Raw genomic sequence first — 115,672 nt, forward strand, 5'->3', positions numbered from 1 at the left:
GGTAATGTTGAACTTACCCGACTCCTTATGCCGGATGGTTGCAATACTGTTTTTCTGTCATCTGACTTCAAAATATGCCAACTAGACAACTTCATTACCGTGGAATCACTCATCCACTTCCAGTTTACAGCAAGTATGTTGAGTATTATTATTTGTTCCAAGTTATGATTAGATATGCTTTCTACAAAACTGGATATTTGCAAACAGAACCAGACGCAATTATGACACCTGTCGACTACTTCTTCAATTTCAATACTGGAGACAGCTGTCTCGAGCCCGATTATCCATCTTTATCGTTTTTAAAATGTGCCCACTGTTGTCTCCAATGTTTTTATATCATTCATAAGGTCCATAACAGTTGCAATTAAACAGGTCTCAAATCGTATTGGCCACCATTGATTTCAATAGACGTTGTGCGTCAAGAGCCATATGTCACATGTCCCCTTTACCGTATATTCTTCTTGCAGTAGTTCCAACATGGAGGATTTTCAGATGTCTCCTATGATTCACATTACGAGTATTCAGTGGAGTTCTACATGCATTCATCATATCTAACATTTGACCTCAATCCCTCTACTCGTTTCAAAATTAACTTGGCAATTCTAAACTTTTTTTATGTTCTATCTTCGCACTTTGCTCTCACTTATCTTCCGCCCTGTATACGGTCTGCCACTAAACACGTTCTTTTTCTCTGTTTCTTTTAGTGCTGAATCCAGTGCTAACAATCATTTTCAGCAATTGAATTCATCAAATAGGAATGTTCCCTTATCAGTCTCGAAGAACTAAGATAATGTTTTATGCATCTTTCTGTGCAGTTTTTGCAAGAACTCCCGATACTACGTTGCTGTGACACTTCTTTCACGAGGAAACTTTGTCTTCTGTGGTGATTCTTTGGTGATCGTAAGCAAAGATCATTGTCTGTTTGACATTCGACAGAGCTTAACGAAATTTTCTTGACATGGGGAACAATCTTGGACAATCCCGGACAATCTTGGCCTCATCTTAATGCATGTAGCAAGTTCATGAGAGGGTTTCTCAAGGAAAAAAGAATTCGAATCTTTAGCTCAGAAGAATTATTGTTCAGACCTGCAGTGAACTTACGGAAAGTATGACCACCGGGTAACCAATAACATTGATGTTTGCTTAAATAAAGTTCAAAATCAAAATGGACACTATAACTAAGTGTCAACCTTTATTTGCGTTATCGCGAATCAAATGAACTCATAATCTTGCATACATATTTATCTGCAATGTTTGTTGTGAGTACCTCACTAACAGCTTTCATTTGCAATGCAATGTACACTTATAATTTACTGTTACCCAACTATTGGTTCTCAAAGATATTAATGCATAACTCTATACTAAGATGTATTGATATATTCCATCGACGAGTCCAATAAAATATTGGGATCATCACTGGAACAAATCCTGTAACAATCGATATTATTTACATTGAATTTAATATCACTTCTCATACCGAGACCATATGAGACGTGAATGCGATCTCATATGGAGATAATATTCAATATGCCCTTCACTCTGGTCTGGGGGCTAGCTCGAATACCTTTGGTGCGCAGGATTCCTGACTCGATTCCCGGTGGAACCTTCTTAAAATTTGAACGCATTATAGTAGTTCTGATATTATCTGAAATTGTAAGTTCATGTCTCATACAGCCTTGGTGATGAAAGGGACGTTCAATTCAACTTCAATTTTCTGAATCAATTTTCAATTTCCTTCAACTTCAATTTTCAATTTCCTTCAACTGAAAGGAAAACTTCAATTCAACCACTCATTAATATGTAATCAAACTATATGTTATCCAGAGGAATTGATCCCAGACCTTCCACATCAAAGACACTTAGCAACGAATATGCTATCTTATCAAAAAACTAAGTAACTTGATACACTCGCTCGTTTTTGTTTCTTTTTTTTAACTTCCACAGTGCAGTAGATAACACGTACTTCAATAAGTTTATTCAACGATTATCACTTTTTTTCTCATAAAGGCAGAAATCTTTATCTGATATCGATCTTTTTGTTAAGCTGGCACATTAACCGTCTACATGATTACTAACCTACTATTCATACACGACAATCAAAGCCAATGTGATAGGATGCTTGAGATAACAACATGGTTTCTTGGCAATTGAAAATGTTTCAATAGTGAAAACGTGACGTTTTGATACATCAATTCCACATCTTTACATTTAGTGCCGCTTAAACTATGATTCACACGGCAGTAATTGCGGTAATTCTGTTAGCTTTTGGTTGTGACACCACTTTTGCCGTTTGCGGATATGAGGTAAGATTTTGAAATCTGTACTAATGTGTTTTCATCAGCCTATTCGGCGTGTTCTCAACTTCTCGTAATAACTATCATTATCAGTAGTAAATTTAGAAGTAAAAAATCTTCAGTTAAATTTTAAGTAAAACTAAATTGAAACATTCAGTTTGTTTCATGATTACAACTATAGCTAGCTCTACTAGAGAGATTTTATCAATGTACAAAATAGAATATGAGCTCTAGATTAAATAGTAATGAAATGTTGATTTTCATTCACTTGGAATAGTACTTTTATTTTATTTATTTTGTGGAATACTTGATAAAACATACATTTAAAAAAAGTTATGAAAAAGTATATTTATAGGAAAACTGTGTTTTGGTAAAATATATAAGTACATTATATTCGCTTTGCAGATGGCTTAACTCTTATTGAAGAAGGAAACCTCTAACGCAGCGTTTCCCAACCGGTGTGCCGCGGCACACTGGTGTGCCGCGAATAGGCCGCTGGTGTGCCGCGACGAAATGAAAACAAAATTATTAATTATATAGGAACCTAATTGCAAGACAGGAAATATGTGTATTTAAATTTCACATTACTATGAACCTTTACAATGAAAAAATACTGTAATTGTAATATATTATTTTACATACATTATTACTACATAGATTGTATTTCGAAAACAGAATTTTATTAATATTTAAAATTGTGACGAATATTAACCATGTTAATAAATTATAAGTTTCACACTGTGTTACTTATCTGTTCATTTTTAATGCTGAAAAAGTATTAATTATAACTGTCATGACCATTATTGTTTCTTTATTGTTACAGATTATTTCGTAACTTGAAATTTTAAAATCTCATTATATCCTTTCGACAAAGCAAACACTCATACAAATTCCCGCAATTCTGTTTTAAAAGTACAAGAGATTTGTTTGTTCGCTCGTAATTTAGTGATCTTCCTTGTGATAGGTTGGATACATTCTTCGAAAAAGAAAGTGTATGTTTTAAAAGACTGAGTTCCGAATTGTTTTCTATTTTTTAATTTGAATGAAAAGTAAGTATAATGATTTACGATGGAGGAAAACCAGTGATCGAGCTTTATTCTTTGTGAGAAGGAAGTCAGTAATCAAAGAAAACAAATACGACGGTATTTTCTATTTACAAATAATAATAATAATAATAATAATAATAATAATAATAATAATAATAATAATAATAATAATAATAATAATAATAATAATAATACCTATGAGTGTGCCGTGAGAATTCAAGTTAGACCCGTAGTGTGCCGCAAGTTGAAAAAGGTTGGGAAACGCTGCTCTAACGTACAAAATCTGTGGAGAAAGAGAGTTTAAACTGAATGTTAGATTTGCGGAAGTATTCACAAATAGGATAAAGGGAACTTTGTACAACAATATCTAGGAGAGACAACAATATCTAGGGAAGGGATAAGGTTGTGAAAGGATGCTATGAATGCCCCTTTCCACTAGGGGCGGCTTTAGGATTTTAATTTTGGGTAGGTTCGCTCCCTCGCTTATGGCTACATAGGTTATACACATTTGATTGATTAATGACACAGTAGGAAATTACTTGTAGGCTACAGTAGTGGTTGGTGCTATTTGTTAAATAATTATCTACCATTGATATAAATAATAACAAATATATATTTGGTCTAGGAATTAATTCGTGCGGGTGGACAAGAGATGGCGCAACGAACGGAGCGTCCCACAGTTCCGTGTATCCACACATGTGTTGCAAACCCCTGTCATCGCGTATCGTTCGTAGTATAGGGCAGTGGATTAAAGCGTCAACAACACCAGTTTGTAGTTAAGTGAACATGGCGCAATTTGTGCCTGATAGAGTGTTTTTGCGGGGTGTCCTGCTGCATTACTTTAACATGCAGAAAAGTGCGACTGAAAGTCATCGTATTTTGGTGGAAGTGTATGGTGACCACGCTCTAGCTGAGCGAACGTGTCAGAAGTGGTTTGCACGGTTTAGAAGTGGTGATTTCGGCTTGGCAGACCAAGAGCGAGCTGGACAGCCAAAAAAATTTCAAGACGAAGAATTGACAGCATTGCTCGAGCAGGATTCGTGTCAAACGCAGGAACAACTTGCAGCAGCATTAGGCGTTGATCAAACAACATTCTCCAAACGCTTGAAAGCCATGGGAATGATTCAAAAGATGTCACATTGGGTTCCACATGAATTGAAAGACAGAGACGTTGAAAGACGAAAAACCATTTGCGAATTGCTGCTTCAACGACAGAGCAGAAAGGGGTTTCTGCATCGAATTATTACGGGTGATGAGAAGTGGATCCATTACGAGAACCCTAAACGAAAAAAGGCCTGGGTGAAACCAGGTGAACCAGGTCCATCACAACCAAAACGAGATATTCACTGTGCAAAGGTTATGCTGTGCATATAATGGGATATGAAAGGTGTGGTGTACTATGAGCTGCTGCAACCGGGTGAAACTATGAATGGAGAACGTTATCGACGACAATTAATGCGTTTGAAGCAAGCTCTGGCCAGAACACGACCAGAATGGGAGAACAGACATGATAAACTTATTGTTCAACATGATAACGCTCGCCCACATGTCGCAAAACCGGTCAAAACCTATTTAGAAAATGTCGGATGGGAAGTTTTACCCCACCCGCCGTATTCACCAGACGTTGCTCCTTCGGACTACTACTTGTTCGATTGCATGAACAACGATTTGATTGGACAGCGGTTTACTTCTTCAGAAGATATCGAAACATGGGTCTCTGACTGGATCGCTTCCAAGGATGAGGACTTCTTTCGCCACGGAATCCGTACATTGCCTGACAGATGGGCGAAAGTGGTGGCTAGCGATGAACAATATTTTTCTTAAGGTATTTATGTATTTTGTGTTTGTACTACAGCTTCAATGTGTGCGTACCAACCGCACGAATTAATTCCTAGACCAAATATTTTTATTGTATCTTTTAGCGTTTATATATTTTTCAAAATTTTCGGGTGGACTCGTGCCTACCAGGCCTACCAGCTAAAGCCGCCACTACTTTCCACTTTCAAAATTAACGTTTAATATAAATGTTAATAATTGTTACATCTTTATAATCAATTGTAACTCGTTAAACGTATGTCATACTGAAATTCAAGCACGCAATCGGAACATGATCAAGAGCTCTCCTCTCAAGTAAGCAGTCAGGCTAAGTGAGCTTGACAGCTTTTCTTGGAGTTTTCTCGTTTCTTTCCAGTTTCTTTCGTCATCTATATTCAGTCAATTACATTTATTGTTTACCTTCTTTAGCGTACGAAATCCAACGATGTGATTTAAAACTAAATACGACGATGTGTGTGTGTTTTTTAATTGCACTTCAATCGCGCAAGTTGTTATGTAATCATCTTAATAATCCTTTGTAAAAACCAAATATTTTGTGATATGTTGTTTTCAGTCGACTACCAGCAGCCATTGTGAATACGTGCGATATCCTGCGGACAAGGAAGCAAATTACCCCTGAAAAATTTACCGACTACTGGGGTACTGGGAGGGAGTAGAGTAACACTATTGACAGAAATTTACAAATTAATTAAAGTAAATCCCACATATTAATCCCACATAATTAAAGTAAATATACACATATCTAATTAACAGTCACTTCATCTCCTCACAATTTCTGTAGTATGCACCATCCTCTACGGTATAATATATATAAGTGGGAAGGGGCACTGTGGCTCAGTGGTAGAGCTTTCACCTCTGGTGCGTGAGGTTATTGGTTGGGTCCCAGCTCGGGTGAAGTGGGCCTTGTGGTAGAGAAACACTGTGTTCGTGTTTTTTTTCGGGGTTCTTCCTTTCCTATAAACTTCATTTATTCCACCATTATATTCATTTCTAATGATGTCTGTTTCCTTTAGCCTATCCGACATAACTGTAGAACTTAAAACTGAAATATTCCATGTTCATTTTCAATATATGTAAGCGGTATATCTAATTCCATACAGTTTAATAATTACAGATGCTCAAATATATGAACTCTTTATGTCAAAGGATTTCAGTGCGAAAAATATTTTTTTTTTTCACACATGTATTTTCCTCTATTTCGACTTCGATGATTTCGTACCCTGCTATTTGTAAGTTTTGTAAATACATGGTTTATACGACAGAAGTTGTTACACTTTATAACATATTCTACCTTTCTAACCTAATTCAATCCAAAGTTGCATTTGAGTTTTAACCGTTCTTTATATTATCTGAATTAAGAACATCATATTGTTATCCTGCCAGAATCTTTTTAAAATTTTAAAATACACCCGTATTTCCTTATTTCAACTTTACAATTGACGATACAACTACAAAGTAGGGTCGCGATGGCTCAGTGGCAGAGCGTTCACCTCTGGTGCATGGGGTCCTTGGTTCGATTCGAGCTCGCTCCAAGTGAACTTTGAGGTGGACAAACACTGAGCGTGGGTTTTTCTCGGTGTTCTCGTGTTTCCTCCCGCTTCTTCATTCTACCATTTCATTCATTTCTCATCATCACTATCTCCTTTAGCATAACAATGGGACGTGAAACTTAAAGATTTCATTTCATTTGTTTCAAAAGTGCAAAGTAGAGAAGGTTTTAGATTGAACCCTTGAAATCTTACGTACAATATTATTTTAGGCTGAACACTTTTCAAATTTTATAATGTTTTCAGTACTTGACTATAAAAAATCCAAAGATGACCAATCGATAGAGTTCGTTCTGCTGAACAAAATGATATGAGTGAGTGTAAATCCTCATGCGTAGTTTCCGAGAAAAATGAGAAAACGAATATTTTTATTTACCTAAACATTGGTGTTCAGATGGAACTGATACTGAAGTACAATAACCAAGCTTTTCATTAGAATACCAACAAGATAACAGCACGGTATATGATTAATGACATATAGCTAAAACTCTTCAACCTTAATTTTTGTTGTTTACAGTGAGAAAAATCCGTTCTCCTGACAACAGTATATTGTACAAATATACTGTATCCTTATGTTTACTACAGAAATCAATACGGAGCATACGTTATCCATATCCTACATTCGCACTGCCCTTAGAAGTCACATCATGCCGTTGCAGGATGTCTGACATCTAACAGTCTTTCTTATATTACATACAGATATGCATGGTACCTTCGTCAGCTATATGCTATACATACGTCCGTTTGTATGTGAAATCCTGACCGCCTATATTGCTTCATACGGAAAGTATATACAGATGGAACACTTATTATATTATAGTGTTATAAGTGTTCAGCACAAAACATGCGTTTTCAGTCATACGCTTGCAGTACTTTAAGTCCAAAAACTACAGGAATTACGCATGAACCTACGTTTTTACGTACTCCACATACGAATTTTTGCTCAGTGTAACTATGATATTACTCAGTTTGTGATCTATCTATCTATCTATCTATCTATCTATCTATCTATCTATCTATCTATCTATCTATCTATCTATCTATCTATCTATCTATCTATCTATCTATCTAGCAATCGATCACATTAAGCGGGACAAAATGACATATTTGAGGATAAATTCGGATGCGTGGTTTTCGAGAAAATGTATTCTTAAGGCGTTAGGAGGTATGTCTTCGATTCCAATCTGTCGCAGTTGGTAGTTTACATTCTGCTGGAATAAATTTATTTATTTATTTATGAATTGAAGAAGCACAGCGTAGCGTAGTCACTAGCGCTCTCGCCTTTGGTGCGAGCAGTGCCGTGCTCACTTTTCACTTGGGACACTAGATCGAAAAGTTCCAACACCTTTTTTCAAGGCAGTCATTTTAAATAAAGTTTTTCCTGGATTTTTCTTATTCACATCAGGGAAATACCAATAGTATTACCTAACATACAGTCCCAGGCCATTTCCTTCCTCCCCCATTTCTTTGTTCCTTCCCCCTTCTCCGGATAGTGTCCTCCCTGAGGGATGTCATCCCTCATACGTGACGGGCTTAAAAACACAGATGCCGGTAATACCCAGAAATATATAAAAATAAAATAAATAGAAATACATGAATTATACAAGTGAATGAAAAATATACATGTTAAAAAGCAAAGTGTGTCTGTTGTTGATTTCTCGTAAAAATGAAACAAGTACGGCTTGTAATAAATTCATGAAGAGCCGAAATTCTTTGAAAATATCTGCTTACGATTGATTTAGTAGAAAATATAGAGAGTACAACTGTTTTGCCAGAGCAACTAATAACAGCATTGTTTTCTCATTACTCTCTGAATAGGAATTCCCTTCTTCAAAATTTGCGAAGAAGTTTTGGTAACGAACTATGAATATTTCTAACATTGCTTTACGTAGAACTATGCATTGTTTGGTAGAACTATGCCACATTCAGCGGTAGGTATAATTAATCAGTTTGTGGGGAATTGGGAAATGCATTTGGAAATCAATTATCCGTTTCTACTTCATACCACACAAAGATAAGCGCCAAGCACTCTGCAACACGTAAACCATAGTCAATTCGTGTTCAGGCTTAATTACCGGTTGACAAGAAAACACTGTATTGTGCACTTTCAGTCGAGTAAGAAAATGTATGCAGTATAGTTGCAGACAGCTAAAAAAAAAATGAAATATATCTCTCTTAAGCCTTATATTAGTAACGAGACTCATATTTCCGCACATGCCACAAAGGATCGGGAACAAGGGCAAATTTTCAGCGCTCCAATTAATAAATCGAGATTGAAGTATGGTTTAGGGAAAAAAAAAGACTGTCAACGAGAAAGAGATTTATGGGATGTCTATAGGGGTGTACCCAGGGAGGGGGATAAATGGGGGCCCGGCTCCCCAAATGAAGTTCGACTGATAGGTGTTTATTTAAACATGTTTACTAAAGTAAATGACAAATGTTTATGGTAGAATAAATATAAGTACCAATTCTTCACATGGGAAGAATACGGTGTAATGAATGTAAAACTGGAAATTTGATATTGTAAAGTGTTCCTGTTTCCCCTTTGAGAAGCAGAATTGTCGAAAATTTTGCAACACGTGTTTACTCATTTTTGATTATGAGCATTCCCCTGAATAGGTTAAATATTATTATTATTATTATTATTATTATTATTATTATTATTATTATTATTATTATTATTATTATTATTATTATTATTATTATTATTATTATTATTATTATTTTAAGTTGAGAATGCTCCAAGAGTGTTGCCAGGAGGAACTTAAAAAGAACTGTTTGTTGTCTAATGCAAATTACTTTTATAAGAAAGCAAACTAAAGATGGTAGGCTATTTGTCTCTTATAAGTTATAACTAGAGGAAGAATAATTGCATATGGGAAGCTGGAATGCCTAAAAAGCAAGTTTCTCTAGCCATGAGCCTGGATATTTAAAACCGTAAGATATTGAATTGAACTAGTCGAAGCAGAAGGGAAACAGGGATTATAAAGTAAAGCGAAACTGAGCAGACCGCAAGTGGCAGCGGAAGGCGGAAATTTTTGATTATTGAAACTAATTCAGGAAACCTGTTCACTGTTGCAACAAACCTGAAAACAATTTTAGGTCTGGAATGGAATGCAGAGACATGTAACTGGACTCATATTATTTGTTCTGCTGTGCAGGTCAAACTAACAGATACACATATACGAGGCATGTCTAAAAAGTATCCGACCTTATTTTTTTCCACGCAAAGTAGTGATTCTCAGGCGGCGCCACCGTGCACGGTGGAAGGAGCAACCTTAATGCGCATGCTTGAATTTTTTCACTGCGTTCGCGTGTGCCAGTCGTGAGCTGGTGGTCGCGAAGTGAGGTGCTGTTGGTAGTGTTCGTCGGATTTAGTGTTTCTCGCAAGATGACTGAACGAATTGAGCAAAGATACTGCATCAAATTCTGTCAAAGGCTGGGTGATTCTGAAAGCCAAACAATTCGTAAGATTCAGCAGGTGTTTGGAGAAGATGCGATGGGTGTAACACAAATTAAACAATGGTTCAACCGATTCAAAGATTGCCGCACATCAGTCGAGAGTGAGCAGCGTAGCGGCAGGCCCCAAACTGCTCGGAATGCAGCTGTTGTTGAGCGGGTGCGAAATTTGGTGATGACAGATCGCCGTTTGACAGTGCGGGAGATTGCAGAAGATGTTGGAGTGAGTAAAGATTTTGCACATGCAATTTTGCGTGACGATTTGAACATGAAACGAGTGGCTGCTAAATTTGTACCCAAGTTGTTGTCTCAGGAACAAAAAGATACCCGTTTTGAAGTTGCACAGGACCTTCTGGACACCACCAACACTGATCCTGGGTATCTGAATACCGTGATAACTGGAGATGAGTCATGGGTGTACGGGTACGACCCAGAAACAAAACAACAATCGTCTCAATGGAAGCATCCCGATTCTCCAAGGCCGAAGAAAGCGCGGCAGGTGCGAAGCAAAATCAAGGTGTTGCTGACTGTTTTCTTCGATGCCCGTGGAATTGTGCATCACGAGTACGCACCGGAAGGACAAACAGTGACAAAGGAGTACTATCAAGATGTTCTCAGACGACTCCGTGACGCAGTCCGGCGCAAAAGACCAGACATGTGGACAGCGAAGAACTGACACGTCCATCATGACAACGCCCCAGCACATTCATCCCAATTGATCCACACGTTCTTAGCCAAACATGGAATTACAACCGTTCGCCAACCTCCCTACTCTCCAGACCTGGCTCCTTGTGACTTCTGGTTGTTTCCAAAATTGAAGACGCCTCTGAAGGGATCCCGTTTTGAGAGTAGAGAAGACATAATGCGGAACACGACGACGGAGCTGAACAACATTCCAAAAGAAGACTTCCAGCGGTGTTTCCAGCAGTGGAAGGATCGGTGGGCTAAGTGTGTGGAAGCACAAGGGGCCTACTTTGAAGGGCATTAGGGTCCCAAATCTGTCAGGTATTCGCCACTATTTTTCTGCCAAAGGTCGGATACTTTTTAGACAGCCCTCGTACATGCTTGCTCAGAGTTCGCAAGGACTCACATCAACAAGCAACTAGACTTCTGGAACTCTGTAATCTGAAGTGATGAGAAAGTGTTATACGAAGGAGGAAACGTGTTAAAACGTTCTACGATATGTTGTTTTACGAAGCCACATGCTAAAAATGAAGGGCTCAAAATTGAAAAATTCGTAATATATCTCTCTATGACATACGGTTCCCAAGATATGGCTCCTTAAATCTCCCAAAATCCGAACTTTTTTGGCCAATATCTGGGGAACGGTCCCCAGTTGGTCAGTGGCCACTGGTTATGATTTGGTACCAAAATGTTCACCATGTTCTTAGGTATTAATCAACACCAACACCAAAACCATCTCTTTATGACTTACGGTTCCCGAGATAACTAACTAACTAACTCTATGGCCTATGGAACCCGGAGGTTCAGTGCCGCGTTCACAAAAGCTCTCCACTGACTTCTATCCTTAGCTAATTGGATCCAGTTTCTACTTTGTATTCCTATCTCTGCGAGATCCATCTTAATATTATTCTCCCATCTGCGCCTAGGTCTTCCTAATGGTCGTTTTCCTATGGGTCTACCAGTCAAGACTTTGACAGCGTTTCTACTTTCTTCCATTCTAGCTACATGTCCTGCCCACCTAAGCCTCCTAGACTTGACGACCCTAACAATGTTGGGTAAACCGTATAAACTATGTAGTTCCTCGTTATGAAGCTTCCGCCATTCCCCATTCTCGTTCCTCTTGGGTCCGAATATTCTTCTCAGGATCTTGTTCTCAAATACTTTCAGTCTATGTTCTTCCCTCAGAGTAAGCGACCATGTTTCGCAACCATACAGAACAACAGGCATGATTATCGTTTTATATATTTTAAGCTTCAAATTCCTCGACAGAATTCGCGACGACAAGAGATTTTGAACCGAATAGTAACACGAATTCCCTGCTTTTAGTCGACATTTAATTTCTTCGTGAATATAATTTTCGTCTGTTAATATTGAACCTAAATATTTGAAAGTATCCACTTTATCAAAAGTATTATTTAATATTTTAACGCCTCCACAATTTGCCAACTCGAGTTCCCGAGATATGGCTCCTTAAATCTCCCGAAATAGGAACATTTTTGGCCAATATCTCGGGAACGGTAACAGATGCGAAAAATTCCATCATTTTCTCATAGTTTTTGATGCTCAAAATTGAAAAATTCGTAAATAACAGATAGACTGACACACACACACACACACATAGAGAATTCAGTAAGGAACTTTTTAAATTCGTTGAAAACACTGCTTACCCCTGAACTTAATATATCAAACTAATGCTTTACGTACAACATATAAATATAAAAATTCACTTTGTCAGATCTCAATCTGATTAACTATTACTATACAGTTAATATCTTAATATAATATCATTTTTGAACATTATCAAAACCTACTGTTTATTATTCTTTTTCTTTTGTCTTTTTTCTTTCTTTTATTTCTCCATTTTACTTTCATATCCTCTTGTTTTCTTTATTTTCTTTTGTCCTTTTTCTAACGGAAGATATGGAGGTCTAACACATAATATAAGAATATTACTATACATATATTTAATAATTATAGTTTAAAAGAAATAGATTAATAATAATAACAATTAAGAAGAAACACAAAATAACGACAGCATAGCTACTGATATGAAGTACCCAACTAAGTACCCAACAATGTATCTAATCCCTTGCTGCTGATAAGAGACTCTAAACTGAATATATCTAATTAAAATAATTCAAATGGATAATCAGGATTTCAGAGGAAGATTTAATCACATAGTTATCTTTTGTATGAAAACTTGGAATATTAAACTTTCTACATATAGAAGTCAGGAATTTTGTGATTGACCCTCTTGGTCCTATAACAATAAGAAATACTTCTAATGCTTTTCCTATGTACAGTTGTTCCACTTGTCTAAAGGTCATATCGTTCAACGTATCAAAACCAAATTTAAAACGTAAAGTTTCTATAAGATTCCCTAATGGTATTTTTTGAATTTTCTTCCTAACTCTAAAAATAGAGTAAGTTTATTGAAGATCAAAATTACAATTTGCTATTTCATCAAAAATGGCTCTAACAAATTCGTTTATGTTTCCTAAAACAATATTCTACTGACAATCTATAATACTTCAAAAGTCAATTTTCTAGGAATAATATAGAAGGGGTAGTTTATTCTTGGTTGTGAGTTTTGCCTACTATTTTCTCAAAAACGACAGGCGAGCCTGTTCATATCTCGTAAATAAAATATTTCATTAATAACTTGACAGTAAGACGTAACTAGTTTATCTTTTTAAAACATCTACAAGCGGTAGTTTATTCTTGGGGTGAGTTATTTTCGAAAAAACGACTCAGCGATTTTGTTCATATTTCAGTAATACCTATAATGTTACGCAAATTATTTGTCACGAAAATATTTATAAGGGTAGTTTCCCTTTTATTTTTATTACTAGCTGAAATACCGATTGTTCGTATTGGGGGCTATATTTGGAAGTCAACGCCTGTGGAAATATCACCTTTCATCATAGCACCCGCGAAAACTATGGATCTGACACAAATATCGGTAATTCTTAAATGTCGCGGTAACCCTCCTCCCGCAGGTGAACCCCGGCCCGCATACAATGGTAGCTAAATTTGCAAGTCATCGTTAATGGAAGTGTCACCATTGATCTCAGCGACCGCGAAAACTATGGATTTAACACTAATATCTGTCATTTTCTACTACTTTTACATGTCTCGGTAAACGCTCGCTCCCCGAAACCCCCTGGTTCGAAAGTTGAAAAAAAAAAAAAAAAAACTGCTTCGTCTTGGTCTAGGGCCGGAACCATGGTAGGCCCTACCCGTGACCAAAATTTGATAACTCTCGGTCCATTCGTCTGGTCGCCAGACGAAACATAGACACACAAACAAACTCTTTATTTTATTTATATTAGATTATTAACTATTTCCTCAATTACGACTCATGCAATTTTATTGATCTCATAAACAAATGTTTCATAAATGACTCTAATACATGATAGTAATTTGTGATTAAAAGTCCACAAATGTTAGTCTACTTTTGACGCTGAGTTTTCTTCGAATGAAGCTTTCCGAAAATATAATTTTGCTCACAATTCATAAGTAAATGCTTCAGTAATAACTGAAGTATAACACGATTTAATTTAAGAAATTAGAGAGAAAGTTCAATGCGGTTGTCCGTATCTTTTATTTACACACAGAAATGCGGTTAAACAATGTACTTCCTAAAATATTTTTTTCTTTTACTATAAATTGTTTATAGGTATGAATTATGAAATTATTATTATTCATGTTTCAACTAATAATAATATATACTTGTAATTATATAGTCGATGCATGATAATTTAACGAGTATTAATGCTTCCACGTTCTCAAACAGAACTTTCGGTTCGCTTTTAGTGTAAAAAATCCGGCTCCTCTGAGAGTTTTGTAGTCCTCCCCCCCCCCCCCCAGAAAAACCTGCTTGGTACAACTCTGGATGTTTATACTGAAAACAATGTTCTTACTATAGCACGACTGCTCGCGCTAGAAAGACTATTGTTTATTGGTTGGCACGTGGCGTAAATTGTGTATTTGGTACTGTACTCCCCGACCGATGTTGGTGGCTTAATATAACCGGACACAGTTATATAATTATAGGCATATACAGTATTTCGCGTTATTGATTCGCTATTGATGTTCTGTAATATACAGAATGCTTCACTGACACATAACTGAATACGAACAAATAAAGATCGTGCAAAATTTTCTTGGACCAAGAGGCGTAAAATACCTAAATGCCTGCTAGTACACACGGAAAAGAAAGTATTTGACAGTTGACAAATTTTCTTTGCCAATAACTCGGGAACAAATGCATTAATTTGAAACTTTTTTCTTGTTATTCATAGGATACTTATATTTTATAACTTGCCAAAATCAGTTAATTTATTGTTGAGTTATTAAGAAAAGAATTTTGTCAACTGAAGAATACTTTCTTTCGTGACTGTACATGAAGAAAACAAGAAACATGAATTGTATCTCTGTACTTTAGTTAAATAGAAAATAACGTTTAACAGTTAATGGTAATTTTGGGCTATATCTCATTATGAACCCGGGGCCAATCATTGTAGAATTTTTATAATCATCACCTCTTAGGATATCGAGTAACCGAATGATCGCGGGGTCAGGATCATTGTGATTGTGGAATTTTTATAATCATCGCCTCTAAGGGTATCGAGTGCCGAATGATCCCGGGGTCAGAATCATTGTGATTGTGGCATTTTTATAATCATTATCTCTAGTGGTATTGAGTAGCCGAATGATCCCGAGGTCAATCATTGTAGAATTTTTATAATTATAATCTCTAAGGCTATCGAGTAGCCGAGTGATCCCAGGGTCAATCATTGTAGAATTTTTACTATCATCATACCTAAGGACATCGAGTAGCCGAATGAACCGGGGGTCAGGATCATGGTAGAATTTTTATAATTATCGTCTTTAACTTGTAAGGGTGGTGAGTAGCCGAATGATGTACATATCCTGGAGTCAGGATCAAGTTTTAATTATATTATAATATGTAATACATGAAAAATTGCTATTGATTTAATTTGAAATATATGTCTTTAAATTACCACTTGTTACGCTATTTTTTATCTATTTTACACATACCACAACAATTAAAAAGCAGGAAACTTAATAAACCGATTTCTTTTCCAGTCGTGTCCAAAACCAAAGGATGGAATGCTCAACATCCACCTGCTTGCCCATACCCATGATGATGTTGGGTGGCTGAAAACAGTAGATGAATATTACTACGGCTGTGAGTAATTTCTATACACTGCTTGAGTACTGCTCAATATTATTCTAATTGCAAACCATGACGTGAAATATGCCATAAAACAGTTATTTTCAGATCTCAAATTTAATATAGTCCAGTGATAGACGTTCTCTTGATATCTGACGTTTGCTTTCAGATGACTTAGGTTTTTGATAACGTGGAACAATATGCTATGAAATACAGTAAGCGGGAATGAAAAGCCCAGTGGGGGAAAATGACCACCCCCAAAAAACAAGGAAGGGGGTATGAAGAGGCAATAATGTTACGATAGGGGGAAGGCACAATTCTATCGATGACGAAGGTGACACCAAAGGACACTGTGTGAAGAAATTGAAGGCGTACAGATTGATTTAAATGTGGGAAGTACATAATTTTTACTTGAAATCTTTTTTGAACTTTTCAAATTTATGGCGAAATAATGATTATAGTGGTGCACAGAGAAATCCAATGCATGTGCATTGCACAAAGAGGGTTCTGCTGTTCTGATGTAATAGCGGTCTGCCGCCATGCCATGCAGTGTTGAGAGTTTAATGACCTGAAACTATCGTGTTTGACATCGGAGTGATCTGCCTACTTGGTGTCGGGGTGAATGTCCCGTGGGCGTTTTGCCCTACATATTTTCATGGTAACACACGAAGTAGTACGCTTTAAAGCTGTGCAACTATACTGGAAGTTCAGTAAATATAATATCGTCGTATTAGAACCAAAGAAACGTAACTCCAAGAATGGATTTTTTTTTTGTTTGGATTATAAACATAATTCTGAAAATCCCACTCGTGATATTTGAATGCTATTGAAGTTGATTTTGTCATTGACTTGTCTGCTACGCTATAATGTGTTTACCATCTTATTTAAAACAACATTTCCCCCCTCTCTCCTGTAAGCCTATGAAAATGGATTTACGTTCCTCTAGTTCTCATACAACGATATAGTTTATTATTTGCGTTAACATCAAAAAGTAGTTGTACTCCATTCTGAACAAAATATTTTTGCTTTTTTTACGTTAAACTTACAGATAGGAATAGGGGTATATGCAATCATTGGATAGTGCATCTTTTGAAACCTCTCGAAACACATTTTTATGCAGCATGTTCATATTGGATCAAAGCAAACCCTGGTCACAAACTCACACGCTTACAATTTGGAGAATTACTTAATCAAGCATGGTCGAAAGCAGCGATAGTAGAAAACGGAGCAGCTGGATTCCGTGCCTGTGGAATATTCCCTTTCAATCCTGATATCATTCCAGAGCACGCTTTTCTTTCAGGAAACGAAAACGTAAGTCACGAAGAGTGTCACTTTAATTCCAGTAGCCCTAATTCCAGCTTGTCAAGTCTAGACCTATCCTCTTCTTTAACGTCTAATGTTACTTCCACTTTCACGAACTTGTCAAGTTCAGTGCTATCCTCTTCCATAACGTCAAATGTGTCATCCACTTCCAGTTCGGAGCGTGATGCCGTAGTAGACCTAGAATTCCCAAAAGCAAATGGAGCTCAACATGGAAATGGAAACAATACGTTGCTATTTGAAGATACACCGGTACCTGTTGTATCCGTACCAGCTTCTACTTCCAAGCAAAGGCTACGAGCGACGATCCTGACTGGACATTAGTTTCGTTCTTGACAGAGATCAGAAACATCTAGTACAGCAACGTCCGTCCCTCCTAAGAAGAAGAAGGACGTAAGCAATCTAAATAAGTCAAAAAAGTCAAAACAACTCATGAATACTACTAAATTATCCGGAAAAGGTTTAAGTGCTTCAGATGAAAACCACTGCAACCGTACAGACTCATCTGACACAAATGAAGATAACTATTGCTGAATCTGGGTGGTCATCATAATAAACATACTAAACCTATGTCTACATGTGAGTGGATCAAGTGTATTCGTTGTCAAATGTGGCTCTATGAAGTATGTACAAAGTTTTCAAATATGTGTAATAAATGCCACTCACTGTCTAAAAAAAGTAGAAACATGTACATTCAGCTCATTTCCTTAAATGGGTGTCATATTTTTTTAATTTTAATCATATTTTTCATTTGGAGTTAGCGTAATATTCCCTAAGATTGTTTTATGTTATTAATATTATGATGTGCAAAACTTATACTTTACTTATATGAAGACACTTATATTTCACAATTAAGATAAAGCTAAACAAGCTTTCCCATATCGAATTTTCAATTAATATGTGTTTCTTATTCTGTATTTTCCAAGCTCAGGAAATATATGTGTAACTTAATGCTTTAGAACAGCGTTTCCCAATCGGTGTGCCGCGGCACACTGGTGTGCCGCGAATGGGCCGCTGGTGTGCCGCGAAGAAATCGAAACAAAATTATTAATTCTATAGCAACCAAATTGCAAGACATAGGAAAAAAAATGTTATCTTTTGTATTTCACATTACTATGAATTTCTACCATGGAAAAATTTACTGTAATTGTAATATATTATTCTACATCTATTACTGTGTAGCAGACAGTATTCCGGCTCGTACACATTTCCACGGTTAGCTGCTGTGTTACGCTTCAATTGAGAGTCATACTAACACCGAGAAGTGGAAGCACTTGTATAGTACGCGTCAAATGAACGTTCGTAGAACACTCATTCGCACGTGAATGACAGAACAACACTTTGTTCAACAGCTGTGTTTTGATTTCGACGCATCGCAAGCTGTGTGATTGCAATAATATGCACCGGTTTTGGTTAAAACAGCAAAGTTAAAAATACAAGACATTTGTTTGTTCGTTCGTTATTTAGTGATCTTCGTTCTCAGTGAGAGGTTGGATAGATTTTTCGAAGAAGAAAGCGTATTTTTAAAAATCTGAGTCCTATATTTCATTGCAATTGTTTTCTATTTTAAAATTAGAATAAAAATAAGCATAATGAATTAGCATAGGGGAAAACCAGTGATCGAGCTTTCATCTCTGTGAGAAGGAGATCAGTAATGACAGAAAAAAAATACCATGGTATTTTATATTTGCAAATAATAATAGTATCTATGAGTGTGCCGCGAGAATTCAAGTTACACCCGTAGTGTGCCGCAAGTTGAAAAAGGTTTGGAAACGCTGCTTTAGAAGATAGATTTTTGTAACTTGTACCTTAAAATACTGTAGTATGATTTCTCATAGTGTGATTTTCAAATGCTATGAATTTTTGCCTTGTATAGTTTGGTGTTGGGTGGGTGGGCACGAGTCACAGTGTGTTGACGTCTTTTAAGTGTGGAAACTCATTTCCGGACAGAATTGATAGACTCATAGAGCCTATCATTGATGGGACTGCTCTTTCTGACCTTAATAAGTACTTTATGTTTTTACTTTTCGTAGAACATCCAAGGAATTTTCTAATTTCTTTAGGAGGATATGCTTGCTCCGCCCCTGTACCACATCTAATTATTCATTAGTAGCAGCTACGTCTAAAAATAATAAATTTCCATTTATATCTGACTTCGATGTTTTATTTTGGTGTCAGGAATCACCCGCCTCTCAAAAGGGATTCCGATCACCCCGTACAATCATTTCATTTAAGCAGTATTATGGGCAAAAGGCTATGTCTTTCTTTGTTTGCACTCTGAGAAATGCCATATTTAAAATATGCAGGAGACTGTTTAGGAAAAAAAGAAAAAGAAAATCTGTTTTATATACCACGATTATGCCCTGTAGGATAAAAGGGAAGGATGATTGATTAACAAAATTGAATTATTATGATAGAAATATATATAATAAGAACGGAGAAGGAAACTAGAGAACCCCCAAGAAAATTCATGAACACAATGCCGTCCACCATAAATTCACATAATTCCATGCTCAAGAGCCAAGTGTTTCGATTGTTCGGTTTTACAACAGTTTCGAGCCAAGGAGAATATGTTTCTAGAAAGCATTTGAACCCTCTCCTTTCCTTAGGATACACATTTTAATAAAAATACCTAATGTCATCCCCTTCTTAACCTCCATGCCGATGAGGCCTGAACCTGCACTTAAACGACATTGAGGAGCGTCACTATTCATCTCAGCCACCCGCAAAACTAAATAATGTTTATTAATAACAGTAGTGTTCGATTACTTTTAATGTCACCTCCCTTCCCCTTACCGATGCTGAAGACCTAAGTTAGGCTCATGTCGCAAAAATCATCAATATCAGTCCAGCAGCTTAGTAGAAGATAGCAGTCAAATATTGTTACTTTCATTTTCTCTTATATAGACACCTATCTGTGTTGTTTAATTTTATTCATTTGAAAGGGAATAGCGGAATTTTCTGTTTAATGGAAGCAGTTACCGTATTTTTTAAATATATTATTCTGAATGTTTAATACATTATTCCTATCATTCTGCATTATTCTTAAATTGCTACTGCATTTTTTAGTGCATTATACAATTCACTCAGAGGAAGCAGCACTTCTACAACTTTCAGGGATGTGACGCATCTGCTCCTGTCTAACATGTAAATTATATCCTTATATCATTTTCCCTGTCTCTTTCTTGGCTTTCTCAATGTTTTGTTCGAACCAAAACTTTTCAATTTTAATTTTATATATCGCGTCCATTCTAAGATGCTTCAAACAGTTCTTTCGGTAGAATTACTGATTTCGGTTACCATTTGATATATTTAACATTTAAATATATTTAAATGTCGACTAAAATCAGGGAATTCGTGTTACTATTCGGTTCAAAATCTCTTGTCGTCGCGAATTCTGTCGAGGAATTTGAAGCTTAAAATATACAAAACGATAATCATGCCTGTTGTTCTGTATGGTTGTGAAACTTGGCCGCTTACTCTGAGGGAAGAACATAGACTGAAAGTATTTGAGAACAGGATCCTGAGAAGAATATTCGGACCCAAGAGGAACGAGAATGGGGAATGGCGGAAGCTTCATAACGAGGAACTACATAGTTTATACGGTTTACCCAACATTGTTAGGGTCGTCAAGTCTAGGAGGCTTAGGTGGGCGGGTCATGTAGCTAGAATGGAAGAAAGTAGAAACGCTGTCAAAGTCTTGACTGGTAGACCCATAGGAAAACGACCATTAGGAAGACCTAGGCGCAGATGGATCTCGCAGAGATAGGAATACAAAGTAGAAACTGGATGCAATTAGCTAAGGATAGAAGTCAGTGGAGAGCTTTTGTGAACGCGGCACTGAACCTCCGGGTTCCATAGGCCATAGAGTTAGTTAGTTAGTTAGTTATATTTAACATTTAATTTTCATCCAGCAGAGTAAGTTATGTGATCAACAATTACGATGTTGAAAGGTGTACACTAGGTTTTTCTTCTTCAAAAAGATGCTGGGAAACATATGACGTCTTCGGTGCACAAGGGAATTAATTCCACTGTTCGTCATTTTGGACACATTTCATCTTTAAGGTTTCTATCTGAAGCATCCTTTCGTCTCGACTCGTTTCGTTGGAAACATTACTACTACTACTACTAATAATAGTAATAATAATAATTATTATTAGTATTATTATTGAGGCAATTTAATTAAAATACGGAACAGAAACAAACTACCTAAAACGCCATTAAACTAATGACGATTTTAGTTGTTTATTTTTGTCCTTACTTTATAAAGTACTATCAGTTTGTCTATTTCGCAATTATAATTTATTTATTTGAAATTTAGAAGTCGGAAAACATTCTAAAGCCCAGTAAGTAACCAAATTATTTGTTACAAGTGAGAACAGAACACGATGACAGCAAAATTATGAACTCTATTTTAGTAGAAGTCTCATAGTAACTTACAGTGTCTTGAAGACGGTGCTCTCTTCTCTTCTTCCTTATGGTACTATAAAAGACTGCAACTTATGAAATTCACATTATTTTTCTTGACACTAAAAGAACACTTAAAACCATTAAAGTAAAACATACTAATATAATTTTTACACTATCATTGCTGTGTTTTGTTTTTGTTTTACAGCTGCCAAGAGATTTGCTCCATATGGTGTTCAGTATATAATAGACTCTGTTGTTGGAGAGCTCCAGAAAAATCCAGATCGTAGGTATGTTCATTCATTCATCTCCCAGTTGTTCAGATTTTGTATCGACTGTGGCAATTGAACGCACAAGATGTTAATATAATTCGAAGCGCGAATTAAAAAAGAAAAAAGTAGTAGTCTATCTTTGGTTGATTTCGAGCTGAATGCGACATTTAATAACATTTAGGAACAGTTTCAAATGTTGAGAATGGTTTTCTCGAGAACGTGCTAGTTTCACTCTCTTGCAAAATAGCTTTTCATTAACTCATATTACCATATTTGAGGCGCCAAGTTTCAAAATCAGCCACATCCATTGCGCTTAGTTTCGAGTAATCTCCCAAAACGTGCAGTGGAGCTTAGTGCTCTCAATGGGTCGGGTCGGGTCGGGTTGAAGAGCACTAGTGGAGCTCCATATACACGCGTACAAAGTCTCATATTTGATTTATTTTTCTAGTATGAAATATTAAGCTTTTAAACAAAATTTTGTTTCCATATAATTCCTTTAGATCAGACCCGTTTGAGAGCACTAGTGGAACTCCATATACACGCGTACGAAGTCTCATATTTGATTTATTTTTCTAGTATGAAATATTAAGCTTTTAAACAAAATTTTGTTTCCATATAATTCCTTTAGATCAAATACATAACAAGAGATATGTAACTCAATTTTGGTATTTAAAAAAAAACGAATTTTATGGCTTTTGATACTAGGCGTCTCATTTCTTTTGTATTATTCACCTCCTTACGGTGTAAGGAGTTCGGCTAGTTCTGACCATACCTCATGCTCACTCAGCTATGCTATGGCAAAGAAATTTTGAAACCACTCCTCAGTTGATATAATGTCCATTCTACTGTGGCAATGAACTCTCTACTACTATTTACTAGAACGTATTTCACTTCAAGGACACAGAAAGGTAAAAGGCAAAGAAACGATGTCCTTTAAGGAAATAGTGAGAGAGTTTTAAATACCAAAAAAATGTTTCGTGCGAATAGGTTTCTATGCGTTAATAATGACGATATAAAAAGAAGATTGTGCACGGAAATAGATTTAGGATAGCTTTATTTTCATTATTGCGCAAAATTATTTTTGTGGACTTCGATTTTCGTTTAAGTTTTGAATTATAATTTTTTAATGTTGTTTGTCTGTGAAAAATATTCAAGAAATACTTCTCAGCATATAACATTGTAGCAATTTGTTTTGCCTCTCCTGGCAAGATTTTTTTTTTTTTTTTAGCTCCGGTCTAGCTCTGACTGTTGAGGGTTAAGTACAAATCGGAAAATGAAAATGAAATGAAATGCAATCTTTCAGTTTTACGTCCCACGATTATATCGGTTAGGCTAAAGGTGACGGTGATTACGAGAAATGAATGAAATGGTGGAATGAAGAAAGTGAAGAAACGGGAGAACCTGAGGAAACCCACGAGCACGGTGTTTGTCCACCACAAAGTCCACACGGTGCGAGTTGGGATCAAACCAGGGACCCCAAGCACCGGAGGAAATACAAATCGGGCCATATCGATAGAGATTTCACCACATTTTCCATCGACACACCTGGCAATTACCGAAATAGCATTTTAAAGAGAGATCAAAACATAACATTTGATATCTATTTCTTAAGAAAATTGCTTCTGTATTTCTTCAAATCAGACATACACAGAATAATTAAATTAATTAAATAGATTCTTAATCTTTGGATGTGTAAGGACTTTCTCTAAATATCAAGATAAATCTTGTACTAAGTAACCTCTTTTTTTTTTTTGTTAGATTTATTTACGTAGAGATGGCATTTTTCTGGCGTTGGTGGCAGGAGCAGAATGAAACTACGAGGCAAGTGGTGAGGCAGTTGGTGGACGAAGGAAGATTGGAATTTATCCTTGGTGGGTGGTGTATGAGCGACGAAGCGACACCACATTATACAGCCATGATAGATCAAATGACCCTGGGATTGAAGTAAGTAATTTATTGCTTGCTTTATTTATTAGCACTGTTTGTTATATGAAAACATAAGTTTCTGCTAAGTATGTAAGTCCAATAAATAGAGATACTTAAACTTCTGAAGAAAGTAAAGAATAATAATGAAAAACAAAATAACAAGGAAACATTGTAAAATAGATTTTAGTACATGTCCATTGAAAATAATATCCATTATTTTTCAGTTATTTCACCAACATTCTTGTTTAAATTATCGTACAAGCTATAAGACATAGAATAATGTTAGCAGAGTTACCTTTCTTTGTATGGAAGGAACAAGATTTAAAGAATACAATATTCATACCCTCACGAATGTATAGTATGTTCATTCAATAAGAGTGCAGTTCGGCAAATGTCAGGCAATGTAAGGACAAGGAAGGTGATCTTGGGAACCATGGTACGGAAACAGGCGTTTGGAATTGTGGCAACTAAGGCTCCATATAGAATTGACAAGCGACTGTCAATTGTTAGAAATGAGGGTTCTGGTTTGCTGGTTGCCCATTTAGTTAACGGGAGTGTTTTCCACAAGTTCTCGCAGATGATGACTTATTTATGGCATCCTTTATATACGAAATGCACGTAAGTTGAAGAAACAACCTATAGCTATTTTGCAGACTTCATTCATCATCGACAAACTTCTGTCAGATCCCATGATTGAAGACAAGGACGTGGAGCGAACTAGGCTGCCTTTCACCCCCAAGATACTGTATGTGAACCATCCCCACTCTTTTTTCCTCCCACCAAGTTTTCTTCTCTTCTAGGTCAAGTGCTGAAAATACATTATTTAATTATTTTAAATGAAAAATTGGTGTCCGTAATCTTAAGAAATTCTGAGTTATGAACATGTTGTTATAATAATTGAAACTCTCTACTTTCCTACCTTTCACGTAGAATTTCCAAAATATATCCTTAGCGGTACTTTACATCACAAATCCTATGTACTATCCAAATTTCAAACTTCTACCTTAATCACTGAGACGTAGTCGTTCATCAGTCAATTAGTCAGGACTCTTTTTATATAAAAAAGATTACTATTAATTGAAAGAAATTACGTTCCCATTATTTACTGTGTTCCCTACTGACAGTATATCATTTTGAACTTTCTGAGTAAGAGGTTAAGATATATTATTTTATTTTAACCCTTATTAAAAATTGTCGACGTGTGTAATAGTACGTTCTATGCGTTCAATTTACATAAGGAATTTGAAATGCTTTCCATAAAGCAGAAAATTCCATTCTGATAGTATTCACATTCAAAGTGTACACACGAGCTCGTAATTACAATTAATTATATGTCTGTAAAATTTCCTCATTCGAATCTAAGAAAATAGTCCGAAAAAACTTAGGTTCTATCTCAAGAGTGAACTATCCCTTCTTGATTCTTTCCAGAGGAATTCCTTGTATTTAGCGGTGTAGTGTTACAATGTTTGGTGATCTACATTACACTGTTTTCCAAAAACATAATGTATATTCACATCTATATACACCCGTTCTTTCGTACATTTATTGTTACTATACATGGGATTATCAAAATATTAGGTGGGTATTATTGAGCGGAATGGGCCACAGTGGCTCAGTGTTAGAGAGTTCATCTCTGCTACATAGGGTCCTAGATTCGATCCCAGCTCGCGCCAAGTGAGCTGTGTGATGGAGAAACACCATATACATGGGTTTCCTCGGAGTTTCCCTGTTTCCTGACACTTTCTTCATTCAAAATTTCATTCATTTCTCATCATCATCGTCTCCGATCATTTCTCATCATCATTTCTCATCATCATCGTGCATCCTAGACGGCATAATCGTGGGACGTAAAAGTTAAAGATTTCATTTCATTTTTGGTGAACTGAAAATGACAAATATCGACATATGGTGTACTGCAAATATATGTAGAAGTTGGTTCATTGTTGTGGGTATATCAGATCAGTTGTTCTAATTGAAAAGTGATGTAAATACATAGTTCGAAAATAGATGTTCCAGCTTGCACGAAGAGAAAATTATTTTCTGTTAAAGTTTTAGATATAATAGTTATACGCCGCACATGTCCCATTACATTCCTGCTTGTAGTCCTATCATGTTATAGTTGTTAATGGCATCTTGATTTCTGAAAGATCAAACCTTTTGGAAAAAAATAGTAATTTTACATTTCTACCCATACCAGTATATTCCTCATATTTTTGAGAAAAAAATAACACTGATCGGCATGAAAATCCTCCCACGTGGGTGAAAGGGTGTACCGAATAGATTTCAAAACGCTGATTACGAATGTCACATCGAAAAAGTTTCAGTACGTATTTTTTTTTTTTTTTTTTTTTTTTTGCGGGGTGCTGTTTCCATAATTGACAGAAAAATCGTATTTTTCGTATTTAGTATGTGTTTTCCGTGTTTGGAGTGCATAATTCTAAATTTTTACGAGGGTGAAAGGTTGTGCCGGATAGATTTCGAGAAGCTGATTACAAATATCTCATCGAGAAAGTTCCAGCACGTAAGGGTTATTATTATTATTATTATTATTATTATTATTATTATTATTATTATTATTATTATTATTATTATTATTATTATTATTATTATTATTATTATTATTATTATTTAGCGGAGTGCTGTTTCCATAATTGACAGAAAAATCGTATTTTTCGTATTTAATGTGTTTTCCGTGTTTGGAGTGCATAATTCGTAATTTTTATCTTAATCCAAGAACTGTTACTAGGCTATATCAAAGGAACATTCTTTTCTCTAGCTCACGACCCCCCGGAAACGTACCACCTCCTCTTGGGTTGCAAAGATTTATTGTCGTTCCACACTGCATACACTAAAACTTAGGCATTATTGGCGGAGAAATGTGTCATAATCAACTTGCGGTCATTCGTCGGCTCCCTTTTGTCTAGACGACAGACAGACGGTTGAAAAAAGGCGCCAAGACATACACCATGTTGTCACGTGAAACAAATATTTCAGTTTTGAGTTGATCTCCGTGTTAGAAGGTGGTGTTACGCTGTGCCTGTGTATACCGTAGGCGAAAAATATTTCTGTGTGAAATATTGACGTTTGTGTTAAACGAACATGCCGAGAACTTGCAACAATTCGACAGATTCATTCTGCTACATATGTGGGGAAGTGATTTTCAAGGGACAAAGTAGGCCATTGTCACCATTCCTGAAGACAGTCTACCATCTGTACTTCGGGTGTAAAATCGGTGACCACGATCGCGTTTGGGCTCCGAAACAAAGTTGTAACTTGTGTGCGCTTACTCTCACAGGATGGTTGAAAGGTACACATAAATCGATGCCGTTCGCCGTACCTATGGTTTGGCGCGAGCCCTGTGATCATGTGTCAGACTGTTACTTCTGCCTGACTATATAAAAGGTTTCTCAAAAAACATGAAGCATAAAATACAGTATTCTAACTTGGATTCGCGAGAAGACCTGTGAAACATGATGTTTGTCTGTACCCGTACCACCAGACTCATAACCCTGTGCAATGTTTCATCCGATGAAGAACCTGCTGCTTGTGAGGATGTTGCACAATCTGTGAGTACATAGATCCCAATTACGCCCCAGTGCCTGACACTAATGAACCACATGTGATAAGTCAGGAAAAGCTGAATGATCTGATCAGAGACTTAATACCTTCCCAAGTCTAAGGCCCTGTTGCTTGCATCACGACTTCAACAATGGAATCTACTAAACCAAGATGTGAATATATCGATGTATAGGAAAAGAGAGGTGAGCCTATTTCCTAATTTTACAAAGGATGATGATTTGGTGTATTGTAGTAACATTCCATCGCTTATGGTACAACTGAAGTTGAACTACAACACTTAAGACTGGAGGCTATTCATAGATTCCTCTAGGATAAGTCTCAAGGTAGTGTTACTACACAATGGCAATGAAAAGCCAGCCATCCGTATTGCTCATGCTGTACATATGAAAGAAACATACGAGAACATGCGAAACCTATTGCAGAAAATAAAGTACGAACAGGTCCAGTGGTCTGTATGCGCTGACCTTAAGGTTATTGCCATTCTCACCGGTTTACAAGGAGGTTACACAAAGCACTGCTGCTTCTTGTGTCATAGGGATAGTCGAGCCAAAGATCAGTACATCATCACAAAATGGCCGCCAAGGAAAAAACTGGTCCCAGGGGAGATGCACGTGGCTAATGAACGTCTTGTGGATCCGGTGAAAATATTCTTACCACCCCTTCATATCAAATTAAGGCTCATGAAGGTCTTCGTCAAGGCCCTGAACGGGATGGTGAAGCATTTAATCATCTCAGAAAGCTATTCCCAAGACTCAGCGAGACCAAGGTGAAAGAAGGTGTTTTACGGGACCTCAAATCAAAGACGTTTTTAAGAATACTACATTTTCTTCTAAGCTTAATGAAGTGGAAAGTGAGGCTTGGGAGGCCTTTCGAGAAGTGTGCAGTAACTTTCTAGGGAATCATAAGTCACCTGATTACAAATACATTGTGCGCAGGTTAATTACTTCATTTCGTAACATGGGATGTAATATGTCCCTAAAGTTACACTTCATGCATTGCCACCTGGACTTCTTTTCTGAAATGCACAGCATGGGGGAGGTCTCTGACGAACACGGGGAAAGGTTTCACCAGCAAATAGCGACCATGGAGAGGCGCTACAGTAGTAAATGGAGTGTGAATATATTGGCAGACTTCTGTTGGAAGATGACACGCGAGACACCCTGTAGTAATTACAAGAGGAGTAGGAAAACCAAGTGACACGTAAATGTTAAACTTTAACTTTTTATGCAATTTTATCTGCATAATTTATATTGATATTTAAATTATAACGTGCAAATTATTATGGGTGGAGAATAGCATCTTTGGGCGGATATTGAAACACCCCCTCCTCCCTGAAAACTGGTACGTCCTGGAGAAAAACGGGTTGCGGATTCGAACTCAGAAGCTCGAAACGTATAGGAATCACCTATTTTCGTTCGTGGGAGCGAAAAAAGTTTCATTATGCCGACCAGTGTAATTCGAAACTTTCTTCTGGTGAATATTATAAAAATTTAAGATTCAAATTTGTTTCCGGATATGTTGAACCTCTGTGTGTAATGTACATACATCGGGACGAACGGATGTTTGATTAACGGATAGAGTAACGGACAAATGTTACTGCTACAGACACCCGGCAGACAGACCTCCAGAAATCATATTTCAGGCATGTAAAAGCCATAAAATGTATAAATCTATTGAAATCACAAATTCGGTTTTTCTCTTGATCATAAGACTTTCTCCGCTTTTGTCGCTCGCAAGTAAACATCTAATATATTACGATTACACATTTATTCAGTTCTCACTCCATATCCTAGAAACTATACCTCTGAGTACTTGGTTAATAAGTTTTTAAAACTATGTCGAAATTAATAATTGAGTTGCATCAATTTAAGTCATTAATACGTATATTTTAACGTGATATATTTGTTTTCTCATCTATATGGATCTCAGTTTCACATACTTCATTGCATTATAGTCAAAATACTGTTTTGCCATTCTAATGCTTAATGATTTTCTGTCAAACAGCATTATATGTTTCGTGCACAATCAAATTAATAGGTGTTTCTGTTATATGGATATAATAAAACAAAAATGCATGATTTTTAAACTTTGGCACAATTTCAGAATATGTTATTTCTGTGCTTCTAGTTGTTAATCTCACAATGCAGAATCATAATATTTCTCCAGGATGTTTTCTTTTATTCATACCAAAAGGTAAAATCGACAAAAATAGGCTTTTCTCTCTTAATTATACTATAAAAATTGTACACAACTTAGTCTTTTTAGATCTGTTTTGTAATATTTTTAGACTCAGTTCTCTGATTTCTTTCGTCCTGCTACCTATTCAATAGTTGATACGAAACTTTATAATACCACAAAATATCATTACCATCTCGGTCATTGCCATTCATCAACTTTCGTTACGGGAATGACTTATTGCTACGGTTATTAAAATGAAAGCGTTGTGCTAAAAGAACTTCCCAAAAACTCCATATATTTAGTCATGTATTTTTCATAACTGAAAGTAACGAATTTACAAACGCTTTGAATATAAATAATTAATTTAACATTTTGTGATCAAATTTTAAGATACAATTTCCAGTGAAATTAAACTATAGCAAATCTAACTTTTTTTGTAAATAGAACGTATCTTACAAATTAGAGACATACGCTATAAATAACCAGATAGCTAGTTAGTGTTATTTTCTATGTTATACCCTTAACATGAATATTCTACAAGCTTCGGTTAGCACCTGTTACGAAATTTGTATAAAATACTTTCATTCTTAATTATTGCCATTTCTTTTTACGGTAGCCTTAAGCGTATTTCATAAAAGCAACATCACTTTGTCAACTGATCAGTTTCATTAAGTATTACTTATTTGAGAAATGATGACAAAAATAAATAAAATTAGAAGTGATTTAATTTCGCTGTTAACATAACCTCACATGAAGTTAAATAAGTATATACAAATAAGTGTTTACAGTATAAGTTAAATTAGATATATAAAAAATACAAATTTAATTTCATTGTAAAATGTTTCGTGCATCCATCATTGATAGCATGTGATATTCTTTTTTTTTTTAAAAAAAATAGAGAAAAGTGTAAACTTAAACGAACATTTAAGAAAGAGTAGCGGCAATGATAAACAATTTTTATACTTTTAAAACATTATCAAAATTTTTAGAAAATATACAAGGTTCTGCATTGCTCTGAATAGGGTAAAATTAGAACATTATATGCAACATATTTATTTACAAAATTCTGTCAAAATAAGTAAAAAGATTTTTCACAAATCACACCTACAAATTTTACTCTAATTGGAAAACGAACAATAACAACAGAATATCAATAAGAATTTATTAGCAGAAACTCATTTATAAGAAAATTTACAACTTAATATTGCATAAGGATGATCGGAAATTTTCTCGGGGATAAAAATATCAAATGACTCTGTATTGTAGTCACAAAGTTGTGTTTTTTCTCAATTAAGCCAAAGAAGAGTATTAAGAAAACAAATAATTATTGACATTTATTTCTGTTTACGACGAGGAACGACCGAAGAAAAACACTAGTTATTTTAATATAGAGCCTGCTATCCTGTAAACTTGTATATATCTTTTGAAATACAAGTATTAACGTTTAAATCCAATTATGGTTACGACTGGAGTTCGATACAATACAGTATCAGGGTCTGGAGGGTTGTTTCGAACTCCCGTTTTGCACGATTCTTTCATGTAATACAAGTGCGTTTTTTTTTAAAGATTCATGTTCTTTTGTATTCAATGTTTATAATATGTGAACATACCTGGCGTCAACGGAGTTATTTTATCAACTTATTCACTTTGTAACAATATATTATTTAGTGCAGGTGGATTCGAGTTTATCCCCGCGCCAGTTTGGTTACGACTTGTGCAATGACTAAAGTTATTTAGCGCAAATAATTTAATACAATTGCCTACTTTGTGACAATAATGGTACAGTAATCGACTTAGCCAAAGCACTGCGACTTTAATATTAAAATAATAGTGTGCATGAATGAATGGTTACGACTTTTGTCCTATTTTAAAATGATGTATTAGAGTTGAAACAACCCAGTTCTTAAGTTGCAATTTAATTGCAACAATAATTTTAAATCGGGAAATTACCTGGATACTAGTGCCATCTATTAGCGTCAATAGGCAGGTATCACAGCCAGCGACATCTATTAACTTAACTGTGTACTATTAGGAATTATTGTTGCTCATGGACTGATATGTTTTTGTATTATAAAGAGTATTGGAATTGCTAATATGATTGTTGATATTTTTGTTTTAAAGTAGAACATGCTTGTGCCAAAATACTGTACACGTCAGGAATAGTACTTTGATTTCGCTGTTTCCACGTAGACAAAACTATTTAGATAAGGCTAGTTGCGAATATTTTCCTCCTGAAGTTGTAGACAAAAATATTGGTACCTTACTCACGTATGCACTATATATATCAGAATGATGATGATTTTTTTAAAGGGTGTGGATGTGTATCAAGAATTCTTCATTTTATCTTTTATTGCCAAATATTGTTCGGTAGTGTAAACAAAAATAGTCACTTAAATACGTTATTGTTTACTTTTTGTATTTTCCCGAAAGAACAAATAACGACAGTAAAACTACGAAGTGGATTTTAAATAGAAACTGTCTTTTGGGTATCCTTATCTCGAATATCTGACATAAATAAACTGAAGATTACTTGACAATATTGATAAAAAAAATAATAGTTATTTGATTTGATTTATCTTCACTATTACCAATCGCTATCAAATTGACCTTGGCATTACAATACTTTCGTATTTCTCGGCAAGATAAGCTTGGAATAAATATTTACTCTATGTTATTCTAGAATTGTTTTTCACATGAGGAAACTTCTATCAGCTTTTAGATTTCAAAATTATGCTATGTGTAAATGTTGGAAGTCTTATAGAATGGCCAGTGGTGTATTTAAGGGGGCTTTCGGGCTTAAACCCCTCCCCGAAATTTTATTTACTATATTAAAGTAAATTAAATATCTTGCAAAATTTTCAATTTCCAGGACTAAAGTTAGCGAAGCCCCTCTTCCCGAAACAAAATCGTAAATACACCACTGAGAATGGCTATATGTCTGTTCGTCCATCTGTCGCAAGGTATCACAAAAAATGGTAGGAGAAAGCTGGTTCTTGCAATCGATTCAGCGTCCCAAAGTTCCATCTTATCCGCTCTTTATTGAAACCGGAAGTGGTAGAAATAAACAATTTTCGGTTGCAACGTTGATAGCCATAGAACGAAAACGGTAATAATTAACGACAAATGTAGTTTTGGAATCGATTCAAAGTCTTAAGAAAACATTCCGTCTTCCCTTGTATCGTTCTACTAAGACCGGAAATGGTAGAAATTTACTACTTAACAGGTTTCATCACACACTATCCTTCTATTGCAGCCGGAAGTTATAGATCTGTTTCAATATTGAATTCATCTAGTTCGGAAATCTACTGTAGTTTCACAATTGTGGAAAGGAACTTACTACCCCTCCCCCGTAAATACTGTGAAACAAGAGGCAAAATTAAGGTTTAGATAATTCAATGGTGTAGAATAAACTGTTTACACAAGCCCATATTTACACACGGGACCAGGGCAGAGAATATAAAAGAAAGGTATTGAAGTTTGATATGAAGAAAATAGTGGTTGTTCACGAGAAAGTTAAGGGAAAATTGAACTGAAAAGAAAGTTGGTGTCACAGAGCGACTGAGTTTTCTGGTTAAGACATAATTTACTCTAAAAGGAGCTGAGGCTATTGTTTATTGGATCAGCGCAATCAGTGCATTTGCTTCTTTGCGCCTCGCTCCGTTACTAGTGGCTTAATGTAAGCAAGTGCTGCTATATTATGCAAGTCTATAACGAACAACTAACGGAAGAGGGTCACAAAATTTTCTTGGGCCCAGAGATACAAAATACCTAAATATAAGCCTAGATTTACATATCTAGTGACCCATCACTATCTTGCAAAGAATTCGAGTAAAAGAGTTAAGTATTAACGTGCGGTTCAAGGATGTTTTGTTGGTAACAATTACAACATGATTATTTTATAAATATTTTGTTCGTCTATATCGTCTTATATATCGTACACCTGCTGATGAAAAACAAAATCGCCAAAGAAATCACAATGGGGTACAAAATATATCTCAATTGTAATACAAGGGTTAAATAAAAAATATTTTGAATATGCATCATTAAACGTCATACATGTTTCCCTTTTCAGTCTACCTCTAATTTAAACTTTTTGTTTGATATTGGGTATTTGAAAGTGAAAGTTTCGATAAGTTCACTTTCTCTTTCTCAGTTACTTCCCTCTATCATCTACCATATCTTTATGACAGCCGCAGCTGTGTTTTCTTTCATGCCAGATGCAATTTCATTGATTGATCACTTACTTTAATGAGGAAAGTTAGACTGCAATGTTTTAGTTAGACTATTACGATTGTGTTGCGAGCTTTCATGTTGGTCTTTGTAATTTACAAGTTAGAAATCAGAATTATGGTTGCTATTTGGTAGTCAGTGTGTGTGAACACAACTTAGAAAAAAAAAAGAAAAAAGAAAACAACTTGATATTGGCCTAGTAAAGAATTGTTCAAGGAAAAGTAAGGAATATCATGTTTATCTTTGTAGTATACAGTAAACTATGAGATTCATTAATTATTTGAAATATAGATATCAAATAGAGGTTTGATAGTTTAAACTTCTATTAGATGCAAATAAAACTATAAAATAAGCAAAGTTCGGTTTAATTTTGGGGATTATTTGGTATATAGTAGCGTTTCTCAAGCTGAAAGCTTATATTACATCTATACGAAATTCCAATAAAAGCAGCACAGATTATTCAAAGATTATTTCGCATAGGCGCATAAATGATGAAAAAGAACTATTCAATGAGCTCCAACCTGAAATCGAACCTGGGATCATACTTCTGGATGACACATATGGTACTCGATGAATGGGGGCTATAGAAAATAAAAGTTAAAAATAATCATCGATGTAGGGAAAATAAAACTGTAACCGTAAAACAATAGCTAGTGTGATTTAGAAAACAGGATGTGAATATGGCCCACGAATTGTGTACAAATTGAAAGGTATAACCACGAATCGAAATATTAGGCTACTAGTAGCATAAATATATCAGGTTGTCTAAAATATATTGAGCCATTGAAGGTCAAAACGTAGAAGATATTTAGCGTGATTTGAAAATAACATTATTATACCACATATGCACCACTTTGTTCGATGGCTTTCTGCCATCTTTCAGGCAAAACCACAATCACTACAAAACTTAGGTTGTTTCTGGTAAAAATGAAAAATTGTGACGCACAGTTTTCACATGCATCGTTTGAAACCAACTTAACATTATTTAGGGAGTTCTGCAGAAATCGAAACAAATGACCACTCTGACAGTCCCAGGTTGGAGCTATATGGTGGATACATTGAATCTTTCCAGCCAAGTTCACTCAAATTCTGATAGATCGTTAGAAATGTATGCAGTTTGGCGTTGTGAACGTGATATACAACACCCTTTATGTTGACTAGTTCCGGCCGTTTCTTTTGAGTTACCAGGTGCTCGCGAGGTAATTATCGACAGTAAGTTCCAAATCTATCGTTCTTCTCTGCGTCAGTAGCTTGTGATACATGATATTCTTTCAATTTCATCAAACGCAAAACATAACCGTCCTGGATAACAGTGAGGGCTTTGCCACAAATTTTGAAGCTTCTCCTCGCTTAAACTATGATCTTTTGCGCATGTTGTTATCGTAGGTTATCCGTTTTTCATCACTAGTGATCAACCGCTTCAGAAATGGACCAAGTTCGTTAGTGTAGAGATTTGAAAGAGAAATTCGATTGAGCAAATGTTTTTGGCTCAGAATAAGTGCCACCCAAACGTCGAGCTTTTTTTTCTTTCTTTTTTTTTTGTAGTCAGCTTTCTCCATATAACACTATTTCGGTCATTGGCGATGTCAAGGCTTGCTTATATGTCGGTCTTGTTCGATGTTTGTCAGGATATATCATCAACTTTTGCTATGATTGGTTGTCCACTGTGAGAGGTGTCTTGGAAATCGAAATTTCTAAAACGAAAGCAACTGAGCCATCTTTTGGCTGTTGTTTTAGATAACGTATTTGTATTCCATAAACTGCATAAACTTCTTCATGGGTCTGAACATCTTTTGAGTCTTTATCGAAATAAGATTGTAAAATATAGCGAAGTTTTGGAGAAAGTTTACTCATCTTCACAGCGCAATACCTTACGTCTGATAATAAGAATTCCAAATCGTTTTGCATATTTACCTGTTTCTACTGTTATCTGTCAAATGACGTTAAGCTTGACCTGCTGTGACTCATATACCCTGCGATTTGGAACACTAACGTCAGGGACGTACGCAGGAATTCATTTCGGGAGGAGTCCAAAGCTTTTCGGGGGGTCCAAATACAATTTCAGGCTAAATTATATTAAAAATTGTAAAATTGTTCCTAAAATTAGACTAAACTTACAAAAGAAGTCAGGATTTGTGGGGTCCGACACCCCCAGGACCCACCCCTGCGTACGTCCCTGACTAACGCCATCTCGTGTGCAAAAGGCTCAATAGGATTACAGGATATTTCGTACCGGAATAAATTTAAATGACAAAAGTGAAATGTTTAGAATGGTCTCACTATTATCTTGAGAAATTTTAAAGTTTAAAACGCGCAACAATTAATTATAAAGTATTTATTCGTAATTTGGTTTACTTAACGCCTCTGAGATAAGATTTAAGGATCTTCGGGATCGCTCAACAGTCCACTCAACAGTTAAATAAATTAGAAAAACACACACACATATATATATACATACAATTTCGCACCACTTGATTAACTCTTTGGATAACCAAGAGCCACATTACAAATTTTAAATATTCAAATAGCTTATACATGTATTTTTAGCTAGCAAACTAAAATATTGGACATTTTGTAAGCAGGTAATAAAGTAATTTCTAACTTAGATTTATTAGTACTTTATTTACAAGAGAGGAAAGAAAAAATGAATGAATGAAAAGTATCAACCGATTCAAACCAATATGTAATGAATGAGAGGTTTGCTATAGGGCCACGAGGTTCATAGAATTGACAAAGTGGATGCAGTGTGTAAGCTGATTTGAACATATGATCTAGAATGTTCAACACCATGGCAAATAAGAAACTACAGTTTCATTTTGAATGCAAAACTTTACATTGGAATTCCATTTTATATGACGTATTTCTATTTACAATTTATCAGAGTTTGCTTAAGAGAAAAGTAGTTATAATTGATATTAAATTATAGAGCTACATGTATATTGCACTCAATGGCTGATTTAAACTTGTGTCTTGTTCTTCGGTATCCTTATTATAAAATAAGAAGATTCCAGTAACGCTAATTTCTAATAGTTAATAGTCGTTGCTCCCCTACTTTCGCTGCCTGCCTGAAAATGAATAGAAATGGTGATGAACATGGACCTGCTTAAGGCATTGGTCGTATTAGGGTCTAAAGGTAAGTATAGTTCAAATTACTTGTTTCAAATCCACAAGTATTTATTCCATGTCAAGCACAATATAATTCATTTTATTAACTAACATTTAAGCAGTATAAACACAGTATATAACATACAGACAATTCTGACAATTTACCTTTAGGACCGTGCAACATTTAACAAGCTTTATCATCAACCCACATGAAGTTTCTACTACTATCAAGCCGTAACATTTGAGAATTAATATTTGTGTAGCCGCAAATTGATTGATGGTTACATGTAAACAATATTAGAGCTTTTAATTAACCAAGATTTTAACCTAGTGTAGGCCTACAACAAGCCGAAGGTTTTGTAGAACAACTGGTTTTCTGTAACACGGATGGCATTAGGTCCAATTGGCAGAATAGGTAACTTGGCCTAAACCTTTCAGCTATGAAATAGGTTTATATATATATCATACATATACAAATACAGAGATATATGTATCTAGAGTCTCTTTCAATTTTTACAAGTATGTGTTGAAAATGGAAATATTAATCTTCTACTAAGTGTGATATCAATGTAAACTGCACTCACGATAAAATGCTTACATTGTATATTGAAATTCTACTAATACCTTAAAATCTAATACTATGGGAACCATTTAAAAAGTCTTATCAGTTGATCCATTATCATTAGGTATTTTTTTTTTCAAACAGATTCCTCAATGAGACGTTCGGCGAGTGTGGTCGTCCACGGGTTGCTTGGCAGATTGATCCTTTTGGCCATTCAAGAGAAGTTGCATCAGAGTTTGCCCAGATGGGATTTGATGGTTTATTCTTTGGACGAATTGACTTCATGGATATGAGTACTAGAATGTATAAGAAAACAATGGAATTTGTTTGGCGAGGAAGTGATAATTTAGGTAAGACAAAGAATTAAGTACAGAATAAAACTTTTTTGTAAATTAAATAGCGGAATGAACAACAAATATTTTATATCTACTATAAGCCACCTACGCATCTACAACAAACAAGATTAACATAACTTGTAATACCCAGAATTATCATAAACTCTGCAGCAAGTCCTAGAACAAGTTTATAAGTCAGATTTTGTTCAAGAGAATGTGAAATCCTGATTGATATTCCTGTCGGTTTTTCCAAACAATCCAGCAAAATCAATTTCATTCTTCAACCTATAACATTGACCAGAATATCTATATATATAGTGTTACTGTTCATGATATAGCACTCGCTCCTTTGGGTCTTAGTGGTGTCTGATAGCCTACTTTATTTTTATATTAAGATTTATATTATGATAAGTAGCAGGGCATGTTATGCTACCATAAAGATATATACATACATAATCTTCACTTGCTACATGATGTATACATCATTTTATACGAGATTGTTTTGTACTGCAGAAGCAAAATCACGTAAAGAAATCCTTATCTATTAATTTATTTTGAATTGTTCCTCATATAGCCCTATTACTTATCACCTACAATAGTAAGTAACCTATTAGTAACACAATTTTATTTTAATTGTTATGTACAATAGTCACAAAGGAAATATCATTTACTTAAACTGACGTAACTGATTTCATGCGCGCCGACTACGTGGGTGCTCCAGGGCTCCCTCACTTACATAAATAATCTTGTGGGTGAACCACATTCACGAGATTTTTAGTTTGGACCCGGGTTTGAACCCGTTTTTCTTGCGTTTAAGTCAGTCGTGTTACCGACTGAGCTAGGGCAGTCCTAACTTATCCTTATAGTACCGGTATATTTTACTTTATCACAGCACAGGCCTTTGTGACAGTACTCATAAAAGATTTTAACTAAAAATAAATCAATCAAACATTGAGATTTCCCTGAGAACATAAAGGCTAACACGTCCTACCATAGATATGCACCCATATAAATTTTGGAAAGTCGGCGCCGTTGACTGATATACTGTAAATGATGGAATGACCACAAATTATCAGGTTAGTAGAAGTCTGTGCAAATATGGCCGATGGTCTTTTAATATATCATTACATGTGACACAATTGTAATTTTCACTTCATATAGATAAGTGGAAAAACAATTGCAGATTATCGATGTTGCTCGCGATCCTTCTGGTAATCTGTTTCTCAGCAGGTCACACTACCAGTATTCTCTAACCTGCTCAAAATACTAGACTTGGGGGTAGGAAGAAGGTGACAAAGAAAGTAGAATGAATCGTCTACCTGTTCATTGTACACTGCAGATAGGTTTGTACTTCATCCGCTGTAAAATTAACGGTTAAATTAAACAGTTAAACATTTTGTTAAGTGTTGATTTAATCAATTTAATCCTGCAGAGTAAGTTTTGGTTGATAACCGTTAAATAATTTGTAACTTTTAAAGCATTACTCTTTATTTTTCATCGAAAACCATATAATGCAATAAATGAAGCTCAAACTTTAATGCAGAAAGGAACAAATTAGTAACAAGCTGAAAATTGGTACAGATGTTGGGAATGATGTTCTAAACAACATACTAAAAGTCCCCTGAAATCCCACGTGACCTTCGCCGCATATTGGAAAACGGCCACTGGAAGTGTCAAAGGAACAATTCCCAGCTTTTAGGAATGTTTAGCTCTAAATTATAAAATTCCGAAAACTACTATCAAACTGACATAAAAATTTATTTGATTTAGGAAGTAATTATTGACAAGTTAAAATTTGACATAGATGTTGGTAAAGATTATTTAAATGACATGATAACATTCCACTACTTTTTTATTCGCCATATTGGAAAATGTCCAAACGTCCGAAGTAATTCAAAGATAATAGTTTTTAAAGAGAAATACAAAATCTGGACCGGGCTAAATATCTGAGAAACTGTAAATGCAGTCAATCCGAACTCAACTGCAATCAATGTTGGTGGGAGGGTCGAAACGTTATTATGTGTTTAAGGTTGTCGTCCGCCATTTTGGTGGTCGCCATCTTGGAATCAACTTGTTTATTTTAAATGGTAACTCTGTCGTATGACATATTAAAGAACATCCTCGTTCGAAGATAAACCCAACGGTAAGGTTAGTTTTCCAAACCCTGCAACGGTTTTGAAGTTATGAATAGATGTAGGATATGTTATGTGTGAAATACTGTGAAATGTACAGCGCGAAGTTTCAAATTAAGGGTAAAATAAAGTAAAAAACGAGCTTTGTAACATCTCACATTACGTATTCTTTAATAACCAGGAAAAGAGAGAGCTAACACACGTAAGACAAATACAATCACATCACATGTTCAACATTCCCACCGTTCTGTTCAATGCATTTAACTGTTTGACCCAGTGCTTATGCGCTGTGCGAAGTATAGTTGGTGATATTTGTTCACAGGCTGTAATGATTTTCCTTTTTAGGTAGCCAATGTCATTAATTTTACTCTGGTAGACAATAGTTTTAAAGTGCTCCCAAAGACAAAAATCGAATGGACTTAGGTTGAGGGACCGACCTATCCAGCAACCGGGAAAGTGTTCATTGAGCCATCGATTACATTACCACTATAATGCGACAGTGTCCCATCTTGTTGCCAATATTGATAAAATCACCCTTCCTCGTTCAACAAAAGTGGCGTAACAGTGTTTACAACAATATCTCCATATTGTGCAGCATTCAAGGTCCCATGAATGTAAACGGGTCCAATAAGTTTTTCGCCCCATATTCCACATCACCATTACCTTACCTGTACCTTGCATCTTTGATGCATCCATCAAATTAATATTTGTAATAGCCCAGTAACGGGTATTTTGGTTTTTAATCTCACCTGTTGCACAGAAAGTTGCCTCATCACTGAAAACAATGTTATGAGGAAACTCTGGATCACGAGCTATCTGGGCCAACGTCTACTCACAAAACTCCATTGGTCTATCAGAATTATCCTCTGACAATTTTTGTTTCAAGTGTAATTTTTGAGGGTGCTACTTTTCTATTTTTAATGTTCTTTAAACATTTTTGACACTAACGTTATGTTCACTTGATAGACGTCGCACATTCTTCGTAGGACTTTTCACCAATACACCTAACACAGCTGCTGATGTGTCTGGATCAGTTGCATTTCGTGGTCGTCCTGATCGTAAATCATCAACATTTCCCGTTGCTCTGAATTTGCGGATTAGTTTTCGTACAGCACTGTCTGTCACCAGCTCTCGATTAGGATGTCGCTCTCTCAAGACGGCTGTTATTATTGTTGAGCTGTGTCCTCCAGCCAAAAGGATAATTTCAATTCTTTCCTCTCGAGTTATTACCCTGTCCTACTTACAAGAAAAAAGTAAAGAGACAGTCGGTTCCCGTCCATACAATGTTCCACACATAACAACATTTAAGTCTAAATGATAACATAATCTATCCTAAATCCATTCACAACTTCACAACAGTTGAAGATTTAAAACAAATCTTCACCGTAGGATTTCTCGGTACTTCGCAAAATGTTTGTTACTGAGCTAATACAAATCTTAATTAGATGAATGCATCAAAGATGCAAGGCGCAGGTAAGGTAATGGTGTAGTGTGAAATATAAAAAAACTTATTTTACATGTTTTCATTCATGAGACCTTGGATGCTGCACAATATGGAGATATGCTTGAAAACACTGTTATGCCAATTTTGTTGAACGAGGAAGGGTGATTTCATCAATATTGGCAACAAGATGGAACACCACCGCATTATGGTTGTAATGTGATCGATGGCTCAATAAACACTTTCCCGAATGCTGGATAGGTCGGCATTGACCAGTTGAATGGCCAGCAAGGTCCCCGACCTAACTCCGTTCGATTTCTAAGTTTGGGAGCACTTTAAAGCTACTTCTACCAGAGTAAAATTAATGAAATTGGCTACTTGAAGAGGAGAATCATAAGGCCTGCGAACAAATATCATCAACTATGCTTCGCAAATTGCACAAGCACTGGGTTGCAGGCTTAAGAATATGCATAAAACAGAACGGTGGGAATGTTGAACATGTGATGTGATTGTATTTCTCTTACGTGTGTTAGCTCTCTCTTTTCCTGGTTGTTATAGAATACGTAATGTGAGATGTTACAAAGCTCGTTTTTTTTTTTTTACTTTATCTTTATCCTTCAATTCAAAACTTCGCACAGCACATTTCACTGTATTTCACACATAACATATCCTACATCTATTCGTAACTTCAAAACTGTTGCAGGGTTTGGAAAACCAACCTTACCGTCGGGTTTCTCTTCGAACGAGGATGTTCTTTTATATATCACACGACCATGTTGCTATTTAAAATAAACAAGTCAATTCGAAGCTGGCGACCACTAAGATGGCGGACGTTAATCTTAAACACATAATAATGTTTCGACCCTCCCACCAACATTGATTGCAATTGACTTCGGATTGACTGTATTTACAGTTTCTCAGATATTTAGCCCGGTCCAGATTTTGTATTTCACTTTTGAAAATATTATCTTTAAATTACTTCGGACGTTTGGACTTTTTTCCAATATGGCGAACAAAGAAGTAGTGGAATTTTATCATGTCATTTAAATAATCTTTACCAACATCTATGTCAAATTTTAACTTGTTAATAATTACTTTTTAAATTCAATAAAATTTTAAATCAGTTTGACGGTAGTTTTCGGAAATTAAGAATTTACAGCTAAATATTTCTAAAAGTAAGCGTTTTTGAAAAATTGTTTCAGTATAAAGATATTGTGTTATTTATGTTTTATAAAATGACACTAAATTTATCTCTTTATGTTCGACCATAGCGAAAATATTGGTATTTTTATCTGGGTATTGTTCCTTTGACACTTCCAGCGGCCATTTTCCAATATGACGGCGAAGGTCACGAGGGATTTCAGGGTACTTTTAGTGTGTTGTTTAGAACATAATTCCCAACATCTGTACCAATTTTCAGCTTGTTACTAATTTGTTCCTTAGTTTTTGGTAATTTGACTGCACTATATAGCATTATTGTGATCTGGAAAGCGAAATAGTTGCTTCAGTATTTTAGTGCAGTAAATGAAGCTCAAATTTTGATGAAGAAAGGAACAAATTAGTAACAAGTGGAAACTTGGTATAGATGTTGGGAATTATGTTCTAAATAACATACTAAAAGTCCCCTGAAATCCCACGTGACCTTTGCCGCCATATTGGAAAATGGCCGCTGGAAGTGTCAAATAAAAATAATAAGTGCCAGATAAAAATAGCAATATCCTCACTATGGTAGAACATAAAGAGATAAACTTAGTGCCTCTGTATAGAGCATAGACAACACAATATTTTTTTTTATAGAGAAACAATTTTTCGTAAAGCGCATACTTTTAGAAATAATTAGCTCTAAATTCTGAAATTCAGAGAACTACCGTAGAACCTACTAATATCCAACAACTTCTTCGTTCGCCATATAGGAAAATGTCCGAATGTCCGAAGTAATTGAAAGATGATATTTTGTTGTGAAATGGAAAATCTGGACCGGGGTATATACTTGAGAAACTGTAAATGTGGTCGATCCGAAGTCAATTGCTATCAATGCTGGTTTGAGGGGGGGGGGACATTATGACGTGTTTAAGATTGTCGTCCGCCATCTTGGTGGCCGTGATCTTGGAATAAACTTGTTTAATTTAAATGGCAACATGGTCGTGTGACACATTAAACAACATTCTCGTTCGAAGAGAAACCCAACGGTAAGGTTATTGTTCTAAAGCCTCCAATGATCTTTAAGTTGCGAAGAAATCTAGGATATGTTATGAGTGAAATGCTTTGCTGTGCGAAGTTTCGAATTGAAGAATAAAGTAAAAAAACAAGCTTTTTAAATATCTCACATTACACATTCTTTAATAACGAGGAAAAGAGAGAGCTAACACATATAAGAGAAATACAATCACATCACATGTTCAACATACCCACCGTTGTGTTCTATGGACATCCTTAAGCGTGCAATCCAGTGCTTGTACACTCTGCAGGGCATAGTTGGTGATATTTGTTCACAAGACCATAATGATTCTACTTTTCAGGTAACCAATATCATTAATTTTACACTGGTAGACAATAGCTTTAAAGTGCCCTCCAAAGATAGAAATCCAACGGAGTTAGACTGGGGGACCTTTCTGGCCATTCAACTGATGCATGTCGACCTATCCAGCAACCGGGAAAGTGTTCATTGAGCCATTGATTACATTACGAAGATGATGCGGCGGTGCCCCATCTTGTTGCTAATGTTGATGATATCACCCTTCCTCGTTCAACAAAAGTGGCATAATAGTGTTTTCAAGCATATCTCCATATAGTGCAGACTTTTAGTATGTTATTTAGAACATCATTCTCAATATCTGTACCAATTTTCAGCTTGTTACTAATTTGTTCCTTACTTTTTGGTAATTTGACTGCACTAATACGAAATGTATATTATACATGAACTGTTTTGCAGCTTATTTCGAAACTTCACACACTATTCTATTGCGGAAAAGGATTAATGTGAGACTTTTTCTCAGCTAGTCTCCAAAGCTGGATCATGGACTCATGGACTTTGAAACAATGAAATCACCATTGCTGAAATTTCTTATAAAGGGCGTTGTTTTCAGAGGCAGAGAACTTTAAACTGGCAACAGTGTTTTCTGTGACAGCGGATATTACAGTTCTTGGTTGTTTTGAGGTTAGTTTTGTCAGGCAATTCATCATGAATAGACTCATGCTGGAGCAACGTTTGCAAATTGTGCAAATTTATTTTGCAAATCATGGTTCAATTGGAAAGCTCATCGGGCAGTACGTGCATTTTACGGTGCTCATAATCGTCGATCAGAGTGCTCAATTCGAGAAACTATGGATTGTTTTCGCTAAACGATAATTCGCATCCGGTGGAATCATCAGGCCAGTGGAATCATTGGTCCATGCTGAAATCACATGTCTGCAACATTAATGTCTTCAAAACCGATGCTGGTCCGAAGAACGTTACAGTCAAGGGTGAGTGGTACAGAGACATGATTACTAAATTTTTCGTGTCTCGATGGACAGACATTAATGTTGCAGACATGTTGTTTCAGCAGGAGGGAGCCACATGTAACACACCGCGCGCCACAATTAATTTACTGAGCGCTCCTTCGTGGCTAAGCGGTAAGCGTACGCGCCTTTGGCGTGGGAGACCCTGGTTCGAATCCTGGCGGGAGTTCGTGTGGTTCAGATTCCACGTTATTCAGTAGGTCCACGTCTAATATAGCCTCGCTGTTGAACGGGACGTTAAACCCAAAATCAATTCAATTCAATTAATTTACTGAAAGAAACATTGAACGATCGATTAATTTCACGAAATTGACCTGTTAATTGGCCACCTTGTTCATGCGATTTGAACCTATTAGATTATTTTCTCTGGGTATATGTAAAGTCGCATGTCTACGCCGAGAAACCAGAAACAATTAAGTACTCGGAAGCCAAAATTCAACGCGTTATTGCCGAAATATAGTCTGATTTACTGCGAAGAGTGTATGAAAATTGGACCTCCAGATTACGCTATGCGCACAACAGCCGCGGTGGCCACATGCCCGAAATCATATTCAAACACTAATGCCATAAAATAATCTCTCAAATAAATCCAATTTCATGGACATTAAAAAAACCTTTTTTCTATTTTATTTCAACATAAAGTTCTTCGTCTCTAAAAGGAAACACATACCTGATGTTTGGTGTGACTTTGATATAGTATACATTTCCTATTATTACTAAATTTTAAAATACATACGCAGTGTGATGAAGAGTTCCGAGGCTACCTTGAAATATGATAACGCTGCCAGAATTAAAATATTACAAAATTAATTTTCTACATACATTCCTTCCCGTTCCACATACTTGTGAGATCAGTCGTAGAGGCTCATGAACGCCATAAGAAAGTCATCAACTGTAATGCTCTCCAGCACCGTCGTCACATCTGCTTTTCTTTATTCGTCGTCAGTGTTGAGAGAATGGAGCAACGTGCTGCAATCAAGTTTTATGTTAAATGAAGTTAAAACGTACAGAATAATGTAGAACGCGTATGAACATGATTGTCTTAGTCACAGGTCTACACTAGTCGTAGAAGCTCACAAACGCCATACCAAAGTCGTCTACCGAAATGCTGTTGAGCTCCGCCGTCATATCCGTGTTTCTTTATTCGGCAGTGTTCAGAGAATGAAGCAACGTGCTGCTATTCAGTTTTGTGTTAATGCGATGAAACAGCAACTGAAACGTACAGAATGATGCAGAACACGTATGGACATGATTGCCTTCGTCACAGGCCTACATCAATTTTGCTGTGCGTCAGTTTTTATCCAAAATAAGGTTTACATTCTTTCTTTTGCCCCATATTTGACAATTTTGGTAAAAAGATGACTTTATGCTCTACCATGGGCTCCAATCTATTCTCAAGGGGAAACTAATCAAGCTAATGTGACAGAAGCTCTGAACAACATTCCACTGAACAACTTTGCTAGGACTTTTCAGAGACCGGTCCAGCGAGTGTGTGGTGCAGGAAGGGATGTACACTCATGTCCAAAATGATTGTCGCATATCTATAACTGTCTTCTTGTAAGAATATAATTTGATAATGATTTTGCATTGTACTTTTAATACTGATACTATGTGTATAATCGGAAAATGTATATTTGTGGTAAATTTCACAGGAAAAGAATTATAAATACGAGTAAAACAAAATGTTGCTAAATGGAAAAGAAAGTTTTATTTAACGTTTTATTGTTCTTATTTACTGCTCTTTTGACATGAAATTTACCACATACATGTCTTTCCCGATTATACACATACTAAAATTATAAGAAATACCGGGCAAATGCGTTATCAAATTATATTCCTGCAACAACATATTTATAGATATAGATAACTGTAAAATAGTTGAAAAGGCTATTTTTTTTTTAAATTTCAATCGATTAACTTTAATTTTAATTTCAACCGTTACTTTTCTGTGATATAATATTTAAGTTAATTAATTATTTTTCTTTGCCTTAATTTTTTAAATATTAATACCTTAATTTTTTTGTTAATTTTAAAGGAGTTCGATTTACCGAATTCCTTTATATATATCAGTACCGTGCCGTGAGGGGAAGGGGTGCGAGCGGGGTGACAGCCCAGGGCGCCGAAGTAATGGGGCGCAAAAGTCGGAAGGAAAAAGGAAATATACAATGTATATAAAATGGAAGGAAAAAGTAATAAAAAAAGTGCTCAAAATCAAGGAAAAGCATGGTTTATTTTTGAAAATTTTCTTACCTTTCGCGCCCCCCATGGTGGCGTTTCGCGGCTGGTCTGTCGACCTCACTCATATGTACGAGGGGCCGTCATCGTATACTTTCGCCCTGGGCCCTGATTTTTCTTCGGCACGGCACTGATATATATTTTCCTGTCCGTGTGTCTATCCGTCCGCTTATCTGTCCGGCACACAAAAACATCTCAAGAACTAGGATCACCACCAAATTTTGATTAATTTATAGACGGAAAAATTTAGGAATTGAGTTCGTGTTTGCAACGAACATGCAAACTGAAAAGTGATAGAAATTAGCCATTTCCGGTCTTTGGTAGAGCAAAACCGGTAATGGTCTCTCAAAAGGAATTTAAATCTGGTTTACGTGCACAATAGTCTCGCGTGGTAATGGCTTGATCACCATAAAGGATTTTTAAACTTATTATTCGTTAGCTTGATCAGTTTTATAATACTGCTGTATTTTAAACTTGCTTGGAAAATATACAGGGTGCTTCAGAACAACACCGACAACATTGTGAAGGCGATTCCTGACACCAAGACAAGACGAAAAGTATAGACCAACCTGGGTGCACAAATGCTTCCTTTCGGAGTTATAGGCTGCCGAAAACATGAAAAAGTGAACTTTAAAGGTCAGTAACTCCAATACTATGGGACTTACCGTAGTCAGGTCAAGATTTCATTTAGGAACTAATATATGCCCTATCCAAAAATCCATGTTTCTGAATCCTAAGGTACTTCCGCAATAATTTTTATAGAGGTAGTTGGTGATCACTTCAAATTATATGAACGTAGCCAAACTTCCTTTATAAAAATTATTTCGTGAGTAACTTAGGATTCTGAAACATGTATTTTTGGATAGCGCACATATTAGTTCCTAAGTGAAGTCTTGACCCGACTACGGTAGGTCCCATAGTTTTGGAGCTGTGGACCTTTAAGGTTCGTTTTTTCATGTTTTCGGCAGCCTGTAATTCCGAAAGGAAGCATGTGTGCATCCAGGTTGGTCTAAACTTTTCGTCTTATCTTGGTGTCAGGAATCATCTCCCAAACGTTGTCGGTGTTGTTTTGAAACACCTTGTATATATGTGTGTTTGTATATTCGTATGTGCCAGATTGTTATAAATTATTTAAAATTTTATTCTGAGATTATGTTATTTAATATAGTAAATGAAAGAATTTTGATATATTTTAGGTGCGGATTCTGATATTTTCAGTGGAGTACTCTATAACCTATATATGCCTCCAAGTGGCTTTTGCTTTGACATATATTGCTCTGATGAACCTATTGTTGACAATCCAAACCTTCATGGATACAATGTTGATCGCAGAGTAAGTTACGATTTTTGTTTATTTGTTATTGCTTATTGCCAGGTATACAACGTGCGTCGATATTAAACATCACATCTGCATTCAGGTCCGCAATATCTCTGTATGTAACCGCATCAACAGACCATAAAACAACAAATATATAAAGTTTATTTGTTCAACCTAGTTATACAATACAATAATACAATTAAATAGGGCCTATACCTAGTTTATAATTTTGTAAATCCTATGCATTTTCATTTTATGTTCTGCATGTTAGACGTGAATATCCAATCTTTAGAATTACGCTAATACGAAAACTCAAATAACAAATGCAATATGAATAAAGCAATTCAAAAGTAGATACGCAGAAAATATCCAGTCAAGATTTGACTCCCACCGAGTCTTCGGCCTGCTGTATGGTGTAAGTTAAAATTGTGTTAGTTGAAAGGTCTGATTGCATTAAAAAAAAAAAAACTGTTTTTAAGTTAATCCACCGTTCTATAATAATAAACTGTTCAAGGCGAAACAGACAACAGAACGATTGTTTTCTAACGTGACTACTTGAGGGTCGTGGTGGTTCTGTGGCAGATCGCTCATCTGTAGTTCGTGGGGTTTCTAGTTCGATCCCATCTCTCGGTAACTGGAGTTTGCGGTGGACAAAGACCTAATGTATGGGTTTCCGGAATTCTCCTTTTCCTTCAATTTTCTTCAGTGCTCTTTAATTCATTATAGTCTACGCATCGAGGCTTAAAAATTGAGTTTTAATGGCAAATCATGTAACAATTTGGAATCCGATATTTTTTTAATATATACCCATCACTGATCACAAAAATGCCAGATACCAGAAGAAAACACCTCATGGGAGTGGAGGGGAAAAAAGCAGAAATTTTTAGCCGTTTCTGTTATTCGCTATAGCTCCGTAACCATTGCAGCTAGAGCATCAGAATTTCTTTTATTTTGTTTGTCTAATTCTCTTCTACAGTTTAACTTTACTGCATTTTTGAGCTAAATGTAATGATTTTCTTATTTTCATTTTTACTGGTTGCGCGTGACGTCAGTTTTTAGTCACAGATTCTTTACAAGATCGAATTTGGAAAAATGTTTTTCTCTAAAACAATTTCCTCATTTTATGCTCTTTCAAAAAATGTATACTTATATTAGTGTAGGACTAATAGTGTCTGAGTTATAAGCGACTTTATTCTGTCGTGTGCGAAACTGATCATGGCGTGGCCCAAGAGTTACCTTCCGACAAACAAAGGATGGATATTAGAAGCTGATGATGGTTAATATATATATATAATCTTGTCTGCCTGCAAGTATATGTATATATAATCATCAGCTTCTATCGTTTGTCGGAAGCTAATGCTTGGGCCGCGCAATGATCAGTTTCACACACGATGGAATTAAGTCGCTTATAACTCGGACATTATTAATTATAGTCCTACACTAATATAAGTGTACAATTTTTAAAAGAGCATAAAACTTTTAGAGGAAACATTTTTTTCGAATTCGATCTTGTAAAGAATCTGTGATTTAAAAAACTGACACCACGTGCAACCAATACTAGATAAGCATGAAAATAACAAGAGAACTATTATATTTAGTACCAAAATGCACTAAAATTAAACGACTTGTAGACGACAATTAGACAAAGTAAAAAATTGGGTGCTCTAGCTCCAATCGTTAATGGATATAGTGAATAATAGAAAAGCTTTCCTCTCATCCCCCTCCCGTGGGGTGTTTTTCTAGGGATGGCCAGAACCGATTCCTGAACCGGTTTCGGCTCTGAACAGATCCGGTTCCGGAACCGGATTTTCGGATCCAGGTCTGGAACCGGTTCTTAAGATCCAGTTCCAATTCCGGAAGCGGTTCTGATATCCGAATCTCCAAGAATCCTGCCGGAACCGAAACTTTGTGACCATCCTTAGTTTTTTCTGGCATCCGGCACTTTTGTAATGAGTGGTGGGTATCAGTGTTGGGTAAGTTACTTGTAAAAATGCAACGCTTTACAAGTTACTTTACTTTCCCTTAAAATGTAACGCGCTACTAACGCGTTACTTACCCTAAAAAGGTAACTGTTACCCTACTTCGAAAGTAACGCGTTACTCTTAGATCCAAAACTTTGAATATGTGAAAAAATCTTATTCAATTTTCCGTTATTATTATTATTATTATTATTATTATTATTATTATTATTATTATTATTATTATTATTATTATTATTATTATTATTATTATTATTATTATTATTATTACACGTTCTGAATCGCTTTATGAAGATGCAAGTAGAAATTCTTACTTGATAACTATATGAACATTTTCATATAACTAACACTAACTAAAATGTCATACTGCCTTACTCGTATTGATGGGCACGAGCGAGTTGGAGCGAACTGTCTCGACTCGAAACAGACATCTTTGAGTTCGGCTCGAAAAATTTCCTTCAACCCGACTCCAATTCGAGTCGAGTTTCTAGTCGAGCCGAGCTAAATCGAGATAAATCCTCTATGTAGTTTCAAGTAATCTCTTCAAGTATCACACATAGACAATATAATTATTATCAATGAAACTACTACTACCACAACTTATTATCAATTATTATTGTTATAACAACAGTGTGTATAACATGAAAGATAGACGGTTTCTATCTGAATATTAAAGAAACTAGTTGATTGCAACAGTTGTTAAAAGTTAACTGGCGAAATATGTTCAAAACTGCTCCCTCCGGGTTTAGAATTGTCAACAACTCGAGCAGCTCGTTTCGTGGCTCATTCACTATAGAGCCGAACTGAGAAGTAAGCCGAGCCATCAGCTCACCCAACCGAGACGGCTAGAGCCTTCGGCTCAGTTGAGCCGAACGGAGCAGATGGCTCATCCCAACCAAGCCGGCTCGAGCCGATGGTTCACCCCAAACGAGCCGGCTCAAGCCATTGACTCAGTTGAGTCGAACCGAATTGAACTCGTTGTAAAAATCTCTTGTGGTCTCGTTATCGAGACAAGACAAAATCGAATAGTGTCCCTCCTCGTGAGCAACATTAAAAGTATTTCATATTACTGCTTACATTTCTCATGACTTTCGTCTTCCAGTAAAATCATTCTATGATTTCAAAACGAGCTGAACGAGCGAGCCATTTATCAAACTCGACTCTACTCGAAACTCGACGTCAAAAACAATGAATCGGCTCGGAACTCGACTCTTCCCACCGTGGTATTTCAGACACTTTACTTTTAAATTCTGCCCACCATCATCCTCAGCTTTTAAGAAAAACTATTCTTTCAAATGTTCGAAAGGTAAAATATTACCGTTCTCCATGTGTATAGAAACAACATAAATCAAAGTAAAATAGACTACCGGTCCCATTGCAGTTGCAGTTCATTTACTGAATGTATTGATTTCGAGCTATCAAAATCTATGACAAAATCTTCCAGGCGCTTGCAATCAGTACACATGATTTCCCTGAAGCTGTCCTTATCTTCCAAAAACAGCAAGTGGCACTAAGATCTTATCTGTTTTTCTGCGTGTCGGTGACTATCGGTCACTGACATCAGTAGTTCATGCTCCATTGTTCCATTCTGAGAAATTCACTTACAGGAAAGAAACATTTGTTTCCGAAAAAAATATACGTAGGGGAAAAGTGGATAATGACACACGGATTTTTTAAATTGCTCAGAATAGCAATAAGAAAGCAAGCACCATGGAGTCTAATGAATAGCGCTGTACATACCTACGTATGTTTACTATGAAATAACTCGGAACTATTGCGTAATTACTCTCCGTTATAAGATAGCAGACGGAAATTTGAAACCTTACACTGCGTGCAGTTACCCTGCAGTTGAGGGTAACAGCACGCAACAGTTGAGCTCTTGGTTAAATTCTTTTTTAAACTTCCATATAATGATATTCCCTAAACGTATTTGCTTTCTTCGCTCTTTTTATTGCAGAAGAGCCTTGCGACGCATTGCTGTTAGAATTTCTGAGCTTTGGTGCCTTCCTTTCTGCTTCATTAACGATGGTTTTTTGCCTAGGAATTGAAGAAATTGCTGTTAACGGGACTATTGCGGAGAATTTTTCAGAATTGGTGACTTCCCTTGATAGTTCAGCGACTTACAGTTTACAAACGTCACTAAATTCTTGTTTCGTCGAGTCAATTGCATCATGAGAAAGGTCTGCATCCGTATTTTCCACAGTCTAACTACAGCACTGATCACTTGCAGCAAAATCAGCATCTATAAAAACTTTTGGATTCATGGCGAACCTACCACACTTTTCAAAGCCTGATGAGGGATTTTTAATCACACGCTCTTTTGTGTTCATGCGTGCTATTACCCTAAATCAGCCCATCTTGATTTTTTGTTCTTGACTGGCATGCGTAAATATTATGACAAAATACTAACCCTATGTTTATTCTAAATTGACTATTCATACATATTGACTACAAAAATACCGTACCCCAGAAGTAAGTTTGAACTTAACCACTAAAGAAAACTGGTGAAATTTTTGAAGAAAAACAATGATTTTCAATATATAGTCATACTCCGTTGTACGTTTTCTGCAGCGCTCTCCCACTCAAGTGAGGTTCGTTCGGCACGTTGTTGGTAGGATTGAGCACAATGCAGACCTTCTCCTTCTTCTACTCTTTTGTAAACAGGGATGCGTGCAATTATACACAGCGTACCATTACCCCGTTTTCCCCTATATACGTAGTAGTTACTCATCCGAAATGCAACGCGAAAAAAGTAACGCAAACTAGGTACGTTACTTAAAAATATGTTACGCGTTACCGTTACAGTTACTTTGGAAAAAATTAACGCTTTATCAGGAAACATTACTTAAAAGTAACGCGTTACTTGCGTTATGTTACTTCCCAAGACTGATGGGTATATATTAAAAAAATATATATATATATCGGATGTCAAATTGTTACATGATTTACTCTTAAACTCGAAAAGGAGGTCACTTTTGGAAAGTTGATGCCTAGACTATTATCATCACCAGCATCCCCCTTAGTTGCGATATAAGACGGGACGTTAAACTAAAATAATAATAATAATAATAATAATAATAATAATAATAATAATAATAATAATAATAATAATAATAATAATAATAATAATAATAATAATAATAATAATAAAACAGACTACTTAGAAATTTTACTATCGATCATATTTATGAACACTTCGTCTGATAAACTATAAAAATTATAAGAAAAACGAATTTTTAGACAATAAAAGTATACTGTAAATTTTATTGCATTAAATTATTTCATTACATATTAGTTTTTATGAAGTAAGCTACGAGAAAGAAGAAAAATTCTAAAGCAGTAAACTACCCGTAAAACAAAGTCTTGAAAAGTTTTGATCACTATAGACAAGTAGGCCGACTATAGTTAAAAAAAAAAAAACTTTACAGTCCTAGATTTGCTTATATTTTCTGTGTGGTTCTTTTAAAAGGAAACACTATGAAATATTGAAGATAAAAAGTCAATCATTACTAATAATCCAAACGAAATCTATTTAATTCAATGAAACAGTTGAATTTGTTTTATACTTGTGTTTATGTTACTTTTAGTTAAGTACAATTTGAATTTACGAAGTAAATTAAATAAATTCAACTTTACTGTTAAGATGTTAAATTTTTTTTCCAGTTTGTTATTTTTGGAAGGTCTCTGAAGTGTAAATAAAATTTACTATTTAAAACTACAGTGAAATTCGATATTTAAAATTTAAAATAGAAGACAGTAGAATACAGAAACAAATCGCTAAGCAAATCCTTCCTTTTTCTTCACGTAAAGTACTACACGTGTCGTTTCATTAACGTTAAGTGGAAACTTCCAAGTTAAAATTTCCTTTCAACAGCAGCTTTGTGTTTATACCAAGAATTTTCCCTTGAGCGATTCGGCGAAAATCTTTTGTACTACGATGATGGATGCGTTTTTGACTTCTTGTTGGCTTGACAAAGTAATTTGTCTTGTAGCTATAGAGGAACTTGTTAGTTAAATGTTATCACCATTACAAATAGATATTCTGTCGTTTCTGACAGGTAACAAAAGTGGTCGAAGTGAGCCGGTATGCGGTGGTATGCCATACCGCATCTGGTTTTTCAGTGATCAAGACATACCGTCACTGGAAGTAGATGCTAAATACCTTTAATAAATCCATTTTTATACACAATAATTGCGAATAGCTTTGCACTTAAAAAAGATTTTTATTTATTATGTAGAAACAATTTCTAAGTTGATAACACCGACATTTTTATCTTTTTCCTACCTTTCGTTTTTAAAATGAGGTATCTTCAAAGAAGTTAACCTACTTTATAATTTAATGTGCCATATTGAGTTGTTTCTTTCTTATGTATGTGTGTGTCATCTTTGCTTAATGCATATAAAAACCTTGTTTCCAGCATGAGCGGATTTAGGGGATGTCTGCTGGGGGAGCGGACCTTTTGGATTTTGGAATACCTGACAGTCGAGTAGGGGATCCGGGAGTTTCACCACAGGAAATTGTTAACCTCTGCATTCGATATTCGAACATTTTCATATATTCATGAAAATATTATTCATGAATATTCAACATAATGGAGTATTTAAAAAAAAAATCTTCAGAAAGTTGTTGTCGCAGGATCAAAGTCTCTCCATGTCCCTTCCCCCGTAACTACAGAGAACTCTCCAATGGTTTTCAGTCATTATGTAAATAGAAATACAATCTTTTAGGTAACATACCCTCACTGTATTTCAACATTTAGATAACCAGTATGTCGAGTCAAAGTCGTATTAAAACATACCACCTCTGCTTTTTTTTCCTACTTCGAACACTGGGTAACATGCGATAGATTGCCAAATCACCATGCCCCATTGTTCTCAGATACCTTTTCGATTTGACGCAAAACTTCTCCATAGCAGTATTCTCCACCATTTGTAGCATTTTCTTTCCCTCTCTTTTTCCTTTCACCCTATATTCCATCAAGTTTTCTGGGATTTTCAAATGAAATCGTGCCACTTTCCAGTTCTTTTTTCTCTACTGTTCCTAACACTTAGAGATTAGCCTTAGCTTTTCGTCGACTTGGTTAATTTTCTTATGTTTACTCCACGTTCGCATCTGGATAGTATTTTAGTCAGTCATTTCCAAATGGTTAATGTGTAACTTTAGATACATTGAGTCTTTCTGATTAGTGTAGTTGCTTGAAGAATCACTAAAGCTGGCCGCATATTGACCAGAGGCAGAACAGCCAAGCCGAGAATGAGGGAAGCAGAGGATGCGGCGAGGCCTTAGTGCATTGAACGCATGTCTGAATCAATACGTTGAAGAGCATTTCGTGTAGCACATCCTCGAGTAAATATGCAGTAAGAAGCTTTGTTGTATTTTTCATGGTACTGTGCCTAGTCTCGACTGCCCTGTCCTCATGTCAATGTGTTTCCGGCCTAAGAGCTAAGGGTGGGAGAAGTGGGACGATTGGTAAGAATTCAGAAGTAGCAATTCTAAAATAGCATGGACTCGCGAGTGGTGTACCTGAAATTCCTGTATCAAAGCTTTTGTTCGTTGCAACTACTGCTTCGGTAACGCGCGAGGTAGTCTGTCTGCTCTATACACTCCTTGTGTTTACTGAGAATGAGATAAGCGAAGTAGAACGTTATAGAACATTAAATGCGAAATAGTTGCTCTAACTGTTTTTCATTTCTTTTCAACAATTTTTGCGCAGAGTACAATACTCTGCATGAAATATTCCATTAACTTCTTACGTAACTATATTCATTGACACACTAAATAGCAGGCACTTTTAATGATAAGGCTTCTATCGGCACTCCAGTTCTTTCTTTGCTGTTTTTCTTCAGTACTTAAATTTTTTTTTCACAGCTTTTGTTCAAATTGCAATTACCATTTGGACCTGCAATTCAGACTTCTACATAACAGCTATATCATTTGTGATACGAAAATATTTAATATTTCTATCTATTTCGAAATATCAGTACTTTAATTTTTTTTTCACAGCTTTTGTTCAAATTGCAATTACCATTTGGATCTGCAATTCAGACTTCTACATAACAGCTATATCATTTGTGATACGAAAATATGTAATATTTCTATCTATTTCGAAATATCATCCGCCTTGCTTAAGCAATAATAGATATTGAATTCAGTACTATCGGTGGAAGGAAACATCCCTGTTGGACTCTCCTTCCAATATCAATTTTGAGTTACCTCATTGTTATATAGTTAATGTACTCCTCTTCGGCGCAAGAGACCTCGGTTCGATTCCCGTCGGGAGCCGATATGGTTCGGATCCCACGTTAAACTGTAGATTCACGTCTCATATAGCCTTGGTGCTGAAAGGGACACTAAACCTCAATCTAACCAACCAACCAAAATTAATTTTCTGTTTCCTTTCCTCCTCCATTCTGACTTGAATTCCTTGGTTGATGTGCAAGTTTTTTACGAGTTTTCAACTGTTCCATTTTACTCCAACTTCTTTAGCACTTCCATCAATGTTTCACAGAAACCTTCTCGAGAACTACTCGCCAAATTGGGTAAGAATGTAGAAGACTAAAAGCTAGAAATTGATTTCGCTGTTTGGACTCGACACTCAAATCGAAAGTTGTAGAAATTAGCCATTTCCGGTTTCAACGTTGATCGCTGTAAAGCAAGAACGGTATTAGATAGAGAGGGATGAGATTTTGTGCCATCGATTAAGCGTCCCAAGAATACACTTCGTCTCCATCCTTAACACTTTACTGAAACCGAAAGTGATAGAACTCTACTATCAGGTCTGTCTTGAATATTGATCTACATAGAACAAGAACAACAACAGATAGCGAGAAGCGTTTTTTAAAATCGATTTAGCGTTCTAAGAATAGGTACTATTTTCTCTCTTAACCCTTTATTCAACCCAGAATTGGCATAAATTAACCACTTCTGACTTTAGCAGTAATCGTCGTAGAATAAATACCGTAATAGAAAGCAAGAGGTGGCTTTCTGAAATCAATTAAGTGTTCCAAAAAAATATATTCCATCTCTACTCTAGTCTCTGTACTAAAACTGGAAGTTTCAGAAAAAAAAACCGTTTCTGGTTTTAACATTCATTGCGATAAAGTGAAAATCGTAAAAATAGAGAGAAGCAGTTTTCTGCATTAAATTAAGCGTTCCAAGAGTAACTTCCATTACCACTCCAATCGGGAGTGGTAAGAAATTTACTACCACTTCCGATTTCAATATTACTTATGAAAATATCAAGCCAATTAAACGAAATTCCTTTACGTGGCATACACGTGATACTATTACTTGTTTGAGCTCAAAAATATGCATCAAATAGGTCGCTTTCCAGAAAAGAAAAAAAATGCTCTGAATTATGTTGTTTTCAACCTGATGAGCAGAAACATCGGCAGCACAACTTAAGTCAGGAAGTAAACATACAAGATAGTATTTTTTAAAATACTATTAACATTCCAATTATATTGCAAAGTTTTGGTTAACTCGTGGTAACCTGGTTTATTTATTTATTTATTTATTTATTTATTGAATTCAAAGATTCTTTCGTAATTTTATGCGAGGAACCGATTGGTACTGGTCCTGGTTTCTAGAGGTAATGTATCAAATTCAAATATTAAACGTCAATGGATGGTTATTTGAAATTGTATACCTATTTCAGTTCCGAAAATGCGTGTATACATTTACAATTATGAAAACGAAGGATACGATAAAGAACATATTAATTGAATAAATGATACTAACTAGTCGAGTTACTTAACAGTTATAATATTGTAGAAATATAGTACTATGCATATTTTTAATTACATTATGTATTTTAACTCGTGATATTATGGTGTATATTTACTGAATATTTGAATCCTTACAGTAGTGACGAGCACAAGTGTCTTAGTCTTACAGTTTTGATCATGGGGTTGCACGCAAGATCAAAACCAAGACTATACCTGCAAGACACGCGAAATACCAAGACTATCGTGCAAGAGTCTTGCACACGTACAATTTGAATACTTTTGTTGAAATGACATCTAAAACATTCACAATTCTATGCTTTTTACTCATTTCCGAAAGTGCATAAGAAGCATGAATTTACAATTAATATACTGTCAACCAAAGCTAAATATAAAATATATAGATCTCATGTTATTGTACAGCGGGGGACACTTCTAAATGGTACAGCCATATGGAGATTTACGGCTAAGGTGTACCATTTAGAAGTGTCCCCCGCTGTACAATGCTTCTTTTTGTTTTATGCAATGCATATAATTACTTTCCAGACTTATACGCTTCGCTCAATAGAACTAGAAAATTCATACCGTGCTTGCTCTTTACAGCCTTTTTCTTTAATATTTATTCTAAACTTACAATAAAAAGTTTCTTTAGGGTGAATAAAATAATAACGGATGGCTGTATTGACCACGGAAAGACTTCAAATTCAAAAGATTTACATTGATACATTCTACATCAAATTATCGCTCCACACTCTCGAAAGTTATATTACTTTCGCTCAGTTGTGTCTACCTGCCAGAGCTCTCTTGAGCCATAACTAATCTTATTATCGTTAGTTTTCTGGGGCTTCAGGCACAAATCTTCCTTAGTATAAACAAGCAACAAGAATAAGTGTTAGTGAAATTCAATGTGTATGTATCTTTCGTCTTCCTTCGGAATTTATATGGAACACGGAGAATGACAATGGATTGGAGCGGTATGTCCAAGACGATAGAGAGCATACTTCTATGAATTGTTACAATGTAAAACTTCAGTGTCTGATTTATTTTGGCCGTCATTTGATTCATTTAGATAGCCTATCATTGGATTCTGCGAAATCCTACGAAAAATAGTTGTGTACCTAAAAGTACCTAAAGTAAACTAATCAAACATGTAACCTAAAAGTAAACTAACCAAACATGTTACTGAGGTTTTTTGAAAACTCAAGCGAAGTATAGCATTGAACTGCAGTAATCATGACATCATCATTTCATTCCTACATGAAGGTGAATAGTATTACATTTAAAAATAAAATTTCCATTACTATTGACGCATTAAGTGATGCACTGATACGCGTAGCTCCTATTACCTCTTATATCCAGTGTAAAATTTACTTTTGAAAAGCATAAGATTAAAAAAATCGATTCAAAATCTCTTGTCGGCGCGAATTCTGTCGAGGAATTTGAAGCTTAAAATATACAAAACGATAATCATGCCTGTGGTTTTGTGTGGTTGCGAAACATGGTCACTTACTCTGAGGGAAGAACATAGACTGAAAGTATTTGAGAACAAGATCCTGAGACGAATATTCGGACCCAAGAGGAACGGGAATGGGGAATGGCGGAAACTTCATAACGAGGAATTACATAATTTATATGGTTTACCCAACATTGTTAGGGTCGTCAAGTCTAGGAGGCTTAGGTGGGCGGGTCATGTAGCTAGAATGGAAGAAAGTGGAAACGCTTTCAAAGTCTTGACTGGAAGACCAATCGGAAAACGACCATTAGGAAGACCTAGGCGCAGATGGGAGGACAATATTTAGATGGATCTCGCAGAGATTTGAATACAGAGTAGAAACTGGATGCAGTTAGCTAAAGGTAGAAGTCAGTGGAGAGTTTTTGTGAACGCGGCATTGAACCTCCGGGTTCCATAGGCCATAGAGTTAGTTAGTTAGTTAGTTAGTTAAGATTAAAAAAAGAAAAACATGACTTGGAAGACTTTTGCAATCTAGACCAAGACTAGCTATATAAGACCAAGATCAAGATCAGGACTGGGATGGTGCAAAACTAAGACCAAGATAAGATAATCCGGGACTTGGTATTCATTTGCTCAGCACTGCCCCAAAGTAGAAAAGATTTTTTTCTCTTTCCTTAAATTTACGAACTATAATGATTAACAATATATCATTTATTTTTTCAGAGTCATGTTTTCGTATCATCTGCAAAAACTTGGGCCCGTGTCTACAAGACTAACAACGTTCTGTTGACCATGGGTGGAGACTTCAACTACGAAGAGGCACAAACATGGTTTACAAATTTGGACAAGATAATGAAGTACGGACTGTTAAATATCTGTTTTCAATGTATATACTTCTACATTATCAGATCTATTTTACAGCAGACCTGATTTTATAGCCTTAATTATATTTATTATGTAAGTATTGGATTAGCACAGTTTATACAGTTATTAGATCTACTATGCTAGTTTCTTTAGGTATTCTCTCTGAGAGTTAAGAGATACAGTAATCCGAGATTGACCCCCGCATGTGTAGGGGTTCCAGACCGTAAGTTTACTGTATATATCATGTCCGTAGGTTTTCTCTGCTTCTTTCGTATCCTCCAACCTTTTAATTGTAGCAATTACTGAGTTGAGCTTAAGGCAGTTTTACATCCTTTTCCCCAAAATCCTGTAGCGGAAAAGTAAATAATTCTTACATACAATTAGTGGGATTTCATTCAGAGCTTTCAATTTGTAGAGATACTTAATTTTATATTCTGCATAAATGGAATTATTCATTTAGAAACTGGGATGAAACTACTAGAATCGTATCTATAATCAGCATAATGATTAACAAAAGTATTAAGTATGTACCAGAATTCACGTGGCCAAATCTGGGAAAACAGAAAAATCCTTGTTAGGATAGTTGTCAGCCATCTTCAAATCTTTCGATTAGATATCAAACCATTAATAGTTCAAGCTGAGATGGTAAGAAATGGAATATTGTGAGTAATATGATGTAATAATAGTTAAATAGACTGCTGGGTATTACAAGTGCAACACCAAGACGAAGGATTTGGATTGACTCTGCATTTGAAGAATGTGTAAGGATTCAGGGACAGTAAAATGATTAACAGTGCAACTTCGCGAGTATCCGGTCGCGCTCCCTAAAAACTTCAACCGAAAACGTGTCATAGAAACACAGTTCATTAGCGAATGTTGGTGCGATATGTATGTTTGAGCGATCGAACAGTGCCTCGGAAGCAATCCAGCAGTTTTTTTTTTTTAGCTATTGATTGCAAAACATTTTGGCATATGGTGGCGATCCGGGATTATCTTCCAATGACATTGGCACCTGTGTTAGACAGAATGCAGCTAGACTGATGCGAATCGTAGACTTCTGGAAGGCAACACACAACAACTTGTAAAATCTCAACAAATGCGTCATACTGACCGGCATACCATTCTTCTTGTGCTCATGGGCACAACTAGGTCACGAATATTAGTGCAAGAATACAGAGTTGTTGTGTGGGGAACAGTTTCACCACGAACAAATCTATATCTTCTACTAGTGTGGTGTATATTTGCACAACGCCTACTGTTGCAGCTTCGTTTCACTGCATAGGATAGATGTGTATGTCTGCAATGGTGGCGGAAACGTTGTGAACGAAGAGTGAAATAGAACGATATACTTCTCTGGGATGAATTTCTCTTCTGTTTGCAGCAGCGTGATGAGCGCACCTGTGTCTGACATGGCAGTGACAATAGGTTAGTGATAGATTTATTCTGCATCGCCATCCGGTCTATAATGGGACGTTATGTTACAAGCTGCATTACGTGTCAGCTAGCATCTAATATGTATTATCTAGGGCTTTGAACAGAAAGTTATCCACTTATGAGGTGTAGGAACCGGTTGTTGTGCGCTTATTACAAGTCCTATACTAAGCCACTTTCCAACAGGATAACGAAGTAACTGCATGTGGCACGAAATCTTCTATACTTCATCGATAGACAGGATGTTACACTGCATCATTTACGACGCGTTCATCTGATTGTCTATTAAACATATCGGTCTATAAATTGTACATTGCTTCGACCACCAGACTCTACCCAGCTTTAGCTGATGATGACGCATTGGTTTCCATACCCTCAGGAGGACATCCAAGATCTCATCTCTATGGCTAGTCGTGTTGCAGCTGTTCTGGATATCCATGGTGGACCCCCCCCAACACGCTACTGATCTTCGTAATTTTCGCTAGGTTCTCACAGTGTTATCTCATACCAACAAAAGTACTAAGGGAAATTATTTCATTATCTGTTTGCTATATGTGTATTTTTTCTTCTTTTTGGTATTACCTTCTTTGTTCAACAGTGCATACGTAATACATAAGGTTTCAGTTTTGAACTACTTTAGGTATACGACTATTTAGGAAAACTGACATTCATTCATTGTTGGAATTTTTGTTTCTTTTAGGTACGTTAATGCACATCAGGACACTGAGAATGTAAACATATTTTATTCAACACCTTCGTGCTACTTGAAGGCTCTTCAAGAGTCCAATGAAACGTGGACCACAAAGGACGATGACTTCTTCCCTTATGGAAGTGACGAACACTCTTATTGGACAGGATATTTTACTTCTAGACCAACACTCAAATACTTTACGTACAAAGCTAACAATTTCCTACAGGTAACATTTCAATTCAAATCCATTTCTTTTCTTAATTTTAACAATTTTCATTCTTCGCTTTTCTTAATATATATACAGGGAGGACATGCAAATATCGACAGGGGGACACTGTTTGACATACTCTAAGATACAATCAGGTTATCAGTGTTGGCAACGTAACATAAAGTTGTATTTTTCCAAATGCCCCTACTTCAGACTATTTTTTTCAAATGCCCCCAAATGCCCCTACTTTTTTCAAATCTACATGAACAACGAAAACATACAATACCACATTTGCCATTCAGTCTTGCAAATTAAGGGCGCTACAGTATCACAAACATTGAAAAACAACCAGATTTTAGAGTTATAACAGAGATAAATCAAGTGAGTAATACACATTGAAGGTACCTTAACGTCGAATACTACAGTCATTGTATGACATATTTCAAACAAGTGAAAACAGCCACAAGTTAAAAATTTACTTTTTTCAAATGACTATTTCGAGAAAGTGTTAAATCGAATTACTATATTTTTTCAATAGACATAAAGATCATAATGTTGATTAAGTAATTTTATATTTCAAACTACTCAGAAAATTTTAAAAATGATATAATAGTGTTTTTGTGAGAACTTTTTAAAATCAAGTTTTGGTTTAGTTTGGTTTTAGAGCATTACAACAATATTTTTGAGTAGCTGTAATATAAATGAGTTCTCGAAATTACATAATTTTTAGCAGTGTTGCAAACTTTAACAGTTTCTATATCTACAGAACGGTTTCAAAGATCAAATTGCTGTAAATAGTATTATGATCTTTGCATCTATTGAAAACCATATTTACAACTGAATGAATACTTATCTAAGCAGTTTCTTGAAAGACGGGCTTTTGAAGAAAGTTTAACTTTTAACCTGCAACTTTGTTCACATTCATTCGAAATCCATCATATCATGATCATAGTATTAGGCGCTAGTATTTTTGATGTGCATTTCCCCCATCTGTCTCATTTGCATTATTACTGGTATAGAGGCCGCGAAAATTAGGATGTTTGTAATGTTGCAGCATCCTTAGTTTACAACACTCAATAATAGCTTTCGCTTAGCATGTAACTTTCAAACATGTGACTCCATTTGAAATATATATATATATATATATATATATATATATATATATATATATATATATATATATATATATATATATATATATATATATATATATATATATATATAGATTTGTCTCTGATACTTTTTCCGTAAATAAGATTTTTGGGGAGGGGAAGATTTGATTCACTACAAAGCGAAAATTCCATGGTCCATAACTCGGGAACCAGAAGCCTGCGAACCATAATATTTCACATCCTTAATAAGTTCTTTAGTGTTTACCACGACACTAAGTTTGGTCAAGATCGGGCGAATTTTAACACTAGGAAAGATCATTTATCTTAATACAACCTTGTAACTTTTTAACTAATGAACAATAAACGCTGAAATTGTGTACTGTGCAAATACCGGCAGCCGGACATTGTATATCGTAAGCTATGATAGCACAAACTTAATAATATTGTCAACCCAACATATATCTGGACTTCTCTAGAAGTCGACCAGGTATTAACGGACTTACCTTGCAGAATGGCCTAGATAATTAAGTATAGTTTTATTGATAATTAAGTATAGTATTACTAAGAAACCGTACAAATGTCTGTCGATTTACTAAGATTAGACAGGGTCAGGACCGGATGGATTTCAGTGAGAGCTTCCTGGTGCAAACAAAATACTAGCATTAAAGTAAGCAAGGAAGTATTGTGAAGGAGGGTCCACTTTGGATATGTTGGACGTCTCCATGCGTGTGGTGTTGGTCAAATTATAATCTATTACACCAAATATTGCAATTGTTATTTGTAGGTATGTAAACAAATCCGGTTTGGGCTGGGAGGAGGATTTGAGGATGAAGAGTTATTTCTGAAGAGAGCAGTGGCTATTGCCCAACATCACGATGCAGTGTCAGGTACGGCTAAACAACACGTCACCAACGACTATTCAAAATATTTATCTCAAGGAATCTCTGAATGTGAGAAGATAGTCAACGCTGCTTATAGGTAAACACTGTATTCATGCCATACTTTATTAGGAAGCATAATTTATTTTATTTACTAATATTACAAACTGAACTGTGACATTCAATGCTAAAGCATAGCCACCCGCAGCGTCGTGCAATTGGCACTCCCTGAGTTTTGAAGGAGATCCAGCTGTTTGAAGTTCATGTCAAAACAGATTTGCTTACTCACACACTGTATTATTTATATTATTTAATATATTTACAGTAATGATCATATTACTATAGTCAATCAAGCAGTGCAATGTACGTAAATAAGTATTGTTTTTACATGAAGCTGAATAATTATTCTATTACATGCATGCACCAAGGTGTGTTTATTGGCAACTGAACTCATGTGTCGTTCTTTTATTTCACTTTCCTTGGAAACCATCATATTGACTTCAAATTTAATATATTTAGTATTAGCATGCTCTGTTGTAGAGCAATATTTACCATCTTAGGGTACATCAAATTGCTTTTACATCAATTAAATGGATTAAATCGGAGAAAAGAACATAGGAATGGTAAGTGGAAAATACATATGAGAAATATTTTTACCATGTGAGGTCAATTTAAGAAAATTTCTGCCTTATTTATTGTATACTAGTTTCGGTTTTTGTCGGCTTTATGTGGTCTGGTTTCTCTTAAGGAAGTAAATTTGAAACAGGGCCTAATCATATAAATACACTCTCAATCTTAGTCTGATTGGAGTGGTATATTACATTTAAATATTTTTCTATAATGTTGGAAGTAATTCGTAGAGGGTATAAATATATAATTTATTAAGAATCATTTACTGTACCATCCTTCTAAATAGTCTTTCAATTCTGGTAATAATGGATTCCAATTATCTTTTCACTATTTTTGTTTGCACAGAATAGCATCTCTATTCCTAATGCCTTCAAAAAATATCAAATACTATTTGTAAAATTCCCATGACAAAATTTTTGTAATGCCTTACCAAAATAAACAAATAAATAAAAAGAAAAAATTGAATACTTAAGACAAGGTTAGAAAAGGAACCTACTTTATAACACTGTCATTAATATTTCTTTTAAAACACTACTGGTACCAAATCAATAGAGCAATATATAATAACTAACTGCTATAAATAATAACTAAGACACTGAATTCTGCTGATACACTGCTCCTAATATTACTCTACTACTAGTACACTATTACTATTACTAATACTGTTTTTAAAATAATAACAATAATAATACGTTGAAAAAAAAAGTTATGTGAAACTAGAACTACTTCAAGTGAGCCTCAACCCTTCTGGCGTTCTTACCAAATTATTGATGACCTGATCATAGAAGTTTAGTTATTTCCGTAGCTCCGAAAGTAGATCTCTTTCAATAGAGATTAGTGTTACATTTTTAAATTTGTCTGAGAGTTGGTGTTTATGAGACATTTTAATATCATGTAATCATAGCCTCTTTCTCTCTGGTGCACATAGGTATCTTGCTTCCTGTACTGTCTCCTGCCAGCGTGTGAGGAGTCAATAGAACACAGAGTAGTATATGTTAAAAAAAAATAATTCGTCATAGCTTTATTTTAAGATAACCAAGTTTTGCAAGGAAAAAAGCAATTCTTGTTTTTTTTCTTTTTGCATACAAATAAACTCTTCTATTTTCATGTAGATAGAAGGTAAGAATACTCAGTAGAGAAACCTAACTTTAAGGTTCAAAATTTGTTTCCTACTTGTAACAGCGTGATTTACTTAGTCTGCGAAGATACAAATCGACGGACATATTTAAAAATCGTTTTCTGTCTTTAAAAAAAATACTTGAGAAGTTTTTAAGAACAGAGTATATAATGCAGAATTCCCTATACGTACAATTCACTGAAGTAAAGTGTGGAAACTTAAATCAAAAAGTGAAGGACGCCGCTAGTTTGGTGTTACTTGAAATGATTGTTGGAAATTTCTTGCGGCAATTTTCATCTAGGTAAGCTAAGAAGACGACAGGATAATAGGATTACCTCTAGTAATGATTTTTTGTTCGTGTGGCGAAAAATCTAAGAGTTAGGCCTGCCGCTCACTGGCGACAAAACAGTTGCGCAACTATCTCGTCGCTGTCGCCTGCAGTCAGCAACTTCACGGAGACAAAACAGTTTTGTTGCCATACCCTCGCTCACTGGCGACGGCAACAGAAAAGTTGCCGAGCATTTCATATCACAATTTACATAATCGGCAACCGGAAGAGTTCACATAATCGCTGGTTTCGAACATTAAGAAAAAAAAAAAAAAAACTACCGCACATTCCAATGGTTAAATAAATAAATTTAAATAAACTTTCGAAGGTAGCGTCAATAGGGGCGTTATTTCAGACTTCACTTGAGGGGTGCAAGAGCACCACCGACATAAGACTTTCACGTTTTGTACTAGTATATTAGTAGACAATTGATTAAAGTATGTGTATTCGTCAAACTCTTGGGGAGCAATTGCACCTCCTGCCCCCCATAAATGACGTCCCTGAATGTCAGTGAGTGACAAAAATAACAGCATTGTGTAAGCTAATACGAACGGGAACAATTATTCGAATCAAAAGATAACAAGAATAACGAAAATATAAAATGACTGGAAATAACTAACAGAACGAAACTAACAAAAGCGGCAATCCGACAACACTGTACAGTAACTGTACTCTCAATGTTCTACGTATAGCCATAAAATAAAAATTGGCTTTCTTCGTTCTTCCCGCGTATTCTTTACGTTTTAAAATCGGCCATTTTTATACAGTACAGTTTTTTTTTTATTTATTTGAAATGGAAAGAAACTTAAAAATGATAATTTTATCTGTATTTTTTTGTCTAGTTGTGGGAAATTAATGAAAGTAGTAGTGTGTAGTAGGACAGCGATATGTCATTATCGAAAAATGTACGTACCTGTGTTGTTTTTTCTTGGCTGGAAAGCTCATTCTAGTTTCTTATAACAGCAAAACACACTTCCTTCCATAATTTCTTCTTTATATATATATATTTCTTCTTTAACGCTGAGCGTTTCTCTATATCCTCAATTAATTTTTCATAGTCTTTATCACTAAAGACATGCTAGTCACTAATCAAAGAATGTATTAGTTTCCATTGCGAACACTTCTTTTCACGCGCTACACACGGAACGAACTGTTACGTGAAAAAAAACTTGTAGAAAACATTTATTTTTTACCTTTCTATTTGGAGGTACCTCGGCAACTTTTCTGTCGCCGTCGCCTCAGTGAGCGGACTCCCATAAGACTCAATGCATTTTTAAATGTTGCGCAACTGTTCCGTCGCCGAGCTGTTGCCCTGCTGTCGCCCTGCTTGGCGACACCTCGGCAACTTTTCTGTCGCTGTCGCCTCAGTGAGCGGACTCCCATAAGACTCAATGCATTTAGCCAGAGCAACAAGATAGTTGCCCGACAAAATGTTGCCAGTGAGCGGTAGGCCTTAAAGGCAAAGTGCGAGCTAGTCTTTGGGAAGGTAGTGTGTTTTCTTCTCTACCTGAAATGCTCTCTGTTTAGACTTCCAAGCTATGCTATGTATAACTATGGAAAATTTTAAATAACGGCTGTCCGTCTGTCCGAACGTACGATTGTGTGCTGACAGTGGATTCATATTCTTCATCAGCTTTTTATTCAATCGGAAGTGATACACATGAACCATTTCCAGTTTCAACGTTTAACACTATGAAACGAAACCGGTAAGAAAAAATGAGAATCGTTTTTGTTTTTCTCAATCAATTCAGCATGTCAATAATAGATTCAATCTTCACCATTATTTCTCCGTTGAGGTGGTAGAAATTTATTACTACTTTTGCGTTTCATTATTGATCTCCATATATCATAATTGGTGAGAGAAAGCAAAAAAAAAGTGTTTATGATGTGGATGAATCGTTCCAAGGATAAGTTTCGTCTCGATATTCACCGCAAATCGGGAGTGATATAAGACTTCATTTTGGTTCCAACATTGATTGACATAGTGAAAAAAAAAACGTAACAGCTAGCGAGAAGCTGCTTTTTCTGGGGGTTATATATTAGTTTTATCACCATTTTAACTTTTACAACGTGTTCCATCTTTGAATTTCTCCACCCTATTGCAACTAGATGTTATAGATCTGCTTCCATTGTTTGGAAATCTATCCTACAGTAGTTCTACAATGCTAAATAGAACCCACTTCTTCTTCTTCTTCTTTTTAAAGTTATCATTAAACAATCTGTGCTTTCGTAATTACCTAACATTGACAATGAAATACTTTTAGTAGCGTGTACTTTTATAAAATGTGAATGAGAAGATGGTTTAACATTGCGAACAATGTGTAGCTATTCCTTTCAGAAAGTAAAATTGATCGTGTTATGAAAAAACTTTTCCCATCCCTTTCTGCAAATGGTTTTTGAACGGCATCGTACCTACTAAATAATGCTCTGAGAGAGAAACAGAAAGAAAAGAGAACGGCATCGTATGTACTAAATGATGCTTTGAGTGTCGAACTGAAAAAAAAAATAATAAAAAGAACTTAATTACTTTTGTACAAAACTTTTCTTTTATCCTATATATATTTCAGTAAAGTTTCGTGATATAAAAAGGCTATAGGATTACGTATCACAAAACTGTCAAGAACATTATTACAAAGCTATAAACTAGCAGAAAAGTTGGAGCAGAGTTCAATTGAACTACACTTTCTCAAAATGTTCTATCTAATACGAAAAAGAAGAAAACCAATTTAGAAAGAAGCATGAAGTCCTTAATTATAAAATATACGTTGAGTCTCAGAAATATTTTCACTAAATAAAGCAGCAGAATCTAAATTAAGTGCTCAAAACTTTTTGCTTTATGTTTCGTAATACAATGAATCGAGTTTTGAAGTTTAACCTGAGCTGTTACTTCAACATGAATATTTTTAACAAAGTTTTGTGTAAAATAATAATAATAATAATAATAATAATAATAATAATAATAATAATAATAATAATAATAATAATAATAATACAATGTTGACAAAATAATGGAGTTCTATGTATTTTCCTATTCCCAAACTCCTTTTTGGGCCAATAGCACGAAATTCCAAGTGGTGTGTTACGGAGTTATAAACCTGAGACATTGTGGAAGCAAGAATTTATTTCAAATGTTAACTTCTGCACACGTTGAGATTCCATATCCTTGTATTATGTGTATTCTTGGTTCCATCTTATATAGGGGGAGGGAATAACATCGTATATTGTTGATTGCCAACATGTCATGTTACCACTCTTTCATAATAAGGTACCAATAACACATATAGCACAAGAATATGAGAACTCCTCATAAGTCATGACGGTACATAATAAGAATAAAAGAAAGCTGAAAAAAGAATTAAAATTTTCCTTTTTTTCGCAAATGTTCTGATTTTACAGGCTAAAATTTGCATACTAAAAAAAGTGGCTTTTCTTACACCATATTTGTCAGTTTACTCGTAGTTATGGGTTCGTAGTTGTGTATCTGTAAACCCGTCGATAACACCAGGGTGAAAAGCGTGGAGGGGAAAATTTCCCCGAAGTTACACCAGGGGCGGATCCAGGATCGACTTCTGGGGGGCGGTGGGTTGTCATACTGCTACTTTTAAGGGCTCCAAACTTTGGGATGTGTTTTATTTATATATATAAAATAAGAAAGTTTTCTCTTCTGGGGGAGGGGGGCGATCGCCGACAAACTTTCTTCCCGGAGCTATATCTTTGACTTTTCTCAATATGGATTACCAGTATATTCATAATATCATTTTCACCCTGTGTATTAAAAATACTAGGAGACAAATCTTCTGAAATCGCCACCGGGAAATGTTATCGATGTTCTTGTTCGAGTATCGCCACTGTCTCTTATGAATACCAGGGTTCCTGTTTGATCTTCCACTATCTCTTCGGTTTAATGAGAAGTTAAGCAGCAGGCTATGACGTCACAAATCACTTAATTGGAAATGTCTATTCTGAAACTTCGGAATGTTCATGTAGATGTGAGAAGAGTTTGCTGTACTGTGAGCAAAAACCACGTTCTACTTAAATTACGAAAGTACGAAGTAAAATGGTTGTTTTCATTTCAAAATTATTAAAAAAAAAGTATATTCCATTAATTGATATCCATTTTTTATGCAGATTTATAACATTTTGTCATAATGTGTGTTTAAATAATGGCAACCTTTATATAGGGAATGAGGGCAACCGCCCAGATCCTGCATTTGAGAGTAATACACTTGGTTCTTTTTAAACATTTATGGACAATAGATTATGCGCCACTCAATAAAATACTATAACTTAGAAAATCCCGAATAGTCAAACCGATTACAGTTCTCTAAGTATCTCAGCTAACGGATACTAACGCATGCTTCATGAATAAAAATATTCCCATTATTCACTCCATCTTAATGTTTATTATATTAAGGAGTTCTGTTCTCTTTCAATTCATAAAACTTGCTTACTGACATAAAATAACGAGTACTTCCGGTTGACGTGGAAAGCTGAAATTTAGAATGATTGTAGCTTTTCGGGACTAACCCACAGAAAAATTGCCAAAAGAGAATGTTTTTAACTTTTTGGGTGCCTAAAGGAAGAATGAAGAAATTCCCAATGTTGTCTACTGTATATGGGCCTTTTTTTGGACCTACTCATATTTTAGGCACTTGGAATTGTAATAAAAACGTGCAATTCGGTATGCTTGTACGTTTCCATTAAAGTTACCTAAGTAAATCACGAAAAATAAAAACATCCAACTTTAGAGTAGATTTATGGGGGGCTGCAAAATGTTTTCCATGTTGTCGATATGTGACATCTACATACCAAAATGTTTAGGCACTTCGGCAAGATTAGAATGATGAATTTTGGCATGATTGCAGCCTTCTAGGACTAATGCACAGGAAAATTGCCAAAAGTGAATATTTTTAGTTTTCAAGGGTCTAAAGGGGATGAAGAAATTTCCATGTTATTTACATGGACGTTTTCTTGGGATACAAAATCTTATCTTTTAATTAGTTGAAATAGGAAAAGAAACTTGAAGTTCGGTAGTATTGTGGGTTTAGGAGATGCGAGGTTGTAATGTTCACAACCTGCAACCTACTTAATTATGTTTCCCGAATACTGGTTGACAAACGCAAGACAAAATCGCGAGCATTACTGGTTAATAGATATTTGTATAACATGATGTTACATTCATTACTATTGTTCTAATTGTTTCTGATTTTCCCATTTATCTTACAGAAATTCCTCGTAGCTATATGATTAACGAGGAAGCTGGAATCGATTTCCTCTTAGAGTTCATGTGTTCGGATACCACATTAAGTTGTTGGTTTGTAATTGCATACTGTAGTACCTCGGTGCAGGAAGGAATGTTAAACTATGAGCCAACTAACCAATCTCTTTTACTCTATAATCATGAGATATTAAGTCTAGTAAAGAATTAACTAATCAAAATGAAAATCACTTGGAATAGACTGGTAAATTAAAAAAATGTAGAGTGACACAATGCATCTCATTAAATGCTAAAAACAAATTATATTTAGCATAGTGAATCATTGTCAATTCACTGCTGGATGGATGTCTTTCGAATCCTTCTCCGCAATCGTCTATCTTTCCAATTCTTTTCCACGTTACTCGACTTCTTCTTAATTTTATTACATTACTTTGTCCCAGATATATGGACGTTAAGTACATCTTTTCTTGTCACTTGATATCTAGTCAAGGACTACTACTATCAATGTATCATGATCTCTTCTATCGATCGTTGCACTATCACTACAATGTCTTTTTATTCTATTGGTAATATTCTTCACTCTTGTCATCTTTTTTTTATCCATGTGCTTATTTTCATATATTTTGAGTGGTTCTCAATGTAATGTCTTCCTGCTTCGTTCTGAGTCTGCAGACTGTGAATTTCTGATTTTGTTAGATTGTTGTTTATTTGTTCAAGTTAAGGGTCTCTTTTAGCACCAAGGCTATATGAGACGTGGAATTGAAGTTTAAGGTAGAATTCGAACTATTGTAATAGTTCAAATTATAGTGTTCTTAATCTAGAACTAAAGGTGCACACGCTAGAGAACAAGAGTCACAAAGTGTGTTGCGTCGGTGTTAAACCAGGACTGAAACTTGGAACAGCTATCGACTCCATATCCCAGACTCAAATTCGAGCAGAATAAAAATGCTGGAATTAGATCTTAGAGAGGCTATTTATTAGCCATTGTTAAGTTTATAGGTTCATACAATTCAGAATTGAGGAGTCATTTCGGAAGAAATATTAAAAATGAAGTAGCAAACCTCATGACAAGCAAAAGCAAAAGTTTAAGAAAAGGTGTTAAACAGCAAGTACTACTTCATTATTCTTGATTACACACTAGAGATTGCACTGGTTATCTTAAATATATCTTGTCGTCAAAACTTTTACTTTTGATACTGTGCCATGCTACTGGCGACGGGTCTCGCGGAGATCTCTCGGTCTAGGCCCTACAAAGACTAAAGCCATTTATAAGTTTAAATTATGATGGCGAATTATATTAATTTAGTAAAACTTGCTCCTCTTGTTCCTTCTTAGAAACGTTAAGTTTAACTTCTTACCAAGACATCTCAATTTAATACATATACTGAAGATATAAATGTTTACATACTGCTCTTAGTTTTATCCTGAGAAATGATAAGATCTTATAAAAAACGTTATACTTTCTCTTTCACAGCCTGCTGCTAATTTTTTTCGTAAATATTACTTCTTAACATATTTTGTTAATATTTTCATAGGTAAACAGCTTTAAGCTAACACAAATAAGAGTATAGTAGTTTATTTTGCTTTGGTGTTGAAAATCTATCAATATGAGCTACTGTATGTGTAGATTCACTATACGCATTATTACGGGTTCCTTGAGGAAACATTTTTTCTATATATTGTAACGTTATATTCACGCAGAATATTTTTTTGATTCTTTCATAATTAAAAATTTTACAGTTTCAGCAACTCATTATATCTTCTATTTCAACATTTCTATGAAGAAAATGAAACTTTATGCCTATTAAAGCGAATAAACAGGAACTCTTGACATTTTGTAGAGTTTTGTGTTTAATTTCTGTTATAGCACTAATAGATCAAAATTATTTGAAATGTTCGGATAACATATTCACAGGTCCTTTAATATTCTTCATACTTTTTTTTGTAGTAAATGGCTACCCAGAGAAGGAGCTACAATCGATAACCAGTCCTTTTGTCCATTGTTGAATATCAGCCAATGTAGTATAAGTGAAAGAAACGATCGTCTGATTGTTAATGTATACAATCCTGTTGCTCAGTCAGTGGATAGTGAAATCAGAATTCCAGTAACTGAGGGCGAGTATCAAGTAACAGGACCCACCGGTAAGTATGAACACTAATGATCTTACGACAATGTATCAACATGTTTCTGTGTTACATAGTACGAATTATTCTCGAAGTACGAAAGTCACATAGAAGTGGTTCCGCCATTTTCGGAAGGGAAAGGAAAATGATGGCATAGAGATATCTAATAGTTAGGCAGTGAGTTGCTATACTGTCTTACAAGTTCAAGCGTTTCAGTTGTTGATGTCAGTGCCAAATATGTTGTCAGCTAAATCAAGAAAACATAGGAAAATATTAATCGCCCATCTTTCACAGGTATATAAGGTGAAGCATGTTCATTGTTCTAATATACGATAAAATTTCTGGGTAAATGTTTTATGATGATCCTTTTATGTGAAAGCTTCAAGGACTACCGGATTCATACAGTTTTAACCATATTGCTATCAGCGATTGAATATTGCTTCATCTTTGGGTCATCCTTATCAAATATACTCTTTACTATTCACTGTTCATATTTTGATTCTAGATATTTTATGAATTGAATGTGATGCTTTAAATAATATGCTTGTTACTAATTGATGTTGCATGTCACATCTACTCTTTCATGTTTTCAGGAGATATAATATCATCAGAATTAATGCCAATTCCCGAAGAAGTTGCTGTGCTACCTCAGAGAAATGAAAGCATTGCTACCCACGAATTAATCTTCTTGGACACTTTGCAGCCTATAGGATTACAATCCTATTACGTGGAGAAAATATCAAACGAGCAAAAGCGACCAGTAGAGAATGCTAAATGCTTAAGCACACGTGAAGATGGTTTCACAATAGTTGACAACGGGGTAAGTTTATTAAACACAAATTTAGCATTTATAAATATAACCACGTGCACAGGATGATAGATTTTCAACATACTGTAAATACATACAAACGCACACACACCAAAAAAGACTTGTATAATGTTCTTTATAGGGCTGTACAGCAATGATTAAAAGCTTATAATTCCAAGTGCACTTTGTCCATTTTAAAGCATTATCGACTTCCTTAAGTATTATTTTATTTTCTGAAACTTCGGCCATCAAGAGAACTATAGACCGTATACCTTTCTTTGATGCGCGCCTGTATACAGTAGTAGTCCCCCCGTTATGTCCAGCCGAGTCAGCAAAAATTTTTGTGACGTCATAGGTCAAAGGTCAATGACCTTGGCCCGGGGTCAATGACCTAGGGGTACCTAGGACCACCCCCTCTAAATTTTGGCAGGGGTACCTTGGCCCACCCCCTAAATTTTGGCAGGGGTACATAGGACCACCCCCCTTAAATTTTGGATATTGCCAAATCTAAAAATTTGGTATGGTAGCCTAGGACCATAGTATGTACCTCTATTAGTATTGGGTGTCTATGTCGTTCCCTTTCATGGGTAAAAAATTGCCAAAAATTCAAATTTCGGGGGGTTTTTGACCTAATTTATCCCCTTTGATGAGGTATTATTACCCTCTATAGTTATATGGGCGTATACAGGGGTCCATTACCTTTCATAACACATGGGTATATTAATGCACCCCTTGAAAAATTTGGGAGGGGTACCTTGGCCCACCCCTTCAATTTTGGAAATTGCCCAATTTCAACATTGGGTATTATAGTACCGGACCCTAATATGTATCATGATAAATTTGGGTGGTCCACCTCGTTCCCTTCTAGGGGTACAAAATTGCCAAAACTATAAACGTAAGCAATACGTTTTGGTTTTCGACCTAATTTATCTCCTTGGATGAGGTCCTATTACCTTATATGATTATATGGTCATGTATAGGGGTCCATTACCTATCATAAGACATAGGTACATTGGTGCACCCCTTTAAAATTTTGGGAGGGGTATCTTGGCCCACCCCTTTAATTTTGGAAATTGCCCAATTTAAACATTTGGTATTATAGTATAGAACACTAATATAGATCACTATAAATTTGGGTGGTCCACCTCGTTCCCTTTTAGGGGTACAAAATTGCCAAAATTTTAGTACAACCACGTGTTTGGTATTTGGTACATTTTATCCCCCTTTGATGAGGTTCTATTACCTTATATGATTATATGGTCATGTATAGGGGTTCATTATCTATCATAAGACATAGGTACATTGGTGCACCCCGGGAGGGGTACCTTGCCCCACCCCTTAAATTTTGGAAATTGCCCAATTTAAACATTTGGTATTATAGTACAGGTCCTCAATATGTATCATGATAAATTTGGATGGTCTACATCGTTCCCTTTTAGGGGTACAAAAATTGCCAAAATATAAACGTTGTACCACGTGTTTGTTTTTTTTGGTCCATTTTATCCCCTTTGATGAGATCCTATGATTACAGGGGTTCATTTCTTATTATAAGACATGGGTATATTGTTGCACCCTTCTTAAATTTTGGCAATGGGGGTCCACTGAAATTGTCCAATTGAAGCATAGTACAGGACCTCAATATGTTTCGGTGGTACCACGTGTTTGGTTTTTGATCGATTTTATCCCCTTTGATGAGGTGTTATTATCCTATATAGTTATATGGTCATGTATAGGGGTCCATTACCTTTCATAAGATATGGGTATATTTGTGCACTCCTTTAAAAATTTGGGAGGGGTACTTTGGCCCACCCCTTAAATTTTGGAAATTGACCAATTTAAACATTTGGTATTATAGCACAGGACCCTAATATGTATCGTGATAAATTTGGGCGGTCCACCTCGTTTCCTTCTAGGGGTACAAAATTGCCAAAATATAAACGTAAGCAATACGTTATACTACGTGTTTGGTTTTTGATCGATTTTATCCCCTTTGATGAGGTGTTATTATCCTATATAGTTATATGGTCATGTATAGGGGTCCATTACCTTTCATAAGATATGGGTATATTTGTGCACTCCTTTAAAAATTTGGGAGGGGTACTTTGGCCCACCCCTTAAATTTTGGAAATTGCTCATTTTATATATTTGGTATTATAGTACTGGACCCTAACATGTATTATGATAAATTTGGATGGTCCACCTCGTTCCCTTTTAGGGGTACAAATTGTCAAAATATAAACGTAAGCAATACGTTGTACCACGTGTTTGGTCTTTTGGCCCAATTTAACCTCTTGGATGAGGTTCTATTACCTTATATGGTTATATGGTTATGTATAGGGGTCTATTCCCTATTATAAGACATAGGTACATTTGTGCACTCCTTTAAAAATTTGGGAGGGGTACTTTGGCCCACCCCTTAAATTTTGGAAATTGCTCATTTTATATATTTGGTATTATAGTACTGGACCCTAACATGTATTATGATAAATTTGGATGGTCCACCTCGTTCCCTTTTAGGGGTACAAATTGTCAAAATATAAACGTAAGCAATACGTTGTACCACGTGTTTGGTCTTTTGGCCCAATTTAACCTCTTGGATGAGGTTCTATTACCTTATATGGTTATATGGTTATGTATAGGGGTCTATTCCCTATCATAAGACATAGGTACATTTGTGCACTCCTTTAAAAATTTGGGAGGGGTACTTTGGCCCACCCCTTAAATTTTAGAAATTGCTCATTTTATATATTTGGTATTATAGTACTGGACCCTAACATGTATTATGATAAATTTGGGTGGTCCACCTCGTTCCCTTTTAGGGGTACAAATTGCCAAAATATAAACGTAAGCAATACGTTGTACCACGTGTTTGGTTTGACCTAAGTTATCCCCTTGGATGAGGTTCTATTACCTTATATGGTTATATGGTTATGTATAGGGGTCTATTCCCTATCATAAGACATAGGTACATTTGTGCACTCCTTTAAAAATTTGGGAGGGGTACTTTGGCCCACCCCTTTCAAAATTCGGTAAACGTTTTCTAGGACCCATTGGTGTTCCTCTTATGGCCAAATATTCAAAATTTAAATGTTATTGACCGGTTTTATTATTGAATAAGTACAGGATTTATTACTTTTTTTCATAAGACACAGGTGTATTTGTGTACCAATCTTAAATTTTGGGAGGGGTACATTTCTTATTGTCGTATCAATAATTGGTAATTGTTCTTTGGGTAAATCATTGTCAAATATGAGTATGATCACGTGATCAGTTATTAACCTATGATGGGATTAGGAGTCCAGGACATTGGTACATTAAAACTTTGTAGTATAATTTGAGAATGCGTCATTGGTTTTGATTATTCACGCCAAATATAAACGTAAGCAAGACGTTGTACCACGTGATTGTCCTTGATGAGGTAGTGTACATGGATTCATTTCCTTTGTTGTGGTACTTCTTAAGTTTGAGTACACACACTTCTAGAAAACAGTTGGTTCTACTCAGGTAAACAATTGACGGACATTATTGACCTTATTGAACATATAATAATATGATTAACTCTAAGACTTAGGTATATCAGGAGAAGTATTCTTTAAATTTGGGAATGGTGATAAACAGAATTTTAACATAAGGCGCGAAATTAGAAACAATACATTGAACTTTAGTCACAGCTCATAGTCTAAGATCATTGGTGGTGATTGATTTGAAATCTGATAGCTATCCTTATTGAATCTTATGACTCATAGACGAAAGGCAATACATGCTACAACACTGGCAAAGTTATTGTTAATGCAATTTGATTGGTTGATCACTATCTTTCCTGCAATCTGATTGGTTGATCACTATCTTTCGTGCAATCTGATTGGCTGATGATTTTCAAATCTTTGCTGTATTCAGTTTTAAGTTTTGTTTAACATTTAAAAATCTTGGTTTCGTTCAACATTTTGCACTCACTGATAAATATGATCAAAACCGTTTATTTGTTAATCGAATAGTTAAAAACCGGATAAAGTTTGACGGTTAACCGTGAAACGTAAAATTTTTTTAGTTTGAAATTTTTTTGCTTGAAATTTTTTTGTTTGAAAATTTTTTCGTTTCCAAATTTTTTTGTTTCAAAATTTTGTTTGAGATTTTTTCGTTTGAAATTTTTTGTTTGAAAATTTTTTCGTTTGAAATTTTTTGTTTGAAAATTTTTTGTTCGAAAATTTTGTTTAAAATTTTTTGTTTAAAATTTTTCGTTTCCAAATTTTTTGTTTGAAATTTTTTGTTTCAAAATTTTGTTTGAAATTTTTTTCGCTTCAAAATTTTGTTTGAATTTTTTTTGGTTTGAAATTTTTTGTTTGAATTTTTTTTTCGTTTCAAAATTTTGTTTCAAAGATTTTTGTTTGAAATTTTTGTTTCAAAGTTTGAGTTGACATTTTTAAAAGTTTGTGCACCTATTAGTAAAGAACCGGAACTGTTTAGAACAAAAACCTTTGACAACATTGTGGTGCAATAGTACACGTCAGAACATGGGGTTGTACTTGAAATGAAAAAACACAATTCATTGAAATGGATCATTTTATTACACTCCACATACATCCATACCAGATAGCGGTTCTGGATATTGTCGATACAATGTATTTTGAACTTCTTGCACTAGTTTGTCTTTAGCATATAATTTTAATTCCAGTTGAAGTCTTTTAAGGTCTAATGCAATATCAATTGGTGGAAACTCAATGTCCATTTGATCACAAATAAACTGTTTATCAATACATGTATGCACCCACGAACGATGTTGACAACCATCACAATATCTAGATACATGTTGTACAATATGCATAAATAGTACTTTTTCAGGAATATACTTGTTTTGTTGCACGCTTCCACTGCATGTTTCACACACTGAAATACACTGATGAATTTGTTCCATTCTGTTTCCGTTAGATACACCATATTGCGAGGGGCATGGAATGTACTCTTTTTACGTAACAGCACCATCTTCTCTTCGAGGACTGTACGCAGCACCACTTCATGATTTGAGCCTAATGATTTGACTATGGTCACATTTAGCTCATCGTTCATTTGGTCGATTCGTGCCATTCTTCACAGGTCAGTTGTACACCAAATTGTTCTGCTTTGCCCAATCGAATCACAGGGTCAAATGTTCTAGCACTGATACCAATCATCACATGTTTTGTTTGAAATATATTTATTGGATAATAGCTTGCGAAGATGAATTCTTTATCGTTAGAAGTACACATCTTTCCTCCTGAAAAGCACTTGCTCAAATGATTTCACGGTATTGGTTGATTTATAGAACTACGGCTGACGTCATTGGAAAGGAATGTGCTGACGTTTGAAGTCATGATTTCATCACAGTTCCTGACGTCATGCCGACCAATCAAATTCATACAACTATGTCTGACGTGTTGATGTTTGAATTCATGATTTTGCTGACGAATCCGGCTGTGTACTAAATTCAAATTGATGACTTCGACCCAAGAATCCTTTGTAACATAAAGATACAGATCCAGTATTTAAGAAACGCAGCAGTTCTTCTTGTTTTGATGCTTCCATGGGTAAATATCTTGCTGGTAAAATTATATTCTTATCATTTTCAAGCTTCACTACGATTCTTAATCCAAACTTTGTAGGGATCATTTGGCTAGCTAAGATTCTATAAGGTACATTCTTTTGTAAATCAGTAATCTTGGTAAATGATTTCATCACATCACGTGTGTTTAGAAACTGCAGACAAGTAGCCATGATGACGTTATCATGAATACTAACGCGAACGATGATGAAAAACTGATGACGTTGCGTTATCATGTTCTGACGTGTACTATTGCACCACAATGTTGCCAGAGGTTTTTGCTCTAAACAGTTCCGGTTCTTTACTAATGGGTGCACAAACTTTTAAAAATGTCAAACCAAACTTTGAAACAAAAATTTAGAACAAAAAATCTTTGAAAAAAAATTTTGAAACGAAAAAAATTCAAACAAAAAATTTCAAACCAAAAAAAATTCAAACAAAATTTTGAAGCGAAAAAAATTTCAAAAAAAATTTTGAAACAAAAAATTTCAAACAAAAAATTTGGAAACGAAAAATTTTAAACAAAAAATTTTAAACAAAATTTTCGAACAAAAAAATTTTCAAACAAAAAATTTCAAACGAAAAAATTTTCAAACAAAAAAATTCAAACGAAAAAATCTCAAACAAAATTTTGAAACAAAAAAATTTGGAAACGAAAAAATTTTCAAACAAAAAAATTTCAAGCAAAAAAGTTTCAAACTAAAAAAATTTTACGTTTCACGGTTAACCGTCAAACTTTATCCGGTTTTTAACTATTCGATTAACAAATAAACGGTTTTGATCATATTTATCAGTGAGTGCAAAATGTTGAACGAAACCAAGATTTTTAAATGTTAAACAAAACTTAAAACTGAATACAGCAAAGATTTGAAAATCATCAGCCAATCAGATTGCACGAAAGATAGTGATCAACCAATCAGATTGCAGGAAAGATAGTGATCAACCAATCAAATTGCATTAACAATAACTTTGCCAGTGTTGTAGCATGTATTGCCTTTCGTCTATGAGTCATAAGATTCAATAAGGATAGCTATCAGATTTCAAATCAATCACCACCAATGATCTTAGACTATGAGCTGTGACTAAAGTTCAATGTATTGTTTCTAATTTCGCGCCTTATGTTAAAATTCTGTTTATCACCATTCCCAAATTTAAAGAATACTTCTCCTGATATACCTAAGTCTTAGAGTTAATCATATTATTATATGTTCAATAAGGTCAATAATGTCCGTCAATTGTTTACCTGAGTAGAACCAACTGTTTTCTAGAAGTGTGTGTACTCAAACTTAAGAAGTACTACAACAAAGGAAATGAATCCATGTACACTACCTCATCAAGGACAATCACGTGGTACAACGTCTTGCTTACGTTTATATTTGGCGTGAATAATCAAAACCAATGACGCATTCTCAAATTATACTACAAAGTTTTAATGTACCAATGTCCTGGACTCCTAATCCCATCATAGGTTAATAACTGATCACGTGATCATACTCATATTTGACAATGATTTACCCAAAGAACAATTACCAATTATTGATACGACAATAAGAAATGTACCCCTCCCAAAATTTAAGATTGGTACACAAATACACCTGTGTCTTATGAAAAAAAGTAATAAATCATGTACTTATTCAATAATAAAACCGGTCAATAACATTTAAATTTTGAATATTTGGCCATAAGAGGAACACCAATGGGTCCTAGAAAACGTTTACCGAATTTTGAAAGGGGTGGGCCAAAGTACCCCTCCCAAATTTTTAAAGGAGTGCACAAATGTACCTATGTCTTATGATAGGGAATAGACCCCTATACATAACCATATAACCATATAAGGTAATAGAACCTCATCCAAGGGGATAACTTAGGTCAAACCAAACACGTGGTACAACGTATTGCTTACGTTTATATTTTGGCAATTTGTACCCCTAAAAGGGAACGAGGTGGACCACCCAAATTTATCATAATACATGTTAGGGTCCAGTACTATAATACCAAATATATAAAATGAGCAATTTCTAAAATTTAAGGGGTGGGCCAAAGTATCCCTCCCAAATTTTTAAAGGAGTGCACAAATGTACCTATGTCTTATGATAGGGAATAGACCCCTATACATAACCATATAACCATATAAGGTAATAGAACCTCATCCAAGAGGTTAAATTGGGCCAAAAGACCAAACACGTGGTACAACGTATTGCTTACGTTTATATTTTGACAATTTGTACCCCTAAAAGGGAACGAGGTGGACCATCCAAATTTATCATAATACATGTTAGGGTCCAGTACTATAATACCAAATATATAAAATGAGCAATTTCTAAAATTTAAGGGGTGGGCCAAAGTACCCCTCCCAAATTTTTAAAGGAGTGCACAAATGTACCTATGTCTTATGATAGGGAATAGACCCCTATACATAACCATATAACCATATAAGGTAATAGAACCTCATCCAAGAGGTTAAATTGGGCCAAAAGACCAAACACGTGGTACAACGTATTGCTTACGTTTATATTTTGACAATTTGTACCCCTAAAAGGGAACGAGGTGGACCATCCAAATTTATCATAATACATGTTAGGGTCCAGTACTATAATACCAAATATATAAAATGAGCAATTTCCAAAATTTAAGGGGTGGGCCAAAGTACCCCTCCCAAATTTTTAAAGGAGTGCACAAATATACCCATATCTTATGAAAGGTAATGGACCCCTATACATGACCATATAACTATATAGGATAATAACACCTCATCAAAGGGGATAAAATCGATCAAAAACCAAACACGTAGTATAACGTATTGCTTACGTTTATATTTTGGCAATTTTGTACCCCTAGAAGGAAACGAGGTGGACCGCCCAAATTTATCACGATACATATTAGGGTCCTGTGCTATAATACCAAATGTTTAAATTGGTCAATTTCCAAAATTTAAGGGGTGGGCCAAAGTACCCCTCCCAAATTTTTAAAGGAGTGCACAAATATACCCATATCTTATGAAAGGTAATGGACCCCTATACATGACCATATAACTATATAGGATAATAACACCTCATCAAAGGGGATAAAATCGATCAAAAACCAAACACGTGGTACCACCGAAACATATTGAGGTCCTGTACTATGCTTCAATTGGACAATTTCAGTGGACCCCCATTGCCAAAATTTAAGAAGGGTGCAACAATATACCCATGTCTTATAATAAGAAATGAACCCCTGTAATCATAGGATCTCATCAAAGGGGATAAAATGGACCAAAAAAAAAACAAACACGTGGTACAACGTTTATATTTTGGCAATTTTTGTACCCCTAAAAGGGAACGATGTAGACCATCCAAATTTATCATGATACATATTGAGGACCTGTACTATAATACCAAATGTTTAAATTGGGCAATTTCCAAAATTTAAGGGGTGGGGCAAGGTACCCCTCCCGGGGTGCACCAATGTACCTATGTCTTATGATAGATAATGAACCCCTATACATGGCCATATAATCATATAAGGTAATAGAACCTCATCAAAGGGGGATAAAATGTACCAAATACCAAACACGTGGTTGTACTAAAATTTTGGCAATTTTGTACCCCTAAAAGGGAACGAGGTGGACCACCCAAATTTATAGTGATCTATATTAGTGTTCTATACTATAATACCAAATGTTTAAATTGGGCAATTTCCAAAATTAAAGGGGTGGGCCAAGGTACCCCTCCCAAAATTTTAAAGGGGTGCACCAATGTACCTATGTCTTATGATAGGTAATGGACCCCTATACATGACCATATAATCATATAAGGTAATAGGACCTCATCCAAGGAGATAAATTAGGTCGAAAACCAAAACGTATTGCTTACGTTTATAGTTTTGGCAATTTTGTACCCCTAGAAGGGAACGAGGTGGACCACCCAAATTTATCATGATACATATTAGGGTCCGGTACTATAATACCCAATGTTGAAATTGGGCAATTTCCAAAATTGAAGGGGTGGGCCAAGGTACCCCTCCCAAATTTTTCAAGGGGTGCATTAATATACCCATGTGTTATGAAAGGTAATGGACCCCTGTATACGCCCATATAACTATAGAGGGTAATAATACCTCATCAAAGGGGATAAATTAGGTCAAAAACCCCCCGAAATTTGAATTTTTGGCAATTTTTTACCCATGAAAGGGAACGACATAGACACCCAATACTAATAGAGGTACATACTATGGTCCTAGGCTACCATACCAAATTTTTAGATTTGGCAATATCCAAAATTTAAGGGGGGTGGTCCTATGTACCCCTGCCAAAATTTAGAGGGGGTGGTCCTAGGTACCCCTAGGTCATTGACCCCGGGCCAAGGTCATTGACCTTTGACCTATGACGTCACAAAAATTTTTGCTGACTCGGCTGGACATAACGGGGGGACTACTACTTATACTAATTGATCATTAGGGACACGGTGGCTAGATGATAAAGCGTTCAGCTCTGATGTGTTGGATCCCTGGTTCAATCTCAGGCTAAGTGACTTTGCGATAGTCAACATCGTGTCCGTGAATTTTTTTCAGGTTCTCCCATTTTCTACCCCATTGTAATCTCAACAATTATTTCTAAATAGTCATTTGCATTAGTCATAATTAAAATGTTACATTCTCTTTAGATGTCTTCGTCTACGTCAAAGGATACGATTATTCCCGGTTGAAAATTTATAACTTGAACATTTTGAGATTAACACGATACTCGTACTTACCATTCACCTTCTTCAATAAAATGTCCGAGAGAAAGTGAAAATTTGTAGACCGTTAAATTTGTACTTACTTAGAAACAGGCTTGAATCAATTAATACACGGGATACTATGTACTGAGAAATAAAATTTGCACCAAAATGAACACTTTATTATTACATGCTTTGAGGTGGGTACCATAAAGTGCGTAAAGATAATTTAATTTGTATGTAGTATTATTTCTTTAAAAGAAATGGATCAAAAAATTGCCAAGAATTTTAGAAATGATCCAAAAAAATGTATCCAAAGATTACAATCTTGGCCAATAATTAGTTTTTGGATCAGGGGACACAACATTTTTGAACGGCCCCTAAATCGAGTTTTATCTTCTACGGAACAAACACATCATACTGAGTTAAGTGATAGTTTGGATTTGGCTACACTGTGTGTAGTTTTCCAGATATAAAGCCTACAAGAAAATTTGTGATTGAAATGTATTGGACCTTTTGTCCAAAAATGTTTAATACTGTTTAAAAAAAAGTATTTTTAAAATTCTCTTTTAGGTACTGAAGTTATCATTTAGTGAGACCACAGGGTTTCTGACGTCTATTGAGAGAAACAACGAATCATGGCCTTTCGAACAAAACTTTTTCTATTATCAAGGCTATGCAGGTAACAATGCATTATCCAGGGACAGAGCTTCTGGAGCGTACATTTTCCGTCCTAATGAAACAGGGATTTCCCAAATTACGGATGCAGCCAAATTCACCGTGTATACAGGCAAGTTAACTATGATTCGTAACTTGTTAACATTTGCCACTAAAATGTGGAATAATTTTTCCAATTCAGTTTTGTTGAAATGTAAAGTTGTGTCATTGGGATTAGCGAATATTGATTAAATAAATTATGACATAGAGATGAGTCGATAGGAAAAAGAAAGCCGATTGTTGATTGATGTTGTGTTCATGTTAGCTATTGATATTAATATGATATTAGGATATTGATGTTGATAGGATTAACAGTTTTGGTGGAGATTGTGAATAACTATGACATGATATTGATGTAGAATAACGTATACGAAATGTATATAATGTTGAATAAGAATTATATGTGTTTCCCACTGCATTTTGTATATTACAGGTTTTTCTCAGTTGTGAATAATAGTGGTGTAATAAATAACGTCAAAATGAATCATAACAGAAATCAAGAGGCAATAGAAATAAGTAATGGCGGAGGAGAAATATTTCGATTTCCCTAAGCGTAGACTCAAATTTTCTTTTTGTTGTACTACATTGTAAAAAAAAAGTTGTTAGATTATTTACTCGTTAGAGGTTATCTCCAGTAGAATTCAACAAGTTTCGATGATTCATTAGATTTCTTCTGAATGTTTCTAGGGTATATACTGCCACTTTTTACCTTCATATGACTGATAAACAAGTTAAGAATCAAATAAACAGCAAATAAACTTCAGCAAAGAAACGTGTATTATAAGTTCCTTAACAACGACTGGGAAATTTACTAGCATGAATTTAAGATGATGAACGTTTGCAGAGATTTGTCATCAACTGTTGAATTAAAGGCACAAAATTTGGAGCAAGGGAGCTTTTTCTCTGTACAGAAACGAATGTCTCATTCTTTAGCAAAGATTTGGTTGAATCTCACTCGGAAGAAGCGAAATAAAGGAATTGAGGTGGTGTTAGGAAATAAGTTATTCTTATCAACCGTTGGATGTAAAACAGGCTTGCCAGCTAGTCGATAATTTAAGCCTTAATGCTACATACGATAATGCCCTTGCAATAATAGATGAATATACGATAATTTTAGAACGCACACTTTTTTTTTGTAGCTTTTGAATGTGCAAATAAATTGTAGATGTGCATTAAATAATGATAACACACATACAGTGAGGTTTTAAACAGTCATTCCCTCTAAATTAAATTAATAACTATTTGAGAACTGGCAAATGGCAACCATGGATCCATTTTTATATTTAATTACGCTTACGAGGGTATAAAAATATTGTTTTTAAGGACAGTGACGCCGATTTATAAGCTCCAAAGTGAAGATTACTAGATTAGTTTATTATATATTATTGCCATTATTAATACTATTATACTTGTTTCTACAATTATTTCGTGCATGGCGAATATGTGATAGTTTTTTTTAATAATATGTGATAATTTTAAAGACTAAAATCGACTAGTTTGTTCCCTGAGGTTGGCAATTCTGTTGTAAAGACAAGAAACTTGGAAATTGTTTCTTGCATTAAATAAGAACTTACATTTCGTTCTCAAAACCGTATTTTCTACAGAAATATTTTCAACACTTTTATTGAAAAAATATTCAGTAGTTCACGTTAGAAATATAACAAGTAGTTAAGTATCTAAATACGATTGTATGTATTTGTAAAATTCCTATTTATGTTGTTCATTTTCTTCAGGTGACAATCTAATCGAAGTCCATCAGGTTTTCTCTTCGTGGGTAAGTCAAGTTGTAAGACTATATGCTGATCGAGATGAGGTGGAATTTGATTGGTTGATTGGGCCAATACCAGTTGAGTAAGTTTATCGATGAATTTGATTTAAAAACTATAAATTTCCTAAATATATTTGCATGATTCATTTCTTTATAATGTATGTGTAACGTGAACGGTAATAATAAATCCCAAGGAAGATGAGTATCGTCTAGGTACTAAATCCATTATCTTTGGCTAATACTTATTTGCACGCTGGCTCGTGTTAGGGAAGGTTGAATGAAGTCAGTTCATACTTTTTAAAATAATCTGCTGTCGTGGTAACGTGATTAAGCACTAGTCTCCTCTTTACCCTTCCTTAGCTTCCATCATCATAATATACATTCTGACATTATTGGTAGGTCACCCGTCTTCCTTAGCTTAACAGGTATAGTCGTGGATGTTAAACTGAAGATATCATTTTCGTTGGTAAGTCACTTGCCGCAAACTGAGAAGTCAATGCACCACGGTTCTTCAGCTAACTTTTTTCGTCTTCACGTAGGATTTTTTTGTTTTAATATGTGTATTTCTGTTTTTCGACCCAGCTTATTGTCGCGATCTCTTTGCACACTCACATTTCGGAAGACTAATGGTCTTTCGCCTTTTTTGAGCAGTACCCGTGTCTGGCAGATTACTTACTTAGATACGATACTCAACTCGATACTAAATATTTGACCAGTCTTTCTTGTAATTCTTTTGCTTATGAGAAAATTAAATTATTTGTAGCATCGTTTGGAGTAAACGAAACGTACATTATCCATGCCAACTTAAAACTTATTGAGATCAGGTCTGTCGTTGTACCTACTTCCATACTGAGACATTGATCAATTTCGACTTTTAGATATTGACCAATCTGAACCAAATTTGGCATGTCACTTCAGTGGATTACTTTCTTTAAGCGAATTTTAGTTTTAATCGTATTAAATCGAGAGTAGAGTAGTTGAGGGAGGCCAAACAAAAGACAAACAAACAAAAAAAAAAAATTAACAAAAGAATTAATTGTGTGTGGCTGTGTGAGCCAAGAAGAATATTGGTGTCGTCTCAAACATCGACCTTTAGCTTTACAAATGTGTTTATTTCAGTTGTAAAAGTACGAAATATTTCAAATTAACACTACCTTTAACAATTCAGCCAGCGAAAACAAGTAGCAGTATGGCATGTACAGTGCGTAAAGAAGTTTTGTATGTATGGCTTCAATATTTCTTCGGTTAATATTAAAACTAAAACAGTAGTAAATTTTTAGTGGTTCCAGTATTAGTAGAGAGCTGAGAGTAGAGATGGAATATATTCTTCGGACGATTAATTGATGGCAGAAAATCACTCCTCACTATCTATTGTCATTTTACTCTATAACGATTAACGTTAAAACCGGAAATAATTGATTTCTACCACTTTCAGTTTAAATATAACCTCCTCCAATGAACTCGATGTCTAAATTTTAACCTACTACATCTTGGCCAAAACTCATTAAAATTTATCCTCATTATCTGTAATCGAATAAATAAAACCTTTAAGAAGTATAAGTATAATTAAAGATCCTTTAAAAATATTAGACATATATAGATGTTTAAGATAGGAAATAGGAAAATAGATTATTTGAAGTTTACGTTCCGAACACTTTTCTCTTTCTCTCCCTGGGATAACGGGAGACCAACCGAACACTTCCATATCTTCTGAAATGGACGTAGAGGCCACATAACTTATTTTACGTCACGTATCAGAAACAATGTTACATATGTTTTAAAAAGAAACACCTAAGCTTCAAGTAAGGCTATATGAGACTATATGAGACGTAAATCTACATATTAGTGTGCGGTCTGATTCAAAGAATCTCTCACCAGGAATCAAATCCGTGTTTTCTGAGTCGAAAGCGCTTCTTCTAAACATATACAGTAGTTACGAGAAAGCACTTCTATAAAACGATGCTATTTTTAAAAGTATTTTGCACGTATTTTAAAATTAGTCTGCATTCTAAATATAGTCTTCTCAAATCATCCATCAGGGTATAAGGAGAGAAGTTCTAAACTTATGACCAGCAGTATTCATTTGTTAACTGCAATAAAAACCATTGTAACTAAACTAGTAGTGACATCTGCTGGACATAAAATGAAAAAATCATGTTGCAGTCACTGAGAGTTCGTGATAACTTCTTCTTTTTCCTCTATTATTATTATTATTATTATTATTATTATTATTAATAATAATAATAATAATAATAATAATAATAATAATAATAGTAGTAGTATAGGTTATCAATTTATAGAGCTTCGGCCGGAATTGGTAAAATATTATTATGCTGTAAACGAATATGAAATGGGAAGAAATATTGTTCCTTTAAGATGGTCACTCAAAATGAACTGGAGGATAACATTTCCGAAATTCTTCCAAATGAAAGAGACATTCATAATTTTCATTTTAAAAAGTCTCCATACACAAATTTCTTTCTTTCATATCCAACATCTCAGAGAAAGCTTTCGTTCCTCTACCTTTGTTCTTCATACTGCCTTCTTTCTTTCCTACCATTTCTTTGGATTGGACCGTGTAAGTAAATGTGATATTAACGTAGTATGTTTCAAAAGACTCCTATACACCAAACTTCGCAATGTACACTGAAGAGTTAAAAAATGTCTGCCTTCTCGCAGACCTGTCATATTGAATTCACACAGAAGGATGAGATACGTATATATTTTCTGAGGCAAAAAAAAAACTTTATGTACTAAGAAACTTAAATATGATTTTATTTCTAACGATTCAAATTAAAAATGTACTTATATTTTTCCCTGTGTTCTGTCCAAGCCGTTCTGTTCTTCTCATATCTTTCTATCTTTAGTTTAAAACTGATCTACTACTTGTCCTATGAAGCTTCAGCACATATAATGCTATTTTTATCGCATTACTTTTGAGCATATCGGTGTCTCTTGACAATTTCCGACGATACTGCATAAGAAAAAAAGGTTTAGAATAATAAGAAAAACTATGTACCCACCGCATACAGTACTGGACATAAGTATTCATACAGCACCTGTGCCAGAATTAACAATGCATTAACAGATAAATGGTGAATGAGAGAGTTATGTCTCCAACACAGACATGTTCCTACAGTTGGAAGAGTAGACGCAACACGAATTCGTAGAAAAATCCTTACTATGGAATGTACAAATAAAGGGAATGCGTGGGCAGAGCGATATTTGCCTGGACATATGTATTCGTACACCGCAGAATAATACTAGACAAGTACCATCAAATCACTAGTGCCAGCAGGCAGAGACTAGATAGCCATTACTGAGACGCTCGAAGTGTCAGGTGAAGTGTGAGGTGGTGTTCGCTGTAACCTAGAAAGAGATAATGGGGCGACAAGGGAAAGAAACCACACCCGAGGAAAGGAAACTAATTCTATCACTATTTCAGAAGAACAAATCGTATTCACAAATCGCAGAAATAGTGGAGAGAAGTCGTTCGACTGTACAGTGTATAGTAGAACGATATAAAGGGAAAACAATATACATAAACAGTGAAAGGGTGGGTCGTCCACAAAAGCTCACTACGAGGGAAACACGTTTAGTGTTGAGAATTATGAAGAAAACGCCGAAAGTGTCATCGTCAGCGATAGCGGCATATGTATATGAACACTTCGGGAAACAAGTGTCCTCACGAACTATTCAACGGCTTTTCAATCGAGCTGGGTACCGAGACGAAAACCATTCATCAATAAGAAAAACAGAAAATGGCGCTTAACGTTTGCACAGGAGCATATAAGTAAAAGTACAGGCTTTTGGGATCAGGTATTGTTTACAAATGAAAGTAAATTTAATATTTTCCACAATGATGGCAGAATTTTAGTGTGGAGAAGACCCAATACTGAGCTTGAAGTTCAGAATATACAAGCGACAGTTAAGCATGGTGGTGGAGGGGTTTTGGTCTGGGGCTGTATGTCTACCGCGGGCGTTGGAGACCTTGTATTTATTGACGGAACGATGGATAAATATGTATATTTAGACATCCTAAAACGAAATTTGCAGAAGAGTGTGGATAAATTGGGTCTTGGACAAGATTATTACTTCCAACAGGACAACGACCCAAAACATACCGCCGAGCTTGTGAGTATGTGGTTACTATACCACACGCCTCATACCCTGAAAACCCCAGTGCAGTTCCCAGACCTGAACCCCATTGAACATTTGTGGAGTGAATTGGAAACGCGCATACGAAAACATGAAATAACTAATAAAACTAGACTGAAAGAGAGACTTTTCCAAGAGTGGCAGAATATTACACGTGAAACCACTACGTCTCTTGTTCATTCAATGCCCAACAGATTGAGGGAGGTTATTCGAAAGCGAGGCATGCATACAAAGTATTAAGGCAAGATATTTAGGGTTTGTCATTCATAACCAAAGAACTTTTCGTTTGCTGTACGAATACTTATGTCCAGCACACAGTGCATATTGTTTGTTTCTTTTCATTGTTGTAGCAAATCAATCTATGTTTTGTTTTCCGTTTATTTTGTGCATATTCTCTGCTGAATGAAGCATATGTCTCGCACAACACATGCGTCTAATTATTTACCTAATGGCAGAAATATGTGTCTTTTCTTCAACATTTGCACTGTACGAATACTTATGACCATGACTGTACATATTAATTTGCCAATGACTTCGAAACGATATTTTATCGTTATAATTTACGCTTAACTAAGGAAGCTTAGCATAGTATCTACTTTTCCGTAAGTCAAAGAATACCTAGACTAACTAGATTGTAGTTCAATCACTCTGATAGTACCATTGAGCCGAAGTCAATATGCAACGTACGCGCAACCCATCACTGTGAGATTGTGACGAGGCAAGCAACAGTATCTCGTTAGCCACGCAAATGGTCGAGTGAAGTCTGATGCCACTAAAAGTGAACAGCTTCTGGGAGTGGTTCATTGTGGCAATTTCCGACCCTAAGTTACTGGCGTCGGTATAGTAGAAATGTGGCAAATGCGTAATTTTAGTGAAGGTCGTGCCACAGTGAATCGTATATATGGAAAAAGGATGGGGCACAGAGTCCTGGCCCACTACCTGACGCGAGCAGCTAGTCCTTCAGTAAAAAGAACCCCGCTGATATTGCGTGTGGGTCGGTTTATGTCGACCTCCGAAAACTCCTCCACCCAGGATGCGATTGACAGCAAATGCCGCACATCGTAGGCGAGAATGAATACGCTATTCACAGTGATTTTTGCCTCACGGTCATTCGCAAGAGTAGTATGCACGCCATAAAATCGTGTCATGTGTCTGAGCGAAAAAGGAACTGCAGGAGGATGTACGAACGTTATTTCGCGGATGGTCGGTGGAAATTTGTTGTTACCCTTGATAAGGCGTGGATTTACCTCACAAATTGTGGTAAAGTTTGTGGCATTACATACAGATCTGTTATCGTCAGGGCCGAAGCAAATACTTCCACCAGTGATCAGAGTTTTCTGAAAGGGTTCATAATTGTGGCCCATTTCTCGTATAGGGGCAAGCTGCGTCTCCGAAAGGTGGAGCAAAACCTCAAAATCAATGCTATGTATGTCCTGATTGAAATGTCCCAACATGAAATCTCAGCATTGTACGGACAAGATGTGAATTAGGTTGAAATCCACAAAGACAAGGCATCTACCACACGATGAAAACAACACCGTGGAAACGCTGGAATTATATTGCCGTATGGAATAGGAAACTGGAATTGCGGCAATTCCTTTCTATGACATCCTTGTTAAGTGTCCAGATGTCAACTCAATAGACTATTGTGCTTTCGGACTCCTACAAGCGGCGCTTGTCCCATACTCGAATCCGCATGCCTGTGGAAATCTATGAAGAGAAGTAGGATGCAATGTCCATAGTTCAGCTGCAATGCAGTCTCTTGCAATAGACACACCAATACCAGGCAATAGTCTGTAGAGATGGCTTGTAGATCGAATATAACCTATGGTGAAACACGGCATTTCCTATGAAGTGGCATATTCAAATTTGGCTCAATATAAATGAATCAACCTCTGTATTAACGAAATGTCATGCTTACGATGAGTATATACTTTTTATGTATGTATAGTAAGTATTATAATGCATTTAGCAGGTTTGAAAACACTTTATTTTTTCAATCATGCTGGTTGTGTTATTCATAACAGTATTGCTAGCGAAATGAATATTACCCATATTTAAAAATATTACTAGTAGTTCTTTTGGGATAGAAGTGCTAAAATCATTTAAAATTATTTCGAATCATGACACAACCTTATCACCTCTATTATATTGAAATATTGATAAATAGTTTTAAGTAATCAAGAACTGGTTTGATTTCATTATACATTTTCAAAACAAAATATCTATTAGTGAATTTTACAAAACATAGAAACTCAATAGGATATTCATATTGAACATGCAACAATATTTTATATTAATGTTTTATGCGTGTATGATCTTGCTTCTAAGTCATGTATTGGAACTGAAGTTTGAATAATTGTAATGAAAACTGATTGGTTGAAAAAAGAAATACTATATTGATGAAACAAAAGCTGAAAGCCGATAAAACTCAAGGTTTTCGGGATTGTAATTAATCACAGCTCGGAACATGTATCACTACAATATCTTGCATCTCGACTCAATAAAATTTCATTATTAGAAGTATTTTAAAAATTATTTAATTTCTCAATGTTCCTGACACTTCTATCTGATTGTGTCTGAGATATGTAGTTTCGTGGGAGATATTTTTGTTTTTCAGATACATGAAGCTACATAAGATAGGCTATGATATTGAAATCGGCTGGATAAGTCAACAGTCTGATTCCGAAGTCGTCTTCTGATAACTTTTATCTTTCTTCAAATACAGGGTATTTCAGACAGGTGGGGCAGATAGAACATCACATTGAAAACTGTCAGATACATAAAAAATGATGGTTCCGAATGGAAAGTCTTTAGTGATTGTTCTTTTTCTTTCTATAGACCCAGGTATTATGTTTGAACCAATAGATAGCCTACAAATCTGCAAACTAGCATGGCGTTATGACATTGGATCGTACCATGTAAATTGAGTTCACTTGTTTTCTAGTTTTGTGTCGTTTGTACATAGCTTTCAAGATACAAGGTAGACAGTAGGATGTTCAGACGAATAGACAATCAATTATGATTTTAAAAACAATTAGATAAGTCAAGGGTGCCGAATATGAGTCTGTGCTCCTTTTGTCGATAGCACGTTCCATATTTGAGACATTCTATCTATATATCAGGGGAATGATGTATATACAATGGAAAAGGATCATTATACTTTTGAGAAGTTAAAAAAGATCGATAAGAACTGTAGTCCTAATGTTACTAAACACTATGTACGCTAGACATAATATACACTAAACTACTATATCCAGTTTTCTTTCACAATGGTGAGTTATAAGTCTTGCAATGTTCCGGTACAAAATATACCTGCATTTATTACAGTGCAATGAAAGATGGTTAAGATTCAAAATATAGCCTCTCAAGTTGGACTGTCTAAAGTCACCTTTCTGCAGGTTTCGCGATTTCACGTCGATACCACGTTTTGCTCTCACAATTAAGAAAATGAAATGAAATCTTTGACTTTTACGTCCCACAGTTATGCCGGTGAGGCTAAAGGAGACGGTGATGATGAGTAATGAATGAAATGGTGGAATGAAGAAAGTGGAAGGAAACGGGAGAACCCCGAGGAAACCTACGCACACGGTGTTTGTCCACCACAAAGTTCACTTGGCGGGGGCTGGGATCGAACCCGGGACCACAAAAACCAGAGGTGAACGCTCTACCACTGAGCCACCGCGGCCCCTCTCACAATTAAGAGGCAAAAAAGTCAGTCATAGCTGTTTCCACCTTCTGCTGGTTGACGAAGAAATGTGATTTCAAAGATGTTCACCATGCACCAAAATAGGCAGTAACCTGAAGAGGCAAGGTAATTACTGTATGCTAAGTGTGGCACCAGTTCGATGCTATTAAGTTCTTGCATCGTTTGTTGCATTTCTCGGGCCAGTGCGGTTTTTCATGCTGTTGCAGGAGGATACGCTTTTGGATCACCAATACAGGATTTTTTTTTTTTTTTGCGTAGGGCAGCATATACCCGCTCCAAATGTTTACAATAAAAATCGGCATTGAATATTAGGAACGAACTCAAACTGAATTATACCCTCGTAGTTCCACTACACACAGAGTATAATTTTATGGTCGACACGGCCATTTTGATAACCGGTTCTGAAAGTTGGCCCTTGCTTAACCATGTTTTCGCAGATTCGGATTTAAAACAATAAATAAAATAAAATAAAATAAAATAAAATAAATAAATAAATAAAATAACAGCTGTTCGTCGCATGTGACAATCCGTTTCAAGAAATTCGGACATTTCCACATATCCACTCTATTCTGAACCTGAACTGAGATCAACTCATGTGTCAAAATGCAGCATTTCCTGATAGCTTTCAAGGTTTCTTGAAGTTAGCTCACTAAAATAGACTGAAACATTTCGAGTTGGTTTGACAATCGTCGTGTGCTGGTAGATAGATTTTTCCCAATGGTCTTGGAATCTGTTGTTCTGTGGCGGGTTTACCTTGGCTTATCTTCGAAAATTTTCAACCTGTAAGAAATTTCTGAAACCAACGAGTTATTGTGCTGTGGCTTATTGCATTCTCCCATTTCACATGACAAATGATTTGTGTTACTGCCGTAATTCGAACCCATGTACTAATAGTTCACGTATCAGACATTGTTGAGCACTTATCGTCACGTACCACTAAACACTGACTAAGTGGGGTCCCTTATGTTAAATAGCCCGCTTACCACACTACGTCTTGAACTAATTTGACCGTGTATTTATGTCGATCATAGCGTATAACACGCGTGCTGTTTGGGTTGTATAAATATTGCAACACTTATGCTTTATCCTTGTAACAATAAGAACACAACATAGATTTCTTTGTCAACACTGAACAAAGTGAAACTGTAGCTATGGAAGAAAAGTTAATAGATTAAATTAAAATGAAGAACTTTAGATAATGATTTTTTATTTATTTGCAGAGATAAAATAGGTAAAGAAATTGTGACTCGGTACAGTAGCAATCTACAAACAAATGGAATCTTCTACACAGATGCCAATGGCCGAGAATTACAACGTCGTGTGAGGGATCAACGAGGAACATGGAATATGACTCTTCTGGAGCCAATTGCTGGCAATTACTACCCGTCTACAGTGGGAGCCATCATTAGAGAAGATGCAGGAAGACAAATGGCTGTTATTATCGATAGACCAGAAGGTGTAACAAGTCTTAATGATGGAGAACTTGAAATTATGGTAAGTCGTAAACAACATTCCCAACAAAACTTTCAAGAAATTTACGTTTTGATAATGTAGAGAGAAAAAAAGTAAAGTAATATATGTCTATTTTTACAGCTTCACCGTCGTCTTCTGTACGATGATGCTAAAGGTGTTGGGGAGGCGTTGAATGAGCGACCGTATGGGCAAGGACTGGTCGTTAGAGGGAAACATATCATTCAATTGTCATCATCCATTGATTCTCCAATCACACCAGCCGCAAGATACAGAAGAACTGCGAGGAACAATGCTTTCAAGCCATGGCCTTCATTTATAAACACTGATTTGTCATCAAACGAATGGATTAATAACTACAATACGCAGGTACAGGTTACACAGATTGAACTATATTAATTGTGTTCCGTTTGAACTATTGTTGCGTATTCCTATAAATAACTTGATAGAACCATTCGTATGTATAGCAAGTTAAGAGTTAATAATGTAGGACAATAAATTTGCTTTAGTAACAAGATTTAGCATAAAATTGATTTTTATTGATGAGATACTATTATCCTATAAAACTTCAACTGTAACAGTTGCAAGCTCTCGAGCATCTGTTTATTTAATACACTGCTATTGAACAGTTTCAAAGGAACGATTCAAATCTAACTTTCGTTAGAAAAATAACTTAAAAAATAATGCAATTTTAAGCAATATTTTTATTTTAGTTTAAACTAGCAGAATATCCGTTCTTCGCACAGGGAGAATACGTTTCATTTAGAACATAAAGAGCTGAATTTGGAATTAGTTACTGTTCGACTCAGCTACCCAGAAAACTATGGATTCGACACTCTAATATCGGCTATTTTCGATCATTTTTATATATCTCCCCCTCCCCAAGTTGCGGGGCTGAATTTCGATTTGAACGGCATCGGAAGTGTCACTGTTCATCTCAGCGACCCCCAAAACTATGAATTGAACACTAATATCGGTAATTTTCGATCATTTTTAAATATCTCTACCTCTCCCTCTTCTGAGTTGCACCGTCAAAGTGAAATACTAAAAACCACCCCAGGACAAAACCTCATCAATGTTGAAAATTTGATCGAGATTGATTGGGTGGTTCAAGAGGTATGAAATCACAAACATAGTCACCTTCTTTTTGTATCTATACATTAGTTTTCCCGTAAAGCTTTCGGCTCATTCTAGAATGTAGGTTAAACTTATCCCTAATTAAAAGTAACAACTGTTTGTATTTTTTAGTTTGCCTACTAATTCACTTGCGGTTATACAAATATATTAATCTAATCTAAACATGCTTGCAAAACTATTCTATTTTGAGATAATTAAATTGAAATCATGTACTTTTTAATTTGCAATCAAATTATCACAATAATGTTAAACGTACAAATTATTTGCACTGTTAGCCACTGGCTTTTACCCAAAAAGGGCGTCTCCCCAAAGGATACGTGTATAAATAAAACGAACTTTTGGCAAACTGGTTCTTCGTCCCCAGACCCCCGCGTTTATACGGCCTACAGCCTTCCATCTCATATGTAACAATAACTGCCATAATGATAACGTAAGATAATAACCGTGTAGACTAACAATATTGTAATGACATAAAACAACTGTAATGAACACGTTCCGTTATACCCGTTTTAGTTCGGTCTACAGCCTCGGGCCTCTTAAATCTAAATTCTACCGAATGTCAAATTTTATTCTAATTCTAACTATCTGAAACATCAGATTATAAGTCCAAAAATGATCCATTTAACTATCATGAGGAATTTCTTCATCCCTCTTTAGACTCCTAAAAATTAGAAATATTCACATTTGGCAATTTTGCTCTGGGTTAGTCCCGAAAAGCTATCTACAATCATGGCATATTTCAACTTTTCACGACAACCAGAAGTGTCCGTTATTTTATATCAGTAACTTCATGTAGTTTTATATACAGTGAGGATTAGGATATTGCACTACTTTATTTTGGTTTGATGTAAATCTCCCGTATTCAATCACTCTTTGGGTGGGGAGAGTTTCCTTGACAATTGGGGATGTAATGTGTGGTTGCAACTTCCTTCGCTTCGCAGACTGCACACATCATGTGTAATGGAATCTAATCGTTGGCTAAACGATGAAAAAAAAAGAAAAAGAAAAAGAAAAAGAAAAAAGTGTGTTTTTGCAGACCGTGACTATTTTGACTAACCAAACATTGCAATTTTTCTTTCTTTTGGCCTTTGTAAATGACATGTGGGGTGGAGATTTTATTCGTACCAGTCTAATAGAAGCAGTTGACTATTCTGTAAATATATTGAATGATAATTCTTTTGCTTGAAACAAATGTAAATTGGCATAACAGACTGTATTTTGAATATTTGTTAGATAAATAAACATATAGAATGAACACATATTTTAAATACGTTTGTTTTCTCACATTTCAGCAATAATAATAATAATAATAATAATAATAATAATAATAATAATAATAATAATAATAATAATAATAATAATAATAATAATAATAATGATAATAATAATAATAATAATAATGGTATTATCATAGTGAATTCTGCAAGTGAAAAATATTGAGTGATGAAAGAAGGCTAAGTTATATTCATGTCATTGATGAAGAATCTCTGAATATTTTAACCTACCAAGGTGATTTTATGCATTTTAATTTTTCTCTACTATGCATTAATATTACGTATTTTACGTACTTCTTCATTACAGTTCCAGATACTTCCAATTCCTGGATTACCCGATAATGTGAACCTGTTGACTTTAGAGTCATGGGGACCGGGCGAAGTGTTAGTCCGACTTGAGCATCTGTTTGAATACAACGAAGATCCTCAACTTTCAGAACCTGTCACTGTTGATTTACAGGTAACTACTAAATTTAATACCAGTGATCTGGGGACTGTCCACATATTACGTAACTCGGAAAAGGGAGGGCGGGGTTCGGCCTTGCGTTACAGTGTCACAAGGAGGAGAGAGGAGATAAAAATTGGTCAAAAATAGCATTACGTAATATGTGGACAGCCCCCTGTAACAAATTAACATATCATGTTGTGCCTGTAAATACATTATTATTTAATTGTTTTGAATATTGTTCTTTTCGATCTCTACTTTTCCATTATTGATTTGTTACGGTTTGGTTCCACTTCATACATATTTGAAAGATTCTAATTGCTTTTAATCGCTATTGTGGAATGTAACGTGCGTATTCAAATAAAATATAGGAAAATATTAACGCACCGTCACTGGTCAGGGTCACAAATCGCCACCCCTGATATTATAGTGAGAGAGTAATCAATAGAAAAATGAGTATTTAAACAGGTATAAGCAACCAGTTTTTATTAAATACTTTTAATATGCATAGGCGGTTTAAATAATTTGCTTGCACCCTCTAAATCCCATACACACACACATACACACAAGTGTAATATTCACAAGTAATTCTAATTCCGTTAGGTTGAATAATAAGTTGCGTGAATATAAATTTAGATAATTATTATTTTCGAATATAATTATAGATCACTACAACAAAATACAAGTAAAATTAACAATCAATCAAAATAACGGTCTCAGTAATCATCTACCCTATGAACTATAATCTTATAATTTCAGGTATTAATAATTATAACACTTCTAGTACGGATTTCTATCCTTGGAATCTTCTTAATATCAGAATATCTAAATTTTAGACAAAAGCTGGAATAATGAGTGAACCCTAATAACATTTAAACCTTCAGCATACACTTGTCTATTTAAATTGAATGGCGGTCTTTTTAATAGAATCTAAATATTTATTTGCAGACTCATAGAACAGACTCACCAAATTTAGATGATTTAAAACTGAATACATTTTCGAAATCACAAATAATGGTTGTTTTCAACTGATGATCATGAGTACTGTGTTATTATAACATTTACAACACTTGGTCAAGAAGGGTTTGACCAGTTTCAATTTTCCCTGAATTCTGAAGCAATTTGTACCAACCGAATTTTACGCAGAAGATTTTGACTTCAGTCACAAGATGGCACTGTTACAAACTTATCAATGTTATCAACTCTTTTCCACTCAAACATTTATCTGACTTTTTAAAATTATTATTAACATGCAGAATTTATTTCTTCACTTTTCGTTGAATGACTTACAAAGTCCTCCTTTATTTTTTCCAAAGGCTCATTTTGCAATTCTTTACACCACCATGTCTTATAGAGTATTACTTATATACACAACATTAGCATGCTTTTCTTTCTTTCTATTTCTATAACTGACACAGTTCAATCACAATTGCTTTGATCTCTTTCACGTTTATATTTATGCCAATCTGTTAATATTTTGATCTATTCGAGAATGATTCCGATTGACAAAAAGAGTATTATCACCTTCGAACTAACTTCCCAATTGCACTTTCCTTTGTTATTTTTTCTTTTATTCTACCTACTTGATTCTTATATAGCTACTTAAGTGTCTCAAGCATTTCCTTCCTGCTGGTTGCCATTGTGAAGGAGTTTCTAAGATATTACATTGACCCAAGCAAGATCTGTAAATCGATGGTTCTTGACCTGTGGGATATATATATTATATTATATTTCAACTACTTTAGCCTAAAGAGCACACAACTCAAAAGTAAATAAATAGAGCAAATGCAACCACTAAATCGTGATTCAACACACACACACACACACAGACACAGAAAATGTTTTTATCCAAGTGAAGTGTATATATATATATATATATATATATATATACTTCATCTGGTTAAAAACATTTTCTATAAGTTTTTTTTACCAACTTCTTTCATAAACCAATAGCCTGTCTTATATCCCTTCCCATAAATCCAAATTTCCTCTTCTTTAGCTGCCATGCAACTATTTATTATGCACTCGTTGTAAACAGTTTGCTACTAATGGTTCTGTACTATTCATTTTTCGTGTATTCTATTTCTTATAATAAAAACATTGTTATGCTAGATATTTATTTTTACCACTTTCCTGTCTCATATGTTTCATTACATATTTAAAACGTTTCCTTCTGCTTTTCTTCGATTATAGCGCTTAACATTCACCTACAGATTTCTTATGTAATATAATTTTTTTTACTACGTCGTATTTCTTCTTAAATTCGAAAACAAAATACAGATTGGAATTTTTATTGTAGTTCAAATTACACGTAGTCTAGATTTAAAAACGAAGAATAAAGCATCTTTGCTAGGTCCGGTATATAATAAGCCTTACACAAATTTGTTGCTCTGGTCTCCTATTTCTCAAAATACACGACACTGAACAGAAGTACGATTCATTTGTTCCTTAAAATAAGCTACCGGTATATATGATGTTTACTGATATTTATTCTTTCGCCTGTAAGTGTTATAATGATTTATACAAAATGAGATCAAAAGCTCCAATCCAAGTATGTTTAAACCTTGAAGTCGATGGCAAATAACAATATTTCAATGAATACCTTTCGTTATGCAGGGTAGTAACCATATCATCGTCTCTAAATATTTGCCAAAACTAGATTACCTGAGAGTCATTTTCCATCTAACACAAACTATTGTTAGCTTTCTATTATAATCAGCTAATGCTTTGCTGACTTCTTAAAGAATAAGTTAAATTTATTATGCTGTACACAATTTTAGATCAAAACATTTTACTTGATTGGTTGAAAACTTAAAAAACATTTTCGTATGCTTTGTATATGCTCACTAATTTTCCTTGTCGTTTTCAGGACTTGTTTCTTTATTCAGAAATTATTTCAGTGCAAGAGATGACCCTTGGTGCAAATCAACAGAAAGAGTCTTCAAAAAGATTCAAATGGTCTACAACGAGAGTTGAGAAGGATGATAGAAGAAAGAACACTGTTCCATTAGCAGGCACGGAAGTTACTCTGAACCCTATGCAAATACGAACTTTCCTAGTAGAAATTGACCTACAACTGACTCCTCAAGGCGTTTCTATGTAACAATATGCGACTCCACCTGGGAACTGCTGAAACTATAATTTCAATTTAAACATGATTTGTAACAAATTCTTTATAATTTGGTAATTCGTGATCATAAAACCAATTTCGTAGAATATCGCATTGTTTTATTATTTACCAAGTACATCTCGTTTATTTGTACGTGCGGCAAAGTTGCAAACAGCCTGTTTACAAGTGACATCAGCCGAATGGTAGGATTGCCAGAGGTGCTCTTCTCTAACTCGAACTTTCTGAGACTTCTTCCATATGTAGGTTTTCAAGAAACTCAAAACGATATTCTGAACCAATAGTTAATCAAGTTCATACTCTAAGTCAATGTGCGCTAAATACGTAAAATTATTTAACGAGATGAAACACAAAGCGTGTAGGTAGCTGCAATCTTAAATGTGATATTAAAGAATATCAAAGAATATCAAAGACACACACACACACACACACACACACACACACACACATATATATATATATATATATATATATATATATATATATATATATATATATATATATATATATATATATATATATATATATATAAACACGCATTAGTGAAATAGCAGCTCTCTGCGAGAACGTTAACCCGTTCCGACTTGACGACAAAATCATGAAATGGCGTTTCCACTTTATAATATAATTTAGAATTTTCAACCTAAGGAGAAACTAAAAGAGACAGAGAAACGAAACTTTACACGAAGCAACTAGAGAAACGGCGACATCTATTAGTGTATTGATAAACAGCACTGGGTGAACACTGTTGCCAACCCAAGACAAAGTTGTGTTCTTGTAAACGGAATGACCTAAATTGAATATCATCATTGGAACAACAATGAAAATAAAGACAAAAGAGATTGTAAAGACTGATCAGTGTTGCAAACGATTCGAGAAATAACGTGTAATATGTGTTGGCGCACACAGGGAGTAAGGTACTAACGTTTTGTACACTTTAAATCAGATATTGACAAGAATTGTTTGCGCTGACTTACATCCACCGTCTAGAAGCATCCGCTGAACAGTGTACCCATCAACAGAAGGGAGAAATTGAGTTTGGAAGAGATACAATAACTCGGAAAAGGTTACTAGTGCTGTATAGTTTAAAACCTATAATGCAAGGCAGAATTGCATGAGGAGTAGCCGTGGTTATGTGAGATTGATAACTCACGTACTGACAGATATATTCGGTATCTTGTTAAAGCAGAGAACTAAGGTTTGTAAAAGATGTCAACGCTGCACAGCAGAGGTATTTTTACTCTTGATTTCATCATGGTTATCAGCGTCCTCAAAAGCTCACAAGTACATAAATCCACACAAATTGAACGCTGTTTTCATATTTTAATCAGGTTGTTGGGATACCAACCCGCTGTGCAGCGCTGCCACCTTTCACAAACTTTACTTGTCAGCTTTTACACGATATCAATATCTATCTCACATAACCACAGTTCTATTCCTCATGCTCTACCGCCTTGCATTATAGGTTTTAAGGCACACAGTACTAGTGACCTTTTTCCAGTTATTGTATCTCTTCCAAACTCAATTTTTCTCTTCTGTTGATGGCAAAACTGTTCAGCGGATGCTTCTAGACTTACAAGGAGAAGCCACACTTTGGTAAGTGAACTTCGGGGCAATTTTTTGCGAGGTGCTAGTGCACATTTAAAGAGTTAATATTACAAACTGGGAGAGCACAGTGGGCAAAAATGACGGAGAAAAATCGTCTTAAAATTTTCTACTCGATGCATATATCGTACGACGCGCAAACTTATAAAGTGATGGTGTGCCAGAGTGAGAAGAATCAGTGACTCAAGTGCCAACGGTCCCGGGGTCGGTTCTCGTTCGAGTCAAACTTATTTTCTTGTTTTTTGCTTCAAACAATAAAGTAGGCATTTGTAACTGTAAGTAAAATATTAATTCACCTCATATTTATAATGAATTAAACAATAGAAATTTTCAATCACTTGTAAATTCTTTTGATGTTCCATGTTAACTAGGAACAAAATTTAATCTCTTCCGTAAATACTGTTACTGCAGTCGTTGTGTAAAATGTTCTTGAAGCTTCGTGTCTACATCTGTTGACAGTGTGAGAATTACAAGGGGAATGAGGGGGGTTTCTGCTTTGGTTATAGCAACATCAGTATTAGCAAAGGGGATGTCCCCCTCAACTCCTACACTGTCAACAGATGTAGACACGAAGCATCAAGAACATTTATTACACAACGACCGTCGTTATGGGCGCCGGTCATTGGGAACCCTTCCCCCCAAGCTCATGTGGGCCCCATTATTTTTATGAATATGTATTTTCATATGTATTTTTATTGTTACATGTATTGTTGTATGTATTTTTTACGAATGCCCCCCAAATTTACAGAGAAATCGGCGTAACCATAATACAACTCATGATATCAGTATATTTACGAAATAGATTAAATTTTCTTGGTAGTTAACATGGAACATTAAAAGATTTTACAAGTGCTGTTAAAATTTCTATTGTGTTATTCATTATAAACATATGGTGAATTAACATTTTATTTATAGTTACAAATGGTTACTTTATTAGTTGAAGGGGGCCGCGGTGGCTCAGTGGTAGAGCGTTCACCTCTGGTGTTTGGGGTCCCGGGTTCGATTCCAGCCCCCGCCAAGTGAACTTTGTGGTGGACAAACACCGGGTGCATAGGATTTCTCGGGGTTCTCCCGTTTCCTCCCACTTTTTTCATTCCACCATTTCATTCATTACTCATCATCACCGTTTCCTTTAGCCTAACCGGCATAACCGTGGGACGTAAAACTCAAAGATTTCATTTCATTTCATTTTATTAATTGAAGCAAAAATCAAAACAAGGATTGACTCGAACGGAAATCGAACCCGGGACCCTTTGCATTGGAATTGCATACTTTGTTTACTCTGCCACGCCGTCACTTGAGAAATTTGCGCATCGAACAGTATATTTGGCGAGTAGAAAACTTTTGAAAACTTTTTTCTCTCTTATTTTTGGCTATTGCGCTCTCCCAGTTTGTAATATTAACTCTTTAAATGTGCACAACCTCCTCGCAAAAACTGGCACCGAATTTCACTTACCAAAGTCTGCCTTTTCCTTGTTAGAGTCAAAGCAAACAATTCTTGTCAATGTCTGATTTAAAGCGTACAAAACGTTAGTATCTCACTTCCTCTGTGCGCCAACACATATTACACGTTATTTCTCAAAAAGTTTGCAACACTGATCTGTCTTTACAATTTCTTTTGTCTTTATTTTTATTGCTGCTTCCAATGATGATAATTAATTTAGGTCATTCCGTTTACAAGAACACAACTTTGTCTTGGGTTGGCAACAGTGTTCATCCGGTGCTGCTTATCAATACACGGACAGATGTCGCCGTTTTTCTATTTGCTTCGTGCAAAGTTTCGTTTCTCTGTCTCTTTTAGTTTCTCCGTTATCACGGTTGGAAATTCTAAAATATATTATAATGTGAAAACGCCATTTCATGACTTTGTCGTCAAGTCGGCTCGGGTTGACGTTCTCGTAGAGAGCTGCTATTTCACTAATGCGTGTTTATGGTCACATAAAATACATTTGGGGGATGTGCGTATTGCATCAAAATAAGGGACACCCGAATACATATATATATATAGTAGCGGATCAAAGGGGGGGCTATAGCCCCCTTGATCATATACTGGATTCGCCCCTGTATATATATACCAGCCTCCATGGCTGGTCCCAAGGCCACGCTGAAAAAGAAGGAGGTACTCTTTTGTAAAGTACTATTCGGATGCATTGTGGCGAGAGATGACCCCTTGAGGAGAAGATAGAATTCGGAAAGTACGCGGAACATGTTACTCGTGTGTCGTTAACCAGGCACGTATAGTGTCCTTCTTGCAAGGAGTAGGGCAACCCTGGTGACAACCTACCGAGAATGAAGGATTTTGCCAGATTTTCATATGAGCGGCTAACCCATGGTATTGCATCCGGGAGGGTACGTGCGACCTCGTCACGGGCTCATCGAGTTAGGTAGTGTAAATTGCCGCCCTTACCGGGAAGGTGAAGGTTCACACCCTATCCCGAAATGAGCAACTAGGTCGTGTCCTTGAGCCAGGGAGATAAGACTCCATGGAACCTCTGCACGTCGGTGTGCCGAGGGAGTGGATCCAACGCCTTACTTAGGATATGATATAACATAAGCTCTCAATGAGTGTTCGGTGCATGCTCTTGGGTTTGGCGTCGGATATATGTGTCCTAACACACTATTGTACCTCAAGATTACGAGAGGTAGAAGAACGCATCCAGTCACCTAGAAGCTATACGACCCTAAGAGGGGAGCTGCCGCTCCCAAATGACAATTATTGTTGAAGAGAGACAGTCTATAACAACCATTGGGACTGATAATGTACGGTGTACTTCTTCCGTAAATAGAGAAAGTACCGTATTGCTTGAATGGCTCTAACGAGGGAGGGTGTGCTGGTCCTTCTCAAATGGTGGCCTCACGTACCAAACGGCTCAGAAAGCAGCCTAGCTGCAATGTGTACGTCGTACCTAAACACGTTAAAAATAGGTAATCATCTATTGCTTGGACGAGCCCACTAGGGTAGATTACCACTCCCAAATGAATATGTATTAGTCATTGGCTCTGGTAAGATATCGTGTACATCTACCGTCATTAGAGGAAGCTCCTTATTGCTTGGACGATCCAACTGGGAGGGGAATGCAGGTTTACTGCCTCGAGGGGGACCAAATGGTGATTGGGTTGTGGTCCCAGGTTTCTGGTTAAAGGTTTCCAATTCCAATGGGAGAAATTCTCGGGGATAAGGGACTGGCATGAAACTCAAATGGTCACTTAATCATTATCATTGGATCCGGTATGAGATATGGAAGTATCTGGACGTTTATAAGATACATGTAGTCGCATGACAATAGGCAGTGGACAGTAAGGTAGGCAGGGTATGAAAAAGTCCTTTCGGGCATAATTTAGGCTTGCTGTGGGTGACGAGTGAAATGTGGCGGTAGACACATCTATCTAATATATATATATATACGATTATTGAGCATGAGTCACCGCATGGCGGACGCACTTTCATGTGTTCTTGCGACTATGTTAAGAATTTCATTTCAGTATACAGAGGTGAACCGAATTGCAATGTAGACAGTAAACAGATAAGTAGTGTCATTCTTTATAGTGATGCGGTTTGAAATACTGATGGCATTAGTTAACAGATAGAAAGAAGTACTCAACCTAGTTTCGCTACAATCTATGAAGATCTATGGCTAGCCAAAAGTAGAACGTTCAACGTGATGATGCGTTGTCAGTGCATCAGCTTTCAGGTAACATTGTTTCTGACTTTCCGGATCTGAGTTCTCTATTTCTTAATTCACATAGTTCCCCAATTGCCGCATGATTATGGAAAAACGAAATCTTTCGGTTTTACGACTCACGATTACTCCTTGCTTGTTAAGAGAGGTGATGACAATGAACGAAATGATGGAAGAAATAAAATAGAAGGAAACGGAAGAACACGCGAGAACCCATTCAATTTTTTGCAAGATACAAGGTCCATTTGGCGTTAGATGGGATTAAACCAGGAAGCCCACGCCTGAAAGGGAAAAGCTTTAGCACTGATCTATTAGGACCCTTCGTGATGACGAATTAACACCAGGAAATGTTAAAGATCCAATTGGGAGTGGAATCAGCGATCACGCACTACGAAGTCATGTGCGCTAACAATTTAGGTAAGTAGGTCTATATATATATATATATATATATATATATATATATATATATATATATATATATATATATATATATATATATATATATATATATTTTTAAAAAAAGTTAGCAAGCTGTTTCTTTTGTCATGTTCTTACAAGCAAACGGCAAATCTTTATGCTTATGTAAACGAGACAGAGCCTCTCTCTCCGAAAATAAGAGAATTCAGTACATGACCAATTTATTAAAATAATATGTAAGGTAAAATGGAGCTCCTGGGAAGTATTGCAAATACTTGTGATAAATCAATGAAGGGGTTTAATATCCATCTTGAACCAAAACTTTCATCGTAGGGAGTATATTGCTATTACTGTATCCACTATATACAAAGAATGGATTCTACTATTATAGAAATATATGGATGTCGTATATATTGAGATCTCTGCAATAGGTATATTAAAAATTCCATACAAGCTTATTACAAACGAGAAATTATAAGGGAGTTGCTGGTAAGAGGATGTGATAAAATGGGAGTCGTGATAGAAATTAGGTTGAGAACCACTGGTCTATGCAATATGAGTAGATCTTACATCTGAAATTGATACTTAAAGAAGTAATGATTTTCATCGGATGCATATTAACATAATTTATTTGGCCATTGTCGTATTATGTTGTTGAACGTGAAATTTATACATCAAATATAGTTACTTGTATTTTAACAAAATACAACAATCTGAATACTGAGTTTGATAACTCAGTTTTGAACAACATACGTTGCAATCGTTTCATAGTTAATCAAGAGATCGTTGGATCCTTTTATGTTTTTGAAATACTGGGTGAGTTTTGCTTTCTTTCTTAAGGAAACAAGTTCAAATGCGGTAAATATTTTAATACATTCTGTTTGTGAGAACAAAAGAAAAAAAAGATAAAAAAGAAAAAGAAAAGAAAAAACTGATCACACATGAGTTAGAAAGAAGCTTTTGGGCTGAGCGGTTAGCGTACGCGCCATTCGCCCATATGGGAGACCCGGGTTTGATTGCCGGCGGAAGCTCATGTGATTCGGATTCTACGTTAATCAGTAGGTCCACGTCTCATATAGCCTGGTTGCTGAACGGGACGTTAAACTCACAATCAACTCAACTCAAGTCAACATGAGTTAGAAAATGGTTAAAGTAACTGACGGTATCAAATCTGGAACGATTGAAGGAAATAAGTTTGCAAAGGTTTAACTCCAACCATGAACCTACTCCAAATCCCCGTTATTCTTGTCATTCGAACATTTCTTAGGAGATCTTGCATATCACACAGTGTATAGATTAACATCGAAACTAAAACTCCTTAAAAATTTCGTACCTTCGGGGATTTAAACCTTGGCCGCTTTGGTAGAAAACTGATGCGGTAACCATTTCCCTACGATGACCACTTACTTGATATTGGACAAAAATGTTAGCTAGTTGAAAATCTTAAGACTAGTCCAGGTACTAAGACATAAATGAAGAGGCAAACACTAGTTGAGTTACTCATCATTTTATTCTTAAACTCAGAAACAGATCAAAATAGACCATTTTCAATGAAGAAAATATCTTGGAAAGTTCCACAAGTTATGACTGAGGTTTTAATATTGGTTCAACAGCCTAAGAATAAGAAAAGGTGACATACATTATTTTGTAATCATTAAATCTTATCAAATCATTCAAAAATATTAGTTAGATTTCATATTAGGAATATCAGAAATATCAGAAATATTAGTGAGATACCTAAAACTAAAATATGTTTAGCAAACTTATTATCTTCGCAACTAGTACTTTGATTTGTCACCTTTATTCCTCCCTTCTACATTGAGGAATATCCCATCTTCCTTCTTTATCTTTATCAGCATGTACTTTACTGATTTTTCATGGAGAAGAAAAACAAAGGCTTCATGACGGTCCGAAAGTCTAATAACCTATAAAACTTTCTTAAGTCTTAACCATCATAGCTTCAAGCTTGAAAATAAAGTTACAATAATGATAAGATACCCTATACTTGCACCATTATATACTATGATGCATCAGTGTTTCGTAAAAAGAAAATAGATCCTGAAGAAATTATAAACTGTCTAGTTACTTTTCAATCGTCTCATCTTAAACCCAATTAATACAACATGTATTTCGTTTATAGAAAAAATGTCAAAAGATTGTGAAAATTATACTTGAATAATACAAGTAATACTACTACTACTACTACTAATAATAATAATCCTGTTGAACTGTCTTAGGTAAATTCTCCTCATAATTTGATTACTTTAACGGAATAATTAGCTTCTGTAGTTGGCTATAGGTTACCTTTAAAATTGTTTTGTATAGAAGCCAATACACACAAAATGTTCAATAATTTAATTAGTGAGAACAATTACAACTCGGAAATCAACCGGACCAAAACTAAACTTAATTCACTTATGAAAAATATTAGGTGTGGTATCGTATCGCATTTTTTTTTGTATAAATTGGATCAGTTAGTTCATTAGAGCTTGAGAGTGGGGGATCAAGTTCCACAGCAAGTTAAACAGATTAAACCACTATGGTAATATAAAAGTTAATTAAAATTAATCCCTTAAAAGTACCAAACACAGTGCAATTTAGGCATTTATAACTTGTAAGGTACACACGCACATATACACAAAATAGATATATGCAAATTATTGTGTCGTATGTGTATGAGAGCAACGTATATTGCAGAAAAAGTATGGATGATCTATGATATACAATACATATATTTCCCAATTATTCATAAAGATTTGAGATATTATTCGATTACCAAAGATAATTTGAACAACGTTTTCAGACACTGGTATTTAATATTTGTACTACTTATTTATTAGATGTCATGGCTTTTGATACTGTAACCGGGTAATTCTAAACTTTTTATTCATATTGTGTTTCATTTTCAAATTTAATATCGTTTGTCAGGAAGAAAGTGAAGAAACAAGAAAAATATCACCATGCATTATTTATACATTATTTCATGTTAGTATTTTCATTGTAGAATCTAAAAAATATTATATAATTTCGTCTCTAAATTCAGTTTATGTGCTGAAGATAGCTTAACTTACACAATGAGCTTCCTCATTATGTAAAGGTTACATTCACAGATTTCCATCACCTGATCAAATTCGAATTTGTACATGAACCTGGATTTCTGGGTGTATAGTTCGAAAGAGTGTAGATTTATATCAGCAAGCATCTATCTCTGTGAACTCTAAGTTATTATCTAAAGATACTTGTGCTGAAATTGCGACATAAGTGACCAGGTTATAGGACATTAAACATCAATTAGAAATAATCAGGTTTGAAATTGAGATCTGTCAACTGCATTGCATGCCACAACACAAAACACTTTAGAGATACCTAACACAACAGATAATGAAAATCATTAAATCAATCAAGAATTGAAGTTTGAACCTTTTCATTCATGTCTAGAATTATCATGCTTTAAATAATGTTAGAAAGCCTTGTTATCAGGAGTATAGTGGAGAATTTGGTTATTAGAAACCTCTCACAAAAAAAAAGTAAGATTCCATGAATGAACCAGAGGCATAACCACGAGGTGGAAGATTGAGTTACGCCTTTGTAATGATTCCTGGTTAAGATGAGATTTTTTAAGAGGTAAATTTAATTTCTACATATTATGGAATTAAAATAAAGGTATAACTTGTGAGTTAACTTAATTTTCAAGTAGGAACATTATCATAGGTCACTTTGCGACAGGTCACTTACCTCAACTGAGGAGCTTCCATGACCTTTGCCTTCACGTACGAATTTTCTGTTTTGATATTCACCATCAATTGTAACCTTTTCTCTCCTTGTAACCCTTGCTCTCTTTCTTGCTACTATACCCTTTTGCACGTCCCTTATGATAAAAAAAAAAGTAGGAACAAAATTAATTCGTGATGTGGCAATCAACTACATTCTGGTCGATTTTAGAAATCAATTGGACGATATTTTCTGTAGAGTGTCTGCTATACAACAATAGCTATTGTCTAATTTTTTATGCATAGTGCACAATGATACATTTTAGAAATGTTTTTAAATATTCAAATATTCTGCCAAATGAATCTACATCCGTATTTATGAAATAATCATGAACGAAGATTTATAGGAGAACATAGTATTTTTATTTCTACGCTTTATATAAATGATTTGACTCTTTTCTATAAATTATTAAGAATACATTTAATACATTTCTATTTAGAACAAAATAATATAGATTTACTATTACGAACACGAATCATGTATCAAAAATGTACGAAGTGAAATCTTCAGGTTTTCTAATTGGTAACAAAATGTATCATTACACCTATCGGCATCAAATTTGTGAAATGGAAAATTTAATAGTGTAGAAAAGGAATTCTGCGAGTGGAAATCCTTCCTCTATTTTTGTCATACAACTATTACTATCACACCTCAATCAAAATGTTTAAATAATTTTGCTTTGAATAATTCTTTGGAAGGATATATACTGAAAAACTAGCCTAATTTTTCAATATATGAACGCTGGAATATTCTAGGGCCTATTCGTTATTCTCGTTTACGTGTATACTCACCGTCGCTGGCACGCCTGCTTTTTACGGACGCAACCTCATGCTGCTGCGTCGGTCCCCTGCTGCTCTCGTGCCCTCACTCGGTTAGATAGCATTCGTGCTTTTTAGTGGTCGCCTAGAAGAAGTTGGTTAGTGTCTTTTTTACTACAGTTCTTGAACAAAACATTGTATATGACATAAAACTAAAGTGTTGTTTTATATATTTTTACGTTACTTAGGACGTTATAGGTAATAGCTGATATGTTTTCATTGTTTGCACTTCTGTGTTTCAAAATAACCTTTAACAATTGGGAACTTCTACGGTTGCGTGTCATGGGTTCGCACATTGACTTTCATATACTTCTCTTCACTTCGCTTTGTACACTGTGATTAATGGCTTTATAGACGAATCTGTGCTTAACAGGTTAGCCTTTCATTAATGCTTTTCTACGTAGATACATATCTCACAGATAAGAACACGACATATTTTGATAAAATATTACAAATTTATTCTATTAATTATACAAATGTGTGGATCTGTACAGTAAATGGAGGTAGTTGGAGAGTACTTCAAATTATATGCCCATAGCCGAACTCCCTCTATAAAAATTGCTTCGTGAATACCTTAGAATTCTGAAACATGTATTTTTGGATAGCCCACATATTAGTTCCTAAGTGAAGTCTTGAGCCGACTACGATAGGTCCCATAGTTTTGAAGCTATGGAGTTTTAAAGTTCGTTTTTTCATGCTTTCGGCAGCCTATAACTCCAAAAGGAAGCATTTGTGCGCCCAGGTTAGTCTTTACTTTCTTCTTACCTTGGTGTCAGGAATCACCTCCCAAACGTTGTCGGTATTGTTTTGAAACACCCTATATATATATAAACAGAATATAAAGTAATCATGTAGCGCATTGCGTTTTGAAATTATTCTCTTAAGAATCTTCTTTCTAACCATGAGTAAAGAACCTTCATATACAATACGATAATATTCGTGAAAAGGGGAATTAGAGGAAAATGGCGAATTTTTTTCTAAAAAATAAAAACCTTTTCAAGAGTTTAGGACCCTCTGGACCGGTCCTGTGTTAACGTACTATCACAAAATCACTTGGAATGTACTAAAGAGGAAAGAAGCCACAACTGTCTGACGGTCATGTTTACGACATACACGCGTATAGAGCTATGTGTTCTTGGATCCCATAAAACCTTTTAGATAGCGTTTGCAAGAGAACAAAATAAGCCTTTTGCGTTGTACTCTTGAAGACCAAACAGATAACGTCATGATCCCCACCAACTTGACGAGTTCCTTCTCAAAACACTTATGACCAATTTCGCAATGAATGTGCGACTGAATAATAAAATACTCCAGCAGTAATAGACGTTAAACGAGTGTTTGAAAACAACACACACGTATGGTATAGGTATATCACATAAATCTCGAAAGGGTTAAACTTCTTCTTTCCATAAAACGCATTTATTACACAAAAAATTTAAAATAACTTTTGACTATTGAAATATATTCGGAAGAGGACATTCATGCACCACGTAACCATGTTATTCACACTTAATAACTTGAGAAATATCCCGTTGTCCCGGTATTCGATTACTCATGACATCAGTTTCATTAAAAAAAGAAGTTTCTCTATTTTAATCGATCCGTATATATATATATATATATATATATATATATATATATATATATATATATATATATATATATATATATATATTATATATATATATATATATATATATATGTGTGTGTGTGTGTGTGTGTGTGTGTGTTGGGGGTAGACGCATAAGTTCGATATAGATTCACCAATTTTGACGATTCTTATTTTTGGAAGAATTTATGTTCAGGGCATCCTGTATAAATTTCATGATGTTCTAACAATACTCTTCGAAACTAGATAGATCATGAAACTCTTCAGTGGCTAACAGTGTTAATACTATAATTGGACGGACTAAGGGTAAAAGGTAAGAAGTCATTTTTTTTCATTATTCAGTAGAGCCGAAAAAATAATTGGGATATAATAAAAGCACCTAAAGAAATAATTTCAAAATCTGAAATTTTTACAATATGTTTCGTTGTATTACTTTGAAGTTACGAACTGAAATTTTACCCTTAGGACCGCTATATGCTGTAGGATAGATCCTAGGAAATCTCTCACTATTTGTCCTAAAGT

At 35.3% G+C, this 115,672-nt stretch overlaps 1 protein-coding gene across 1 annotated transcript; it reads left to right on the plus strand.

The window, feature by feature from the left end:
* Positions 1-2,056: 2,056 nt before the first annotated feature.
* On the plus strand, positions 2,057-103,331 carry LOC145694508 (lysosomal alpha-mannosidase-like). Its single transcript, XM_081770821.1, has 17 exons — positions 2,057-2,303; positions 15,979-16,081; positions 22,002-22,083; positions 23,824-24,009; positions 37,790-37,995; positions 48,486-48,622; positions 60,488-60,621; positions 62,760-62,976; positions 64,855-65,048; positions 74,190-74,383; positions 74,959-75,185; positions 86,019-86,235; positions 87,896-88,013; positions 97,018-97,291; positions 97,391-97,636; positions 99,986-100,138; positions 102,993-103,331. Exons 1-17 carry the CDS (start codon positions 2,226-2,228, stop codon positions 103,224-103,226), a joined length of 3,000 nt encoding a protein of 999 aa, XP_081626947.1. The 5' UTR covers positions 2,057-2,225; the 3' UTR covers positions 103,227-103,331.
* The last annotated feature ends 12,341 nt before the right edge of the window (positions 103,332-115,672 follow it).

The sequence above is a fragment of the Thermobia domestica genome, chromosome 1, assembly GCF_964235325.1.
Source record: "Thermobia domestica chromosome 1, izTheDome1.hap1.1, whole genome shotgun sequence".
Taxonomy (NCBI): Eukaryota; Metazoa; Arthropoda; class Insecta; order Zygentoma; family Lepismatidae; genus Thermobia; species Thermobia domestica.

Excerpts from the sequence above, each read along its gene's own strand:
- LOC145694508 (XM_081770821.1), top strand. The coding sequence starts at position 2,226 with ATGATTCACACGGCAGTAATTGCGGTAATTCTGTTAGCTTTTGGTTGT. Across the intron at positions 62,977-64,854 it reads AAGCTAACAATTTCCTACAG|GTATGTAAACAAATCCGGTT; the intron begins GTAACATTTCAA and ends TGTTATTTGTAG. Across the intron at positions 100,139-102,992 it reads CTGTCACTGTTGATTTACAG|GACTTGTTTCTTTATTCAGA; the intron begins GTAACTACTAAA and ends TGTCGTTTTCAG.